Source organism: Gavia stellata, chromosome 3 (assembly GCF_030936135.1).
Source record: "Gavia stellata isolate bGavSte3 chromosome 3, bGavSte3.hap2, whole genome shotgun sequence".
Taxonomy (NCBI): domain Eukaryota; kingdom Metazoa; phylum Chordata; class Aves; order Gaviiformes; family Gaviidae; genus Gavia; species Gavia stellata.
This window is the reverse complement of record NC_082596.1, coordinates 52,792,662-52,936,840: the sequence shown is the minus strand read 5'-3', so window position 1 is coordinate 52,936,840 and position 144,179 is coordinate 52,792,662. Positions and strand designations below refer to the sequence as shown.

The 144,179-nt window shown below is 39.5% G+C and overlaps 2 protein-coding genes across 3 annotated transcripts; one reads left to right on the top strand and one right to left on the bottom strand.

Annotated features, from left to right (window-relative positions):
• Window positions 1–40,262: 40,262 nt before the first annotated feature.
• On the top strand, window positions 40,263–101,913 carry GREB1L (GREB1 like retinoic acid receptor coactivator). Of its 2 annotated transcripts, XM_059815450.1 has the most exons (33): window positions 40,263–40,274; window positions 40,705–40,864; window positions 41,091–41,288; window positions 49,965–50,141; window positions 52,877–53,053; window positions 55,064–55,186; window positions 58,618–58,752; window positions 60,655–60,792; window positions 61,130–61,249; window positions 62,985–63,122; window positions 64,848–65,033; window positions 67,649–67,975; window positions 68,839–68,967; window positions 69,547–69,681; window positions 72,214–72,411; window positions 73,995–74,175; window positions 75,500–75,692; window positions 77,043–77,176; window positions 79,373–79,712; window positions 83,883–83,998; window positions 84,363–84,607; window positions 85,628–86,190; window positions 86,685–86,787; window positions 90,334–90,489; window positions 90,675–90,814; window positions 92,534–92,695; window positions 93,024–93,228; window positions 93,935–94,100; window positions 94,983–95,210; window positions 96,691–96,832; window positions 97,902–98,102; window positions 99,330–99,468; window positions 101,750–101,913. In XM_059815450.1, the coding sequence occupies exons 2-33, from the start codon at window positions 40,708–40,710 to the stop codon at window positions 101,911–101,913; spliced, it is 5,916 nt and encodes a 1,971-aa protein (XP_059671433.1). In that variant the 5' UTR covers window positions 40,263–40,274; window positions 40,705–40,707. The 2 variants fall into 2 exon arrangements, with proteins under 2 accessions (XP_059671433.1, XP_059671432.1); XM_059815449.1 differs by lacking the exon at window positions 40,263–40,274 and having other exon boundaries at window positions 40,708–40,876.
• A 3,192-nt stretch (window positions 101,914–105,105) lies between these two features.
• Window positions 105,106–138,631, bottom strand: ESCO1 (establishment of sister chromatid cohesion N-acetyltransferase 1). The gene is made up of 12 exons (XM_059815237.1): window positions 138,596–138,631; window positions 135,818–135,921; window positions 135,415–135,613; window positions 133,458–134,829; window positions 132,694–132,805; window positions 131,274–131,337; window positions 129,020–129,134; window positions 119,237–119,368; window positions 112,035–112,124; window positions 109,486–109,629; window positions 108,389–108,576; window positions 105,106–105,842 (listed from the first exon to the last, which is right to left on the bottom strand). The coding sequence occupies exons 3-12, from the start codon at window positions 135,609–135,611 to the stop codon at window positions 105,695–105,697; spliced, it is 2,562 nt and encodes an 853-aa protein (XP_059671220.1). The 5' UTR covers window positions 135,612–135,613; window positions 135,818–135,921; window positions 138,596–138,631; the 3' UTR covers window positions 105,106–105,694.
• Window positions 138,632–144,179: the final 5,548 nt, after the last annotated feature.

The window sequence follows — 144,179 nt, the reverse complement described above, 5'->3', positions numbered from 1 at the left end:
AGCATTTGCTGTAGTAGAGGAGCAAAAGACATAAAGTCGGTTCTTTAAATTGCTCTTCAGATTAGGTGTCTCCAAACCCACTTTTTGTTATGCTGTATTAGCTTCGTTGCCTGTTCTTTGGTAGGGAGGATGAGAAGCTTACTCCCTGTGGAGGTTTTCATCACGCTCTGCCTATTTGTTGCCATGTTCTTGAAACAAGTACATGTGATATTTATATGTCATTAGTCACTTCGCCTATGTTGTCAAGCTTTTTGGGATATGTACATTTCATTCACAGAAAAATCTATGTGCAAGTAAATTCTGTATGATATTAAGCAAATGACGGAAATAACCGTATTTCTGTGGTGTTGTTTTATTTCACTACATGTTTTATTTCACTACACTACATACATTTTATTTCACTACAGTACATGAAGAATTAGAAGAATGCCTCTTAACCTGCTCAGTTTCTCTCTGGTTGGGCTGGAACAACTACAAAATGGAAACTGTCCCTTCAGTTTCTGCAGTGTCTATACAGTCTTTTTCTCTGTGTGCTGCTATGTGAATCACTGGGCAAGACCACATATAAGCAAGGTAGATCAGGGGCAGATACAATCCTTCAAAATATAGTTGTTTTTAAATTGACTGGAGTAGAAAATTGAGACATTCCCTTGCCAAGTGGGATAGCTTGTTTTAATTTAGAATGATATTGCAGTTGTGCTGCTTACAAGACTGGCTTAAATGTCATTGACTTGACAGTCTTTGAATACTTCAAACAAACAGTTATAGCTCTGCAGTAAATAAAATTGTTTTATCTTCCTTAAATGTTAGTGTTAAAACTTGTTTGCATTTTTCATTTTCGCAGAGTCCAATGTTAGCTAACTTACCCACAAAAATGAGGCTATGTAGGTTAGCAAAAAGCATGGAGTTTCAAAAGGCACTTTCATAGCTACTTCTGCAATTAGGTTTACTTTTAAATGGATATAAACTGATTTTTTAAAACAAATGCACTATATGAAACCATTGAGGTGAAATGTACCTATTCCAGAGAACTTGTAATAATTTTGTTTTAACTTTCACTATGTAACAGCACAGCTGTCAATCATTTTCTTGCATTATTTATCTGCTTCTTGAGATTTGTGATTATAACTTTGCTATTTTCTCTCTTATTGTTATGCACTTACAGATTTTTAGTTTCAAACCATGATGCAAACAAGGCAAGTGAAGAATAAAGTCTGCAGTCTTTTAAGTCTATGCAGTTTCCATTTCTTTCTCTTTTTCTGAAAACCGTTTTGCATAAATCTGTGAACAATCTTATCAGGCTGCATACAGATGACTGAAAAAAAATTTTCAGATTGTCTACTTCCATTGCCAAGCATTATAGAATTGGTCTTCAAATACCTCTAGCATAAATGTGCTGGATGTTGAACGAAAAAAAGCAAATACTATCTCTCTGCTCATATTTGCTCTGAAATGGGCTTCATATAAAGCACAAACTCTTTCTAAATGAAAAAGCACTTTTCTGTAAAACCACCACTTCCAACGGTCCTTTCCAAAATTAGTATTATCAAGTTCCATACTTAACTTGGCCTGCTTTCTCCCATCCCACTGCAATTACTTTAAAAAGAAGGACTCAGAGATTTGTGTGAGATGCTTCACATAAAATAACAATAAAAATAGTTATCAGCCTTGAAGAACACTAGATTATAGGTTTAATTCATGCACTGGGGTAAACGTTGTCCTATAAAGGGTTGCTTCAATTCCCATAGTGTTCAAGAGGAGCCACCATGGTTAGTGACTAATCTACGAGCCCTTTGGAAAAGGATGTTAATCGGGCGGACACTGAGTAATGGGTAATTGTGTGAAGAACAGTTGCAGCTTTAGATCTGTGTAATGTTGGAACTCAACAGATAATTGAAAACATACCCTCAAAACCCAAAAATATTATCTGACTTGTTAGAAAGCAAGGAATAAACTCTATATTTTTACCTTGGGTATGTGTAAGGATATGGGTGGAGAAAGGAAAGGAAAATACATCGTTGGTTTTCTCTGCTGTACTTCATCTCCATGAAAAACAACCATAACTCATTTCAACACATCTGCTTTTCTTTGTAACTTAGTGCTTGGTGTACATGCTTGAGTGGCAGAGAACAAAATGTACTTTTTGAAGATAAGAAATGTTTTAAATGTTCATGATGAGAACAGCATGCACTGAATAAGCACAAATCATTCAGACACCTCTTTAAATTTCAGATGTTGAATTTAAGTGACTTAAAATTGGACTGAAGTAATATATAAAAATGTACAGAACCTTTTTTTTCTAAATCCAGCTTTTAGAATTTATGTTTTTATTGTACATCAAACAGCTGTTGATGGCAAGTCTGTAAGTGACTGGCCCAAATCTGAGTTTAATAGTATTTTGGGATGAACTGTTCCCAGTCTTTGCTCTTCTAAACCAGGCTCATCTCTGACAATAGTAGAAACATCTGTATTTACAGTCTTGGCTTTTGCTCTTGCTGGTGGCATGGCTTGCATTGAAAATCTCGGGTCTAGAGATCCTGACATTCTGGTGCAGCTAGAGAAGAGCATCTGAATCCTGGTAGTCACAGAGCTGTGATGGGCACCTTTGTAAGGTCAGAACAACGCTGGTTTTCAATAGTGCATGTTGCTGGAAGATCTGTCAGTCAGGAAATTTCAAAACAAGTGCAATTGCAATAAAACTTTGACAGAATTTTAATAAAGTTACAATTGCTACATAAGTGTTCAAATCTATTTCACTTGTATCTTTACCTCTTTGTTATCTGCCTCACGTTGTTAATATGTGAATGTAAAAACTGATTACAAAAGATCTGATGTAGGTTCATGAAGTACTTTAGCAATGCTACCCAATTCTTTCATAACCTTTGCAGTAACATCTGACAGAGTTTCATGGAACTGTAGATCTCACGGAAAAGTATCTACCTGAATTATTAAAATGACTAAGAGTAGTGGAAAAATTCTTATGGTAGTTTTGGATATGATGGACCCTTTTCTTTATTCAAATAATTTATACTAATCATCTTAAATTATAAATCAGTAGTTTGTAGAGAACTTTAAGAAACATTTGTATTGTTTTGCTGCTTGTCTTTTAGAGGATAGATGAAAGAGACTCTTGTAATTGAGAGGAATCATGTTTTCATCATCAGTAATTTTACTAGTGGTTTTGTTGATTGGTTGGTTGTGGCTTTTGTTTTTTTTTTTTTTTTTTGTGGGGAGAGGAATTAAATGGGTGATTTAACAAGGCAGTGTTATCTCCAAATACCATTATACTTTACTATTGGTCATGGTTGAAAGTCTTCTGTTACTGTAGTCTAAAAAGCGTTGATTTTTTTCATTGAAGCTGAACGTTTGAACAGACGTTTCTGTTGTAAATGAGAATTGCTTATTGCTTTGAGTTCCAAAAAGGCACATTTCATTTAATCCACGCTAGCTGTGTACCACAGAGAAGAGCACTCCACGGGACTTCCTATTGCAGGTGCCAAGTTCTGCATTGCCAGAAGGTGCAGCTGTTTCTGTAAGCAAAAAGTCAGAGGAACTGCAGTAGAGAATGCTGCCTTCCGGTTTGTTTCTCACTACCTAGTGCTGTTAAATAAATATTGAATAAACCTGTTACATGTACTAGGTTTTTATCTGTTTACCCTATGCCTTGTGTTTTCTTTCTTTGTAGTTTTCTGCTGTATCTGAAACAAGTGTTAGTTGTTTGTTGTTTAGTAACTTCTAGTTTCGTGATGTTTTTTGTGGAAAGTCAAAACTTCAGGCATGTAAATGAGTTGGCAAAGAAAAAAAAGTGGCACAACCTGTCATGAAACTTTTTCAGCACTGTCACTCACCTCCAGGACAGAAATACATACCATTTCCAAAAATGCAAGCTAACAAGTATTTGCATGTTTAGTGCTCAGAGACATGACTTTTATTTCTGTGCATCAGAACTGTAATCATACACTCTATAAAATTCTCTGCTTGGATAATGTTCATAAGTGTAGCAATGGAAAGTTACTTCCTTTGCACTAAGAAAGGAAACAACTTATACTGTCCTACAAACAACTGACTGGTGAAACCCCTCTCAGAGAGTCAGTGTAGAGAAGACGACAGTCAAAATACTCTTTTTCGGTACTCCAAGAAGTCATGCAACTTTGGGCTGGAGCTGCTCTGCTGGAGTCAGCTTTCCCTTTAATGCTCTTCCAGAGACTGAAGTACCACTGCATTAAGGGCCACCTATAGCTCCTGGTGTAAATAGGGCTACACCTCCCTCTGTCTGCTACTCAGACATCAGGAGGGGAAGAAGCACTTGATCTGGTTAAAACTTGTCAATGATGACTGACTTAGAACCTTAAGCAAGCCAGAAAGTACTAGCAGAGGTTGTTAGTAAAGAGGGAAGCAAATTTTCTGTCTATAGGTTTTTTTCTTCACTGGAATTACTTTATTGCCCAACTGCCCTTTGGTCTCCTCTTGCATGCTTTATTATATGAAGAATATACCTCACTGCGTTATATGGAGCTATTCTGACTGGACCAGACCAGGCTGGCTCTGCAGACTGAAGTACCACTGCATACAGCTGTTGGGGTGGCATTCTGCTGGACCTCATTACTTCAGCTGGTCTAAGCGGTAGTGGGGCACTGCCGCAGTACGTTACTGATGCCAGACTATGCCTTGTAGACATCTCCAGCTGGTAACAGCTATCATTCATTCGTCACTCTGTCATGGGGTACAGGCACACCTCATGCCATACCTAAATGCTTCTGCTGATTAGCAAATAATATTGTACTCACTGTGGAACATGTTTCCATCAGTCCCAGAGATGAACTATTCCACATACATCCCTAGCATGGCCCTGAAATTACTCTCATATCAAAAATCATGGTATTTGTTTACAAGCCAAATGGGCCTCATCTTTCCAGAGAGATTCCTCATTTCTAATGAAGAACACCTTGTACCCAGACTCTGCTAGCTGATGAGTAAGTGCCCAGGAGGTACCTAGCATTCAGAGGAAAATGTTTTGTACTCATTGTTCTGACAATTATTGCAAGTAAAAAACCATCCACAGTTCTGTGCTCCATGAATTTGCTCTAAATGGATGTGCATATACTAACAATCTTCTGTTTAATATATACAGGGGGAAACCATCAGTAACAAATATACTGTCTTCTTCTAAAGTAGCAGTTTACTGTAAGGAATTTAATGTCCTGATACATCCTACCATCAAACAGAAAAAGCATGAATGTGGTATTTTTTAATATGTCTCTTCTGCAGTGCAGTGCAAAGGTACCAAAGCTTGACTGTTTAGAGAAAGGTTGGACTTTGAAAGACACCGACCCAAGAGAGCAAGAAGCTCCATGTGAGCAATCCAGTCCACTACTCAGAATGCACTGCCTGCAGAGCTGCCTGCAGCTGCGGGTGGGCTCTTTCTGGTTCTCAAGCTGCCTCCTGCCTCAGATATCTTTGCTCTGTGTGTGCTGCGAAGATACAGCCTAGTTTGGGCTGTACGTCAGCTGCGTGCTAAGTTAACAACAGAAACAGTTTCAAAGGCACATCTTATCTTTGCATGAGCTGCTGCAGGTCCCAGTGTTCTCCCATTCTACCGCTGTCGGGGTACTACTCCTTTGCTTGCAGGCATGTAATGCAGAATTCAGCAGTCGGATACTAAAACTGTCATGTCAGTTGTTAAACTTCACCTCTGACTGACAGACCTCTATCCTGCTTTTGGTCTTCCCAAATAGGAAGGGGAATACAGACCTGTCGGATGAACAGTGCTAGTGATTCTCACGTAGTTGAAGGCTAATTGAAAATACTTCTTTGCAGTCCTCCAGTGATTTTTAATGCACTTGTCCAGTTCCTGTGGTCCAGTAATACCCTGTATTGTGGCGGTAAACACTTGATAAATTCTTGCCACTGACATGACAACAGAGAGAGGGAGTGCTCAGCTAAGGAGTAGAGAGCTTTTATGGACAGAAAGCTCTCTGATCTCCTCTACTCTGGGGAACTCACCTTTGGCTGGCCTGGGCATTTGCAAGGTTACAGCTTACCATTTATTGATCTACCTTTTTTTTTCCCCTTAGTTTTGACTCAGCATTCCCAGTCTTAAGAAAATGTCATGCCAACAGTGTGGGACTGCAATCCAGAAAAGAACTGCCATTATTGCTGACAGCAAACAAGGTGGCTTGGGTATGAAGGAAGACAGCTTTTTTGATAGCCCGTACTGGGGGGGAGGGCAAGCAAGAAAGAGGCAGTCTTGCGTTTATTTTTACATCGCTTAAACCAAAATCTGCATTAGGGGTGCTTGATATTTGTTTTAGAGAATAACCTCAGATTTTGCACCCTGAAGTCTCCATATTCCTTCTGTTTCCCATATCCTTGTATTCCACAGCCCTTTGTTCATGCTCACCTTTCCTCCAGACTCAGATTGCCCAGCCTTGCTGTCCTGTGTCCCGTCAACCTGATCTAGTCCCTCACAGCTTAGAAAGTCCCCGTTCCTGTTTAGCAACATGAAGCAGAGACCCCCTCGCTTCTCCCACCTATGCCCCTTTTGCCTCCCGACCAACAGCCTCTCTGCTTTTAGCCGCAGGTCTTTGCATTTGGATGGTCCATTCACCCGTGCCAGTGTTCCTCATCTCTGCTCCATCTCTCCTGTTGGCCTGTTCCCCTGCTGGTTCCTGCAGCCTGTCCCCTTGGCTGGCTTGGGAAACTGCATGAGGAAAAGTAGGAAACTGCAGGCGGCTGTTCCTATTGCTGCCTTAACATCTGCACACATAAAATGCCAGTAAAGAGATAGGGAAATCTTTCTCCAGATTGTGGCCTACAGTCTTCTTTGCAGAAGGAACATGCTTTGACATAAACAATATTTAACTTACAGACTGCTCCAACCTGGTTGGTATCCCTTGAAATTTCATGCAATTTATGGAGAGAACACTGTGTTCACTTTCTGAACAGCTAATTTTACTGATTTTATACATCATAGACATAAATACTGCTAGATTTTTTGGTGTAACTGAACGAAAGAAGACTGCTTGGAGAACTGGTCCGGGCCAGATAGCATGGACAGTTATTTTTATGGAGGGGTAAGTCTGGACTGAAACAGTCCAAGACAGAATGGCGTAGCTAAACCCAGGGGTTATTGAGCTCCTGTGACCTGGATGAAGCTGCCTTTCTTGGCAAACTCAGTAAGAGAACACACAGAGTCTTCTACACTTTTGCTTCGGTTGTTACACTGGTGAGACAGAGGTCTGTACAGATTGTGGCCTGATTTATATTTGCAATAGGTCACCAAGAACTGAGTCAGACTTGCCCTGGCTGGGAGCAGTTCCCAGAGTGCCATGCCCTGGTCCTCTCTCACCTGGACTGGTTTCCTCCATGACCAGCAGTTATCAAAGAATTAGAGCTTTAAAAGGAGTGATGAACACAATTTCCCCTCTCTCTGTGAGTGCAGAAAAGAATTAAATGGACGTATAATTATGCCCAAATCTTTTTCTTATCTTTGTTTGAGAAGGTGAGGGAGATGAGTAGAGAGGAACTACAAGATACATATAAATATATACAATGTGTGTATAATAAAAATGTGTATCTGTAGATGAGAAAACAGCATTTTGCATATTCAATGCCTGTTTTTGAGAAGCGTGCAGAATATTCTTTACATCAGGAGATCTATGCTGGCTTGCGCGAAATCAGTATCCTCAAAGATAATGTTACTAGGGTGGAGTTTGGGTTGGTTTGTAGTAGATAGTATCCTGATTTTAGAAGGCATTTTGTAATGTTTTCCCCTTAAAAGCTGAAACTCCTCGCAGTCTTCACACGTAAATATGTTAGAACCTGGGGGAGGTAGGGGAAGAGGAGGAAATTTCAACTGCATTATAAGGAAAATTATTTTATTTCAATTAATTAGGAATGCCAAGCAGGCCCATGATTGGGAGAGAAGGAAAGGAGACCAAGGTGTATGGTCCTGCTCACAAGGGAGAGTGAAAGTGGAAGCAACCATAATTCAATTCAGAAAGCATAGTATGTGCAAAACTATCCTTTAGAATTTCTACTCTTTCAGTGTGCGGTAATGCTGACTCTGTCTCTACGATTTGTCTGGATTTAAAATCAGATCAGCGTAATTAGCTAACTTTACCTACTAGCTTGAGCTGACTCTTGTGGTACAATGGTTGAATTGGTTGCCATTATATTTGTCTAACTGCTGTAAAGTAAGTTTCTAACAATAGGTTCCTACACTTAAATAGCACTGTCCAGCACTGATGCCCTATCAGGCAGTCAGACCTTTCCCTCCTGCTGTCTGCTCTGATGGACAGTTCTGCTGATGTGGGGACTCTGGAAGAGGAGATCAGGAAGAAGGGATGATGGATAAAGACCATCTCCTGTCTTGAGAGGAAATCAGAAAAATCCTTTCTTTGACTATCAACAAGCTGCTTTGTCAAGGTGTCAGAAGATTAATTATCCTCATGCGAGAGGCGAGAGCAACTGTTTTCCCCCTGGTTTTTGGTGTAACGGGGTGGCATTCTTCTGAACTGTGGCAGAGAATTGCAAAGAAAGAGGCTTAAGAGGTTTCAGTCCCCTAACACTACTGTCCCGTAAGCGTTTGTAAAGCTGTTAGGCATACATCAATGATGCTATGAGGTTTTGTCAGTAATTGATTAATCAAAGTATTTGTTTCAAGTGCAGTATGGACTTGATCCCGTGAAACATTTGGTGCCAATCGCTGTTAAAGTCTGTCAGCTTTATAGGTAGTTAGGGTATATGAAGATCAAGCTTTCAATGAAAAGAGGTGCAGAAAACCTTTCCATAGCATAACCATGAACATGAAAACATGTAACTGTTCATTAGTTTTTGAAGTTTATAAATCAGTAAAAGGGAATAATCTCCAGTAAGTGTTTGTGGAGTATTTTTTTTTGGAGCTGAGCAACTCTGCTTAATATTTTGGTTTATCCATTGTCCTTTTGTATGTTTTTGAATAAGTCTAAAGTATAGCAAAAAATGAACGATCTTACATTTTGAATTAATCTTTTGGGGAATAAATAAAATGTGCTAACTTGAATTCTTAACAAAATAGGGTTTGGTAAAACAGAAAAAGTGTTTGTTCTTTTTTTAAAAAAATCAGAGACTTTGACAAAAAACACTACTTAAAATACGAGGCCGTTTTGACTATGTTACCTGATATACTAAGTGAATCTCTTCAAAAGCTCTTTAAATCTTGCACAAACTATGTCAGTAAAAGGACTCCTTCCATTTGGCTCGATCCGTGACTTAGTCCTAAGCTCAGGTGAAGGAGAGCATTTTTTGTAATCTGTTGATTTGATATAATTTTGTTTTTGTCTTGAAAGGATGATGTCTTGAGTTAATAAAAGGGAATTGGAGAGTTAAAGAGCCACATCACTTTTTTAGTTTGGTTTCTTTGGAACAGTTTTTTTTTGTTTTAATGTTTGCAGTGCTAAACTACGAACAGTGGTGGATTTTTTTTGTGTGCTTCTTTGCAGCCTTCCTTTAGAGTAATATCACTTTAAGATGTGTTGAACTCTAATACGTGATGTTGAAATTGTAAAAAACCTAAACATTTTAAACATGGATATGCCTGACCTTGAAATGCTGCTGATAAAAGCTAATGCTGTTAAATTGCATGCCAAATTAACCCTCATTTCCAAATGCTTTGTGTGTGCGTTTCCTGTAGGATAGGCTTTGATCCTACCAAGCAACACTTCTTTTACAATCAGTTATTTTTTAATGAAGGAAAATCAATGAACAAGTTTCAATGCCTGATTTCAGCAGTAGTGAAATGAAATGTTTTCTTTTGCATCCTTCTACCACTGTGCTTGTCTACTGTATCAAATGCCTGACATGATACAGTGATTTGGCGTAGAGGTAATACTGATTTTCAGCTTAAAACTTTATTTTCTCATGTGTAAACATTATCAAGGATTACAAGTTCATGTGAGAAAGGCACAGGAAACTGGATAATGGATGGTACAAGGAATAACTTTATGAAGCAGCTGGTTTTTTTAAAGTCTTATTGAGACGTAGCATCAGTAAAGATGGGTTTTAATCTAAATCAAGAGAAAGAACGTTGCTTGCCTCACAAATACTTTTTTCTTTAAGCATCCAGGTTCATACTATTTTAGCAGTTGTCCATTTTGGAGCACGCTTGTTACTGTTTTGTGTTTGTTTTCAGTTCAGAAGTTACTTTGCAGGAGCATCTGCCTGCTCAACCTGTGGGTTTTTCATTTGCATCTTTTGAGAAGTACGGACTTTGTATGGGATTTAACGGGGTATAATCATGTGCCTTTCTGGACCGGCGGGCCTGTGTGACTCTGGTGGCGTAAACTCCCGCTGAAATCAGACAACAGGCAGGGGCAGAAATTGCTCACATACAGACACTGCTTTTTTGCTTGTTCTTGTCTGCAGAGGACCTCGAGTGTTTTCATTTTAAAATGAAAGTGCATCTTTTTATCCTCTGACAAATGAAGCACCGTCTGCATAAGTTCACTTGAAGGGGACATTATCTTCCTGTGTGAACTTTGGTGGGAAGTGCTTGCCGGCCATAAAGTGAATCATCAGTCTCCCTGGGCTGGAGCTGAAATCTCAGCCTGTCTCCCTGACATCTCCTCCGGGGTGTTTAGCTCCCGGTCCTGCCTCCCGCATCCCTTCTCTGTCACTGCGCCGGGGCCGCCTCTGTCACCCAGGCCCGTCCCTGCTCCCGCCTGCCCGGGCCAGGGCTGTGTCTTGAGGGTCCTTCCTGCGTAACGTCTCTGACCTGGCGGTTTTGCTCTTTCATTGGGAAAGGGAAAAATCACTGTCCAGGCTTTCACCTCCCATCTTTGCTACGTCAAGACCGTGTTCGTAGGCCTGGACAAATGTAGCCTTGTGCCTGGTCTGTGTGAAGACTGTTTTCTGAGTCTATCACCTTGATTGTGTTACCTTTCTTTTTGCATTCCTCTGCCAGCGTTTTCTTGTCTTTATAGCATTGGACCTAAGCTCTTTATCTTCTCTTTCAAGGCCCTCAAATCCCTGAGGGTTTTTTCTCTCCATTATCTGCCCCTTGAGTCTCCTTGTTATTGAGATGTCAGCCCCGGGACCCATTCAGCCCATGGTGCCTAATGGGGCAGACGCAGCCGACCTTGATCTAGGGCCAGGCCAGCGCCAGTGAGCCCCGCTGGCTCCCAGCTCACTTGCGCAGTCCGGCTTCTGTGGTGTTTTCGCATCTGCTGAGGCATTTTGGCTCCAGGGTGGGAGCGTGACTGCGCCGAGCCGGCCCAGCCGGCTGCTGAGCGGGGTGGATAAGCCTTCTCCGAGCGAGGGGTGGCCGGTGGCTCTGCAGGCACCAGCTCTGCTCTGGGTGGTCTTTCTTTCACCCTGGCTCAGGCCTGGCCTTGCTGCTTTCAGGCAGCAATGTCTCTGCTCTGCGGTCCCACTCTCAGGAGCCGGATTTTTCTGTTACCCAGTGTGTTACAGCTCCTCCGGGTGCGGAGGCTGATGGTATTCCCTTGTGCACCATGTTGTCTCGTGTGGATGCTTTGGAAAGGAGCCAATCTGTAGGTCAAGGTAGCATCTTTCCTAGTATATGTAGTGCCAGATCCAAGGTAATACAAAGCATTAAAAAAGTATGTTGTGCTTTACATACATACTTTGGTACAGGCGTTTGACCATTTTAGAGACTCAGGGGGGTGGGGGGGTGTGAAGGGTTAAGAGCGGGCGAGTTCAGAGTGAGAAGACTCTGGATTTTCCAAAGGCTTTATTTGGTTTGTTTGTGTGCTTGTGAGTTTTTAAAGCGGCATCCTCTTTCCACTCTAAATACAAGAATTAATGTTACTTCAGCACGGTAAACCTTGCTGCACGGTTGTTTCTTTATGCAAGCCCACATCACTTTCAGCCTGCTTTGGAGAACCCTGGGTTTGCCTCCAGGAAAATCCAGAGGCAAGGCTTCCAGCTGGTGCCTAATGGTGGGGATTTGCAGCAGCGTGAGTGGAAGCAAGGGGAGGCTTTCCCTCTGGAGCAGCAGCAGATGCGGCTCGTGGGCAAGCGGATTGCTCGCGGCAGTGCTGAAGTGCTGGTGGGAAGGGGCGTCTGGAGGTCTAGTCCAGCTCCCACTCTTAACAGGGCTGTTGCCAGTACTTGTGTTTGTTAAAATTTGTGTTGGAGGAGGAAGAAAAAGGTGGTAGGGTATAACCAAAGGTATTATTGTATCATAACTGAAGGAACCTTAGGAAATGCTAATAGTGAGAGGACAGAGTGAAAGGTTTGTTGTTGCCACCTTTTAGCAGCATTTCTCTGAGAATTTAAGAAAAAATGGATTCTGCTGAAGTGACCTTTTTTTCACCTCTTACTGGCTCTTGAAAAGCCTGTGCTCCCTGAGCCATCCACACAAACACTTACCCAAATAATGAAAAATCAAAGTGCACATGCTCCAAGGGATAGTTAAGCATCACTAAAAGAAAATCCCATTCCTGCTATTATGTTAGAGGGCAGTAGTTCCTAAGGAAAATTGATTTTTTTTCCATTTTAATAACTTCAAAATGCTCTCTATCCAGAAGGAAAATGTGATAACTCCTAAATAACTAACTAGAACCTTTTTGAAGCCAGAAACATCTTTGCATATGTTTTCCTGTGACTAAGGATTTTGTTGAAACTTAAAAATAATATTTAGAAAGAGATAAAGTGTCTGATCTTGCTAAGTCCTGTACTTCTCTGTAGAAATACAGGGTAATTGAAGATGCTGATTTTTCATTTTAAAATTGGGTGTACAACAGATAAAATGTGAGCTTCAGAAGAGGCTGTTCTGGAAAGGAAACGAACTTGAGAAAAATGTGCACCTTAACAGGAATTATTTTTAGCCTTCCTTTTAGCACAAAGTGTTCTTGTTACACTCGCTGACCCAGTTGTTTCACTGTTATTTCAGAGCTTACTTGTTTTCTCTTTGATTTTTTTTTTCCCCCTATATTCTTGGAGAAGGAGTAATGTGCAACATTTGCCTGATACCTAACGTTAGATCAAACAGTCACATCTCTGCCTTCCTACATGAGACTATTTCTGTGTAATACTATTTTTTACATTCTTTGAATAAGGAGAACCAGTATTTTTCTGTTTTGGCAGATTAACGGCTGTGAATGGCACCTTGCAATAAAATCAGCGTTTCGGCGCTGTCCCTGTTGGGATTTTTGTATTTATGGGGGAGGAATCCCTGATCACCAGGTTGTTTTCTGTGCAAACACTGGGAGAATGCTGGGACCAACAAGGTTGAGCTGACCTTATGTGCTGGCCTGTTCCCTGCCACTGACTGTCATGTTTCAAAGGTTAAACTAACTGTGGATGAAATGCAATCAGTAGTGCGCTGGATCCTTTCCAGATCCCACTGGAGGAGTCCAACAACCAGCATTGTTAGCTTTGGAGAGCAAGAGACAGAGGTCATTACCTGTGTGCATCTGAGCGTGAGGAACCAACTGCCTTTCCTGCTACCTCCCACGTATGTTTATTTAAATCTTATCTGGAATTGGCCCTGCTGGCCCCTGCTTAAAAAAAAAAAAAAAAAAAAAAGGCTGTTTATTCTTCATACTCTGTAATTTTCATCTTTCTGTTGATTTCTCTGAGTTTCTGTGAGATCTCAAACCCTGTCATTAGATGGGATCTGGATCGATACTTGGGGAAGCAGAAAAGGCTGGAAGAAAGAATTGCTGCGTTTTTAGATGACAGCCAAAAATAGGCCAGGGTAAACCAGACAGTACTCTTAAGACAGAGGCATACTGCACCAGCAGAGGAATAATGAACTTGGTAAAGTTTCCTTCCTTCTCTAGCAGGTAGCTAGGAAAAGAGCTGGTACAGTAGGAAGCTGGAGAGGGACAGAGAACAAGCATGGGAGGAGAAGGTGGAACAGAAGCACAGAAGCGAAGATAGCATCTCTGAGAATTGATTTCCTGTTTCTTTCTATTCTCAACCACTCATTTTCCCCAGCTCCATCTCTCATTTGTGCAGTACTTTCAGTCCTCTGCATTCAGATCTGCAGCAGGAGTCTGTTCCCAGCATCAGATAAAAAGGCTTTCTGGAAGGCACCAGAAGCATGTAGCATATGGTGGGGAAGTACTGCTTATTGTCATGTTAGGGATTTCAACGGTGACAGGCGGTGAAGCCAGTATTTTTTCTGCCTATTTAGCTTTTACACAACCCGTCCTTTGAAACTGCCTGTACAATAACAATAGACTTAAGTGGGGAACAAAAAATTGTCTTCCTTTTGAATTCCATGGAAAGGTCCTACTCCATCAAAGTGTGTTGTTTTCTGTATACATCAGTGTATGGGTATGGCCTTGAAAACCAATACATTTAGCAGCAATGGAGACTCTTCCCTGGGAAGAAGAGAGGGGGCGGATGGGGGACTTCCATTTCAGAGCAAGTCAGACTTAATAGACTTGTAGAGGGGATTAGATTATTTTAATATCTGTCTTTGTGTACATTCCTGATTGTTATGTTATTATTAATAGCTGAGAATATGAATGCCTTTTCTTTTCCAGGATCTCTCTGTATGGATTTTTCAGTTTATGCATTTTGCAGTAGTTTCTAAGGAAGCCCAGACAAGAACAGAGGTCTGTATCAGTTTATAGGAAGGTCAGCTCTGTCCAGAGGAGCTCTGTGTAAGTTGGTTATGATGTCGGCAGAAGAAAATGCTTTTATCCTCCTTAGTCCACCTTTACCAGACTCTCTCAGGATTGTAATCACAAGCAGAGAGAGCTCCTTATCAGTGTTTCCATCTGTTACCCCCCTCCTGTACTTGAAGAGTAGAATGATCTTTTCCTTATTCCTGAGTCTTCATGAGATCTCTCTACTTCAGTGTGTGTGAGAGAGAACAAGGTGTTCTCTTCCTATTCACTTTTCTTATGAAACTCTTATTTTTGAACGGCCTTTTCTTTCTTGACCAATTTTTTTTCTTTCTTTCCATGCCAGAGCACTGGAGATGTGGAAGAACTGAGTAAAAGCACTAGCAATTGTCTTATCCTTGTGAAACCTGAGTAGTATTCTTCCCCAGTCCCGTGTCTTTCACCTGGCACTTTGTCTACCCTAGATTTCTTTTTAATTGTTCAAAGAGCAGCTTGGTTTCTCCACCAACCTTAAGGTAAAATGCTTCAATATCCACTTTCATAAATGCTCCTGGAGTTTTAGCATGACAAGCAGTGTCTGGATTAGGCATAATTTCTGTATGAGTGGCTTCTACTCTACTGGGATAACTATTCTAATGTTTGTTATTTGTAGCCCAAAATTTTGCTCAAGTATATCACCTCAGGGAGCTCTGTGGGCATTGTGGAAGTCTTTATTCGGAGGGCTTTTCAACAAAAGCAGTTTTAATGTGAGAGAGGATGTAGACCCAAACTGCCGTCAAAGAGGTGGTGGATCAGCATGAATAGTGAAGATGCCCTGATCTGTTTGTGGTTTTCCTATCAGGTCTATAAGGAGCCCATCAATTTCCCAGTGTATGTGGGGGTCTTCATTCCAGGGACCTTCTGCCAGTTCTGCTGAGTGACCTTGGGAACAAGAAACCACCTCCCAGGTGTTCAGTCAGCTGCCCAGAACTGGGTCCGTGGCAACCCCACCTGGGGGAAGACTTGTGAGTCAGGTGCTTGCCCGTATGTAAAAATAACTAGAATTCCTCAAAGAGATAAAGGCTTTTAACATTAGCATTTTTAGGAAGGTCTGGCCACACTGTGTCTTTCTGCACAAGCAACAGCAGTTAGAGCAGCAAGTCCTGACAGAGTTTGTTTTGCTGGAATATCTTAGTGATGAGTGAACCCAGGGCAACACAGCTTGAAATAGCCTTGCTTGGAAAAGCCCTTTGTAACTGAAATATGGGGTCTGCTTGGATTAAATATTTGAAGATTTTTTAATATTCTGAACTGATCAGCTTGCCCTTTTTGTTTAGAGTGCTCTGACATTTTTATTAGAATGATACTGTGAAAAATCACTAATGGTAATCTGTCCATGACTACCAAGCAAAGATCATGTTGTTTTCTCTCTGCAGTATAAAGGCCAACTGCATTGAAGTGGATCATTTTATGTGATTACTAGCTGCATCCATCTTCGTATTCAGACTGGCTGATGGCTATAAATACAAACACTTAAGTGTTTCTCTGAATGGTGATAGGCTGAATCTCTGAACTTCAATTTATTTTTCCTTCTCCTCAGTATAAGGGTTCAAGATGAGACTGATGTACAACAGCATCTCGTGCTTCTCCTCCATGTAGATTTACATAACACATATGTGTGCACATTATGGCCGCAAGTAATTTTTCTTTTTCAAATCTGCTTTCTTCTTGACTATGTTCCTTACACCTTTCACTGCATTTTCCTTCTGTGAATTTATGAAGGCATGTTTATGCCTGGGTGCTATTTTGGATAAGAAGATGTTTAAAAGAACAATAATAGAAGAGGGGCTTCTACTCTGTCTGTCTTCTGTCCATCCACCTTCTTTGTCTCCCAGATCATTTATGCAGCAAAAATGCTAGGAGCAGTGTGGATACCATGGTGATACTCCAGAGCAGAACAGTTTGGAACCAGGGGAAAACGACATGTGCACAATATCTACTCTATACCGTTGGACTGCTTTTACTCTTGGGTTTGTCCTGATGTCAGTATGTTGGTACAGATGTCCTCAGAGGATGTCCATATTGTATAACGGTGTCTGCATTATGTCTTTCCCCTTTTAGATGTGTTTAATGGCTTTGTATTTTCACAAAGTCAGCAGGTAGCAGAAGGTGTTTGCAGAACTTTTTATGGCAAGTCTTTCACTAAGCCTTGATAGCAGGATTTCCATGTCAATGCATACAATATATTTGTATCTGGACACAGCCATAGGTTGTCCTTTTATGCTGTCCCTCTTAGTCTCTGCTGAGCATTTTTTCTGGGTATATTTTCTCTGCACTTGTCACGGAGAAGAATCAGTTAGCTGTGGATGCATATGCTTGTTAAATCCCATCCCTACTGAAGCTAACAGGTTTAATTCCTGTATGTGTGCAAAAATCAGGTAAGAAATGTTGTTGTGTTAAAGGAAGGCCTGTTTCCTCATCGTGTGTCAGGTTTCTGTATTTGGCGCTAGCTATGGGATGTGCAGAGAGCACAGCTAGCAAGCTGAAATGTTCTCTGTGTCCCACAGCGCTTCTCAGAAATTTCTTCTAGCTCATGGATATTTCATAGCAGGGCAATTTACTGTCTTGTGAAGAAAGAAAAAGACCTGTTTTAGCTTTGAATATATAGAATTCTTTATTGTACAAGACAAAATTGTGGCAAGTTTTCCAATCTGAGCCCGGAAAGTTTTGACTTCTGTCTCTCCAGTGTCTACGTATTCTTATGGAATTCTGTGTCTCAATTTTGCAGTTTGGTCCTCGTGATTAAAATACACTTAGATTTGTTTCAGGATAAAAATCCTTTGTTAAGCTTCTGGTAAGCAACATAATATGACTCTTTCCTGTGGGAGAGAAGGCAACCTTCTTGTGTGCTTACATGAGAATATTTGCGGTATGTGCTTTCTCTGCAGGAGACTTTTAAATACAGATAAAACTAATGAATCTTCTGTTCGTCAAGCCTAGCAATATGTGTTAAGTCTTGTGACTGAAATCCGTACAACAAATTTAAAAATCATTATTAGGCCTTTAAAATGTCACAAAGATTCAAAGGCAAAGAGGCCAGTTTACCTCTTTAAATTATATTGTGTTCAGGGATGCGTTATTTCAGGAGCTTGTCCAAGTCGCTGCACTGTCACAGCTTTATTGCTTCAAATGTCACTTCAAGCAGGAGCAGTTTTTATAACTACACAGTAAACTCAAGATGGCTTAATGGAAATGATTTCTTCATGTGTCAAAATGACCCCTTTGTTTCTCATTTTATTCTTTTGTTGCCTGCAGCTAATCTGCTTTTTGGGTTATCAGATCCAAGCATCTTACAATGCTGACTCTAGCAGCGGCATTCAGCTGGAATGCTGCCTTTTGTTTACTGGTTTCACCAGGCCTCCAGTGCTTTCTTTGGTCATCTGGTGGCTCCACTAATGTGATTTGCACTCCCAGGCTCTGCAGGTAGTCGTGGGCTTTTATAAGGGAATTAGAGGAAGGCCTGCCACCCTGGTTGCTAATGAATCCACAGGGTATTTCTTGTTTGTGTTTTGTTTTTCCAGCTTTTTTTTTGGAAAGCAGACCGCGATCTGTTTGCGGTTTTATGGAATTTTTCTCTGCTCTGGTTGGACTTCAGTTCCTACCGTTGCTTTACCTGGCTGTGGTGACATTCATTTTGCTTTAAATAGAAGTACCAAATCCTGTTGATCAGAATGTGCATTTGGGGTTTTCTCAGGATTTGTAAATAAATACAGAAAAATAGATGGCTACGCAAATACTCAAAACTTCTTTATTACAACAAATAATATACAAAACTTGTTCCTGGTGCTACTGGATGTAGTAAGTAGAGACAAACCTCCACCTTTGTGAAAATTCTTTCTATTGAAATAACGAATGTTGGCATATGTAGGGAAGTTGAAGTGTTTTGCTAATGAGGCTGCATCTGGAATCATAAAATTTTCCAAGCACACCAGAAGTAGATGTAAGTTTAGAAATACCCTCAGCACAGTCTTATAATTTTGAGCCAATGAAGGACATAGTCAAGTAAATAGTCTATTACGGTTTTTGCAAAAGCACACAGATCTGTAGTTATACTGGAGGTTATTTTTTTATATGAAAAGAATATACTCAAAAGATAATATATGCTCAAAACTTATTGCACTTTTTCTAAAGTAGAGGAGAGTTTCAGACTCTGAGGAGTTAAGTTGAGTAGAATGTCAGATGCCGAGTAAGATGCCATTCCTTCTTATATCCGCAACCTCTTAAGTATCCTTGTGGATTTGAGTGGGGACTAATAGAGCGATTAGGGGGTTTTTTCAGATTAGCCCTGCAGTTTTGTTAGGGCGGTTTTGGCTTGTACAAAAACAAGCACAATGTCAATGTTTTCAAAGCTTCCCACTAGTCTAATTAAGACTCGACCTACAGTGGCAGGATCTGCATATTTTTATATTTTCATAAAATATTTTTCAACTGTTTCTGTTGTTTTAGAATGGAAGATACCAAATCTGTGATAAAAGCAACATCTGAAAAGGACTTTGGAAATAAATGGTCCCTTTCCATGCAAAAATAGATAATATTGTATCTATCCTTACTGTTATTTACCTTGAGAGTGAGTCTATCTGTTTATCCAAGTCTGAAGAATTTAGACTGATAAGAATTGTGTCACTGATATGTGGTTTATAGGGTTGGGTCTTAAGAGTAGAAGAAAGCTTTAGAAAAACTGAAGTACATAGACATGTTTCAGTGCCCTCGCTTTGTGCCGTTCTGCAATGTTGATGCTGTAGGATTTATCTGTGGTGTTTGGAAGAGCTGTATGTTTCATTGATATATGTGTGTGCTTATATTTTAACATGTTAACTGAATATCGGAGCATTAATTTCTGTTCAAAGAATGTCAGTAAAGTTACTGAGTTGGTGTTTCTACTTCAGGAAAAATCATGTAGAAATTCAGGTGCAGGGTTTTTAATAGTGGACATATAAAGCAAGAGTATATCGATTGAGTTTTACTAGGTTGACAGCAGCCCTGAAGGCCTTGTGACCCAGAAGTTTGTGACCCATGAAATCTCCATTTTCCTTCTATTGGTAATGTCTCTTGAAGTACCGAGGACTGAAAAATGCATCCTGTGTGACCTAACACATTGATTATTTACAAATGGAAAATTATTTTGGGCTTATTGCTAAAAATGTGTTTGATACTAGTAAAAATAAGGGACAGGCTTAAATTATATTCTTAAATAAATGTTCCCTCAGCACAAATTCACTAAGGCAACAGCTGATACTTACAGGTATGAGTAAGATCTGCTATATTTTTCTTTAAAATGCTGATTTCAGATGCTTGGCCATTTTGCTGATTCAGCTTCATCAGCTTGGATGCCAGTAAGCAGAAATTAAAATTTTGCTTTATAAATGGCACTTGCGTCTGATCAAAGGAGATAAATGATGGTGAGGAATTGGACAGAGTTATTTCTAAAAATGGTAAATATCCAAGGTTCCTGAAAATGAGCCTGTAACACACACGCACACTAGCAGGCAGATTTTACAGCTCTGTCCAGAGCACAGAAGGAAGATAAATCATGGCGATCCCCCTCTCATTTTTGAAATGGTTCAACCCTGGGGTTTAGCTGAAGGTCTTAAGGAGTTTTTGAAGTGCAAATAGACTGGTGAAGGGTAAACCTTTTCAGAGTTTCATTTAGATGGATTTTTTTTTTCTATGTGGATTTCTGGCACCAGCTGAGATCTGGAAGGCCACAGGATTTTTTTGTTTTTGATCAATCAAGCAAGCAGAACTTGCCATGGGGGTGTACATTCTCTGCATACATATTGATCCTATTGTGTTTAAAAGTAGTTAATTTAATCGGGGCTTTTTGAAACCTTTCCCAGTAAGACTTGCAGTAATGGAGCTGTCATTTCAAGGTCATGTTTCAGTGTCAATAACTTAATGGTAATGACAGAAGTTACCTGTAAGTTTAATATCAATATTTCTGTTATTTCATGTTAAAATTACATTGAATGAGAACTGTTTTACATATCTGCATGTAAAAATGTTCAGTTTCAATTGAAAAATATTGCTTTCATTAAATGAGAGATTTTCAAAGCAGTCTGGTGTTACTAGACACGTTAATACCAACAGTTGTGTTACTATTCACCGCTCTTTGGATCAGTACCCTTGGCCTGCCCTGTTGCGTAGGGAGTTTGACTCCAAGAACCTATTTTATGCCTTGTTTCTTCCAGCAAAATGGTTGTGATGTCAGTTTTTATTCAGGGCTCTTTGGTAGTTTTGACCTTTTACCTCACACCTTGTCTTGTTTAAAAGCAGCAGCATGCAGAAGATGGATTGCATATTAACTATAAACACTTCTCTCTGCTGTGATAAATATTTGGAGATACAACATGTAAGGACTGTCTGTATGATAAGATGCCCATTTGAGTGCAGAGTATAGATTTTATAAAGCATGATACAGTTTGCTACTTTTTGGTCAATATCTGATGCCAAGATCTTCAAGTATTTCAGATTAAAACATTATATATTTTCAAGATTTTTCCTGTGAGGATGTTAACTGCAGAGTGTGTTACTTGCTTCTTTGATTTGGCTGGGCTGGAAGGAGCTTCAGAAAGTTGTTCCAGACATGGTGACGCTCAAGGTACAATAGAGTCAGTGGCGAAAATTGGATTCAGATACCATGGCAGAATGTGCCCGTAAACCTCCCAAACTCGGTTTTCTCATTGCTTTTCTTCCTGGTATTTGCGGCATGCCTTGAGCCCTGCTGCTTGCCAAGGACTGGGGTTCCGGAGTGATGTGGACTGAGCAAGCTGGAATGTGAGGTGGAAAGCAGAGTCTTACATACAACTCTTTCAATCATGTGCCAATAACTATCTTCTGTAGAGTTTCCTACATGAATGGGATTTTATCAAAGATCTCAGTGCCAGATCACTCGGTGGCTCAGAACGGGAGAGGAACTCTAAAGGTGGTGTGGGGTCCAGAGTTGGAATCCTCTTTAGGAAGGACCAAACTTGACTGGTTGTTAGTTTAATTTCCATATATTGGATGTCCAGAATGGTACTGCATGGCATACTACAGGAAAATCACCTATATTTAAAAATGGTGTATTTACACCTTAGTTCTGTATTTACAGTCTGGTGGTTTGACGTTGGCCGTGCTATGACAGCGCAATAGAAAGGTTCCAGATCAGGATAGGGACCTAAAGTTGTAACATCGCAAATTAATAAATGTGGCTAAATACAATTAATAAATAAGGTTAAAGAAGTGCATATTGTGGTTTTACCCCGACTTCACACTGAACAGAAGACGTTTGGTTAGTAGGCCCACTATCTTGGTCTTTGTTTTACAACTCTAGCTTTTATGTCCATTAAACTCACATGCTGTCAATCTCGTGTACTGTAATGATGGTTATTTCCTGTAGTGTTTGAAAACTGAACACAAGATGATGTTTAAAGCTTTGCTGAGAGAGAAGGGAATTCTTTGCATCTCACTGCGGAGAAGGAATTCCTAGCATTTGTGGCATCACTTTTGCGAGTATGTCACTGGGAGATGCTAATATGACCTTTCCTTTGTTAAGTAAGAGATTTGTAGCACCACCCAGGACTCCTCTCTCTTCAGCAAGTCCTGTTCCACCGACTAGATAGAGAACTTCAGGCATATTTCAAGTCAGCAGTTTTTGCTTCAGTCTTACTAGGCACAGAGTGCAAATCTTCATTTAGAGATCGTTCTGTAGACAGGTATGTGGGTGTTGGCTGGAAAATCTGTCATTCTAATATAAAATTTTTTCTAAATGGTGTGTGCTCAAATGTCAAAACACTGGGGGGCTGTTACTTGCAAATTACAGATTTATCAAGCAGCCGCGACATTAAAGTAATCTTACTTTGGTTACAGTATGCATTCATCAAGGGCACAGGCTTGCATGTTGATTCTGAATTCCTGTAGAATTTAACTGAGCAACAGCTGGTCTGTAGGATGTGTAGATTTTAACAAGGTAATGTTTGTGTTTTGGCGAAGGACTTGTGTGACATGCTGCTGAAACTGTTCCAAAGTGTCTTCTTCCTCCATTCGAGTCTGTAGGGATCCTGAGACAGTTTTTGTGTGAAATTTCTCTACTCTCTCTGCGCCTCTTGATTTTATCACAGGTAAATTCTACAAAATTCTTCCATGGGGTGTTAGGGAAAAAAAAGGAAAATAAAAAGGCCATCAACACCACTAACTACAGCTACAACAGAAAGAACGCTCTTTTTGGCCTTTAATTGTGTCAGATTCCTTTTCTCCGCAATTGTTTTTCTTTTTTTCTTTTTCCACTTAAGAGGGGTTTATGGTGCTGTGTCCGTCAGGATAACCCTGTCTTAGGGTTGAAGTTGTATTTCTCCCTGAGTTCCTAGAGGTGATGTTATCTTTTGTTCACTCAGCAGTATGGTCATTCCTAAGAGCATCTGTCACTTTAGGCATTGTAAGATGGATGAGTCTCAAGTGAACTGCTGGTTGAAGCAAATGGTGAAAATAAGAAAAGACAAGGGGGTTGGGGGTCTTCAGAGAGGACAGACAACAAGGAAGCACTGTTAGAAATCAAAAGTAAGCCAGGCGGTAGTGGAAGAAAGAGCCAAGATGGATCACATGTTAGCAGATCCCACAGGTCTTGTAAATGAAAGATCGGTGGTTGATGAATTCTGAAGAGATCTTCTGCGTCTTGACAAAAATGCTGCTGATTTGTCCTCTACTTCATTTGCAAATAAGGGAGGATCAGAAGGAGATGATCTGAACATCAGATGAAGAAATAGTATTTTTGTCACATTGTATTGTAAGGTAAGGGCAAATTAATGCTGCCACTAATCAGAAAAAGGGTTACTGATATTTTGTGTGTCTTAAATAATAGTGTGAGAATCTGTTAGTACTGACTGGGCACATAACAGTATAAAACCAAAACAACATATCGGCAGTTTAGCTTTTGGAAAAAACAGTAAACTTAATATTTGTAGTCATTTGTATTTCAGAAGGTACTTAATGTTTTTAAGAGGGTAGATTCACTGCAGTATCTCTGATTTAGCTGGACTAATTGAGTTAGTTAGACATTTTAACAGAAAGGAAATGATGTAAAAACACACCCCAAGCCCTAAGAAAACTCTCCCCAAGCCACTGACAAGCAAATCCATATCCCACCCCCCCCCAAGCTGAGCAAAGGTCTATGTTTGCAAAAGCTGCCAGCTAAGGACAAAAGGCACTTACAGCCTAGTGTGTGTCAAGGTTTGGGAAGGGTCCAGGAGGATCTTGGCTTGAAAAATTATTTTGTCACACTATTGGCATTGGTCCATAAGGGGAAGTACTGGTTGAAAGGCGAAGAAATTAAGATGATTAGAAGCTTTAAAGTTTCACAAATGGTAGAGTATCTCTCTTCTCAATGGATGTAAATAATAGATGAAAGACTGAGAGTGACAACAAAGGATCAGGGCGTTTAAGAGAATGTGTGCAGCCTGAATAGAGGTCTGTGGCCTAGGGCCAAAGGTCTTAGCTTTGAGTGTAATTAGAAGAAAATACAAAAATGTCATTACTAGCAGGTGAAATGTTCAGCACGTGTCCGAAAAATAGCAATTTCAGAGCCAGGAGCTGTTGGAATTGGATTACTGACATTCTGCAATCATTGAAGTCTCTGCAGAGTCCTACAGTTTGGTTGGGAGCTGCGTGTTAACCTTGTTGGCCATTTGCGTTGGATTCACTATTAGCATGGTGGGGATGCACAGCGCAGGGTAGCATCGGTGGTCCCTGGCAACAGAGTTGTTTAATGTCTTTCCTCAGAACACAACAATCCTACCCAAAACTTTTCCTGAGTGAGAGGTGAGGGTTATAGCTGCTTTCTTAAATAGGCTGATTTTTAGAAATGGGAGGAGGGGGAGGAAGCTTAAAACTATATTGCTTTTAATTTTAAAACCTGGGTTTATGAATTGTAGGTGTACAGCTGAAAGAGTTGTGTCCATTCTTGTTTTGACAGCAGGCCCAAAGCTGTGGTCCCAGCTTTAAGCCTAAGATCCCATTTATGAGCAATAGAGAAAATTCCTTTAAATCTTTTGGCAAAAGATTGTCCATTTCTATTGAGAAACCAAACCAGCTTGTGTGCCTAATAAAGTCTTGTCGAAGCCCAGTCGATGATAACTTAATTTAAAGCTTGTCCCGATATTAATTACTGTTCTGTACAGCCCTAGGTATTTTAGGAGTTACTCTTCTGCCTGCTGCTTGCTACACTATTGTTGCTGTTCTTTGGGGTATTTCAGCTGTATTCTCTTTCATAAACTGAATTTCTATTAGAAGTGTTTTCACTTAAATACCTTTATGGGATGTCAGTTAGGAGAGCAATCAGCTAATTCTGACTTAATTTTGAACATTGATCTCCAGTTTAGCATAGATAACCGCTCACCCATTTAGTTTGTTTCTTTTTAAACCAATAGTTAAAATAATTACTTCTACATTATCATCTCTTTTTTATGTTTCTGTGATAGTTAATTTTCTTGTATTGATGTGCTATGTTCCTAATATTTCATATAGCGACTTCAGGGCCAAAAATGTGGAGATTCTGTGACAAAGTTGTACTTTACTTCTGTTGAATGCAGAGAAGCAGCCATGCAGCTTCAACCAAGTATTCTTATAAAGAAAAAGATGCTTTTTTAAGTGGTCAGCCCTCCTTTCCCCACCCCAGTTCAGTTTTTGCCCTAGACCAGGTTTGGATAGGCAGGTTTTGTTGTCTTGTTATAAACTATATGCTGGCATGAGTAATTCTGATTTTTTTCTCCCTTCTTATTTTTCAGGTGTTTAGGAGTTTTAAACAACTTCGCAGCAAGGCTTCACAAACTCTTAGCTGCATCCTTTAATCATGACTGCATTTCAAATAGGTTAAAAGGAATCTAAGAAGGTACTGTACTTGCCTTTCCTAACAGACAATGCTTGGTATGTTTGTGTTCAGCATCTGTGCTTTCATTTCCATTGACTACATTTTAGGAACAGTGTGGACTGTAAATAATGATTTTATTTTTGCTTCAGGCATGTACAACATCTAAGTTCTTAAAAAATCTTGAAATCCAGTTCATATAATTAATCAGCCTTCGCCAAAGAGGGCTGGTTTGAGCTTCCCTTTTTTCTTATATATCCACAATGAGGTCAACTTCATTATTTAATGACAGTTCTTTTGAAGCAGTAACAATTTGCTTCTGCTGTTGTACTTAGAAGCACTGCAAATACCTAAGCAACTAGCTAAATACATGTTTTATGCACCTGGAGGGTGGATGTTTGTTTGTTTGTCCTGTCAAAGGGTTTGAAACAAATGGGAAGAAGAATGCAGATCTTTGTAATGATCAGGATAAATTTGTGCTTCCAACTGAGATTCTCACACATCTTTTTTTTCCGGCTTCTTAAAGGGGGGAGGCTTGTGTCAGTATACAATATTGGGCTTGCATAGTTTCTTGTTGCATTTAAATAGCCAGTGTACCCAGAAGGCTGAAGATCTATTCCTGCTTTATGACCTGTTGTATCCCTGGGGCAAGGGCAGCACTGAGCAGAGCAAGGGGGTCATGGCCACAGCCCAGGTTCTGAGCGGCGCTTGGGGGTTCCCAAAACCTGTCTGCAGGAACATTTTGCTCGGCAACATCTGGAACATGGTAGAAGTCTGGAAGAGGGGGAACCTCTAGGATTTTGCTTCGCCAGGTGCTAGGAGGAAGCAACATTAGCCTTTTTGATGGGGGGGGAGGCAGATTCTGCGGCCCTGAAGTTAGGCTAAACAATTGCGGAGGTCAAAGGACAGCTGAGTGCGGTCAATGAGACACCCTGGGGTGTATTTTGTTACTTAGTAAAAGGAGCAGCATCCTAAAACCCTAAAGGATTCTCTTGAAAATCTGTGTTGTGAAAAGGTTTTATGAGTCTGATGGCAAAAAGTGCTGATTTAGCTAAGGAATGCTTGCTTTTGTCTAAATGAAAGGCTAATCCTTACCAAATGTTGGCAGCTATTATAGTGTGGTCAATGCAGGTCTGAAAGGACAGTTAGAGTAGAAGTATACTTCGGGATCCCAAATGTTTATCATTTTAATGGTTCTTTGACTGAAAAGATTTCTGAACTTTTACCTTTGAGCCTAAAATTTATAACGTGAGCAAAATATTTGAAAAAGTAAAAAGTAAAAACCTTCACTTACAAATTAAAAGACTTTGTTCCTTAGGGAGCTGTGCCTGCCTGGTTCCTCTATATCCCCTGTATCCCTAGGATACTGCCTAGTTTAAACTATAACTTCTTTTAATCTGCTAACACTTATTAGTTGGTTGAAAAAAATGTGGGGTTTTTTTTCTGGTCTTGAACAATTTTTACTGTTTTTGTTTCAATGCACACAAAAAAAAGTAAAGAATAGGTTTTGAGTAATTCATTCCTATGATTTGCTTAGCATTATCTTTCTTTAAAGTGACAGCTTATTAACACTTAACATTTGTCATAGAAACAGATAAGAAATCAATGTCAGAGCCAAGACCTTGTAAATAACCCAAAAGGAAATGTAATAATGGCTGTCTTCACCAGAGAGGTGGTGGGGGAAGGACTGGGCATGTGGCAGAAAAGGTTCAGTGCTTTTTGTTTTCCTTTGGAAGGGGGGGGTTGTTGCAAGACACAACCCGGGCCTCTGACTCTTTGGCCCTACTGTCTTACACAAACACTCATTGTTGAATTAGGAAGAAAAAGATACTCGGGAGCCAGTGGTGGTGGCATTTTTATAGCGACTAACCTGGTGTTTCATCATGATATTTAAAAGAACACCATAAGAAGAGTGAAAAAGAATAAATTGCATCATTTTCAAGGGGAAAAAAATGACCAAAGAAATTTTTACCAAAGTAATTTTTTTTTTTTTTTAAAGAAACATGCTTGCAAAATATAGCTCTCCAAAGAGCTTAATTTTTAAATGCTTTAGAAGTACTGTATACGGATGCTTAGCATTGATTTATGTCAAGGTTAAGGCACCTTTAAACAAATAAAGTTGGGAATGGATAAACGTACTAAAATACAAATCGCCTATTAAACACAGAAGATGTTTGTATAGCATTCAGGTTGCTACAAAACTGACACATCTTGAAATTCTCCTGATAACCCCTTCTAAACTCATCAGGAAATGATAGCATGTGTGTTTGAGGGGTACACAAGGGAGCAGCCAGATAGGATAGAGATGGAAGGTCAGGCCTTAACTTTGACTTTCTAGTCTTCGGCTTCGTGCTTTTGCAATAAGGCAATAACAAATGAAGAAAGGATTAAGGTGATTTATTTATCAATCAGTTTGGACTGGCTTTTGCTGTAGGAACTCGATGACATGTCTGTTTGAGTCTGTTTTCAGCTTTATCCCTATAAACAATATCACATTTTATGCATATATCTATATGAAATTAAGGGAGATATAAAATAAACTGTATAATAAAACTGCTTAGAGAAATACATATTTGAGCTATAATGCTTAATTTTGTTTGTAACCCTAGAATTTAATTACTCAAAGTATGTAAAATGGAAGTGTATGGATTATTAAGATTTTTTCTCATCTACTGGGGAAAATTGTTCTGTATCTATAAAGTATTTATCAGGGTTTTTTTTTCAAGTGGATTTTAGCCTGCAGTGAGAATTTTATACATAGTATTTATATTCTACTGTGGCAGCAGTCACAGAAAAATATGAGCACTAGTTTCTTGAGTGTCAGTATTTACTGGAAGTTTTATATGCATGCCTTCAAGAATGCATAGAACCTGTGAATCACTAAACCTTAATAGCAGCTTTGGGAATCAAGACTGTCTCTGCTAGCATGTTTATGTTGCAGGTAAATTAAGTCCAGCCTGTAAACATCATTAAGACTCTTGCTTTTGGGAGAAAAACAAGTAGAGAAGCACATCTAATGTCTCCAACAAATAATGTATTTTATTATAATTTTTTCTTCTTCCAAGACACGAAGACCCCATACACAATTTATTGTAGCAAGTGATGAATTGTATCATGGAACAAATGTAGGCATTAGAAATAGAAAATTGTTTTCTTCTCCTATTAAGTGTTAATAGTACGTAATTTTGAATTTTTGCATTTCTGTCTTACATAAAGGTTTTTCTTTGCCAGGCCTAAATGGCACTATAAAAATGGACATTTATCCCACAAATACCTATTGGGATTCCTAAGTATCTAGAAAAGGTAGCTTGAATGTCAAAGCTTTTCTTTTTAGATATATCTCTGGGTGTGATGTTAATGTTTTGTTCTGGCAATTGCCTGTTCGTTGCAAATTTCATTTTAACTGAAATCTGGGATTTTGCAGAAGGCCCAGTAGTGATGTGCATCTTTGATCTCAAAACAGCGGTTGCCTCCGGTAATTTCAGAGATTCTGGACAGAGCTTTGTTTATTTTACAGAAGAATTCGTGGTATTCTGGGGAGGGGAGAAAGTAGAGTCAGCTTTGACACGTGACGAACACATGTTGCATAAAAAGAAAAGGAAGAACTCTAAAAAGCACTCTGCACTTTGAAGTTCATTTCCATTAAAATTCAGTACAATAAATTTATTGGTTTTTTCAACAGAAATTTTATGAGCAATTTAGATACTGTTTTCCAGCAGCAGAGAAGTTGCAAAAAATATCCACACAGTATTAAACTTGGCATTACTTGTGGGTTTAAGGTGGTTATTATAGTTTTGACCTATGCAGGGTTTTCTTGTCCATTCAGTGCATTGCTTTTTGGATAGAAATGGCCATGAAGGAAGCTGGCTTTTCTGGTTTTTTTTGTCTCTGCATCACAGGCTAAAAGTGACTGCAGAAGAATGATGTTAGATATGCTTCTTGATCTAGAGACTGCATGGGAGCTTCAGATAAGAAAAGATTTGTTCTTCCTGTCTAAAAGATATTCCGAGTTCAGATGAGCAGAAACACGATCATTTTGACCTGTTTGAAAATGGTATTTTCGGAAGAGCTGCACAGGAATGTGCTCTGAGTAGACTTTATAAACATTTTGGCATAACCTCTCGGCAAAAGAATAGGGGCTTGTTTCCACCTTTGGTGGCTCCTTTTTAGAGATGATGGTTTCCAAGCCTCTTAAAAACAAGGAGATCTCTTTTTGAGATTTGGCTTGTTTTCAGCCAGGTCTCTAGGGAGGAAAATAGACATTTTTTGGAGGAGTTGAGGAAGCAACAACCCAACTAACTGTCTTATATCCAAGTGTGTTACTGAAGGCACGTTTGATTACTTAAGACTTGCTTCATTACTCCTTGATTTAATTTTAGTTTTTAATCTAGAAATCTGTGTTAGGGATTTGTTTAATAATCTTCTGGAGAGGGAAAAGAACAAAACTTGATGGTGCTTTTGGCAGGATTATGCACTTTACAGATTAAGTAGATATGGGAAACACCGCATGAGAGGCTCTTGGGTGCAGGGTGTTCTCCTTTGTACAGTGTCACAGACGTGCTCTGGCTGCAGAGACAGTCTCTCTTTCAAGGTGGTAAGCCTGAAATTACTTTCAGGTTGCATATTTGAAGAACTGCCACGCTACATCTCCAACTCCGCCAGCTTCCGGAGGGTAAAAAGGATTGCTAACAGCAAAAGAAAGGTTGAAGTTTACAAAGTCTTAATCCAGTGCTTCATTTTTAGTCTGTTATAACTGTCACAAACCAGAACATGCACCAGATAAGATGAGTACTGTGGAAGAAGAAAATACTGAGTAGATGTTCCTGAAGAATTGGGTCATCTCTGTTTGGAAAGTTTTAAGAGCCAATGTAATCTGTATTACCATTATGCCTATTAGTCAGAAAGACTTTTTTTAGTAGTGTCAATTAGCACAAGTTGTTAGAATTAAGAATTTTTGGAACAAGTAATGTCTCTGCAAGATGAATAGCAATTAGTTTATATTGCTTGGCAATAAAAATTTCTTTGCCTCCCTTATTTAGTAGCACTTTCACATGAGAAAACTTAAAAAAAAAAAAGAAAGAAAAGAGCAGGGGGAAAACCACTTTTAATGCAGATGTAGCTATCTAGGATGATTTTTATTAAGAATTTTTCTGTTTAATGCTTGTACTGTACACTCTGATGTTGAGATGTGTCAGAATGGATTACATTTTAGCTTCTATTTTCTGTATCTTAGTAGTGTGTTTTTATGCTGCTTTTCTATCAAATAGTGTCATCTTGGCTAGCAGTCTTAAAAAACGTCAATCGGTGTGTATGCATAAGTTCCTATATAAATGGTAGCTTGTGCATACAAATAATAAATAGCATAAGCTATGATGTTTAAAACTTAAATTTTTGCAGCCTAGTGGCCTAAGAATTTACAATAATTTACATACATGGTTTGCTAAGCCATAGTGCACATTCCTACTCCATAGCCCTATCAAAGACAATAAAACAACACCAGGCAGGTGAATATGTACTTACAAGTTTGATGTCTGAAGGCAGATCATGAGAAGTGGTGTAGAGAGGATGTGCAGGAAAAAAATGAATAAGAATTACCAACAAGTTGAGCAAATCAGTTTGAAACATTAATATCATTAGCTTTATATGGTGGCCTTTGTTAGTCCAGTTGTGTTGAAGAGTTGATCACAAACTTCATTGATAAGGCATTCAAAGGATGCTTGGGATTGTAGGTGAAGTGCTCAACTTCTATGTAACCAGGCCACATATGCTTAATAGATCATCATCCCTTTAATTTTCATGAGTAGTGCAAGTTGAGATGCCATTATTAATGCTCCTTTTTATGTCATTACATGGCTCTTTTGAAACACTAGTAACTTTCCCTTTCACTTTCTCAGCATAGAAGCAACCCTCAGGGAAAAAAAATACAGAATTCATGAAAGTAAGCAATTAGTGATAGTTACCAGCATTAAACTTGTTGACAAATATGGACTTGTGTTTCGTATTTAGAAAGATGTAACAAGACTGTTTACTGAGCTTCCCAGTCATGGAACTTAAAGAAGTCCACATATCATTTTTAAAAAATGGTGTAATATTAGACAGTGTTCCATTGAAATAAACAATACATCTCCATTAAAAACACAGCTTTAAATTAATTAACTAGTACATCTGAGAAGATACAGTTTACATTATAGATTATTGTAAACTACATAAATACATTTTATGTCTCTAATAGTTCTGAATAGTTTGGTTTAATTAGTAATTACTAAATATAGTTGTTAGCTAATAACTTACAATAAGATCTGTGTGTTACCAGCAGAATATGTATTGTTAATGAATGACTGTACACTTATGTATATGAAAATTACATAAAAATAACAAAGTTGCAATAAAAATCTGTTATGTTTGGGAACAGGTACTGATTTTGAATACATGATTTGGGGAACAAATTTGGCCTTGGAAAAAATTTTAGTAAGCAGAAAAATGCTACATGCAGTTACAGTTATTTAAATATTTATTACTTTAATTACTTAGATACTACATTAGTTTTATCTGCTGTGTTATTAGCGGTGGTAGCTGAAAGGATTCAAACATGTAACTAGCCTGATTGTGCTAACACGCTAAGTTGTTAGGAGAATAAATTGTAATTCATGTCTGCAACTAATTGCAAAATCAAAATTACACGGCAAAAATATGCCTTGATCCTAGAGCTGGGATTAAGCACCATTACTGATTTGGTTGTATTGCACAGGCATTAATAATGTGGTTAATAATCCTATTGATTTAGGGGAGAGAACATAAATGGGGAAAGCTATGTATGAGCATGCTTGTTTTAAGGAAGCAAGCTGAGATTTTCAAAAGTGCTCCTTAGTGATTTATTAGCGCTGCCTCTGCAATGAGTGTGTAAGCATCCACGTGTGAGCACATACTCCTTTTAAAATAATGAAGTCTTTTAACATTACCAAAACTTCAAAATGAAAAGCTAGATTTGTAGGGTGATAACCTTTTTTTTTCACCTGAAGGTTTTTTTGTTGGAAGAAAAGAGAAAATGTACCTTTTCTGTTGAAGGTGCATAGTAATGATGTTCCATTCCCTACGTACATTGTGAAAGATCCCAGTAGCATAAAAGGATTTGCTCCATCTGCTACAAATTAATTTTAAAAACCCTAGAAAACCTTCACAGTAACTTACCTGCTTGTTTCATAACATCATTTAAAAGGGTTCTAAAAGCCTTGCAGTCAGAATAGGTTAAATCAACATAATTAACGCCTGAAAGCTTCTGTATCATGAAGGATATAGGCCTGTTCATGTAAGGTTCATACTATATAATCTTCTCACTCTTGGTTATATACTACTGAGCGTTTCTTTTTTTTTATTACTGGCAACTGATTTTTTATTAACTTTTCTACTCTTTTATAGCCTTTATGGTCAAATTTGTTGTCATCTGACTTCCTGTCATTGTCCACAACCCTGTATCATCAGCCCTTCCGTGACACACCAGGGAATGCAATGGGAGAAGACTGAAAAGGATGTATTATTTTTAATATTATAAACACAAAAGATGGTTTATTTGTGGTTTCTAATTAAGCTCGTTTTTCCACAGTAGGAAGGCAGAGGAGGAATAATTAGGGGAATGGTATATTTGCAAAAGTTTGGGGGGAGGGTTGTGTGAACAGATGTGTGTGGGTGGATGAGAGTGTAAAAGAGGCAGTAAAAATGTATGAGTGCATGCAAGTGGTGACAGAACATATAGTGCCTATTTGTATATGAGCATTTGCGTGCATAAGACAGTCTGCACATGAAAACTAGCCGTGCATTTACAACTAACGTCAACAGATGTTCCTTGATTCCAAGTACCCCACCAAATGGTATCAGCTACTGTTTTGCTCCATTAGCATTCAAGTCTCTTTTTCATGTAGTTTTCCATATTCAGGTAGGCATATATTGCCTTAAATGCTTCTAGCATAGCGTCATTTATTCACAGAAACTAGTCCTCCATAAGTTTTGCGTATTGTTTAGTCACTGTAGGTGAGTTCATGTAAATTAAGCTGTGAGGTCAGATGTTTTCTTTCATCAGCTTCTTGTATCTGTTTACTGAGGAAATGGCATCAAATGAAATTTGGCACATGCTTAATCCTTAAATCATCTCAGTCTTCACTAGAGGAATGTGTTGAGCATCCCCAGTGCACCGACTGCACTAGTTTTCCTCTTGCTGGGCCGTAGGAGTTCAGCCTACCTGGAATGCGACATTTCTTTTCTGAGTGGGAGCCATAGCCTGGAGAAAAGTAAAGCCAGTGCAATGTCTGTACAGTTCTCTTTGCTAAGCTTCATGTGCAGAAATCTTGTGAAATTACTTCCAGGTCCAGTTTGGGGATAAGAAGAACTGATTGTTGGCAGGTTTATGTAGTCGATTCTAACTACACAGACTTAACTCTGAAACATTATTGTAAAACTTCAGACTTATGAAAGATTACATCTAAAGATTCTGGGAGAGTTTTATCAGAACATTTGAAAGATGAAGAAAAATGCGAGACGTTAGGCAATAAACACAAGTGCTGAACTTGTAACTTAAAATTACTGAACTACAATTTTGTAAATCTTGACTTGAGCTTAATTTGCATTGAATTCTGTAACATTGCACCTTGCAATATATTCTATGTTTGCAGTTGTAAACTCTTCTTTATGTATACAGCTCAGTAAATAATACTATTAAAAAGAACTGAAGAGACGTTTCAGATTTTAAGTAAAAGAGATGAGATTGAGTTTCAGTTTCTATTTCTTCGTGGTTTTTCTTTTTCAGCCTCAGTGTTATATCACTGCTGGTTTATACTGTGAAGCTGAAAACTCCCAGATCACTGCATTTTTTAAAATGCAATTCAGACTTAATTTTTGAAGTATTTGGGGGTGATTTGAAGTTGACAGCTTCATGCATATACGCTGAACTTACTACCACCATCCTGAATTCAGGTGTGAATTTTACTTTTAGTATGTTTACTGTTTTGTGAACTGTGCCTGAAGACTATGGGGATAGTCTTGGGGTGGAAGGGATGAAGCAGTAAGGGGATAGCAGCCTCCATATTAGCACCACTTGTGATTTGCTTTCTGTTTCATGTTGTGGGGAAAGATCTGCCCTGTTCCACCATCCTGCATGTAGCTCTGGTGTGTATCCATTTGTCTTTTTCTGTCCAAGGAATTGTCCAAATCCCACTCCTGTACTACTCCAAGTACAGATACTATTAATTGAGCAATAAGAGGAAGAATCTTGTCAAGAAAAAACAGGTGTTCTTGATCTTTCCCATTCCTCTGACACAGTAGTGGCAACATCCGACTGAAAGACTAGATTCTAAACAGTATTGGAAGCCGTCAATATTTTCTTCAAAAGTAAAAATGAAAGGAAATTCTGCTGTAAACAGAGTCAATACGAACTAATAGTTCATTTTCTTGAAAGACTTTGTGAACAAATTATTTGTTTATCACTTGCTGCATAAGATTGTAGACTCTTTTACAGTTGAGTTTGAATATCCCTAACCAAGACAAAAGCAGGGTGAGAATCTCAGGATCTTGACAGAACTGTGGGGGGAAAAAAAGGATCTTACAAAGGTTATGAGATACGGGGTATGTTAATGAGACTACTCTGCCTTGCACTCTTGTATTGACTCACACATAGGTCTTTCCCCACTGAATACTACAGTTAATGCTGGGTATATACTTCTGACTTCGAAGTCCACACTTTTAATTAGCGTATATATTTGTTATTGTTGTTATTAACTGTCATCCTTTCTGCTATATGCATGTTCATATTACATCCTAATGATGCTCTAATGGGAAAAAATACTACTGCCAGAACATCAATAAGAGTGATGTAAATAATAGAAAATGCTAGCTGTATCTGGAACAACCAGTTCCCAAACAATTCTACAGCATAAATAGATGCCGCCTGGTCTCTCTTTGACTAAGATAACCCTCTGAGATACATAAGCTGTGCTGGGCCTGGCAGTGCCTTTGTGAAGGAACTTGCTTTCTTTTCCTTTGAAGAGAAACTTTCCTGTGGGGTTAGGCCAGATCAGAAGCCAGATTATGTGTTTTGGAGAACAGAATTACATCATTAGGTTAAACACAAAGTAAGGACTTGATAGAGCCGACTTAATGGAGGGTGTTTGCATCAGATTCATCATTCGCTATCAGGTAATTGTGAAATTGCTTTAAGCCATAACAACCACGCTCACCCCCTCCCTCATCCTCCAGTTCAGTTCCTCTCCTTTAAAGTCTCTGGGGTCATGACCCACCTGGAGGCCAAATATGTGGTATCTGGTCTACTGAATGATCTGATTATATTTTTACTAGCAGAGCCTTCAACTCGGTGTGCAGTGCTACTCCAAAGAGCTATTGGGTAACAGTCCACTTTCCAGGGGTTACTTTTCTTTTTTTTGGTGTGTGAAGGACCATGGTCACCTATTTTTCTAACTAAAAGTGGGTAGTGTTTACTGTACTTACAGATTGCAAGTCTGCTGGAGCGGTAAAGAAGTTGGGCTCTGGTTCTTCTTGAACATCCAGTGTCATGTTTCTGCACAGATCTTTTGAAACCTGGATGATAGCATAGGACAAGATTATTTGCTTGAACTGAGAAAACTTTCTTGTAAGTTCAGCTTCTGGGGTTGAAAGAGTCATCAGAATTTCCCTGGGTCCTTCACCACACAGTTAAGCGATGCGGTGCTAAAATCAATCATCTTTGAAATTTTGCTTTATATTACTTCCATTTCTGTCTGCCTCGATGGAAGCTCCTGTCAATTGTAGTTTTGTTTTCCATAACGAATGCCCGTATTTACCTTTTTATTAAAAACTATAGCATTAATACTTCTTCACTTTCAGTCAGGTTAGTGGAATTTAGTGATTGTCTTGTTCATGTCTCTTTGTAAGGACCCAGATTGAGATGTGAGGGCTGCCTTCCAGCTCTGTTGTTAAGGCAGCTCTCAAACTCCAGCAAATCTCACAGTTAATCCTCCAGTCCAGTTCAGTCTTCTGCAAAGAAGACTTGAAATAGGCTTAGGAAATCTGCTTTGAAGAAGCATAGCAGCCGTGGAGATGTGTTGGGTAGTAATCATGATGCCTTAATATCTGGACCTTTGCAGACAAGTACCCTGAGAGTGACAGAGCCTGGAGGTGCAGGTGATATGAATGTTAGGAAATTCTCCTCTTATTTCATGTTTTGTTGCAGACTTCATTTTTAAATTTTTCAATTTTACTTGTGTCTTCTAGTCTCTCTATAGTAAGTTTTAAGGACATGAAATAAAAATTGTCTGTCTGAGTAGAGTGGCAAAGTTGGTGAGGTAAAGAGGGGAAGCCTGGAGAGTGCCTGTTGTCAAACTGAACCTTCCTCCTTGGCGGGGGGGTGGGGTGGGGGGAGGAGAACGTACAGCAGCAAATCTTACTATACATATACACTCTGCATAATGCACATATTAACATTCTGCAGGGTCCAATCCAAAACAGAGCACAAAAGGTGGCTAAGAGAAGTAGGCAACTTATGAATTACACTGGTATCCAGCGGTGCAGGTAAAAGGAAATGTGAGGGCTGGAATACTGTCTTACAGATGTGCAAATTGCTCATCGCTGGGAATCTAACCAGCTCTGTGCTGAGCTAGCTGCAATTAGAGCACATGTAGATATGGAAAGAATTATTTACCCCCAAATCAAACCTCCTGCCCATTAGAAACCTCTCAGTGCACCAAAGTAGGCTCGGGCATAGTTTGGTGCAGTATGGCTGGATACAGGACAGTGAGTGTGAGGGTGAGCACTGATGTATCAGTGTTGACAGGAGAAAAAACAGGCGTGTGAGATTGGGGAGGATCTCCTCAGTCAAGTCCAGCTCCCTTTTCTCTCAGACACTGTGTCAGATATTCTCAACTGCATTCGACCTGGGACCATCTTTCCCACATCCCCCCAAGCTCACTGATGCTACATCAGATGTGCAGAATTTTAGGGAAAACTTGTCTTCATTTCACTCTAGAAAGCAACAGGGTTGGGTTTTTTTTGTTTTCTTTGTACCAAATGGCCTCACATAGGAATGTAGCATAGACATATTGTTTGGATAACTTTTTTTAACAATGAGCGTTAATTTAGTTACATTAATTCATTGGGTTTGGTCACATTTAAATGCAGATATGGCAGGTACATGTCTTAATAACAGAAATGTTTTTTTCCTCTTTTTTCCTTCCCTTCAAAATCCACCAATTTAGTTTTCCTGCAGACTCTTTGCTGCCTCCTCAACCCCGCTCTGCACACACGGGCGCGTTTAAAGCACATTATGCTCCTGCTGCCTCCTCGGCCGCTGCAGTGGTGCGCTCGCTGTGAGCTTCCTCCCATTTACACTGAGAGGAGGAAAACGAAGCGCTTCCTAATTGCACCAGGTGTTTAGGGGTAGAATAAAAGCCGAAAGACTAAGGCATTAATACCTTGAATTGGTGCCTCTTGGCTTTTGGGCAGGCTGGATCAGGAGGGCACAACCCAAACCGACCAGCAGCTTGCTGTCAGAGGGTCTCGCCAGCTCCTCTCCCCCACGGAGGGAGAGTCTCCTGCTCCTCCCGCCCTTGCTCTCCCCCCCAGCTCCCTTGAACTCCAAATGAGGCCCAGATGTCCTAATGGCCTCAGGCGGTGTTAGGAAATCAGCTGCCCAGTGCTGGCTCCCTGGCACTGGTCGCCGGGGCTCCCAGCTTCCCCCATCAGAGCCCAGCAGGACCCCCAGCCACTCTGCCCTCTGGTACCTCTGCCAGCCCCGTCTTGCACACATGCATCCCCAACAAGCCTTCCTCCTGCTCCGCTTCCATGCTGCAGAGACCAGTACTCACACAAGTTGCAGTTCCTAAGCTTTCCTTTGCTTCGCATTTCCAATTTCAATTTTGTTTTCTCTTGGCAAGCTAGAAATGTCCTCTGGTAATATTAACCAACCTTCTCAAGTAAATCCACAGCAATTGCCATCCACAAGCAAGACTCTTTGTATAGATTCCAGGGAGGCAAATTAAATAGGCTTGGTTCGCCAGCATTTTTGCTGTGTGCATACTGTATTTTATTAATAGTTTCCCCTCAGAATGAAAATAGTTGGCATAGATTGTATACAACATACAGGTTGTAGAAAACGTGGAGGATGAGCAGCCTTCAGGCAGATGATGTGCTGTGGGAATTTCAAATTTTCTGATTCTTAAAGATTGATTCATTTTTATTATGGTATTTTCACTAAAGTCTTTTCATTTGAATACATTCCTGAAATCCTACCTTAAGCACTTTGTACCTGACATAAAATTCCACAGCACAGAAGTGAAATTTTATGGTATGCAATTTAATGTTACAATAGTTTGTCGTGATTTTACTGACACTTATGAAAATATCATCACTGATTTCAGTAAAACGAGGATTTTGGTCACTTAGCTGTTTTTTATCAGTTCCTTGTTCAAAGGCACCTGACAGGATTTATTGTACTCCAACCTTAATCATGCTTCAGCTTAACTTTTCCCCTAACTCACTTTGTAGTTGTGTGTTTGTACACTCTCCCTGCCATTCCAAATTTAATGAAAACTTACAGAATGAAAAAGAAAATCTACTTGTCTTAAATATTTTATTGCTGAAATACCGGAATGTGTCACATTAAGAAATTGTGTTTATCTCTATATTGTCTCCGGTTGGGGTAGGGAAATGCTGTTGCCCCAAAATTTATTAAAAGCGGGTCTAAGTCAGAGATGTGGAATTCTTTGCCCAAAGTTGTATGAAGTCTCTAACTGAACAGGGAACTGAGCTTCTCTCCCAGGTTGGAGGTGAGTAATTAGATAAGCTTCATGCCTATGTATTCCAGTAGTATAGTAATATTAACTCTTAGATATTTGTCTATACCAGCAGATCTCAAATGCTGCTGTAAGTGGTTGTCATCACTATTGCTCTTTTACAGGTGGCCCTGAGGACCTTGAGCAACCCAGTGATAAAGCAGGAGTGGAATTGTAGGTTTTCTAAATGCCAGCTTATCTTCTTGGCCAAGGTCTCTTCCTGGTCATAGGGCTAGATGACATCTAGTGAAGGGAAGTACAAAGATAACGTTATAAGGTTTTGTACTTTTCTATCTATTGATTTAACTGGGGAAAAGTTATCTCTGTTGAAACAAAATTCTCCGAAAATGCAGTCTTGTATTCAGAATATTGGAAAATGTTAGACTGCTGTTTCTTTGGAGCAAATGTCATATGGTATAATGATCCAGCAAAGTGGAAAATTGCATGTTTCAGTGAGTCTCCCTCAGCTCATTGTAAAACTTCCATGGCCATCCTGCTACTAAATGTTTACATTTGAGAGTCTGTATCCTAATGCGGGGGGCACAAGTATAACACGCTGTGGACTATATAATGTCACCCAAAGAGAAGTGATGGTCTGTCTGTGCTTGAATATTTCATGAAGTTCATAAAGTCATCATTTTTATAAACATAAATGTTAATGTCAAAGCAGATATTTAAATGATTGTTATCACTATACTGGTGTAAAGCATAGTTTAAAATAAAAACATTTCACAGCATTTGCTGTGTATGGTTTGGATGCTATTTATGTCTCTGTTTTTTTACATACATCTTCTGTTGTAAGAGTGTGATTACACAATTTAAATTGTATGGATCAGACTACATGTAAATCATAGTGATACATTGAAGATAAAAGGTGAAGACCCTGAAAAGACAGATAACTGGCCTTTGCATAATTTCAGTTAATATTAGCAAGAGGAAAAATTCAAGTTATTGGATGTCTATATGTATTATTTCTCTGCAAATGATGGCATACTGACAAGTAAAATTGTGTTAACACAGTTAGACAACTAGTGATGAAGCCAAACTTGATGTTTTTAATTTTCTGTGTTACGTACCCTTCTGTAGTCTACTCTGAAAATCCTAAAAAATACAGTAATAATGATTTTATTTACCTTTCATTAAATTCTACACCAGGCAGGTTCTTGAGGCTGTTGAGGGGCCATGTACGCAGAAGACACAAAGAAGTGTTTTAGAAATGTGCTAAAACCTGTTACTGAAACAAGGGGACACAGTCAACGAGATAGAGACAAATGTGAAGATGTACTACTAGTTAGAGGTGTTACTTTCATAGCATACTTTCTTGCTGACTTGATATCACTGTCGCGGTGGATGTCAATAAGACCTCACTCTTCATCTGTAAATGGTCTGCATATGCATTTTCCCACCCCCTTATCAGATGTTTTCTTTGTGTTTTTAGATCATGGGGAATTCATATGCAGGGCAACTAAAATCTGCCCGTTTTGAAGAAGCTCTTCATAACTCTATAGAAGCTTCTCTGAGATGTAGCAGCGTTGTCCCACGGCCAATCTTCTCACAGCTATACCTGGATCCTGACCAGCCTCCTTTCTTGCCGGAAGGTAACCATGAAAGTATGGCACATTTCAATTGTTGTTTTTCTGTGTGAGAAAAGGGTGTGATATATTTCATTAAAAAACCCCAAAAAGCCACACAGCAGTTCATTGTGTGACACAAAATCTGAATCTCGGGCCTCATTAAGGAGAATGAATGTCATGCTGGTTATTTTAGAAGGAGCTAAATGCAAGTACTGATGAAAAGTTTGTTTTATTTTATATTCTTGCTCAGATGTGAAGCCAAAGGTAGAAGAGTTGGACAAAGAGTTAGTACATCGCTATGCACAAAATGGAAACCTGGACTTTTCTACCAACCAAGCTGTTAATGAAATGGAAGATGAAGATGAGGATGAAGACATGTCAGATTCAAGTAGTCCACCAATCCCGTATTCACAAAAACCTGCCCCAGAAGGGTCTTGCACTACTGATGGTTGGTGTCCGTTCTTTTACGTGTGTGATCTTTACAGCTAATTCTCAGTATAATAGTCTCTACAGTTAGAAACTCTTGAGCTAGGAAGTCTGGAAATACAGTTTATAGTCAAAGCCTTAAATATGAGAAAATACGGAATAAGAGGACTTGTTTCAGGACATAAAATGTGATGTATTATTTGAAAGCAGCATCTAAAACTTGCTGTGGCACTTTATTAGTTTCTGAAAGCCCCTTATTTTCGTTGGTCATCATTGGTTTACTGTCCTCAGAGAAGTTGCATAAGTCAGCATCAGTATGGCTGGTTCTCAATCTATCCCTAAATTATTCTCAGAAACATTGGCAAAGCTGGATTTAGTTGCTTCCATGGGCAGAAGGAAAAGTTTGGAGAGAGAAAATGGAGAAGAGACCTGGTGTTTCTTCTGCTGCCAAGGGGATAAGAGAGATGGTAGTGGAAACTTGCCTGTTTTGTCTTTGCCACCTGCCTGCTGGCCATTGCTAGTTTACCCTGAGCTGTCCTGCTTGTTGTTCTAGATAAGCAAAGTTGTTGACAGTAATTTTTTGTTTGTTTTTAAATGTGTTAAAGAAAGGGTCAGATCATTATGAATATGCCTGTTGGACCAAGTAAACTTGATGTAATTGGTTCATCTTATCTCATAATTGTGCTATTCTGAAGATTTCACTTCCTTAAAGAAGGAAGATCTATTCATATTTATTAGATATGCTTCTCTTAGAAACACCTCCTGCCCCCCTCAAACCCTTGGAAACAAACAACCATTCCCACCAGGTCCAAAACCTGTTCTTGACATTTTTTTCAGTATCTCCCTGAATTATGGGCTGCCTTGGGCAGAGATCATAAAAACTTTTCATATGTAGAATGGTTTTATACCTTATTATAGTGTATGGTTATGTGCAGTGATAGAAGTAAGCACTAGTGATTGGTAATCCTTTGACATTTTTGGGGGGTAATTGGTGGCAAATGTTGATGTTTTTGCCTTTACCCCTTCTGAATGCAGTTTATATAAGCATGTTTACTCTCCGTAACAATGTACCTCCAGTTCCCTGTAATACAATGAATAGAAAGGCTGGAGGCTATGGGAAGCTGGGGAATATTCTTGGGAGAATTTGTTATTCACACAGAAATGTGTTTGCTATCCTTTGGAGGCTTGTAAATTGGAAGGAGCAGAGAAGCAGAAAGCATAAAGGTGTGTTCCTAGAAAGGTATTCTCAACTGAGGACAAGTATCAGTAAAGGCTGCAAAATCTCCTGTGGAGAGCAGAAGTTCTCATCACTTCTGTTAAAGAAATGTAAAATAAACTCGGCAGGATGCAGAGGAGAGCCAACAGGATGGTAAGAGGAAGGAGTTCTATCTAACGAGGCTCTTTGCCTACCAGGACAAAAGCTGAAATGGCGTATGCTTATACCTTCTAAATATACCAAGGATAAAACACTAAGGAGGGAAAAGAGCCCATCATGCCAACAGGGCCCTGCAGAAGTGTAATGGATGCATAAAATGGTTGTGAATGCATTCAAATTAAAGGTTTAGGATTCTCTAACTATTGGTGACACGATTCTGGACCAGCCTGCCAGTAGCGGGAGTAGGGCTCAAAACCTTATCTGGCTCCAAGGCCACCATTCATTCGATTGTGAAAGAGTTTTTATATGACATCAAGAGATCTTTCTCAGTCTCACTCACACGTTCTGGTGATCCCTGGTTGCATTTGCATGCCCAGACAAAAATGTTAGTTGTGACTTTCCAGATAAAGGTCTTTGTCTTTGCTTGAGAGGTGTCCTTTCATCCACGTGCAAACTGTTCCATGTTCACCAGCGCCTTTGCTGCCTCTGCTCAGGATTGCTTCATAAGGCTGCCCTGCTTGATGTGGCACTGCAAGGAGGTGCTCAGCTGTCAAGTGCTCGCTGCAATGCAGACCTCTATGCTGTGACTGCATATTGCATGTCACAAGGTTATGCCTAGTTACCCTATAGTTACATAATACATGTAATTATATGGTCATATATATAGATATATGTAATATTATGCTTTTTAGTATGTCCTGGAAAAAGATGACCTTCCAGGGGCAGTTCTGTGTTTTGATTTTTATCTAGAAGTCTTTTCTGATCAGAGCATCCTAGAAGAAAGTTTCCTATGTTACATCTGCAGAATTTTAGGATTGTTCATTAGTCTTTGTCAAGTTTACCATTCTGAATTTACAAAATCTGTCTCACTCTTCAGTATTGTTCTCAAGGAGCTAATTTAAGAGAGCAGTGGTTTTGTATCTGGAAAGGGAAAGGAAAATACATTTTTTTAAATACTGCTAATGATCTGTTAGGACAGTTTCACGTAAATATTTAAAACACTCAGGTACTCAAACATTCACGCTGCAGACCGTATCTCAGCAAGTTATTAATCTGATAGCTCATCTTTCATCTCATGAATATGCCCTTCCAGAGATGTAAGACAGGATTGTGTCCATTTTTTACATCCCTTATCTTAGTTATTCAATTACAAAGATAAATAACATTAGGAAAATGTTAAATAATACTGATAGACTAATTGAAGTCACTGTAAGTGTTTAGATGCTTTAAACTAAGCATGTATTTAATTGCTTATCGAAGAGCAAAATATTGGTACTAGAACCTGCAGGTCATAGCTCTGCTTGCTGTAAAACCCATCTCCCACCTTTTAGCACAGATGGGGTGAAACCTTTTTCCCTTTTAAGGTATTTGTGCCGTTTGCTTTTTCTGATCTCAGGATATATGCCATAACCATCATATTATTTTCTGTGGTGACTTCTTTTATTCAGATGGCTGAGTTGTCCCTCACATGGGTGCAGAAAGTAGATCTTAATGCCTTTCTTAATCAGTTAAAAAATAAATGCCTCACTAGTGACAGTTTGTTGGATGTTCCTTCTTAGCTAGCCATAATATTAGATCCCTTAACTCTCCTATTAGCCCACTGGAAAGAGCAAATGCATTTGCCATTGATCCTTAACTATTAGTCATAAAAAGTAAAGACTTTGTAATTAATTAAGAAGAGTAATGGTATTTGGGGGATTCACTTACTTTCAGGGGCTTTTTTTTCTGCTCAGCACAAACTTCTGTAACTAACTTACCCATTCCGTGAAAATAAGGTCTTCGTTTTCATACGAGTACCTCAAATATGCAACAAAATAATACAAGAAGCTGTTCTGAACCACTTGTTTGCTGTAGCTTTAAAAGAGGCTATTTCTAATTTGTGGAATAGCATTTTATGCAAGCTGTGGGAAACACAATAGTAGCACCTTTCTTTTGTTAGTAAATCCTCAATTTACCTGATGCTTAAAGAAGGACCAAGGTAGTTTCAGAAGCAATTAGGTAAGCAGGTACTTAACACCTGATCAGTTACCCTGATGTTACAATAGCAAGTGACAGTGACCAGTAATTCATATGTAATTCTTGGAAGCTAATTCCTTATGCAAATACCCCATTTATTGCAGTACAACAAGGGGCTTGCACCCCACATTGAAACTACTTCTTGTTACTGGTGGGGAAAGGGAAAATATATACAAATTTCATTTTTAAGAAGATTCCAGCACTTCTAGGTGTTGATAGTTGTGGGGATACATTTTCATTTTCAGGAAGATGGGACTCGATTAATTTAAATGAAATTATGTTGGAGAATGTAAATGTGCTTCTCAGAAGCAAAAACTAATGAATTTTCTTTCAAAGAAATGCAGATAATGTCTGTAAAAGCTATTCATTATTCTTTTTTGTGACTGCTCTTGGTATTTGCAAATCTCTAATCAGAATATAAATGCCTGTTCTTTTTTTAAAACAAAGCTGAGATCCTGTGGGAAGATGATTTTTTTAATGGAACAGCTCAGCTGTGTGGTTTTACTTTTTATAATTACACATTGATAAACAATTTCATTAAGAGAAGCTGGTTTGTTTTAGTGGCTCATGGGTTTTCTCTTCTTCATACTTAGATGTCTGTAAAAGGTACATAGGTAAATGTGACGCTGAAGTGCCATTCTTTTTTCTTGAGTTGTATGTGTTAGCGCTGCTTGACATAGAAATTTAGGTGCAAACTCAATTATAAATTAATAGCTATGAAATGTAAGTGGATTTTGCATGTTCTAAATCTTCAACATGGGCAGCACAAGTTCTGCTCGTACAGAGACATCATGTTTTGTCTTTCTCAATGTGGAAGCGGTTATCTCTCACAGATAATTAAATATCAATGCAAAATAATGCAAAACAGAAAAAAAAGGGTTGGGGTCTCTGTGTTGCTTGCTAGTTAGAAAAATACAATTTTATATATGTAAATATAGCAGAGAAAGGGGTTAATCCCTCCTTCTTCTCCCTACAGTCAGTTACTTGCTTCCAAATTAATGTTTCTCGTGGAATTTTCTCACTGACTTTAAAAAAGCAGCAAGAACTTAAAACTCGGAGAGTGATTTGCAGCCCCAAAAGCCAAGGGAACATGGGATAATGAAGGGCTCTTGCATACCATCTGCCTGTCTTTGAAGGAAAATTCAAGACTTTTACTGCACAGAAGCAGATTTGCATTCTCTCCATATCTCCTGTTCGAAGTGAGCCCCAGCTGTACCTGGCCAAGCCCCGCAGCCCTCCCTGGCTCTCTTGTTGCAGCTGTGGAATAAACAAGAGAAGAGCGTCCGGAGGGTCTGTCGTTGCTGCCCCCTCTTGCTGTGCGCCCACTGGGATCCCTTTCCCCGTTGCAGAAGGGGAGCCAGAGGAAACTTTTTAGCGTCAGCCCTGTTACTTGTCTTGCTCCCTCAGAAAAGAAGGTTTCGGCAGTTGCCTGTGAGCTCTGCTGCCCATCTGTTGGGAAGCTGATAGCTGCTTTCTGCTGCTTCTGGCAGACAGATAGAGATCCTAAATGTACTGAATTTCAGCAAGATTTGTGAAGTTCAGGAGCTGGTTGGATGACATCGGTGTCCCCAAACTAATGTCCCCTGGGGCAGAAAAGTAATTATAGCTCTCCTCTTACACAGCCTGAACATTACAGAGGCATGTGCTGGCCAGCCAGTCTACACATACATACCTCTGATCCAGGGATGTCGCCAGCCAAAGCAGAGGAGGATGCCGGAGGAGATTGTGAAAGGAGGAAGAAGGGGAACTTGGAAGGGATCTGAGACCATTTTGGGTGGAGTAAGAAACAATACAGGGGGTAAATCTTAGGTGTTGTTTGCAGATTAGGCATGACGCAGCAGTTCTACAGTACAGTCCTACATATCCTAAGTGGTGGGAAATATTAAATATATTCAGATTAACAGTCTGTCAGGTAAGAGGCTGCTGTTGCCTGTGATAGCAGACTGAGATGCATGAGGTTGTTTCAATGGGTACTGCTAAGGTGTTACCAAGTAATGCTTATAAACTGAAGGTGTTGTGATGTTGTGGTGGGTTTCCTTAGGGTTTTCCTGCACCTTCTCCCCTGGGAAGTCATGCAGAGTGGTGATGTGCAGCTGCGCAAAGTGTAGCTGAAGTTGTTTTGCTCCTAGCCTGCATGATAGCAGAGTCTTTGCTTCTGTCTCAGATGTTGTGGAGTGCTGGGATATTGCATCGTCTTACTGGGACATTGAAACCCTCAAGCATCCAAAGAGGCTCTAAGTTTCTCATATGATCTTCAGCCCTCTCAGTGTCGTGTGCTCTTTCTGAAAGCAAGTCTATATTGAAGCATAACTGTTAACAACATTGACAACAAAAATCCTGCTTTCTTTGGTGTCCTAGTATTGCTATTACTAACAATGAATTCAAAAGCCTCTTTTTAGTCACTGTTTGTTTTTCTGGGCATTTCCTGAAAATCTTTAGGTAGAGACAAGGCTAAAGAGTACTTGCGTAAAAGCACAGGTTTAAATCTGTCTTAAAATCTTCCCGCACTTGCTGTTTCATAATCCTTATCTACAGATTTCCTGTTTGCCCACATTGTCAGCAGTGGGTAATTTTTCTATTTTTAATCTAGATGTAGAGTGGTATTTTTTAAGCATGTCAGCTACTCAGATTTCACTGAATGCCTAAATATTTAAGGCCAGTTTTGAAAATTATGGACATAGTACCCAAATGGCATAAACATTTGAATAAGCAAATTCTATTCTGAATGTAAGGGGAGTTTTGTTCCAATGTTTATCTGCAACTGTTTCTTTCTAAATTACATTGAAAGTCTAGATAATACTTAGCCTGGTACCTAGCGTTCCATTTGATTAGGATCAATATGTTTCTAAGGAATACACCTTAAAAAGAGCTTAACATACTAAAATCAAATTGCATCTAATCAGAAAAGAATAAATTTTGCTTTAAATGTGCAGTTTTAATGCTTTTCCCCTAACACATAGGTTCCTTCTTATTGGTGAGTTATCACTAAAATCTGCTGATTTGTAAATAAAAACTTTAGAGACTTCGTTTTAATTCACTGGCTGGAAGAAGGCGTGTGTGAGGGGTGAAGCCAAGCTAGCTTTCAGCTCGAGTGAGCTGCTGCTGGAACTGAGATGATTGAATGATGAACTCATTCATTCATCATTGAATGATGATCTCATTCAGATGAACTGAAGAAACTATTCAGCCAAGAACTGGTTCAGCAGATTGTGGGTGTAGGCACAAGACTGAACCTGTGTTGGACTCTGTTTTCAGCAAGCTACTGCTTGCCAGGAAGGTCATGCTAGCTGACTCCCTGCATTCCACTTTGCGCATGCTCTTTGCCTGGTACGGTTCTGAGACAAAACCAAAAAATAACATTAGCTTTCACTATTTTGCTGAAGTTTTAAACTATGGGGTTTAGCACAGTAGGTAAAAGCGCAGACACAGATATTACTGGCTGAGGTAGCTGTTGGTTAAGCTGTGATCACATTGTGTTTCCAGATGCTTAGTCAGTGTTTTTCTCCAGTGATTTGACTTTTCCTTACAATTTCTGTAACAACTGTGGACTATTTCAATAATATTTTAAGTTAAGTGTAAGTAATATATGTTAATAGCTGAAGTCTTACTAGATATGACAATAATTTCAAGTTTAGTTTGATATTTTTGTTTTTAACAATAATATTAAAACATGACACATTATGATTTTTATTTTCTTTCTTTTGAAATATTGATTCATGCAGATGCATGTGTTGTCTATGTTGTGATATTTCTATGGCTGTAGTGAAAGAGAGATGGTCAGTGGATAAATGTGTGATGTCTTTGGACATCCTGAAAGGGGAGGGGGGGTTTCCACCAGCTGCTGCTGGGAGAGGTGTGAGGCCAGACTGTAGCTCTGATCTTGCAGCTGGAGAAGTGAGAATTGGAGGGGAACACAACATAATAGTCTGGTTCTTCGTAAAAGTTGGTAGTACTTTCATTGACTTCTGCCTAAGGGAAATCAGAACGCCTGGTGTGATCGTGTCTTTTCCTGTGGAAGAAGCCACACGACTGTTGCTTTCTCTCACACCTGTCATTTCCTTGCTTGAAAGCAGATGTTGCTCAAGAAAAATAATACGATGGAGCTGTACTAAAAAGTAACGGGTGATTGTGACCCCTGTAAGTCCAGTGCTGAAGCTAGTGGAAGAGTCTTTGAATGTTGTTAATTTACTTAGTCAAAAGAATTTAACTTCGAAGTTGGTTTTGGTATGAGCAAAAGATTGGACCAGATGGACCTCCAGAGGTCTTGTAATTGCTTTATGATTCGAAGTGCCCTAAGCTGTCCCATCCAGCCTTTTGAAAATCCCCACTGTGGCTGCTTGGTGGCTGGCTGCCAAGCTCACCCTGTGTCCTGAGCTCGCAAGGGCCCCGTTGTGGTGCCCGGCCACAACTCTGGGCTGCCCTGTTGTGCTTTTCTGTGTGTCCCAGCCTGCTACCTGCTCGCTGCAGGACGTGGAACAGCAGAAGCTCACTCCAGTCCCCGGTTTTGCCCATTTCTGCCGCTGGCTTTAGCCCTACATTGATCAGTAGCACAAGAACCAACGCTTTGTTCTTATTTTGTGTGCATATGTGTATTTGGGTGGGAAAAAGCGTAATAACTGGAGGCTTGAAGTCATGCAGTCCATTGAGACTTCAAGAGGCCCAATTGGAGACTTACAGAAAACGTGCTGTACATCTCTAAAACCAGTGAATTAATCTTTTGTTTGCCGGAATTCCTAAAATGTATAGACAAGTTAAAAATCAGATTTTTAAATATTTTTCCTTTAGTAGTCAGTACTAAACTTCAGTCATCAATTTTTATCATTCCTTTGTATTACGTCATGATGTTTATGTACCAATGTCAGCCTGTTACAAACAACAAAGACAAAATTGGTTCTCTTGAAAAGACTGTAAACTAAATTTTGGCAAAAAAAAATATTCTTTGAGATGTTTTAAGAACTGTTTTCTGTTCCAAAATCACAAAATCTCCTCCTTATTTTGAATGTTTTTGAAAAATGGAGTTTCTGAGCCATTTGATGTCTAGTCTTTAGAGACTTTCTTCTCTTCTCTGCCTGAATGTGTTCAGGATCTCTTTAAAATAATGTTTATCTATTGTCTCTGAAACCCTGAGCTAGTGGGGTCTGCTGAGATGCTATCTCCATTTCCTCTGTTTCCCTTGAAAAAGATATATTAAAACCCCCAGTTACAGCATCAAGTTGTGAAGCCCCATTTGCTTTTGGAACTGATAAAAACAAGAAAATTAAACTAAATCTTTTGAAGATTTATCATTTGTTTTGGTTTGTTTTGTAGGTTTTTGTCAAGCAGGCAAGGATTTACGGTTAGTATCTCTGTGCATGGAGCAAATTGATATCCCAGCAGGCTTCCTGTTAGTAGGAGCCAAATCTCCCAACCTTCCTGAGCACATTCTAGTCTGCGCTGTTGACAAGCGGTTTTTGCCAGATGATCATGGAAAAAATGCACTTTTAGGTAAGAGATTTTTTTTTTCTTTGTGCCATAATAATTCAGAGAAAAAGGTCAGTTCAAAATTATCTAAAGTCATTTCAGCTAATGACCTTCTATTAGAAATATGTTGAGGACAGGCTTGTTTTTATTAAATTAAATCTGTAGCTGAACCTGCTTTAAAAGTCCATTTTAAAACAAGTCCCTGATTCCATAATTAACCACAATCAAAGCTCGGTGATTTCTGTGTGGGCAGAAGTCAATTGCAGCCCTGGCATTCTAAATGTGAACTATCCACATATTCTTTATCTCTGCTGATGCTTACAGCATTTTCATTTAAGAAGAAATATGCTTATGCAACTGTAGAAGATGAGCTATCTATTTTTCTGTGGATTAAGGGACAAATTCTGCCCTTGGCTCCACCAGGAAATTGTTCTCAATAGGAGCTCTGAGGGCAGTTTGCCTCTCAAAATCTAGTACATAGGGGAAAAAAAAAACCATTTACGTCATAATTGGTTACTTTATGAGCTTTAAAATTTTAATGCAAGAATGCTTCTTGGTGATTGAAGACAGGCATATGTGCACCTAGATTTCCTGCCTGGCTCACAACTGGTACACATTTTAACAGGCTAGTAAAAGTGATTTAATATATTTTGGCTCCTTTAGCCTGTTTTGAATTTACTCTCTCATTTCTTCCTCCAGTCATTGTGCTGCCTAGAATATATTCCGAAAGACCTTTCAACAGGGAAGAAATTACAATAAAGCGTAATTACCCTGATTTAACCACACTGTTTAACTTCTGGACCAGACTAGCAATATTTTGCGTAACTATTGAAAACATCTCCTTTTTGTACTTAGGAGCTTTAATGTTATTTCTCCCTTAAATCCATTTAATATGCTACTACACACTGTAAACCTTTGGACCTAAGGTAGAAATCCCACTGGCCTGAGTTAGATGGGAGCTGTGGTATGATGTGCACCTGCTGGGTATGGTTGGGGACATGGGATCATGGGGTACTCTGGTGTATACTGCCATCCTCAGAGGAGCTGCTCCACCACTCAGCGTGGGAAGTGTCAAGAGCTGGTCAATAAGAACTATCTGATAGACAGACAGATGGTGTTTAGTCTGATTAAATGTGGTACTGTTTGTCTTTGTTGGTAAGCCTTCCTCCCCCCTCCCTCCAGCTTTGTATCCATCTATCATCTCTGTTACCATTTGATAATGAGCCTAGTGACTCACAACTCTGCTCTGGCATTGCTGGTGTTACATATTTAAATGCCTCTAGGCCTGTGTAACTGGTACCTATGAGCAAAGAATTGACTCAGTAGCTCTGTGAGACCCTGATGACTCTTTCTGACAATGATGGAGATGCACCAATAGTTCCTGTGGGTTGCAAGGGAGGAGGGAAGGACTGATTCAGTCCCAGGAGAAACAGGGTGAGGAAATCTACCTCTGGGTATCCTCAGCAACGTGATGGTAAAAGATGATAATGAGGCACAGTAAGGCTAAAGACAATGGTCTAATTAATAAGAGTTTTATGGAAAATGCATTTTGTCAAAAAAACTGAATATCTTTTTCATAAAACTACGAATTTGGCTGACAGGTGAGTGTAGGAACCAGTATTCTCCAAGGTGCTTGGCATTGTGGAAAATAGTGATACTAGTGATGATGAGAAATTGGTTCTGTTACTGATTAGTATATGGAAAAAAATGCGAAAGTAAAGCATTAGGTACCGATCAGCCCAGCACTATTATAAATCATCATTGATGTTCCAGAAAGAATATAAAATATTCTTTCATTAAGGGTTGAAAGTGATTTAGAAATGAGTGGAGTGGCAGATAAGCCAGAGGAGTTTAATTGTTCAGCATTAGATAATAAGAGGGCTTACTCAAACAAGGATTTTAAGGCAGGCCCATTCCAGAACGTGCCCTGTGCTTTGTTCTAGGAGGTGTTAGACTGCTGCCATCTATGTGCAACATTGCCATTAACACAGCTGTGAATGGCACTGGAAATAAGGGTGCATATAATCCTCAGTCTGGCCCCCTGTACTCCAGACTCCAAGTCAAAATTTCACCCCCTTCTGTGAAACCATGTTGGAAACACTGCAGAAAAGCAGTCTTCTGCCATTATTCCTAAATATGTTACTTTCATGAAAGGTTGTAGGTTTCTAAAAAACATTCTGAAGCACTCCTAACTTTTGCCACAACAATCCTGACATTAAATGATTGCTTTTAAGACCTTAATAAGCTGTAAGGACCAGCTTACTTGGAAAGTGCCTTGTATAAGGAGTCTCAGAGAAAATTCAGTAGATACTGAGGTTAATTTTAGCCCCATGAAGTTGTAGTGGCTACTATGGGTTAGCCACTGTTTTGAGAGAGGGAAGCATGCAGCTTGGATCTTTTGGGTTTTGATGTAAAAACGTGGAAGTAAAATAGGCAACCTCATAGAAATTTCGTAGCCTGGCATCTTAGCTTTCCCCCTCCAAATAGTTGTTCCTCTCTGCACTGTGTAGAGTGGAAAATCGGTGGTAGGATTTTGGCATAAGTTGGTATGAGCTAGAAACATGGAGGAGTTTCAGAAAAGCTAAGACTAAAATCTGCCTGTGTTTGGCTGCTTTCTGACACACGTGTCCTGAGCAGGGCATCTACAGAAGCTGTCTGGCTGGAGGACTGGATGTGCAGGTAGGTTAAAATGGCCTTATTCCTAGCAGATAGCACAAGTCATTTAATCTGTGCGTATACCTTCTGCTTCATTCTTCCAGGATTTTCTGGGAATTGTATAGGCTGCGGAGAAAGAGGTTTTCGATACTTCACAGAGTTTTCCAATCATATCAACCTGAAATTAACCACTCAGCCAAAGAAGCAGAAGCACTTAAAGTACTACCTAGTAAGAAGCTCCCAAGGTGTACTGTCAAAGGGACCCCTTATTTGCTGGAAAGGTAATTAAGGTGCCCATTCACTTAGGGGTTTTTTATTGTATTAGTGTGATATTGAATGAAAAATTGAAAGTTGCTGTTGAAAATGTGTGCATTCAAAAGTAACTGTGGAATGGTTGGACTTGATGATCTTATAGGTCTTTTCCAACCTTAATGATTCTGTGATTCTGTGGTTAAGTTCTTTACTGCTTGAAGGAAAAATTTCAGTGAAATCTGGATTTTCCCAAAGAGGTTTATTTAAGTCCTAATAGTAACCATGCAATCATAAATGGTCTTCCTCCATCTCCCTATGCTTTCAGTGGGAGCCCTAAATCTACCCTTCTTGGGATGTGCAGCCATCTTGGTAGAAGTAATAAGGTTGCTCAGTCTGCTCATTCTTTTCTGTGCCTGAAGCAAGATGACTCACAGCCAGGGCTCCAACATTGGCTTTCCACTGATATTCATCTCAGCAGGTGCAATTCAATCTGTCTAATGCCTGAGGATAGCTAGCACGCCATAAGATTAAGAAAGCTCAGGTCACTGATGTCAGGGAAAGAGGAGAAATCTTGCATACTCTTGCCATTTACGGTGTGTTTTACACTTGGGCTTACCCTCTACCGGAGCAGCCTGTGCAATATTGTTGTGTGCTAAAGAGATGATATTTGTGACCCCAAGGCAAGGTAGCCATGGGGTCTGTTATTGGAGGATGTAGGTTTTTGGACCTAGAGCCATGCAAAGACTCAAGGAGAGAATGGTTTACCTACTTTCTGTCTACTAAGTTGGTATATATGCAGACTGCTTGTCTTCCTCAGCTGTGGTCTCACTCGGTAAAGACAGAGTTTGATCTGGTGCCTGTTGCCAAAGAGGGTGATGTAAGGAGAGGAGAAGCTCCACAGGAGGACTGACATGCATCTGAAGAGTCACAGCCTCATGTGAATGGCAGCATAACACCAGAGAGACATGGTTATCCCTGAGCTGTATGAGTGATTATACTACTGCATCAGTTAGTGGTTCAAAGGGATGCTGGCTTCAGCTGCTTTTCTCAGTTAAGAGTATAATCAACTACTGCTTTAGAGTGGATGTGTTTTTCAGCAGTGTTTTTCACAAAAAATACAGAAATATTTGATTTGGTAGTCTCTTTTTGAAGTTCCAAATACAGAAAAAGGAAACCTTATTTTAATTTTTAAATCCTTTTTCTGAAACCCCTCCCTGAAGCTCATGCAGTTAGGGTTGGTGTGTGTCCTCGTAAACGCTGTCAAGGGTAATGCACGTGTAGAAGAGGCAGATACTGGGGTCGCTTTTGGTTCTATGCTGATTGCAAGTGTTTTGAGCACCCATGAAAGTTTAGAAAATCAACCAAGAATCGACCTCATGGGCAATTTTGATAGGCTCTATCCCCATATTGCTACCATCCGTTTGGTAACCCTTCACCCTTTACTTACATTAAAGGTCTAATTAGAAGAAGAGAAATGCTCTTAAACACCCTCTTCTCTTCAAACAAAACCTGATTAGATCTCAGTTTAAAAAATGGATTAATGTGTCATTTTTAAGGTCACTTTCTCCTCCCTCAACTCAGTTTTCATCCAGACACCCACAGTGCTGAGATGTCCCTGAAGGTTTTGTGGAGGCATACTAAGAATATGGGTTTCAGCACAATTTCTCCTTTTAAAGGGCAACATTCGACGGTTTGTATAAAGGTTGTGCCACAGAGGTCGATGAGTGTTTCCTGGGATATGTCCAATACCTTCAAATCTCTTGGAAGCTTCAAACTGAGGGCTCTTGCCATTTTGCAGCATCTGGTCTGTATTTGTCTGGCCCTCTGAGTGGCCCCCAGGGAGGTTTTCTTAATTAGAAAGCAAAGTTGACTAAACTGCGAGAGCCGTATTTTCATTGAATGCTGCCATTTGCCGCTGTTTGTTGTACGTGCTGTATGTATGCTTTTAACATTTTGTCACCTTTCGCCACCGTGTTGCTGAACTTTCGCTACTGGAAGGCAGGCCTTGTTAATATGTACTGTAGCTGCTTCGTTTGCAGAATGTAGAAGCAGGCAATCATCTGCTGCTAGCCTCTCTGCTAAACCAAATTCTTCGGTGTCACCGTCCACGACCCCAGAGGGTGGATCAGCTAATGGATACAAATCAGGGTTCACTCAGACAGGTAGGAGCTGAAAGTGCTATAAAGATAACCATTGGGGGTGGTAAGTTACCTCAGATATTGTTGGTTCAGGGATGCTGTAAACAACTGGGTATTTACCTCAAGCCATGTATAGATTACAGCAGGGACGATGCCTTTCAAAATTTGCTTTGTGAAAGATTAAGACCCAGGTGAGACTGAAGGTTAGGTTAGTCCTCATAAGAATAGTCAATTAGAAAGTATTAAAAGATCTTTTGAGTCATTTATTTGAGTCTGTGTCTCCCTGTGTTTGTTTCATTTAATTTTTTGTGGATGTCAAAAAACCTGAATTACGCATTTATAGGGAGGTGTTTACTTAGTATATAGACTAGGTTATTTGTCTTGAAAAGGAAGATAATCTTCTTTTGGGGTTAGGGGTGCAGCTTTTATTTATTTGCTTGTTTATTTATTTATTTATTTATTTCAATTTTATTTCACACACAAGGTTGTACTTAGAATAGCAATTTCCCCATACACATACAGTGGTTTTGTGTTATGTGAGCTAGCGTGCATCTCATAAGTGTTCTAGAAAGCTGTTAATGACATACTTAAACAAGGAGAAACTACAAAAATCAAATGGATGTTGGCCGACAAAGAAGTAGCATCTTAGTTTCATTTATTTATTTATTGCAAATAGCCAAGGTGCTTTTCTTTGAGCTTTTTTTCTCATTGTTTTATTGCAGCTTCATCTATGCTGTTGTATGTTTTTGTGTCTGTTTGTGCTATTTCGTGAAAAATTAAAAACAGGAGAAAACTTTTTGTTAGTTACTGTAATTGGTTGATATGTATGTAGCAGAACATGTATTTCTCTAGAGGAGTATGAAATGGAGATGAAAAACCAGATTGTTAAAATACTGCTTCCACTTACAAAGTAAGTTAAAAAGGAGTGACAAACAAAAGCTGGACATATGTACTCTTATGAAATTGTAATCACTTATCAGTATGCTCAGAGACACTTTCCCCAGGTGGTCACCCCTGTCTCTGTTTAGGGAGCTGTATGCTTTAGGCTTTGGTGAAAATGAAATCAGAGTGCTGTTTAAACATCTGCATTTCATTGCATGATCCCTTGGCTTCCAGATCCTGGCATGAGAACTGTGCAGATGTATGAGAACCTATTTATTTGAAACAACAAGTGATCCAATATTTACACAGCTTTGTCTTCTATTGTACCTGCCAAGTTAATAGATACACCTTTTACATACTGCTTTCTCCTTATCACTCACTGCAATTTTCAGTCTGCTTGGTGTTTCTGTGTGTCACTGTTTGTACTCTTAGGTCACGGTTGTCAAAACCTTTTCATCTCCTTCTACTTTTATCTTCTAGTGAAGATAATGCCACATGCATACATATGAATCCCCTGTGACCGGGAGAAGGGGGGAGGGCACCTTTTTTCGGTGGCGTGAATTCTGACGTGTGTCGCCTGTGACAGAGGTCTGATTTTTTTCTCTCCTAGGCTCTGCATAGCTGTTTGTACTTTGAGTTCAATTCTCAGTTATTTTGAAACAGGAGCACTTGTTAGCAAGGTGCTTCTGAAATTGTTTTCAGTTTATGGTCAACTTATACCCATTTTTTCCTTTTCAAATTGTGTAAATATTTCTGTTTCCTGCCCTTGTAAGTGAGCAGTTCAGTCTCCAAGTTCTAGAAGACATCTGTAGGTAGACAGTTATGGGCACACACAAGGTACTGCACTGAAATGGTAATTTCAAGACAGAAATTAGAGCACAAGAGAATTTTGAAATACCATAGTTAAAGTTGACAGTATGGTGTGGCCATGACATTACAGTCAGGCGTTGGGTTCTCCTTTCAAAATGGCGTGGGAAGATGCAGTTCTGTTGCAGAGGAGAGGCAACTGGCAATGCAAAAAAGGCTGAAACCTTGAACAGTATCAAAAAATCAGTTTTAGGCAGACACACAAGAGGGAAAACTTCAATTCAGGTATTAAAAGGGTCTTCAGCCACTAGCAACAGCGTTTTACAATAGAAAGATGAACAATTTTAATAACTGGTAGTACTACAAGTTCTGCTTAGGTACGACTGTGATGTTTAAACATATACCAGCCACATCTGCGTTCATAGATAAAACTTAAAGAAAATATATTAGAACTAGAGAGAAGACAAAAAACCTCAAAGCTTCTGGAGAGCTTACTTTGAGAAAAGCTTTAACACTACATGTTTGCTACTTCGTATTTAATGAGAGAGCAGCATTTTCCTCCAAAGCCGCTGACTTGGTGGCCTATTTTGTTAGCCATTCAGCATATTTCCTGTGAAGGTGGACAAGGTTTTCTGGTGCAGCAGCAGCAGCAGAGGCTTCTGTGTTCGTTCCTCATCCCAATTACTCTGTCTGGCAAAGCAGACTCTCCTCCCCGCCCTCCTTTGCCAAATGGTGTGTGGCCTGAGGGTGAATGTATTTGGCAGATCAAGTGGGTCTTTGCCTTCTGTTTTCTTTTCCTGGCTGTTTTATTAGGGCATCTGTAGGTGAACTTAGCCTACTTTGCCTACTTGTTGTAAACTACTTTCTGGACAAACGCTGAGTTAATATTCTTTTACCCCAGTTATAAGAATTTGGGTTTGTCAGTGTATCAGCATCCAAATGTCAAATTTTTCTTGAAGTAAGTTGCAGGTATTAAACCCCTGATGTTAAAGTAGGGGCCTATATGCTGAGAGTTTTGGAATCAGTTCTGATTTACAGTTTTATACTGGGCAAGTATTAGAATTTGTTTGTTCTTCAGTTTATCCATCTATAAAATAGGGCTAATATTTCTCAGCCTTGGTAAAGTGCTCTAAGGAGTTGCTGTTTGTTAATTCATGCAAAGAGTTTGGGCTCAGATTCAGTCATTTCTTACTCAGACTTATAAATGGACATACACTTTTCGTAGCCTTATAGACAGTTTCTGCCCTAAGTCAAGCTCAGCTGTGTCTGACAGAGGTTCGATAACTTGTTCTTGAAAATCTCAGGAGATGGAGATTCCACAACCTTTTTAGACAACTTATTCCAGTGCTTATTCCCTATGCTTGCTGGGGGCAAGTCACGTAAGCTCTTTGCCTTAGCTTTCTCATCTGTAACATGGGATAGCCGTGTTTACTTGCGTACCTCACAGGGGTATTTTGAGGAGCAATGAGATAGCCCTTTCTGTGGTTAAAATATGTTTTGAGTGTATGTGAATACAAAATATTGTGAAAGAGATCAATCAGTAGATTATGAGATTCTATAGAAATGCCCAGTTAAATGTTAAAACTCCTAAGACATACCGATATATGATGATTTCTTAGAAGTGTAAAAAAATTGTTTGCATTATATACAGAGATGAGTTTAGATAAATGTGTATGACTGTTCATGTGTATATAATACAAATTATATATGCACATACATATATATAATTTTTAATCATTACTTAATTAAACAACTTCTTTTCTCAGATTCTTCTGTATTCAGTCCAGCAAAATCATCTTCTGCTGTTAACTTAAGTGGAACTCAAGACCCATCACGGAACAAGAATATTGTGAAACCTCTGGCTCTGTCAGTACAACTCATAGGAAAGACATTTGCTGCAGGTACGGCTTTGCTTTCCAGGATAGCTGAGAGCCAAGGGAATTATAAGCTTAACAGCCAAGAAATAAGGAAGTCATCTTTTTGGTGGGAAAAGGAAAGGAAAACATTCATTACACTAGCATTCTCCCAGAGTCTTATATTCTTGCAGTCCTCTGCACAGAAATTTTCCATGGCCATTACTGTCCCCAAACTGAGCCACACCTTGGCTTTCAGATTTGACTTTCTGGTAAAAGCGCATCTTTGCACGTCCTAAGATATCTAAGAGAGCGTAAAAGTCACCTCTTGATATGACACTGATTCTTGCCTCAGTAATTGAGAGCTGTGTGTTGTTCTGCATTTGTAACAGGTATAGTTCCTCCAGATACATCTAATGGAATTTAGTCTCATTTAAAGGAGTTTTAATATCTGTGCTGTTTTAATTATTTATTTCTGTATTGTGTGTTTAATAAATTAGAACCCCCAACTGTGGCCTCTAAATCCCTCACTGGTACTCTGTTGTGATAGTCTGATTGTTTATTACTTTAGCTGGTTAGTCCTTTAAGCAATGAAAAAAAAATTGTCACACTTACTACAGGGAAGTGTGCTTGAATAAGAAAAAACATAAATTTATTTAGTCTATAGATGCACAGGAGCATTACGTTTTATACATGATGTATTACATCTGCTATTTTAAACAATATATATTGTTATATATACATAATATTATTATGTTGTATCTAATGAATCATTAGCAGTTCTTTGTGTAAAATACCCTTTTCACATCCATACTTGTGTAAGAAAGATGCACTGAAATTACTTCCCACCATTTCAACCACTTCTGTAACTGCCCATGTCTGCCATATCTGTCCATACCAGATCGTTGACTCAGAGTAGAAATGGGGAGCTTACAATGGGCAAGTGATGTTATTCAAATTTGCTGACTGGCAACCTGAGAATCTTGTGCCTGAATTTATTTGGATGACTGTGGCTGGAGAGTTCCACATTATATTGTTTTAAGCCAAATACCCACATCTCAAACTCTCTCTGTTGCAGCTGACATCAGCAAGCTGCTGCACCATCTCCTGCTGTTGCTTCTGGAATATGTTCCTGGGAGTGAAATCCTTGTGGAGCTGGCAGATACGGCAAGGAGCTGTAGTCCCCACTGGGCTCCATGTCTGCTCTATGCAGTTTATGCCATTTTTTTTTCTCCTGCAAAAATTAGGCTCTGAAAAAGAATAAGAAGGAGCTCAGAAGCGTGAGGATAACTTCTTGTGATCCTCTGTTGTTGTAGTTTCATTTTGTGATCTGGATATAGTGGGTCCTGCCAGGGTGTCAGACCTGCTGGGACTGGAGGATTGTCTTAGGCAGAGGCAGCAAAATTAAGCGTAGTTTGACTCAGTAATGCTCAGAGTATGTATACTTCACAGCAAACTGTCCTGTCTTCTCTCCCCAGTCTCCCTTGCTAAAGCTTTAGATTAGAGCCCTGTAGTGAATTACTGTGTATGCCACAGGGATGACTGGCAGAAAAATACATAGATGCAGCAGAGAGGCTTAGAAATCTTTACAAACTGAATTCATTATGTGCATTTTTAAAAATTTCTAGTGTCTAAAAAAGTGTGTCACAAACTTCCCAATAATTTTTTTTGTGTGTAATTTTTGATTTTATTTTAGTGGGGTTTGTTTTGGATTTTTTCTTCCACCTATCCTCCCTACCCTGAAATCCGGAGACCCCATTTAAGGTTAGGATTTTGCAGCCTGTGCCCAAATTATTCTCTGCCAAGTACACTTCATGCTTTCCCTGGAGTATGTTTCTTTCAGTCACGCATCTTGCCCTGTTCTTTTGTGTCTGCGTGGGGCTGTATTATTTTGTTTGTTTGTTTTCAAGATTGTCTCAAGCCATACGCTCTGTATTTTATTATACTCAGCTCCTCTTTCACTGCGTGCCGCTGATGTTGCTAATGGAAACACTAATGGAGGAAGAAATAATGTATTGAGTTCTACAGTCTCTCGGCCAATGCCTCACTCGACATCTCCAAGCCCTGGCTGTGCAGCTGGAGACCAAGGTAAGGAAAACCTCTCTGTTCTTTTATTTTAAGCTGCACTGGCTGTTGAGCCTGAGATTTGTGATTTTGTTCTTCTTCCCATCATTGCTGTTTCTGCAATTTGGTCTTTAAGATCCATTTGTTTTTTGGCATGACCATTAATGATAACGCTGTACTTTTTAACACAAGTAACAACATTTTTCACATCATAGTCTGGCTTCATATCAATATAGGTGTAAACCTCTGACATTCTGTGGTGTGATACCAGCTCAACACCAATGTGAAATGGAAATGTGGGCTGGAATCTGGTCCTTTGCGAGGATGGGGTTTAGAATTACGTTTTTGCTTTCCTTCTCAGCATCAATGTCCAGTTCTGGACCACCAAAGAAACGTCACCGGGGATGGTCTCCTGGGTCCCCAGTCCCTCCTCCTGGTTTAGCAGTACCTGTTCCTACAATTCGGCCTTCGGCAAGAACAGGTAAAACTTGAATCATACAGATTTCATTTGTAAAAAGCTGTACTCAGCCAGACCAGTAGCCCTGTGCTGCTTCTCTTAAGTGTTGCACAGAAAACATAACAAAGCTTGTTGAAGTAGTTAAGGACACAAAGGAGAGTTTTTCAGATGCCGCAGAAAAACACACATGATTGCCTGGTCCTTGTTGCCATAATCTAAGATGGGACAATGGGAAAGTAAAATTATTGGGGGAGAGGGAAGAAAGGAAGAGGAGAGTAATATTATTAAGGATCCAAAGCTATCTAAGTCCCCCAAATGTAACTCAATTCTTCTAAAATTGTGCAGGTGTATGGATATGTGAACATATTTGAAGGATTTCCATTAGCCTTCACCTTGAATGTTGTGTCTCAGTCTGGTGTGGCATGCTACAGAAACAGTACACTCAGTTCCTGCACAGGAAAAAGGGCTTTATATAATTTTGGCCTAACAAAGGACACTGATGTCCAGTAGGTCATTTTCAGTTTAAAGCATGAAGTTTGTGAGACCAGATGTCTGTTGTGCATGGAAAAGCTGTAAGAGAGATATGTAACATCATGATATGAAACAGGATTAAATACGAGTATGTGTGAATACTCATCAATATCCATGTAGGTACCTCTTTATACATAGCTATCAACAAAACTGTTCACTGTTTAAGCACTTTTCAGTTGTGGGATTCAGAATACTTTGTAAAGGGGAATAAACAATTACTTATTCCTGTCTCTATAGAGTGGGAGAATAAATATACAAAGAATTAAAAAACCATTTGTCAATATGCACAATATATTTTTAACTCCGCTTTGGAGGGCTTGAGATGTTTTGGAACTGATTTTCAGAGATACTCATCATGGGAAGAAGGGTTACGTGGTAGTGCAGGCCTGCCTACTTGAGCAGCTCAAATCAGTCGCAGCTTTTGTAGATTTCTAGCTTCAGAGACCTGCTGAAGATACATGATATAAGGCAATCTCCTCCCATTTGTTGAGTTTGTCTCCACAAATCCACTACCTCTGCTGTGTACTCCGTTTTCCATGAGTCTTCCGTGGTGTTTTTTCCTATTGGATAAAGAATTCCACTGCTAAAACATATGCACGCACGCATTCATTCACACTGCCTATGATGCTTTTCTGTTGATGGCATTGTTTGAAAAATCTGTTACAAACCACCAAATGAAGCCTGAGAAACTTCTGAAGCAGACCTCACGCTGAAACCTGATTACAGATTACAAAATTCTTGCACTTTGTTTCTTTTTACTTGTGAAAGCTGCTTTTGCTCTTTCATGAGTAAAGCCTAATTTTTAACCTCGTAGCAACTAAGGGCAACTTTGAGATTTTGGCCTGTATTTGTTTTCCTTATCTACATATATTCTGTGTCAGAAGTCACAGCAGTCTCTTCCCTTGTATTGAGAGGCAGCCTCCATCTTAGAGGTGGCCTTTTGGCTTAGTACTTGGCTTTGTTTGAAGATGCATATTCAAACCTGTGTTTTCCTCTCTCATTCCCACCAACAATACAGTGGTCAGAAAAAGTTTTATTTTAGGGGTGGGGCTACAGGAGGATGTAGGCTCTTAATTTAAATTACTTAAAAATATAGCAGGAAATGCAGAGACCTTTTGAATTTTATTACAGTTAGTGATCTGCAGTAATTTTTTTTTATTTGTTCATACGGCCAAATCACAGTATGAGCCTTTTAGTAATGGAAGCTTCTCTTTTCTTTATTTTATAGAGCCTCTTTTGTCAGTCCCAGTTCCTCAATCCATGTTAACTGGAATTTTACAGCCTCAACCCATCCCAGCAGGGGAGACTGTAATAGTTCCTGAAAACCTGCTGAATAACTCGGGAGTCAGACCAGTGATTCTGATAGGTAAGTCTTAAACTGGGGAATCAAATGCTGCATTTTGAATAAATGCATGCTCCTCTGGGAGAAAGGGGGGTTTTATTTCTTTTTGTTGGTTCTGGCATTCAGTACAATACAAAGTCAGTTTGTCATTGGATAGTTTGCTTTAGTTGCTCAACACTTAAAATTAAGTTAAGTTGAGCGATTTCTGGAGAACCTGATTTGCAAACGGGTCACAACTAGGTCAAATTTATACAAAACCTCTGGCCAAATTGAAGTTTTATACAAATAAGATTTTTGTAAAATCCAAGAATATAAATATTTCCATGTAATGAAAATAGCTTTCCAGTGTAAACAACTTACAAAACAAGCAAATATTTCCTGCAGCATTTATAGTCCAGATCTTGAAGCCCAAGGATTCTGCATGAGAACCAGAAAATCTATTTGAACTGTCTAATCAGAAGTGAATCATACTTTTTGTCTTTTGCAGTCCATACTTCTTCTAAGCGACTGAGATAACAGATCAGGCTTTTAAAATCCGTTAGCTATATAAAGTACATTTAGAAAGACATTGCTTTTACTTTAAAAGTATGACTCATAACTCAAGCTGAGCTACTTGGGCATACTATATAACAAAGATGGGTCAGCTAGTACTGCCAAAATTATTTTGGCTCTTTAAATCTTTCTTCAGTCCGGCATCATACAGATGGTTGTATAAAGTAGCTTCAGTCTTAACAGAACATGCTTATGGATACAATCCATGGAATAATTTATCATTCCTGAAGAAATTGAGAAGTTCTCCAAGCCCTCACTTGCACAGACAATCCTAATACACACAATTCCCAGAGAATTAACAGGGCTGTGTACTAGTAAAACCACCAAGGATAGGGTTACACTTCTGGTTTGTTTTGCTTAGTGTTGTTTTCTAGAAGCCTATTCTAAAGCTCTAGCATGGTGCTCTTAACGGTTTTCAGAGAAACACTTCCTTATTAAAGATGAGGGTGCCTACAGTCATCAGCTTAAGTGCAAATTGAATGCAGCCCCTAGGCTCTTGGAGAGTTGCCAGCGAAGTCCTCAGTTAGGCTAAATGTTAGTGGCCCTGAGAAACAGCGTCCTATTAATAGTACAGAACCAGATGTACCCAAATGGATGGGTTTGACAAAATCTGTGTGGAAATTTTTTTAAAATGAAAACAGTCTCAAGGAAAAGAGGATTTAGCCTGTGCTCATGTGCTTTACCTTACAGAATAGCATGTTTAGTTGTTGATGTTTATTTAACCTGTTTATGAAAACGGAATGGAAACGTGGCAAAAAGTGAAATCAATCACAGCAATACCACAGTGGCTGAATCAATGCTAATGTGACTTATGCTGCTTTTATAATGTTAAGATCAATGTACTTTTGCTTCCATTGATTTTTCTTTTTTGTACACTGTATTATGGAGAATCTATATTTAAAGATCAGGGTAAGACCCAAATAGATAATATTCTCATTTGTATTTGGATATCAATAATTATTATCCTGCTGGTGTGCAGTTATTGTTAGTTTTTGCAAATCTATGTAATCACTTGTTGTAAAATACAGCAAAGGATCACTGGCCTATCTAATTTATTTTGTAAGCAATTATAATGCCAAGAACAGTATATTTTGCAAAATAACATTAAAGAGAAGTTTGGAAATGTATACATTGTGCAAGATTGCATGTAGTGGCATATTTTGTGAATTTCTGGGGTGTTTTTTTCTTTTATCAAAGGTTATGGCACTTTACCTTATTTCTATGGAAATGTTGGTGATATTGTTGTAAGTCCCTTGCTGGTGAATTGCTACAAGATTCCACAGCTGGAAAACAAGGATTTGGATCTCTTGGGTTTGACCAGCAGTCAGCTGCTAAGTGTGGAGAATATGATACTTTTAACTATTCAGTATCTTGTGCAACTAGGTAAGCAATTTGTCATAAGCACTTGTTTTTATTTGTGACTGTCCTTTTTTCTCCCCACCTTCTTTATGTCCGTTTCAGAGCCAACTTTCTGGCAATTTTTGTGCCTGGAAGAGGTAAGTGGCTCCATCTAGTGTGTGTGACTTTGCTACTTCATTGATCAGACTGAAGAAGTGAAGTGAATTTAAAGGCTGATACTGCTTCTGCTCTCCATATAGGGATTGACAAAGGGTCACCTTTGTGAAAATGGATTTGCAATGTAGATAACTCATTTGCTTAGGGTATCAAACCATCAGTTATCACAGCTTTTTCTAAGGACACTCGGTCTGTTTCATTCAGTTTTGTGACAAATGCTGGCAGATGTGTGATGGTCATCATTGTTTTCATGACAACACCGTTTACATGAAAACTACATTTGCTATTCAGACTAAGGCAAGTGATTCAGTGAATATCTCATTCTTGTAAATGCTTTTGAAATGGACTCTTCGCAAGTTTGAGGGCAAACCAGGACACCACATTTTCTTCCTCTTATTGCAGGTCCAGGCATTTTTCCTTACCTTAGAGTAAAAAACAGCAGTGTTAACAGCAAGGTTTTAGAAGTTAAAGAATAATGCAGGGTAGTGTTGGGAAACCTCTCACAGCAGTCTTAGTCTTAACTTCAGTATTTGAAAAGATGCTGCTTATCACAGGGGAGTGTGAAATTACTTCTGTGATGACCACACTGCCTTTCCTGTACTGGGTTTCTGCTAGGGCATCTCTAATACATAATGGTATGAAATGTGCAAACGTTTCAAAAGAAGCACAACTGCTGATAACCCTGTAATTGGGGGAGCAAATGTGCTCGGTGCAGGTTTCACCCATGGCTTCTTATACTTTGTTCTTGTCCCTTAATGCAGTACTGTTACAGACAGGAAGGAGGCCATCTTCTGTGTTGCAATACTAAGAAGTGACCTGTTTGCTTTATTTATCATTCTCTGCCTTGATAGTCCATTCAATGCCATGTTAGAACAGACAGAGGGGTTTCTTTCTTTTTTACAGGCTGAATGTTTTTCTGTTGCCCTTCTCTCATTGGGCTTAAATTTGTTATTTGAGGTTTTCATCTTCATTGGAAAGTTTATAGAGTCTGCATGTTAAAACAGCTGCTTCACACAGTTCTGGATTGATAGAGGCAGCTTGCGAATTTCCTTCAGAGAAACGTGTAGCCAGCTGATACAGCATTTCCAATTAAACTATTGAAACTTACTGAGTCAGTGAACCACACTCCATGAGCAAGTCCAACCTTAGATGGATGCAGCAAGTATAGACTTGCTGCAAACTAGAGGAGGCTTCATGCAAAGCTTCTGGAGCTGAGCTGAGCTGTGTCTAGTGAGCACCATGTCTTCAGCATAAAGTAGTTCCCTTATTAGCAGGTGTTTAGTTTGGCTTCGGTTCTTAGCTGTGCAAAGCTGAATAGTTTTCCATTTGGCCTTATGTGGAGATGGGCGCCAGCACTGTAAAATGAAAGAGCCTAATGAGGAGAAAAGTAAAAACATTCTGCAGAGCATGGGGATCAAAAAATGTTGCTGGTTTGAGTATCGCTACAAACTTAAAACTGTTGGAATTGTGACAGTTGCACTGAACTGTAGCCTTTATCCCGTGTTGTAAAATCAAAGCAGATTAAAGATGATTGGAGGGCAGCCAGCTTCAAAAGTTTTTGACGAGAAGAGGCAAATACACACATAAATTAACAGCTTATTCATGTAAACCTCTTTTTTTCTTGAGAAAGTAGGACTAAAAAGTTATTCTTTCTTCCAGAGCCTATTGTGAAAGAGGAAGATAAAGGCAAAGATAAAAAGGCAGACAGAAGAACGAAATAGATACTGTCTTGCCTAATTTTTTCAGATCTCACTACTTGTACAAAATATGTTTGCAGATGACTGTGATCACAGATCATAAGAATATTATCTATGAAAGTGCTCCTTTTTTGAAAAAAGATGTATCTGAGAATTCCTTTCAGTTCTCCTGTAAGATTATGACATTATTAATTGTAGGATAATGCTGTTGTGTTTTCAGAAATGAGCTGAACAATCTCACAATGATATTACAAATCAAAGCAAACAAAATAAGTGCGTTTCTGATACTTTCATTTTTAACCTACTATGAAGAATATACACAGTTAAAGCTGTGATTGTGAGCCATAGCAAAACAAAGACCACTTGACAGGCTTTGTCATACTGTATGGCTGTGATTAGACTGCGAGGATAAGCATGTGGGTTTTCTGCTGTAAAAACATATGGAGGATACATGATTAATCTTTCTGTTCCAGGCAAAAGGCACATATTTTCCCACTCCCTTGTTTGTCCTACCAGTTTCTGAAGGTAGAAAAGCTAGGAGTGAGATGGAATGCCTCATTGTTAAAAAAAAAAAAAGGAGATAGTGGGAGAGAGAGGCTTCTAATATGAAAAACCAAGAATAAGCCGTGTGGGTAGATATCCACTGAGTAGCAAGTGGGTTTTGTAAATGTAAAAAACATGGTGAAGGAGCTTGTCAGATCAAGACAGACATGTGATTATTCCCAGTTCAATAACATTTTGATATGAGATACTGTTCTTCTGTCTGTTTGTTTGTTTTCAACATAGGTCCTGACCAGATACCCCTGAGGGAAGAATTTGAGCAGATCATGTTGAAAGCTATGCAGGAGTTCACTCTGAGAGAGCGATCCTTGCAAATGAGCGCACAGTGTATCTCTGTGTCACCAGGTCAACTCCCTTGGCTTGCTAGGTTAATCGCTAGTGTGTCCCGGGACCTCGTGCACGTGGTTGTTACCCAGAATTCGCTGGCAGAGGGCATCTCAGAGACCTTGAGGTCTCTCAATGAAATGAAACATCAGCAAAAGCTACCAGATTATGTAGTTGCCATTTGTGCCTCAAAGATAAGAGGAAATGAATTTTGCGTAGTAGTCCTAGGTGAGTATATTTGCAGTACACTTCAAACACCAATGCAATTTTGCTGAATTAATTTTCTTGAGTTGTTATTCAAGCTTTTAAATCCCTTTTGTTCTTTCTATTCTCCTTTGTATTGTTACACTGCAATGTCACAGTTTACTCTTCCTCCATCAAGGCTTGGAGTACTGATGTCCATGAGGATCTAGAAAAATAGCTGTATGCTAGTCATTATTACTCCTTGAGTGTCCTGAAACTTTATTGTTTGTGTGGATACCTTAGAAAATATCTTGAGGTGACCCAGTGACAAAATAGTCATTTTGTCTTTCTTGTTTGTGTAACAGCTGTGCTATTTCACATGGCGATACTGGATAGACCACAGTCTTCTGCAGACCACTGCAGAACATGCTTTTTATCCTTTTTGCCGTGTTGATTTTAAATTCTGCATTGGTGACTGGCTGTGATGTTTGTGTGTGCATGAATGTGTCTGGATGGAAGTGAATTTTGACTAGTCATCTTTCCTTTGTAGGGAGATAAATCAGTAATGTCAATTTTTTACTTTTTTTCACACTAGGGATAATTACTTTTTCATATTTACTCAGAATCCTCCATTCCATCTAAGGTACAAATACTTATTTTGCATATCATTTGTCACCCAAGTGTGCAAAACTATGGGCAACAGCTTGCAAGGGATGTGCTAAACTGATACAACTAATTCTCCCGTCACTAGTGAAATAGACTTTAGTCTGCTCTCCCAGTCTACTGGGTAAAGGCAGTGGCGATCCATGACTGAAGATCAGTGTGCCCCACAACTCTAGGCTGAAAAGGTTGTGTTGATTGTGCACTGTGTTAAAGATGGCTCTTGCTTTTCCCCCCCTCTTCTCCAGGTCAATATCAATCTAGGGCCCTTGCAGAAAGCATGCTTACCACCAGTGAATTTTTAAAAGAGATCAGTTACGAGCTCATCACAGGGAAAGTTAGTTTCCTGGCATCGCATTTCAAAAATACATCTTTAGGTGAGTGAACCTAAGACACAGAAGTTCTAACCAAGACAGTAATTTCTTTAGGGCTGGTGTGTCTCCTGTTCAGCAGTTAAAGCGCACATGAATACAGCTCTGCCCTCTCCACTGAGAGGCATTCTTTCCTTCTCTCCATTCACTGTGTGTAAAGGAGTGCTCGTCTCCTTCATCCGTGCAGCGCGAGCTACTCACCCTGTGACAAAACATTTTTAACACTGTTTATACTGCAGAGCACCCATAAGTGCATGAGTCTTTTCTTGTTTGCACTTTTAGCACAGGTTTTAGAGGTTGTTTTATAGCGTGTGCTTCTTTGTAATCATCAGATGTCACCGGTAGCTGTAAAGGCACGGAGCTGAAATTATTCAGCTGTGGTTTCTTTTTTTGGAATTCATTCAACTGGCAAATCAGTAAATAAAAGAGAAAAATATTTTCCCTCCCTCTCTTCCCTGTATCTCCAGTCCCCTGCCCCTTTGCAGATTCAACACCAGCTATGTGAGAACATGTGTGTATGTAATGTTCTACATAATTTGTCTGAAATCGCTTCCAGATGATTTGGTGTTGCTAATTCTTATCTAGGTGATGATTTGGACAAGCTGCTGGAGAAGATGCTACAGCAGCGAGGGGAAAGTGTCATTATTCCTTTTAATGGAGATGTTAGTGAGTGTGTGTCATCTCAGGAGGCAATTGCCATGGTTTCTACGCAAGAACCAGGTAATTTTTTTACACGCAAGATGTGAAATAAGCGAGTAGTTTGTTAAATGTCAAAATGTGTGTGTCTCAGAAGAGTCTGAGGGCACAGCTGCAGGCAGTGTGCCATCCTTCAAATATTAACACTGCCAGCTGAATGTAGCAATACAGCAGTCTCTCAAGCAGAAAATCTCTGTAGTAACCTTCAGCAACTTTTTTCCCCTATGTTTTATAATTCCTAAGCTAAAATATGGGATCTTCTGTTCTGCACTAGGCAGAGTAGAGAAGATGTTCTGTACTAACATTGACAGTGTGGACTCATCTCACCCTTTTGCACCTAGAAAAGGAATGTAACCTTGGGCTTAAGGCAGAGGGGAACTGTGTTCTCCTTCTGATCTCCTCAGGTGTCCTACTGTATCATAACTTTTGATATTCCTTACTTCCCACATGTAAAATGGTAATAATATGTATTACAGACTTGTGCCCTGAGGCTTAAGCTTTTAGGCAAAGTGTTTTAAGATCTTGGACTGAAAGTGCTAGGCAAGTGTAATCTATAATTTGCTTATTTGAGATGTGTCTTATTCAGTGTAATGTGATGAGATACTTAGGTGCAAAAGATGAGCTAGGATTGCCTGTCTAAAAATGCTAATTATTCTTTTCCCATTTTAGAATTCTATCATTATTCAGAGTTTTAACCATACTTTCCTTTACATACGACAGTAATGGTAAAAGATACATTGAGCTGCTGTGAACAGTGAGATTCTTTTAGGTCTAGTATCAAAGCAAATTCAACCTCCAATAAAGCTTTTCCCTGTGAAAGAAAGGTATGCTCTTGACTCACATTAGTTGGCTTAACTTAATCTGTTCAGCGTGAGATCTGAACGAAAGCAAGGTGGTTTATAGTCTCCACATGGATCAGAAGATCCAATTAGGAAGGCTGCCAGGTACGTTGTTCTGGCACCCCTAGAAGGACAAGTCTTGAGCTTCCTCACAGGGTTAATTTGAATGGAGAACAATCTTTTGATTCTGCGTTTTTTTTGTTCTTACTATGTAATGATGTGCAGTGGTGCTTTTTTAAACCTTCATGTTTTCTCAAACAATTATTGAGCTACTGGAAATCTGCCTGAATTAAAAAAAAAAAGAGAGGTAAGTCTCCTAGGCAGTGAGAGGGACCTTTCTCCCAAAGCAGATCTACTGAAATGAACACTGAGGCAGATTTGAGCAGGAGATAAGTGCATACACACAAACACACTTGTGTCTATATGAAACTTAACATACCAGGCTTTTGCCCTAAACACCTTCCCATTTTCATGTAAATTGCAAGATTTTATAAAGTGGCTTATTACTTAAAAAAGCAACGATAATTCTTGTGTATTAATTTTGCAGTAGTTTTGGATTTTTTCTTTGTTTTTTTAAGAAATTTGTCCTAGGAATTTTTATGATAAGCAGTCCGTTAATCAGAATTTAATTTGTAGTAGAAAAACTGACATAAACAAAAACTGTAATGGCATTATAGGATTTAATTTGGTAATCTGCAAGTTGAAAATATTCAGGGGCTAGTGAAATACGGACTGTTGGGCATAGAATTTACCTACTGGAAATACTGAAATATAGGAACGTGCTTTTTCTTTGAGGAAGCATGAATGCTCTGTTACATGTCCATAGAGAGCAAAGCTTCAGTCCCCCAGTTCTCTGCAGCTAGTGTTATATTGCCATTTATTAAGTTCAAATAAATCTGAGACTAAAATTATGCTAAAAATCAAGAAACCTCCAAAGAAATAAATGATACCCCCTCAATAAATAATATTTATTGCCTAGGTGTATTGCTCATCTTCCTTTCACAGCCTATAGTACTATCAGTCAGTATATAGACATACGGCTATCTCAATCATGACTTAGAGTGGGGCTCAGTACTTCAGAGCAAAGATGATGTACAAATGAACTCCCAACTGACCTGCTGTCCTGTTAGAGTCTTTTTGGCAGGATTATCAATGCAGGCTCAGTTTCCTCAGATTAATAGGTGTGCTGGCTCTCATTCCATCATGCCCTGAGCACAGCAGCCTTGGCACCCATGGCTGGTTCTCCCAGCAGGAGTGATGGAGGGATGCTCCTGAAGAACTGCGCATTTCAGGAGGAGATTAGAGCTATTTGTATATATATGTATACACACACACGCACACATTTTTTTTTATATATATATATATATATGCGCACGCATATTTTGTATGCATTGGCTCATTTAACAGAATAGATTTCACTATATTGGCATTGAGGTTTCCTTGGGTTGCACTGTGAAAAATCCTCAAAACTCTTAGGGCATTTAAAAAATGGGCAGTGCTGTACTTGAGGTCTGATACGTATTCGTATTTTGATCAAAAAAAGAAAGTTTACATTTGTGATCTGTGCCCAGCCCAGCAGGATTTATTCTGGTGAGTGATTTTTTTTTTCTGATAATAGAGGGTAGGCTGTTTGGAGGGTCATGTTTATTGGGGGGGTGGGAAAGTAAACATGTTTCTTGTTGTGTTTTGTTTTCTTTTTCAAACAAACACACTCTAGATTTGGATGTTGATACCTTCCAAATTTACCAGCCACAGCTTACAGTTGCCAGAAAGCTCTTGTCCCAGGTTTGTGCTATAGCAGACAGTGGCAATCAGAGCCTGGATCTGGGCCACTTCAGCAAAGTAGACTTCATCGTTATAGTTCCCCGTTCAGAAGTCCTGGTGCAGCAGACCCTTCAACGGATTCGGCAATCAGGTAACAGGGAGGGGAGAGAAAAGAAATTGTCAAACCAAACGATGTGATGTTATTAAATCATATATAGTGTAAATGGAGAAGTAAGTTACTCCAGCATGTATTTTGCGTGTCCAAAGCAGCTCCATTAGTTGGTATCATTGATGAATTCTAGATATCTTCCATTCATAAACTGGGCCCAAGCTGTGCCATGTAAATGTCAAAAGAAATTGCCATATTTATGCAGGTCTGAGGAATGTGTCACCTGGAGAAGCATTCAACTGTCAAGAGCGGGAGTGGATGAGCAAATGTGACTGTTCAGATCTCTTATCCCCTAGAGCTGTTAGTGCCATTTGTTCTAGGTACACATTTGTGCATATGTATTAGCACGAGCTGTTAGTGCCATTTGTTCTAGGTACACAGTTGTGCATATGTATTAGCACAGACATGTGTGCAGGAAACTCTCTTCTTAGGTAGGTAAATGCCCGAGTTATACATACATATTGGCACACAATAATTGCCATATGGTTCAGATGGTGGGTTTTCTTGTCTGGGGTTCTGTGTCTGACCATGGCTGGTACCAAATGCTTCAAGAAGAACAAGAAAGCTTTAGTGGACAGGTTATGGAATATGTCCCCCTTGAGAATGACCTCTGTTATCCACTCTGTTAGTGACTGACACGTATCCAGAAAAGCATAAGAGTTTCTCGGTGGAGAAAAGTGCTGCCTAATAGAACTAAGGACTATCTGTATTTGGTCCTTTTTAGCTCTTGATCTGTGATATCTGGGAGCAATGAAGCCCTTAGGATAGTTGTGAATTTAGGATTTTTTTTTATCAGCTGAACATTTTTTGTTTCTCCCTTCAGCTTTATCTAATAACACCTTGCACTTTCATTTGGAAAACATGAACATGAGCTTCTGGTATAGTGTGTCTATGAGTAGGTTTGGGTAGCTGTTGGCTTTTTTTTCTCTTATTTGTACTCTGAACCAAACAGTTCCACACATTTCACAGTGGCTTATTGCTACTTCTTTAATTCAAATGGTGTTTAAAGCCATATATATCACATCATGCCTACTTTATGAATATGGTGGCAATCTATCATTACAAAGACTGCTAGAGAGTAGTTGTATTGACACTAATGTTGAAGCAGGGCATGAAAAAAATCATATGTGGCAAGAGTCAGTTTTATATAAATTTGTGATTTTTGCAAAGGAAAGGTCAGGGTAACTTGTTCTGACTCAAGCAGGACTAATACATTAGCTAAATGTGGGCATGTTTGGCCTAGGATCATGGAGCGTAGCCAGCTGAAAGCTGCTCTGGAAATTTTTGTGGAGGTCTGATTTTTTGAATTTTTCTTTTATTTTTGGTAATGTGAGAAGTCTTTGAAAGGTCTTCAGGCAATTTGTGGAGGAAATCCAGAAGCCAAGAAGCACATTTCGGTCCCCATTGTGAGAGAAAATGCATTCGGATAATCTTCTTCTTACTAGGGCATATCAGTGATTTGGCTAAATCCTGTTATTGGCGGACAAGTGGCAACCTATCATTGACACTTAATTTCTGGATGCACTGAAAGGAGAAGATTTTTATTGTATTCTTCTTTCTGACAGGTGTTCTTGTGGACTTGGGCCTAGAAGACAATGGAACGGCATATCAGAGAGCCGAGAAATATGTGGTTCGGCTAGACAATGAGATTCAAACAAAATTTGAAGTTTTCATGAAACGAGTGAAGCAGAATCCGTATACACTGTTTGTGCTGGTTCATGACAATGCTCATGTGGATTTAACAAGGTAGCTGCTTCAATCTACCAAAGGAAAACCATCCTCTCCCAGTATCTTTCAGTTAGGTTTTTCAAAAGACTTACCGTCTTAGGCACCCGATGCTTTCTCTAGGCCTAAGGCATTTTGTGCCTCAAAATCAGAGATCATCTTTTTTGCTTGCCTATGATATTTATTAACTAATTCTGATTCAGTTGAAGATAGGTGAGATTAGTTTCAGATTTTTGGATCCCTAACAAGACTGTTTGTAGGGGTAAGTGCTATGGCACTGAAGTCCAGGAAGAAGAGCTGAATTTTGCAACTTTCTTTGCTTTTCTTGTCTTTTTTCCTATTCCTCTCATTTTTCTCTACTCAAACCCAAATATGTCCCACATTCACAATCCACTCATGTTTTAATTAATGTTTTTATCCTTGATGATAGTGTTGTTTTTAATATAAGAAGGCTTACAGACATTTAACTCTTCACATCATCTAAAAAATGCCCTAGCTACTGTAAGAAAAGGATTTAAAACACAGCTCTGTTGAATTTGGTCAGTGTGAGGTCTAAACAGAGGAACACATACACACGTGTGCAGAAACATTTCTTCACACTGAATCACAGCTTTACTATGGAAAAAGAAAGAAATAAGTAAAGCTAACTATTCTGCTCTTGTTCCATGTGTAGACTGAGGAGAATAATCTTAATGTGATTTAGAGATGGTGCATAAATCTGTGGGATTAATTTGAATATCAGAGTTATAATAAGCAAAATACTTTCCCTGAAGGACAGCTGAAAATAGATAAAAGCAACAGTCTTCCTACCTTAGCCCCCCCATCACATTTTTGTTACTGTCTTTGCTATGCACTGAATTTGGAATTCCTGAATATTCTGGAGGCGAAGGTGATTCCAGGAGATGGAAATCAGAACAACGGGAGACGCTCAGGTTCCCCAGTCTTTTAGGAGAATGTTTCAGGCTGGAAAATCCACTGGATTTTGTAAAATTGTTACTGTATCCTAACCCCACAGCTCATGGAACAGTTTCTCAGTGAGAGGGATTTCATCAGCTTTGGCTTATTTTTGTTTTCCTCCCTCTGATGCTCTTCTAAATTGGCACACTAATGCACCTTCTCACTGTCAGCAGATTTTCATCCTCTGTTTAGGGTTTTTTCCCCCCATTGCCTGAGTCTACCCACAGAAAACACTCAAATGGTTTTGACAGCTTTCACCCTTCCAGAGAGTTTTTTGAGCTGTGATTCTCAGTGCCATGGTCATTTGGAAATTTTTCTGCAGGAAGAGACTAATCCGTTGAATCTCAGGATGTCAGTAAGGCAATTCTTTGCGTTCTTATTTCTGCAGTGCCATTTCAAGTTCCCTGTCACATGGTGAGCCTAGTCATGGTCTGGCTGATAGAGTTATTAATTGCAGGGAGGTCCTTGAAGCATTCAACCTCCTTGTTCTTCAGGTCAGCTCTTTTCCTTATGCCTTGCAAACGCAGCAGTCCAGGATCAGCTCTAGCAATGAGGTACATTGGATACAATTTGACACTGTGGTAAGTGTTTAATTGTTAATTTTAACTGTGAATTTTAATGTGGACTTCACACCTAAAGGAATCTAGCAGATGCATGTTAAAGAAAATTGTTAGAAGGGAGCTCTTTCTCTGCTGGAGTTTGTTCTCTCAGGCTCCAGATACGTAGCCCTGGGATGCTGACGGTAGAGGTAGCATTGACATTTAGGCGCAGGAACTGCACGTTTTTCTTTGCTCAGTCATGCAGTCTGACTTTTGACTGTAAGTTACATGTCGCATAGCCTACCAATTCTGTTCATTACTTTTCTGGTACTAATAAAAGTTGTGTGCTAGGTTAACAAGCTATGGTGTAGTAGGTGCCATCATTGTGCAGAGAAGAAGGTCTGTTTGACGTTCTGCGCCATTAGCTTTTTTCACCATTTCAGCCAGCTGATTCTGAGGATGTTGTGGCTAAACCTGCTTAAAAATAGCCTTTTCTCCTCTTCCTTGTTTGGTGTATTTATATCAAGTTTGACTTTACTGTGTTGAGTGGACCATTGGTTTCTGTAAAGTGTCTTAAAATGGTAGCTGTAAAAAATAGTTCAAGTCAAACAAACAGAATAGTGCAAATGAGGGAGTGAATGAAGATTCAAAGTTTGCTTTTTGGTTGATTGTTAATATAAGCCATTGTAGTGACCTTCTGTAAAATGGTGTAGACAATTTTTTGTTTCACAAAAGTAAAAAATCAACAACTTTCGGTCTTATGATTAAAAAATTAACCCACGAAAAAAGAGGAGACTGTATGTGATTAATTACATTCCTAGTGATTACTGGCGATGCAAATGCACTGGAGACCATGCTGCACTTCCAGCAAAGGCCTGATGAAATTTGAGGCAGCAAATAGTCTGCTTTTTTGATTGCTGTCTGAAGACTTAGATTCCAGCAAAGAAATGATCAGTGTCTGATTGCCATTAGAGATGTGTAGAATCTGACAATCAAGAAGAATTTTGGAAATTAATAATCCTTCTGTTTTCAGGTTCTGCTTTAAACAGAAATGAGATAACAGTTGTCAGCAGATATAAAGCCAGAGATAGGGAGTCAGAAAATAATTAGCAGGATTCTAGAAACCCCCTGCAATCACAGGTAGGAGATACATTGAAAAATTTGCAAGGACCTACACCTCTCTTCCCTAGCTGTAGACAAATAATAAGTTAAGTAAAAAACAATTTACATTTTATTGTATTCTTTGAAACAAATAGCATCACTGGGGGAGAAGGAATGAAAAGAAAGGATACTTTGCTTTGGAAAATACTTTCCACTTATTTTTTAAATGACAAAAAGATTTAAAACTGGTTGCAGTTTTCCTTACATCTTTACTATCTCTGTATGGAACAGGATGATGCAGCAAGTGAAGACAAGCTGTACTTTGGTTTGAATGAATACAGCAAATCCCTCCAATGGGGAGTCACAAGTCCCCTTTTAAGATGTGACGAAACCTTTGAAAAAATGGTCAACACGCTTTTAGAAAGGTAAATAGTAACATGGGAGCTTAGGATTCTGCTTAATTGGGATCTTAAGGATACAGATACATTTATGAGCCCCATCACAGGGGGATGAAGACATGATGACCTTTGATGTTGATCTTGGAATCTGAAGTATGTGCAATTTTAATTTTTGTAATGAATTTAGTGCTGTTGAAGAAGGAATGGATATCCTTCATTTGTTTACAGAAGAAATTAGGCCCATTCAGCAGCAGTCCAGGCTCAGCTGTACTGCTCTCTTCTTTTGGCTTAGCCCTCACTAAGCTAAGAAGGTACCAGCGGTTTCATACCTCGCCACTTCTGGTGTTTCTCTTGTTGAGACTGCCAACCAGCTTGTTAGTGGTGGCCCAGCTGAGTGACAACATTTCAAAAACACCATTTTTGTTATTTTATTAGTTGGCTATGGTTTTGGTTGCTGCAGCTCAGAGTCTGAAAGTGGCTTGTTAGTAGCCTGTGGCTGCCTGAACAAGCTACTTTCATAGCATGTATCCAAGATATAATTAAATGTGCATATTACAGGAATGTAGGCAATACTGTCATTTCCAGCAATGTGGAGTTAATCTATTCTGCGTATCAGCAGGACAGATCCCTTATAACAGTTCAAGCTATAGTTTTCACTGTATTTTCTTATTTACTAGAACAGGATTGTTCTGTCTTCAGTACTGTTTTTCCTATTTTATTTAGGTCAATATAATAATTGTAAATGTATCTATATCAATACATACAATATCAAATGATTTAAATTAGCAACATGAATGATTAAGTACATAATTAATTATTAATATTTATTATTATCTACAAATATATAAGTAATGAATGTGATAAGTAATAATAAGGTCAGTTAATGTTAATAGGTCAGTTCTTTAAGCTTCTTACAGTCGTCTTCGCCAAGTCCAATGGAATAGATAGTGGTCGCTATTTGTCTTTCTGTTCTTAAAATGTGGATGGGGAAAAGGATGAAGGAGGATTAATGCATGTGCAAATACTGCCCTGGTATGAGGTTAGGATAAGACTAGAATTTGATGGGAAGTGAGACTGCACCTTGGAGCTGGGATGTGCTTTTGCGTCACAGTTTGTTGATTTAGCCTCTGTTTTCAAGAAACTGGATTATTCCGTCTGGGTGAGTGAACCATACAAGCTTACAAGCCTGAAACCACTGGTTTTCAGTGGTATTATAAGGAAGGCTCTATTTGTTTTAGTAGCAAAAATGCAGTGGGTACTTTTATGGGAGGAGGAGTAAAAAGTGTTTTAAAAATGTATTGATTTAATGTCTGGCTTATGGTATACAGAGTGAGCTACTGTACCTACTGGTTAAAGACAGACACAAAACTTTATTCAAATGGATCCCATATCATCTATTAAATTAATCAAGAAAGAGACCAGAGAAATGTGGAGCTTTTAGTTGTTTCAGCCATTTGGACTTCTGTGACGCAAGTAGCACTCAAGTAGCACTCAAGGCATAATAGCGTAGTTTTTTTCTGTATTATGGTAGTGAGTGAACTTGTGGAAAATGTCTAGTAAGGGAGTGCTTTTTTTGCTTGAGTAGGTTTTAATCTTTTTTTTTCCTTAGCATTTTGCTCTGTGAGTTCCTATCTGTTGTCACTGCATACAGCTGTAATGCGAGAGAAAGAAACATTGGCTATGTGAGTTAAAAGGCAAAATGGAAATTCAGTTTTGGCTCAGAGCCAGCTATCCCTATTGGCAAGTCTAAATTTCTGGTGGGAGGGTGAGAGATGTGAAGTTATGAAGTACTTGTCCCACAAGCCACTTGAAGCAGTGATAATCCTCCGAGTTCATAGAAGAAAAAACCTTGTGGACAGCAAAGAAATTATTAGCCTGGGCTCTTGGAGTGAACCAGATCTGAGATGATTCTTATCTCCATCAAGTTAAAGATCTTTAGCTGAAATTTTGGCCCAGATGAGGGTAACTGAAGTTTATAATTCCTGTTACTTGAGTGCAGGACTTGACTCTTCATCTTCTGCATTTGGATCATGTTATATTCATTGACTTAAAACACAGTTAGATTTTGTACAAAATTATTGTCCGTGAAAATTGAAGGCTTCATTCTTTGAGCACTACTGAAAAAAATAAGCACCACTTTACCACACAGTCCTGGGTTTTGGCTAATTTTCAGACACTAGTGTGATTTTGCTTGTGCTAACGCAGAACTGTATCTCCTCAAAGGTACCCCCGGCTGCACAGCATGGTGATTCGTTGCTACCTTCTCATTCAGCAGTATTCCCAAGCTCTGATGGCTCTCACGACCATGGCCTCACTAAGAGATCACAGCACACCTGAAACGCTCAGCATAATGGATGACCTTATCACTTCTCCAGGAAAGGATAAGAATGGCTGTGGCCACATGCTCGTCATTAGGGTGCCATCTGTGCAGCTAGCCATGCTGGCCAAGGAGAGGTTACAAGAAGTAAGAGACAAGTTAGGTCTGCAGTATCGTTTTGAGATCCTCCTTGGGAATCCTGCCTCAGAGCTTACTGTCGCGAAACACTTCGTGACACGGTTGAAGGTTAGCAGAAACTAAATATTTATTTGTGTGCCCGTTGTAGTCATCTGACTGTCATACACATTTTGTGTTCATTCCCACATGTTTATAGGTCAATTATTCTGTAGGAAAAAGGTGCATGTTCTGTACCTGTCTCCATGGAAGTTTACTGTACTTTTGATAAGCATAAATGATTTAGAAACTTGGAAGAAGACTGAATTGTTGCTGGCCCGTGAAATCAAACACTGGATGTTACCTCACTTGTTAAAGTTGAAAATCAGCATGAGTCAGATGATAGGTTTCGTCTCTGAATCTCAGAAAGCAGAGCTCAGACCTCCTTAGGCAACGTAATTCTTTCCACCAACTTACCTGTCTGTCTAGTGTATCTGTTGTCTGCTCTGTCCATCCATCTTCTGCCCTTCTGATAACTGGTAAAGTATTCTGTCTGTCATAGGCTTCTTTTCTTAAACCACTGCATACTGAAAGCGTCTTCTGCAAGGCATATGTGCACCAAGCTAAACTTTTGCATGCATTTGTAAGAGCTTGGTTCAACTGGCCAAATCCACTTCCTGAATTAACCTCACTACATTAAACAAAGGGAAACAGATTTCCTGCCTTAAGTACCAGCCTGAAAGTAATACTGGTTATCTGTCCTGATCCTTGCTCTAAGTCTCACAGAGAGATTAAATTTCTGTTTCTACTATGAGTTATACAGTGTATTCAAAACCACACAGAAAAGGAATTAATTTTGTAAGCCTTTCTTAAAGAGCTTGCCTACAGCCAAAAGCAGATAAAATGTCCTTTAAAGAAGCTACCACCTCTGCTTCTCAAACCTTGTCTGCAGCAGGAGAGGGAAGAGAGTAAAGTAGTAGTTGTGAAGGAGAAAACAACATGTGAGATAGCAGCTCTGTGCTGCTGGTTTTTTTGGCTAGGCATTAATTCCAACCTTAAATCATTCTGGACTGGGAGTCCTGTGAGGGCTTCTTTATGGCCCTTTGCCGTAAAGGGCTGCAGCCCTTACACATTGCTGGAGCAGCCCGTGAGGCCTTTAGAGCAGATCAGGGTCGAGTGTGAAGCTGTTGCAGGTGAATATCCGTGTAGCCATTGATCTGGAATAGAGGAATTTGATCAGGCAAAGAATGAAAAAACTTCTAAATAATTGTTCTTGTTCCTCTCCCCCACAACATAAGATGCTTTTTTGCAGTAAACAAAGCTGTAGGATTCTGGACTTGTTTGTTTCCTTGCAGGTAACTAGAAAAACCCACTCAATTCTGAAACATGCATATGAAGGGAGTGAGTAGAGGAACTCAGTTGCCCAAAGATAAGCCTGTAGTGTCTTTTTAGGTGAGTTATCCCAGTGGCACTCCAGAATGATGAAAGTCGCCTGTGGGACTTGGGCTGGGCTGCCATACCTGCTGGTCGGGTGCCTGGGATAACACGGGGTAGCTGAAATGGTGTGAGCATATGTTTGGGCAACTGATTCCTATTATAAAGTTCATCAGCCATGCTACCATTGAGTCTAGTTTATTGCAGACAGTTTTGATTTAGTCTCCATGTTGCTGGGCTTTTCTCCTGATGTTAGGTGGAGTACTGAAGCTGGAGGACTAGAGCAAGTGGGCAACTGATTGCTGCCTGCTTCCACTACGAGCACCCAGGTGCTTTTTTTAGGGCGGGAGGGGAGCGGAGAGCAATATGAGGCTACTGAGTGCTTTCTGGTGAGGCTGAGGCTCGAAATGCTGGTCCCACCAATAACTGCTGTTGGTTGCAGGGAGGGTGAGGCTTCATGGTGACCTTTTTCAGGGGCAAGGAGGGAAACTTTACAGCTGTCGGTGACCGCAATTGAAAAGTTTGACTTAACTTAGCCTCTCCCTAAGAGGGCATTAGCAGTGTGTGTGGTGCTGCAGCAGGGCAGGGAGGGTGGGCAGCTGTTTCTGCAGTGCTGGTAGCTGGACCGTTCCCCTCTCTGTCAGACAAGCCCTCTGGCCAGCCAGACAGGTCATTCCTCTCCATCAGGGAGCCAGGCTTCAAGGGGGATGGCACACCCAGAGATACAGAATGAAAGAAGAGATGGAAAATAATTTAAATAACTATTTTGTTGACCAGGCATGCTGTCATGGCATACCTTTTAAGTGTAACAAGAACCAAACCATTTAGGAGGCATTCAGGAGTGAGGAGCCCAGAGGGTTGCAGCTCTCTGCCCCTCCTGAGTCAGATGGTCAAGAAATACATCTTCTGTAAGCAAGTTTACAGCTGAAAGCCACAGGCACTTGGGCTTCTTAAGTCCTTAGGCTAGCAGAAAGAAAATCAGCTTTGTATCTGTGTTCCCCTATTTCATTTTCTAGCCATGCACTTTTGCAGAAACTTTCATCATTGAAGAGGCAGGGTAACACACAGCCAGATTAACCTTGTTGAGCCAGAAAATATCACTCTGCTGCTGAGGCTGCTTTACTGAGCCAGTAGATATTGTTAGGTAGTTGGAGAAATAATTTTTTTCTGTGAACATATTATATAGAGGATGCTGAAATCAGCAGGGGAAAGAAATCGGGACTGGGGAAAGAGAATAGAGCCATAGCCATAGCAGAAAAGGGGAATATTACTCCAAATCATGTTCTCCCTAAGCTAAGAAAAAAATAATCATAGGGTTTTTTCAGTGGAAATTTTCAAAAGGTCAAATGGCACACTGAGTCGCTGATCTGCTGGTGAGTCCTCTTTTTTAAGTTCCCTTCATCTGCCTGAGACAATGACTCATAAAACATGGCCTTTCTGGGGAAGAGGAAGGGTAGGGAGAGAACAGGTCAAGGGTACAGGTTGAGACTAGAAGAACCAAGGAGGAATTCAAAATAGGGTTCTTCTTGCAAGGTATGTTTTCCACAAAGTTGCATAAGTCTTTCTGCTCTGTCAAGAGAGCTGTGTCTTGTTGTCTTGCATATCTGTGCTGAGGAGAATAATATATATGTTATTTTTAATGGGCAGTTTGAGTGGTTGGGCTTGCTGTCGTGACTCAGCAAAGTAGATTCTATGCCTCAGTGAGATAACAGTCTTCTCCAGAACTGATTTTCTCTGTTACTAATAAGAAAGAAGGAAAAACTTTTTCCATCAGGGTGATATGCTATAGCTGAAATACTTGATGATTCTGTAACCATTAGGGCTTAATTTCCTTGTCTGGAGAGACTTTAATGTCTGATCAGTATGGAAATGTGACATCTCTGGGTTGTATAGAAGGACCTTCATCTCCTGTCTTGACTGGTCAGTGATCTAAAAGGCTGTGTTGTCAGTTTTCCTGGTGGTACCCATAGTGTGTTGATAGGAATGGTTGGATATGAACCTGCATTTCTGCATTTCAGCTTTATAATACAATTTCAGTGCTTGTAGAGGTAGAATAGCTTGTTTCCTTTCTAAGTGAGAGTCCTTGAGTCTTTCAGCTTTACTTCCTTTTAACAGTTGCTGTAAGGTGCTCATGCCTGTCTTGATCAAATACTGCCTGTATCATCTGGAAGTCTGGGCATGCAACACAGCAAGAAAGATATTGTTGCTGAAGATAAAGCAATGTTTTTAGGAGGCTGCATGCAACACAGAGGACACAAATGAGCTCAGCCAGGTTCAGTAAGCTCTGCTGAACCAAGGGGACTGAAGGGTGTAAGGAAATGGGACTGATGTGACCAGCCTTTCCAGTGTTAAGGGAAAATGGTACAGTTTTGTGGTCTTGGGCCTTGGTAGACTGTAGGTAAGGAGTCCTTTCTTGAGGGATTACCTCCAGTGAAAGGGAATTTTTTTTCTTTCATATAATCTTTCAATGTATAGAATAATTAAGCAAATATTTGAGGATCATGGAATCATTTTCATACTCCACTTGAAGGTCTTACTTTACATTTACATTCATTTCAAAGAACTATCTGTGCCAGCTTGAAATCAAAGGCATCAATAGCATTTTTCTCAGACATACCACATTAATACCACACCAGGTGTATGTTTCCAGCACTCAATAACATATGCTATGCATCCTTTTTCTGTGCATTTAACGCTTGGCTAATACTTTGCTACCAGAAAAAATGCATGCCTGTACCTAGGGTCTCCTCGTTGTTGGCTGTTGAGTAAGCGAACTCTGTATACAAAGAAAATGTAGGAACTGAAAAAAAACAGGTGAAGGTTTAGAAGGTGTCATTTAGATGTGACTGGAATTTTCTCTGTTCACAGGCTTGGAGAGGAAATGAGCAGGATGACTGGATCCCTCGCACCTATCAGGATTTGGAAGGTCTACCTTGCATTGTTATTCTAACTGGCAAGGACCCTCTAGGAGAAACTTTCCCCAGGTGCTGTTATTACTCTTGCAATATGGTTGTTCTCTAACATGTTTAGATAAGTTGCGGGATGGGTAAGTGGTTTGATACCATCTGGCTATTTTTTCTCCAAAAAAATGTATTTTAGACTTTATTTGTGAACACTTTAAAATTTTGGAAAGTGCTGTTTGTGAAAAGTAAAACTACTGTACTATGTGGATCAATGAATGTCTGTGCAAAGTACCAAGGAGCATAACTTATGTGCTGAATATTTTAAAATAATTTTATATTTACTGGCTAATAAAATTGTTCATTAATATTTAATAAGCAATTAAAGATAGGTAGTATTCTTCAAAGGCAGAGAAAACAAAACTTGCTTTTTTTGTGGGTTTTCTAGGTCATTGAAATACTGTGACCTTCGACTAATTGACTCAAGCTACTTAACTCGGACTGCATTAGAGCAAGAAGTAGGCCTGGCATGCTGCTACGTCTCGAAGGAGGCAATTCAAGGGCCTATTGTAGCTCTTGACCTTAGTGAGAAGGAGCATGAGAAGGCTAATGGTAGCGAGAATGACTCTGATGAGCTGTTGATAGACTTGGACCGACCCCAGAGTAATAGCAGCGCTGTCACTGGAACCTCAGGTCAGTTATTCTGCTGTTGCTCTGAAAAACAAGTCTTCCTTCCTAAGTCATTGGAATTTGAATGCAAACATTGAGATGTTTAGTCAAATGTGGGTTGCTTAGCTGTATCCTGCTGCAAAGCTAGGCAATGAAATGTTAGTGGCAGATTCTTTCCACAGTGAGCAATTTTCCTGGGTACAGCCAAAAGGGGATGGTGTTGCAATGGGACGATGGTATGCCATAGCTAAGGGTCCTGTGTCATTTTTATTTTTAAACTTATATTTCACATTTCTTGCTAGTTTTGTCCAGTGCATCCTGAAAAGTTCTTAAAAATCAGAGTAGAAATGGATAGTATGAAATTTTAGGAATAGGAGAATGCTCTGTAAATGCAGGGGTAGCTATGGGTGAGGATGGATATTTGCCTCCTTGCCAAGACCAACAGAATGGCTGGGTCTTGCCCTACCTCTTCAGGCATCGATGGAGCCTCATCTTCCATCAAGCCTTCCCTTCCTTGTATTCCTCAGGCATTTCTGTGTCCTTCCCTTTGTTTCCCTATGAGTTTGAGGTATTAAGACAGCTGAACTGGACCTTTGCCATACACCAGACCTTCCCATACACTAACTAAACGTGACTGGTATGGAGGAGTGAGCATAGCCCAGTTTACATTAAAGTTGCAGTGAAATCAATGTTCTGTTCTCCATAGACAGGAAGGTCAAATTGATCTATGTATCAGTGGTGTGTTATAGTTGAATTTCAGAAGGTTGTACCATCAAATTTCAAATCCCAGATGGGAAATGATAGTTAACATGCAGAGATTGGGATTGGGCTCTGAACCCTAGCAGAAGGGCTGTTGCCTCTCCAGCAAGAGGGGCAGATGGATGTCAATGATTTCTTTTTAAATGGTGAACCACTGACCTAAGCCACAGCAGCACTCCTCCAACATAAGTATTTGTACGTTAGGATTGTCCCATAGATCAAAGGAGTTCACGATTTTCTTATGTCAGCCAGTGTCTGTTCATTGCCTGCTCTTTGTTTCCCCAGGCTCCCTGGCTGACAACGGCGTCAGCTCCTCGAGTGCTGCAGACAGGTCTCAGAAGCAAGCACTGTCGCTTAACTTTCAGACTGTGGCGCACAGCTCAGTAGATGAGGGAACTTACCCCAGTTTCACAGCCGGAGAGACCCTGAAACAAGAATGCGACTCCCTGGGCAACCAGATGGCGAGCAGCACCACTTCGAAACTATCATCACTGTCCTCGGTCTCCCAGACGTTTCGGTGGCCTGCCCACTCGGCCAAGGACAGCAAGGCCCTCCGCGCCGCACTGCCACGCATCGTCATCCTGTCAAAAGCTGCCTACTGTCTCCTGAGCTCACAGAAAAGCGGGAATTTGCCTTCCTCCTCTTCCCTCCTGCCTCATGCTGACGTGTCTTGGCTGAGCTCTTTGAGGCCTCTGCTTCACAAGGACATGAACAGCGAAGAGCAGTCTCTCTACTACAGGCAGTGGACGACAGCCCGGCAGCACCACGCGGACTTCAGCAATCAGGGTGAGGTGTCTGGCTCGAGGAGTTTTCACCCCAGGCGGCTGCTTTTGACAGGACCACCACAAGTAAGAGAACAGTTCCTTCCTCTTGCCTTATTAGCAGGATGAGAGGACTGATGATGAGGACTGCAGATCGTACTGTAAAGGCGCCCTGCAAGGTTGCACGCAGTGATGTGTTTCGAGGTCAAAAGTCAGTCAAATTTTAAGGCTAAGTCCATGCTGGAAGTGGTAAGGAGCAGAAGGGTGATGCTGTATGTCATGTTTTAGCCTAAATGAAATACGTGTGGATGGCACTGGGCATGAAATTGCCATGAGCATATCAGTAGAGAAGCAGTTGTCACTGCCGATCTCCCTGCATACGGAAGTGATACAGGCTGTGGGCCAGGTTGTGCTCACAGATCAGTTTTGTTACACTATTCAGCATAGTGGGGAATATTACATCTTGTTATATTTTCAGGCAGAGCTAGAATGGGGTAAGCCCAAAGACATTTATGTGAAACGTATCCTTCCTTCGTATTACTCTGAGTTGGGATTTGGACTTTTTTCCATTTCTGGCTCAGGTGGGAAAGACTGGCTCATACTTGCAGTTCCTAAGGATTCTCTTCCGCATGCTGATCCGGTTGCTGGAAGTAGATGTGTACGATGAAGAAGAGATTAATGCCAGTAAGTATTTAGTAGTCATTCTTAATATGCATTATAAAGAGCCTCTGTTATGTATTATTCAGCAGTGACAAATCTTTAGGCTCACAGAAAGACTACAAATTATACCTACCACTTATCCTGTCCATTAGTATGTAGCTAGACTTACTGTAGGTGTCTGCATATATTTCAGTATAGATTAATAAAAAAGTGAATTTTACATTGGGCTTAGCTGAGAACTATTGGATGTATTTTGGATTGATACATTTGGATAGCACCAAAATGAAAGTGAACACGAAACTGCAAATGGGCAACATCTGCCCGTGTTATCTCATCTTGCTAGTTTTTAAGCGCTGGCTGCTTTTAAGCAGACAGGTCATTTAAGAACATTTCATTTCTGGCCAAAACATCATGAAAAAACATCAAAAAAACCATGATTGGGAGTCTCTGGATTTGTGCTCATTTGTCAGATCTCACAGATCCATTAACTGCTGTGACAGGACTTTGCCTTGAGAAGCACAAACCCTTTTAAAAATTAATCCTCTTCAGGGTGTTCTTTACATAACTCTGTGGTTTTGTAGTGAAAATAACTCCATGGTGCATAAATCTCATGACCATTAGACTGGCATCCTGAAAATGTTGTTGTCAAACCTTTGAAAATACTAATTTGTATTTCTGCTCAGAAAGTGCTAGTAAATAAAAAAAAAATGTATTTTCCTTTGATTTGGAGCTTTGGGGGCTGTTATTCCCTCATTATTTGAACTAAAGTACCCCAGAAACTGAGGATGAAATACCAACATGTAAGAGAAGTTCTGCATCATGCCGTCTGGCCTGTTGTGATCACAGCAACGTGTCACACCCCTGCCAGGAATGCATGGAACTCCATCAGAGGAGCGGTTTGGGTTTGTTTGGGATTTTTGGTTGTGGCTTTTTTTGCTCCTACTAATTCTGTTGGAATGCTTTTCCAGAGCCCTAGTGTTCTGATGATTGAAAATACTATTTTATTCTCCAACCCAAAGATGTTCCTGTCCCAATTATAAACATTCTCTTTGGGACCAAAGAAAATATTAATTTAAACTAAAATACTTTTTCTCTTCTTTGATATTTGCTTCTATGGTGTAGTCAGGCTGCAATCTTACCCTCTCTCAGTGTTCATCTAGGTAGTCTGGATCTTCTTACAGGATCCTCACAAATGACACGTTCTTCATTCTCCTTATTGGTTCAGTAGCTCTTGCCTGCACATCTATTTTCAATTTATCCTTCTGGTACATTAGTGACCAGAACTGAATGTGCTATTCTGCAGGATGTTTAACCAACCCAGCATACAACAGCTCGTGTATTCCCTGCCCCCAGTGAAAGCCCCATGTTTGATGAAACCTATGATTGCACTCATCTTTTCCATTCCGCCATTTCACTGGCACTGATACGTAGCTTGTACTCATGGGTTCCCCTGCAACTCAGTCATTTCCAACTGAGATGCTCCCAACCTGCTGCAGAAGTGCTTGTTATTAGTCCTTGATTGTACATATGACTCATATTTTTTCTGTTAAGTATCAGCCAGTTTCAGTTGTTATAGTTTTCAAGGGCATTGAATTCTTTTTGGATGATCTTCAGTTCTTTCTCCGTATTGACAATGACTCTTAGAGTGTGCCAGCAGCAAACTTAAGCCAATGTTTTTTTGAGTTGGTGACATTAGTAAAAGTATTAAATGGTATGCGTCTCTACTGCTCTTTTAACTTCACTGCTAATCTCCATCTGCTTTAATGCTTACGATGTTACATGCTGCCATCTTCTGTTTAAACAACTTGTTCAATTTACAGACCATTCACTGTCTCCATTTTTTCAGCTGTATTAGTAATTTGTCATATAGTATCATATCAAATACTTTACTAAGTCCAGAAGGATAAGATGCATTGCATTTCCTTTGTTTAGAGAAATAGATATGTCATAGCTGTATAATGAAAGTACCCATGTTGCATTTTATTACATCTTTCATTTACTTCAACATCTTTAATTATTTCCTTCACCCTCCCCAAGTTTTTAATATTATCAAAGTCAAAGTAATGGACCCAGAGCTCTGTAGATTACTGTATCTCCTTTTAAATGGTGATAGTATATACACTATGCTTGCATTGAGATCAGGCTCCTACCTGATTTCACACACCTGTTCTTTCAGAAAACTGGCATGATGATTATTCTTTCTTTCTGTTTTGAGTGGGTATCAAGCTTTTACAGTTTTGTTTCCATCTTGGCTTATAGTAAACATTTTATTCCCTTGAAAACAGAATTGTCAAAGTAAAAAGAAAATAAAAAAGAATTTAAATTTATATAGTTGAAATTATATAGCAAAGAAAATTGTTGTTTGTTTTCATGTGCTTTTCTGAAGTCTGCCTTAGCTTGACATTTGGCAAAGCTTATTTTATCTCACATATTTAAGACAAAACTTCATTTGCTGTTGAGCTTTTTCCATTCTCATGGACTTTGTTCATTCTTAGTGTACTTTTTGATGCAGTCCCTCTGAAGCCCCTTCTTCCTCGTGTTTTTATGTTGCTTGGTATGATGGTTACTGGTTTTTTGGCAACTGTGATTCCAAGAAGTCCAAGTCTCGTTCATAGGCAAGTCCCTGGTTTTCTCATACCAGTTGACCTACAGGGCCAACTCTCTCAGAATTTGTCTGCATGGTCAAACTAATATACCTCACCTGATAGCAGCATATGTTAATTTGAGCATGACACAGTGCCAGTGAGGTTAATGGCCTCTAAACTGCTGCTGGCTCACATCCTATTGGGTCAGTCTGGGTAGGGTGAGCATGTGCTTGTCTGTAGATGCAGCCGTTGTTTCATCTGAGTTTGCTTTTCTGAAATCAATAACCTCAGTTACACACCTACTTCATTTTAAACTGAATTGACTCATGTTCAAGCTGCAGTGCAAGGTTGTTGTCTGCCCAGTGCTTTCTAATGTCCCCATTACTTACACTTGATTTTCTACCTTAGACCTTCCTCTGTTGGATCAAAGCAAAGAAGTTCCAGTTGATCTTTGCTGGCCACATCCCATTCTCTAACAGGAGTGTGTCTTTTACTGCCTTTATCATGTACCATCAGCTACTAGTTCATGAATTTATACAGCCTCTTTCTCCTTGCTTTCATCCTTCTGCCTTTGGATACTTTTGCTTGTCGTTTACCCACTGTTCCTCATTTTGTGTACTAAAGACAGAACCAAAGAGAGGCTCAAGACTCCACCTGTATCTTCTGCACAGATAGGACTGTTGATCTGAGCATTTTCTGCATAAACCAGAGTGAATTATACCTCAGCAGCTTGATGAGGAGCAGAGCAGAAAGATACCTGTGAGGCTCCTTTGCTTGTGTACATTTTCCAAGAAATTGCCGTTTCTTAGAAATGGCTTTGTGTAGATAATAATTTCAATTTTGGTAATATTTATGGCATTCAAAGAGGTCTCTTTGTGTGTGTGTGCACCTGTGTGAGTTCCCGTGCAACTATAAATCAGCAAATGTCATGTAAACACCATTCAGTGGGTATTTGATACTGCTTACCTGAACCGTGTTGTTGCAGATCATACAGAAAACAGTGAAATTACTCAGTCTAGCAATGACCACTGGCCGGATATTGAGATCTTCAGCAAAATGTCTTTTGACCTGAGTGTACATGACCCCAAATACAGAACTATAAGTCCCGTATACACAGAACAACTATCAAGAGTGAAACAAGGTAAGTAAAATGTAGAGTTTTTTAGGAATACTTTCTTACAAAGAATCAGGTTTTATTGGTTCACAAGAGCCTTTCGTCTCCAAGATGATGTGGAACAAAACAATTTGTGTGTTCTTCACAGTCGTTACTGGGATCACAGTCTCTGTTTTTAACACTCATAAAATTTCTCTTTTCTTTGTGCACAGAAACAAGCAAAGAAACGAAATCAGAGGAATCCAAGAAAAGGGAGACTGTGTCCATGATGCTAACTAAATTTGCAGCTTACAATACGTTCCATCACTGTGAGCAGTGCCATCAGTATATGGACATTAATCCTGCTGCACAGGTTGGTGTCAAGCTCCAAGGGTAAACGGCATCCTTGTTTTTTCTGTGGTCTCTCCAGGCCTACCGCTCTGGCCTCAGGACTCATGCTTTCACCTTCCCTGAGATGGAATTGTTTAATTCTTCCATTCTCAGGGGAGATATTGAGCTACAGACCCTGGAGCATCAACTGTGTCTGCTGTGTTCTGCATGAGCAGTTCTCCTCTCCAGCTGCCTCTGACAAAGGGTGAATATTGTGACTAGTTGTCTCAAGCCAAAGCATTATTCAGCCTGCCCAGAGGGTTCACAGTATCTCGTGGGAGAGGACTTAAAATTAAGAGAGATGCTTGTATTACCTAAATGCCAGCCATCCACACCTGTGATGGGAGACTGGAAGGCCTACTTCTTCCTCCCTTTGTATGTAACTGTGCATGCTTCGCAGCAGTAGCTTACGAGTCACTGGACAAAAATGATGATTTTTAACTGTTTAGTAATCCTTTTGATCTCCAAAACAGTTATGCTCAGAGGAGACTGGCAGGTAAGATTATTCCTGGTTAATAGCTCAGACATTATTTCTTAACCACTGCCAGTAGTTTCGTTGGAGGCTTCTTATCTCATATCATTCTTTCCTTGCTTGCTAATCTATTCCAACAGCTTGCTATTAACCTAACACACCGTAGACACACTGACCTGGAAATGTACAGCGTCAGTTATTACGGAGCAGCACCAGCAGGTCTGATTTAAACCTCATGCTTCATTAAGTACGTTGACACAAGCAAATCCGCCCAAAGGACATCTGTTGTTCCCTCCACTCATCTTTGTGCACATCGTCAAACATAACAACTAGTAATAAATATAAATATCTACTTGTATGTGCAAGTGTGAGTTGTGTATATAGAATTATGATAATTGAACTCAGAGAAATTACACATCCAAAGGGGAGTCATTGGATAGCAGGCGTTATGAAGGGAGAGAGATTCTTCAATGCTTTAACAGAACCTAAATAAAGCCCCTTTCGTTTTTCATCTCTACTTAGGCTAATTATTTCAATTCTTTAGTAAAGATTATAGAAAGATGACTGCTAAGAGTAAATGATTGACCTTGTAGTAAGACAGATGCTTCTGTAGGATGAAATCTTATCAGATATGTAGGCACTTTATGTATGCCTACAGAGTTCAGTGAAGCACTGTGCAAACTTAAGCTCACCCGAATTCTTCATAGCCTTGTAATGGCATGGTCTGCCTTGGTTACCTAGCTCCTTAGAAGAGTATTGCCACAGGAGAAATACCACACTAATGCAGCCATGCTGCTGCTGAGGTATCTGAATGGCAGTGCATTCTGCTGCAGAGGCACACCCACACGCTACACTGCTCTTTGAATCTTTTGGGAAAATTTATTCGAATGGTTTGTTTCCTAGTATATATATTTTTCACTTCTCCTTGTAAATATTGATAAATAATTTCCAGCTCAAATGGACTTCAGAAGAGTCGAGTTTGGCCAAAGATCATTACTGGTACAGAAAGCTGATTGTCTTAATAGCAAGGCCAGTTACATGCCTAAGTAATGTGGCTTATGGTAGAGGAAAATGAGAATGTAATAGAGTTAACTTCAGTTACTGAAAGAGAATGTTTTGGATGTTCTTCTCTGATGGCTTCCAGTATTGTGACTGTAGGAGCAGGTTGCCATATACTCCTTATGTGTTACCCGCTTGCAAATCTTTCTTCCACTTTTTTTTTGTATACAGATATCTGACTCCACTCTGCATGCATTCACGTTTTCATCCTCGATGCTAGGAGAAGAGGTTCAACTGCATTTTATAATCCCCAAGTCCAAAGAGAACCATTTTGTCTTCAGCAAGCAGGGAAAACATCTAGAAAGCATGCGTCTCCCACTCATTTCTGACAAGGTACGTGTGCTGTTCTTATCCATCTGCTGGCTACATATGCTGAATGGAGTCAACTTGACATACATTTGCAAATTAATGGTGGTTGGCTGGGGCTGTTTTTTCTGTTTTCTTTTCGTTTTAAAGTCCTTTGCGTAATTCTTTCCTGACTGTCCTTAGAACTGGAATTTTTGAGGACAGTCATCCTTTTTGCATTCCTAGTTTCCAGTTCATATGTGTTGCAATGATCAATAATCTTAAAATCCAGTATAAACAATAAATAAATAAAAATCCATATAATGAATAACCTACTTTTTACCTAATGTTGCCAAAATATCTCCTGTTCCAGCAGAATTTGAATGCAGTCAAGAGTCCTATCTTCACTCCATCGAGTGGACGTCATGAACACGGCCTCTTGAACCTCTACCATGCCATGGAAGGCATCAACCACCTTCACCTCCTTGTAGTCAAGGAGTATGAAATGCCGCTGTACCGTAAATACTGGCCCAACCACATCATGCTTGTCCTGCCAGGCATGTTCAACAATGCTGGCGTTGGTAAGAAACACCATCAGTGCATTGCTGTGAAGATCTCAAAATCCATGTTGGACAATGTGGATCATGTTGTTGAAGGAAGCATTGCAGCAGCTCCTCACATTTGTGCTGTGATAATAGCAGCAATATCTGTGCAAAATACAATGGTGTGTAAGAACTGCTGTTAGGGGCGTGGAATATATATTTGTATTGATCGCTGCCATCTCAATTTAAAATCTGATGGTTTATAGGTCATATTCACTCATTTTACTCAGCCCTGCTCTGTGAATGTTCGTTCTAGACATTTTACACATGATTTTTCAAATTGCAACTTTTTTGGTTAGCTAGAGCTAAATAGTAACTGCAGCCAAACACTGGGGGCTTGAACTTTGGACTTCATTTTCATGGATGCTGAGTTTTTCCTGCAAGACGTTTTAAGTAGCTTCAGTTTTAGAATCTCAGCTGTTTCTTGGTTCAAGTTATTTTATTAATGCCCACAAAGTCATGTTCTGCAGAGTCTCTTAGAAGGTCCAGTCTTCTTGGTATCTGCCTTTCAGATTTACTCACACTGAAAAAGAGACATATGGATTTCTTTTTAAACTAAGATGTTATGAGCACTAAGTTCATAAAGGGTAATGACTGCAGATGTTCATGTAGCCTTTCTCTGGCAAGAGAGAGTGATAAAGTCCAATAAAGATCTCTGTATGTTTTCTTTATGGTATTTTCTCAGGTGCTGCCAGGTTTCTTATTAAGGAACTTTCCTACCACAATCTAGAACTGGAACGAAACCGCTTAGAGGAACTGGGAGTCAAGCGCCAGTGTGTGTGGCCGTTCATCGTGGTCATGGATGACTCCTGCGTCTTGTGGAACATGCACAGCGTCCATGAACAGTCGAGGTAAGTAACCACCCTGCGCTGGGGTCCCTGCTCTGATCCAGCACAGACAGCAACACACCTGCATCTTAGGCTCATCCCTAGCATCTGACAGGGTATGAAAGACCAGACAATGGGAAAAGTTGGGCAACTGGAGCTGCAGGTAACATACTCGAAACTTTTGCCAGTGGCTTTGATGTAATAACACCAGGCTGCCTGTCCAAAGGGCCTCACGGAGGTCGTTATTCACTCAATTATTACTCAGATAGCCCAGGAACTGTACACTTGGACATTAGATACATTGTCTAAAATGCAAAAAATCAGCTCTTTCACTCAGAGCAGTAGGAAGGCTGTAGATTTGTCTTGTTGACCACCAACATCCAACCTCCTGCTGTTGAACACTTCCACCTGGCTCTACCCTTACATTTGTGTCCCACAGTCAGTACCATCAACAAACCTCTGCTTGTGCTTGTTCTTTGCCTAAAGCCACTCTTGCTTTTAGTGACTATTTGAGTGATTTCTCAATATGTTACTTCCCTGATTTGTTTTGATTGAATTTATGTTTCTCAATGAAAACAGTTTATTTTGGGAACTTTAGCTTTTTAGAAGGCATTAAGCTCTTGCTCTTCTCAGCGCTTATGCTGTCCATTGCAGAGAAAATAGCCTTCCAGAAATGGTGCTGTGTAAGACCTTAGTCTGGTGACTAAATTGATGAGATAAGATTAGTTGGCTGTTTAAAAAGTCTGGTTTATGTATATATTTTTACAGCTTCTAGAGTCAACACTCTCAATTGTTAATGGAATTTCTTGGTCCTTTGTATACACATATATGTATGTATATATGCAATGTATGTTGTATAAAAATAATAAGCCATGTTTGTATGTGTTGTATGATCACATTTTGCAGCCAGTCCCTTGAGCCTGGAGGTTCCAGCAAGAATGTGTCTCTGAAGAACGTCCTCCAACACATTGAAGCCACTCCCAAAATTGTTCATTATGCAATACTGGGTGTTCAGAAATGGAACAGCAAGCTGAATGCCAGGAAAGCAAAGGCTCCATTCTCCAGGTGCCATGTGCGTGATTTTATACTGCTCAACATAGACCTGACCCAGAATGTGCAATATGATCTAAACAGGTAGGCCATATACGTATGTGGTAAAATAATATGCTGGCCTGATAAGAATCTTGTCACCATATCTCTAAATGCTCTTGAGATAAATAGAAAGATTCTGTCTAAGAAAATGAGCACACAAGCACAAAAATAAACCACAGAATTATATATGTTGCATCTGAATGAATAAGGCATCAAAATAAACTTACCATCAGCCAAAAGGATGGGGAGAGACAGACTGCAAGGCAAGGGCAAGGAAGGCCTACAGAGGACTGAAAAGGCAGGGGGGGAAAGAGGAAACTTCAGGAGAAGTAAGTAACTGCGAGACCAAAAATAGAAGAAACAAACAAAAATTATGTCAGTCAGAGGAAGACTGTGGAGCTTCCAGAGTGTGTAAGAGGCAGGAGCCTTTTGCATGACTAAGAACAAGAATACAGGTAATGGCTGAGCCATTGCTATGTCAAATGCTATGAGGAGGGAGGAAGGATTCCTTGTATTTCCTTCAGAGTCAGCTATCCTCCCTATTGCCACTTGGGTTTGCAGTAAAAACAGATGAATAAATAACTTACCACTATTTCCTTCCTTTTTTCCCCCTCCTCCTCACCTAACTCCATCCTAAAGCACTTGCAATAAAGCACTGTTATCATGGGGTTTTACCTCTAGTTTTCATCACAGACTGAAGCAATATCCAATTCTCCCCCTCCCTGGCCAACTGGGTTTAGAATAAACCCTGTCTTTGCTAGCCACAGACTGGCCCTGGGGCATCTCACCCTGGTCTCCTGCTGCTGTTTTCAGGGATCCTGTGTATTTGAGTGAAGAATTGTAGCCTGTCAGTGCAAGCTGGAGTCCAGTGTGGCTTCCAGAGCTCTTGATTTCACATTCTCTGGCTGATTGAATCATGAGATGGGAATCAGCCCACAGAAGTGAGCAATTACATTGTAAATAGCACAGGATAAATGTTAATTCTCAGCTGCTTTGTCTCCCATAGCCAAATATTTGTCAAAGCCACATTTATCCCCTGATTCCAGTTCATCAAAAAATATGTCATATAGGACTGGCTGGTTCAGAAATGGAGGCTGTTCACTGCAGAGTTCTCAATTCTCTCACTTCTCTCAGTTCTACAATATATATAAAAAAAGAACTAAAAAGAAGAAAAAAATGGAAGGGGTGGGGAAGAAATGATCGATGCCAGTACATGACGAGGATGAGAGGGCTAACCAGACTTGGCACGGGGAAGAAACATACAGACGCACTGAAAAGTAAAGACTTGTTTGGTCTTAAGATGACCAGAAGTTGCTTTCCTACACCAGGAGCACATTGAAAGAATGAGTCTTCAGCGCTCTGTAGAGAATTTGTATAGAGAATTTGTATAGGCACCGTATCAGATGGTCTCCAAAAATCTCTGCTGAGCCCGTTCCGGTGCATTTCAATAACAGGTGTATGAATGCTTGCTCACATACAGCAGCCACACAGCTGTTTTAGTGATCTTGTGTTTAATGTCCAGGTATTTCTGTGAAGATGTAGATTTCAATCTGCGGACGAACAGCAGCGGCCTGCTCATCTGCCGCTTCAACAACTTCAGTGTCATGAAGAAGCATATTCAGGTTGGAGGACAAAAGGACTTTGTCGTTAAGCCAAAAATCATGGTGAGTGTGGATTTATGCTCTATCATACGTAAAGGGTAAAATCAGGACCTGTTTCCCCTATAAATAATGAATTCTCTAGCCTTTTAGATTTATTTTGTGCTTATTTGACATCTGACATTCATGGCCTACTCCATGGCAGGGCTGCCACATCAGAAATAGAAAATAATAAATATTTTGCTAATTATAAATTATCAACAATAATCCTCCTAATCTGTTAGAAGATGGACTGTGACTGGAAAGAGTTTGGTCTAGCTGTTCACTGGTATCTGTGACGGAGGAAGAAGTTGCAGACATAGACTCTTTCAAAAGCACGCAAGTTGTACTGAACTGGTTTTAATAATTTAAACACAGCCATTACTTTCCAGTGTTTGCTGGTTTGTGATGACTTTCAGTCCTTGCACTTGCTAACAAAAAGAGACCTGAGGAGAGGCAATGAAAATTAGAACCTTCTGAAATCCACCCGGGAAATCCTAGTATTTACAAAAATGGTGTGGGGATACCAGATATTTTATAGAGCATGTTACACCTGTGCCGGCTTTAAGCGGAGGTATATTTCAAAGGGTTGGGTTTAATCTAGGAAACTTATTATTTGTGTTCCCACACCGTCCCTCATTTAAAAACTCACCTCAGAGTATTTTGGGAGGTCATTTTCTGAATTTTCTTTTTCTTGTGGTTGCGGTGGAATCCGTAGTGATGGACTGGCCTATGAGAACAGTCCATAGAAAATGTTTTCTGTGGATGACTCCACACAAGGAGGATGTCATTTCCTATGCTGTCCAGGAGTAAGGCAGGAGGAAGAGCGTTGTGACAATTTGAACTCCCTATTTTATGTCCCTTCTTTAGGTGAGCAGATACCCACAGAAGTACTGAGCAGCCACAGAACAAGTGGTTAATTTATTTCTGTACTGTAGTGATGTGTCAAAATAGAGTGGGGATTTTTGATTCTTTCCTCCAGCTTCTGTCTCCTCCTGCCCTGTCATGGTGATCCCTTCCCCAGCTAGAGGAACTCCTGCAGAGAAGATACACTGAGTAGGTGGGTTAAAAGGGGCTGCCCTTGATTTCATTGCAGGTTTCGGACAGCCTGGCACCAATAATGCCTCTTCAGTATGTCTGCGCCCCTGACAGTGAGCATACGTTGTTGGCAGCCCCATCTCAGTTCCTCCTGGAGAAATTCCTTCAACATGCGACATACAAACTCTTCCCAAAAGCCATCCATAACTTCAAGAACCCGGTATTGGCCATTGACTGCTATCTGAACATCGGGCTCGAGGTACAAAATATTTGCAGGGATAATGGGGACCATTAAATGCAAACTTTTACTTCAACATCTTTGTTGTGTTGAAAACACCTTCTTTTATGGACCCTCAGTGTCAAGGGTAGAGTTTGAAGACTTTGGTCTCAAGCAGTGAGACTCTGCTGTTGGAGCTAAAGGACCAACTCGACTGGAATAGTTGGCAGTAAGGCCTCCTAGCTGGCTGATGTGGGTAGAGACCAGAGGTCTGTGATGGATTGATGTGATTTGCAAAGGAATTGGGCATGTCTGTCTGAAATAATATTTCATATGAAGCAAAAACCCAAAAGAGATGCCATTCGTGACAGAACTTGGTGTACTGCTTAGCTGTCTGTACAAAAACTACCCACAAAAATTTTTAGATCACTGTCATACCCATACAGCCTTTTATCGTCTGTGTTTGATTTGTCCTTTCAACAAATTTCTTTTGGCTGAGAGAGTTTCTGATACGACCCTTGTCTGGTGGCTTGCTTCACTGATGGACAAAGCTCATCCTTTGTAGTGCGTCTCTCCTTTTAGATGCTTTTCTTTTTATGAACCTGGATTTCTAGGGAAACTAGGTTTTTGCAAGTATGTCTTAGATGTCTGTAGGTAGGGAGATCAGAACTTTTGAACCCATTGGTCAATTTGAACTGGGTCTGAAGCAGGGTGAAAGTCTAACAAGGGTTTTGTTCTGACAAATTTTATGGAGGTCAGTGGCAAGAAGAGAAGAAACACTTAGATACAGAAGAGCCATCACGGCACTGAAACACAGGAGAGCCCCAGTGCTGGGAACCCCTTAGTTGATGCTTGCGGTCAGCAAGAAAAGATGTGCACCAGCGCAGAGGAGCTCAGGCTTCAGCAGTTTTAGTACTCACGGAATTGCTTGCTGTGTTTGACAAACGTATCCTTACAAGAACAACCTAAATAGTCTTAACAGTCTTTATAAGCAGGTAATTCATAGAGAAGCAGAATATCAAACTGAATTATGGAGAGCGCTGAAATAACGTATTGCAGATTTGGTGACCAGATCTGAATCTAGAAGTTTGTCCCGTGCGTTATTTCCTAGAGGAAGTTTGCTCAATACTGTGTTCTTGTTGGATTGTATTTCTACTAGCACCAGCTGACTCACCTGTTATTGCTAACTTGTATTCCATTCCACTTAAAGTCTTATGTAGGCATTTGCTTACACAGAAGTGCTTCCTTTCTTTTCCCCTTCTGTTTCAGGTGGCTATATGCTATATTAGTTCCCGCCCGCATTCAGTCAACGTCAGCTGTGAAGGGGTGTTTTTCAGTGGACTTCTGCTCTATCTCTGTGACTCCTTTGTTGGTGCAGACCTCCTCAAGCGGTTCAGGTTTCTGAAAGGTAATGTCATTGCTCTGCTGGGCATCCCGGGTGCTTTCCTGCCAAGTAACAGCAGGGAGGAAAAGGGAAAGCTTCATTAAAGAGCTCCACTATTTTCACAGTTAGTGTTGCTATTGTTTTCAAAAGAAGTAGGTGGAGTGTTTCTTCTGGGAGTGTATAAAACTTCTGTTCCTGTTGGTAATAGAATCATAGAATCGTTTAGGTTGGAAAAGACCTTTACAATCATGAAGTCCAACCGTTAACCTAACACTGCTAAGTCCACCACTAAACCATGTCCCTAAGCGCCTCATCCACACATCTTCTAAATACCTCCAGGGATGGTGACTCAACCACCTCCCTGGGCAGCCTGTTCCAATGCCTGACAACCCTTTCAGTGAAGAAATTTTTCCTAATATTCAATCTAAACCTCCCCTGGCGCAACTTGAGGCCATTTCCTCTTGTCCTATCACTTGTCACTTGGGAGAAGAGACCAGCACGCACCTCTCTACAACCCCTTTTCAGGTAGTTGTAAAGAGCAACAAGGTCTCCCCTGAGCCTCCTCTTCTCTAGGCTGAACAACCCCAGTTCCCTCAGCCGCTCCTCATAAGACTTGTGCTCCAGACCCCTCACCAGCTTCACTGCCCTCCGTTGGGCACGCCCCAGCACCTCCACGTCTTTCTTGTAGTGAGGGGCCCAAAAGTGAACACAGTATTCGAGGTGCGGCCTCACCAGTGCCGAGTACAGGGGCATGATCACCTCCCTACTCCTGCTGGCCACACCATTTCTGATACAGGCCAGGATGCTGTTGGCCTTCTTGGCCACCTGGGCACACTGCTGGCTCATCTTCAGCCGGCTGACAACCAGCACCCCCAGGTCCTTTTCTGCAGGGCGGCTTTCCAGCCACTCATCGCCAATAAGTGCAAGTAATAGAACCTTTGCTAAACTTCAGTAAATTACATCAGAAGGACATAGGTGCAGGGATACATGGAAATCAGTCAGTGAATTGTGCAGGTAGCAACTTGAGAGTTCAGAGCATAGGTGCTACTGATGAAGATAAGAAATTCTGCTCTAGTAATTTGGCTATAATGGCAATAAATATTCAGTACTGTAGATCGGGGCAGCTCTTAGCTGGAGGATGATGCGGTCTACCGCGGCCAGAACTTTGTAAACCTCATCAAAATCTTTCTTCATCGTTTTATCTTAATACTAACAAATAGCAAATTGCCATAGGTATTCAGTAATGCTAAAGTGCGTTACAGAGCTCCGGTGCATTTATGGTGGCACAGCTGAACCGTTTCCCTCTCGTGCTGAGTGAGGACGGAGCACGTGCAGGGTGCCAGTGGGAGTGACCCTGAGCCAGTCCCAAGAACTGCGTTTTGGAGTTTGCTCCTGCACCTGTTTGGGCCCCCCAGCAAAGGGGCAGTGCAGCCGTGTGGCAGCTGTGGTGGGGATGGTGCTGCCATCGCCAAGTCCCCAGAGATGATGTAGGCTGAATGCAGCTGGAGGGGCTGTGTTGTTTGTTGTGTCTTGAGCAAGGGGTGGTTGCCTCATAAAAATGGGCAGTGGATGCCTGGGAGGAAAGACCTTCCCCTGCTCAGATCAAGCAGAGGAGGGATCTGAACCTGAACTTCCCATGTGTCAGGTATGTGGGCTGCAGCACAGAAAAGAGAAAGCCCTGAAGGTGTCCAACTGTCCTGCTCATTAAATGACTATGCAGCCTGGTAACATCAGGTGGAAGGAAGCTTGCAAGTTTGTTAAGCCAGAGAAATTAGGGATTTGGTTTGTTATTCCTCTTACAGTGCTTTACCAGCGGGAGCTCTCATACTTAAGAGAAGTGATAACAGCCTTTCTCAGGAGTCAGTTGTGGGACTGACTGTGGTTTGGCTTAGAGTTTCGTCATTGACCTTGTAGAAACCCAATGTCCCATGAAACAAAAAAAAAGCAAGCTTTATCTTTTTGGTGTAATTATCAGTAGTGATTTGAGGATTTTGGATTCAAGTTAATGTTCTCTCTGCTACGGTTGATGATACTAACACCAGTCAGGCAGCGACCATAGCAGACCCCACACCGTGCTTGCTTCTCCCTGTCCATGCCTTCCTGCAAATGGACACATGCACCTCTGTCCCAGGGCTCACGGGCCTGGTCCCAGCTTAGGCTGGCCAGTTGTTGATACACCCTTGTAATACTTCCTTTTTCCTACCTAGCTGCAGAGATTTTTTTTAAAATATCTTTGGAAAATGAATGAAGGAAATAATAGAGTGGTTTTTGTACCCTAAGAATCTAACATGCTTTTCAATTGAAGGTGCCACCCTGTGTGTCATATGTCAAGACAGAAGTTCATTACGGCAGACAATAGTCCGGTTGGAGTTGGAGGATGAGTGGCAGTTCCGACTTCGGGATGAGTTTCAAACTGCTAACAGTAGCGACGACAAACCACTCTATTTTCTTACTGGACGCCATATATAAGCTTCACTAAGACACTGCTAACAAAGAAACAAAAGAACTTTTTTTTTTTTTTTTAAAAGTACAATCACTGTGGAGCAAAGTGCAACCAATATTTATCTAGACTGCTCTAAAGGATTCCCCACAATTCTGAAGTAGGCTTTCTTCCTAGGGATAAAATGACCACATCAGTTATGATTTAAAGGATCCTGGATTCCAGTTATTTTCAGATCAGTCACAACTGCCGACGCTAATGACACAGCCAAGCAAGCTGTAGGATCTAGGAAGAGGATGTAATTTGGTTGAAGAAGAATTCTTTTTATATTCAGCTGAGCTAGGGGAAGGAGCTGCTCTCAGCAGCTGCTAGCTTGAACGTGTTACATGAAACGCAACCCAGCATGTGGAATTTATTGAAGCTATGTGGAGGAGAGCCCACCGTGTCTCTTCAGCTCTGTACTGTGGTACAGGAATACTCAGGGCTTTGAAACTACAATATACCGTAGATATTTGTATTAAAAGGAATAGTCTTGTTCTCTGTGCAGTGTTAGTTTAAAATTTGTAATTGTGTATGTACTGAAACTGTCTTTGGCAAAATTTCCACAGGTGTTCAAAGTTTACTACTTAAACCTGAACAAATCAGCAAATGTGTGGCAGGCACTGTGCACCCAGGGTCTCCCAGCAACGTTATTTCACCCCATTTGGCACCTCCTCCTCGACTCCAGAGACAAAGCAAAAAGCTTCTCGTAGATGCTCTCCCCTCAGTTAGAGGCCAGAGTAACTTGCCAGCAAACCACCTTCAGCTTCTCACACTTCATCAGAGTTTTGAAAACCTGTGGTTTGTCCTCCTTTGCATATGGAAACAAGTCCTACTGTACGTCCAATGTCTTTGTGGTGGGCCATATGCAACTTACTCTCAGTGTCCTTTTCACTCAACTCCAGTTGGCTGCAGAGCTGAGATTACACCTGTCAAGTCGTACCCGTATGTGAATCAACGTACCAAAAAAATGCGGAGGAGGGCAACGCTGCCTGAGCTGGATCTGAGAGGAAAAAAACCATGTGTCCAAGTGACACAGAAGGTATTTTACAAAGCTCCAGGGGGGAGCGGGGGAGAATTCCCAGGGAGCTGGGACTGCTCAGGAGAGACTCTGCCCAGCAACAAAGACCTTTGAATGCGTCACCTAACACTGTCAGCCCTTTATTTTGATTAACCTCTGTAAATACTGGTTGTAGCAGTAGTCACACATTGTTCTACTTACTTACAAGCGTATTACTGATCCTTGTTAAGTTGTTCCGGCATGAACTCAGTGCAGCAGCATGCGGTTGTCAGGGTCAAATCATAGCGGTACTCTGTTCTACTCGTGCAGTTAGCATGAGTTACGCCACTGAGGTTTCCATACAAAAAAAGGATAATCTTCCCACAAATCGTGACCCCTTTATTAAAAAGAAAAAAACCAGCGTGTTCTTAAAAGCAATTCAGGAATATCAATTTTCTCCCCAAAAAAAGCAAAGAAATTAACACATCTTTATACTTGACCTGCAACTCATTGGAGAAGGACCTGCCAAAGCTGCATTTTTTTTTTTTTTTTTTTTTTTTTTCACATAGTGTTAATTAAGCAACGTTTTTTATCTTGTGAAAAGAGATGTTTACAGATGAAAAAACATAATATATTCAATGGAGGCTAAAGGAAAATGGTTTGCATATGTCTGTGTTAATGTAGCTTAACTCTGATGCTGTAAATTTAGCAAATTTCGGATGAACAACCCGTTCCTGTAAATTTATTTTTTATTTTCCTTCAGACACAACCTGCCTTATCTATTTTAACACTTGGAAGAAGTAGGGATATAACAGATGCTTCTTGAAGCTTTTAATACACACCTGAATGTATTCCAGTAGTTCTGGTTTTGCCAGAAGGGCTGAAGGCCAACCCCAAGTTTTAGTGTGGTGTAGAAGTTTCAGGTATTACGTGTTCAAAAATGGTTTCCTTTTTGTTTGTGTATTCGATGTTTGCACTAAGTTCTTAGAATTCCAGGTGCTGAGACTACTTTGAGGAGTTAGCCCTCTGGTGAAGCAGTGCAAAATTGCCCTGAAGGTTGAGAATGCAGTCAGAAAGTCAGTGTATTTGCCTGCCTTTACCAAACACTATTAAACCCATTTCCTTGACTCTCTCCCCAGTGGAAGTGAGGAGTTTCGGCAACACTCTGGCCAGAGCGCACTAAAGCGGCCCCAGCCCAGCAGCGCAGGCCTGTCCCACCGAAGGCTTTAACTGGCTGCCTGTGAATTCCTGGGAAGGAGACTGTTGCTTGACATCTAGATCATTACTGTTCCATTTTGGTTTTAAGCCTCACCATCAAGGCCATTCTTATGAATGTATTCAGCTGGCCAGCATTGTATTTTACCTGTAGATGTTTTTGTCTATTCACAGGTTAAATTTGAATGTAAACTAAGATTTAAAGAATCATATGCAGATGCTTTTTGCTTAACTTATGTAATTGCTTTTTGTGACTTTTGGAAGAGGGTTAAAAATGTTGCTTTCCTAGTGTAAAGTTTTCTTAACCAAAAACTCGGTGAATTTAGCTTCACTAGTCAGTCTACCTCATGTTATTGTTTATGAACTGAAACTGTCTGAAGTTGTGGCTATGGTATGTTTATAATGTGCTTTCATTAAATTTGAATATATTAAGTTACCATTTAAGACTGCCTCTCTTAACTGGTACTGTGCACAGGACACGCTGTTTCTTTCTCTCTTCACACACAATAGCGCTTGCCCTGCAGAAACCCACCTGGAGCGTAAATCCCGCTGGTTGGTTTTGGAACGCGTCAACCTGGGGTGACTGCTTCAAAACACACGCTGCCATTAGCCACGAGGGTAATATTTCACAGGCAAAAGTATGAAATACACTAAAGATTCAGTCACACTTAGTATCAATACAAAGTAACTTTATAAAAGCTAACAAGTATTTTATTTTTAATCTATCTACATTATGTACAGATCAAGAAAGGCCACAGCAGTTTTTCAACATACAAACCCTTTAAAAGAGGAGAGATTTATGAAGGAGTGACAAGTATCAAAGCGAAGTCCACTAACAAAGGTATATACTCAGTACAGTACTTGAAGAAAAATGATGAGTACACCAGTCCTCGGGGTTTGCATTCCGCCTTTTACTCTACAGCTACATCTGGGGGAAGAAGAGGACGGGGGTGGGGGGGCAGAACAAGTCTCCAATGCTGCTGACACCTGGTAGGCTCCCCCACACCTAGCAGCGCACAGAGCGCACCCCAGAAGTCACCATACAATCTGTGAGGGTTGTTACCCACAAAAACTGCACCCTAACGCTTCTTGCCTGGATGCAGCTGGGCTTAGCCTTCAGCTCTGTCAAGCAAGCAACCGTTAACGGTCTCACCCAGCCACTGGAACTGGTGGTGGGAGACCAGCGTTACAGTACCGAGCAGCACTGGTATATCACCACATTAAGAACTTCAGCATGTACTCATCAGCGAGACTAGAGTCTTTGCATTAGCTTACAGTCCACTATGAACAATTCTCTGCTGCATGTAAACATGACTAACTAGATAAAATACAATCAAACTTTTGTAAAAGTTAATAAAATATCTTTCTTTAAAAAAAACAAAGTTAGCCTATTACTGCATTGTTTACAATTTTAATAAAATAGTACAACCTTTTGGTTGTTACCAGTCCTGAGTTCACGGTAATAAAAATGGCCCTGGCTTCTGCTGAAGGTCTGCACCCACTCAGTGCGTTTTGGCAGAAGTGTCCCAATAAAAACAGAATTCCTTCAGGAGCAGTTAAGCCTGGTGCTGTCCATTGAGGAAGTTGTATACCAGGAACTGGCCGGTGCCACAGTACTGCGTTGCAAAGAGTTTTCCATCAGGAGTGGGGTCAGAGAAAGCGATTTCTTCTTTACTTAAGTATGAGCCATATATGAAGTTGCTCCTGTTTAAAAGGAAAAAAAAAACCAAACAAAAAGATAATTACCCCCAGGGAATAATGCAAGAATATTTATGCTATTAGGCCACAAACCATTAATTAAGTGGCATGGACATCGAAAACAAAGCAGCTCTATTAGGAGGAGACATCATGTGAATAGAGCTATCTCCTTCCAAATGGCAAGGAGGGTCACTTGTTCTGGGAGGGTTTTTATAAGGTTTTGGCATTTTAGAAGAAATGTTTGTATAGAGCAATTGCTTGTGAGTTGCATCAAGAGTTCAATTTCAGAGTTTTTAAAAAAAGTTTTAATTCATTCCAACTGTTTCTTCATAGAAAAGAGACTGCTAGGATTCTGCCTACATTCACTAGGAATGAAAACAGAAGCTACAAATGAGTTGGGTGCTTACATAGTGGGCTGAAAGGACCTGATGAAATTTCAAGTTGCTGGTTTGAAAAAAAACCACTTTGACATTTGGATGAGAGCACACCTTGGATTAATTTAGAACATCTAAGAACACAACCTCAAGGCATAACTCATAAGTGATAACCATAGGCAAAGGAAAATTCAATTTGCTTAACTTCATGCAAGTATTTTATGTATGTTCTATTCTTATTTGAATAAAGAGGAGAGACTCAAGGGATATCATTGTACTTTTCTGGATGGCTATGTGAGCATATTTAGAAAACTGATCTCAGGCTTTAAGACCTCGATCAGGGGAAGGAGGAGGTAACGTTTATCCTTGGAAACAGAAGAAACTCCCATTGAAGTTAAGTTTTTTAATTCCTATAAAATAAACTTGCATGTACTTGCACAGCAAGTATGAACTTCAATCATGTGGACATCTCCATTAAATCTTGAGGAAAAGAAAATAGGAACACAATCCTTCTTCGTTATTACCAGCTCTATTCTCTTATCCTTAGTGTATTTAGGAAGATGATTTTGCAAGGTTCTTAAGACTGTCCGACTGGGTTGTTGTGACTCCAGGTCAGCTGTGAAAGCTCGAGTGAAATGGGGCAGACATTCTCAAAATGGACTTAAGTCTGCTGGGATGCCTTCAACATTTTGAAGTCAGGATTTAGCTGGCTACCAGAATCGTCCCGTTCAAACTACCTTTGGCTACGAAAGACATTTAGGTTGAAGTTTCACTGGCAGCTGAGCAGATCTAACTGCTTACCGCAATCAAAAAGCAAGTCTCACTCCTCTCCTTTGCTTTCTGCAACTTTCTGGGCTCCCTCATTTACGTCAACTCTAGAGCTCATCAGACCCTTCTACAAACCAACTGAGCACCAGAATAACACAAAGCTCTTTTTGGTGAACCTGTTTTCTACTAATGTAGCAATGAGCTAATGGAAGGCCGAACAAGCATCGAAGCACAGCAAACGGTAAGATGCAGTGCACAGCTAAGAGGAAAACTGAGACCTCTTCTCGCTAGCTGCAACGAGCCATTAAAATTGATTCTAAAGATCCTTTAGAGCTGTAACTAAGGGAGCAACTCCAGCATCGCTTTAGGGATGAAATCTTTCCTTTAGAAATAGTTTCTAGGAAGCTACTGAATACGCAATTAAAAATCAGCCAAAAACATAACGAAATCATCAAGTTAATATGCTTATCTGAATACAGCCTTACAGTTGATGGTTCAGACAGAACGTGATCTGATAAGAAATTTCTAGTTACTCCACCAGTCATGCAATATGCATTCTGCAGAGCAGAATAGCTTTGCTAGGCTCTCCAAATACCCAAGAGGGCAAGGATTAGCAGACACAGCAGTACCTGTGCCACAAACCCCAACAAGATGGGGCTAGCCAGGCACCTAGTACAAGCCTGACAGCCCAGCAGTAATAGGATTGGGGTAGTTCTTGGCATTACTCAGAACAGGCGTTTAAACTTCTAGGAAATGTCACTGGAAGAAACCTAAGGTTTGGAGCTTCAACATTTTTAACATTTATCTAAACAGTAGTATGGATGTTTGAGTCCTTTTATGGATTTAACGCTTAGCATTAACGCTCAGCTGAATACACTCATCACTAACTACTAAAGCTCCATGGAAACTGAAAATATCTCGTAAGTCTCAATGAACCTGACTAAAGCAAAAAAAAAAAAATACAGTTGGAAGCCACCAGACTATATCAAATAGATCAATGCGCTCACCTCTGTTCTCTCCCCCTTTCTACCTCTAAGGAATGGACATTCAGCCAATGGTTAGGTCCCAGTCCTTAACGCTTGGGTAACCTCACACTTTGACGAAAACAGTCTCACTTCCTTCACTCCTAATTACCTCAGAGGAATTTACCCAAACTCATTGGCAGTCTGCTAGGGTGACTCATTACAATTGCACTTAGCAGAAAGATTTCTGTTAAAGACAAGCTGCTGCAGAATACTGACGTTAGTTATTGAACACCACATAATTCTGGAACTGTCAATTGTGCTCAAATCTACATCCCCAGTACCACCAGCAGCTTAAAAATACAAGCTTGAGCCACACAAAGGAATAAATGTATTGAACTGAGTTCTGTCTAAAGCACATGTAACTGAGGAACTTCTTTTGTATTACCTAAGACACTCTATCATCCGAGAAGCAATCTTCTTTCGACGCATCATGCTGAATACCCATATTCGACTAATCCCACAAATAGCAGGTTCTGGAGAAGTTGAACAGCACCATGCTTTCTGTCTTTCAAATATTACTTTCTCATTTTCTGAACTGACTTCTGGAACCTTCTCTTCTATAACTCTGTACCCCTGCAGGTGATGTAAAAAAAAAAAAATTGTTGCTTTATAAAAGCATCACTAATGACTGAACAAAATAATTATGTAATTTATTTCAGTTAAACATACTTACTTGCTAAAATGCCTTTCCAAAAAGACTGCATATTTGTGTCTCATTTAATTTCTCTTAAGAGTTTCAAAATTGAACAGATGATAAAAACATCAAACCAGAAAACCCTCGAAAGCATATCCAATTTAAAATAACAGCAACAAATAATCCAATTCTTACTACCACCTGTACTAAAGCATTCGCATCAATTTCTCTGACTTTGACTAAGATTGTTTTGCTTCTTGTCTGCTACTCCCAAGGGACAGTAGAAAACATGACAGTTTACAAGGGAACAGACAGAATATGCAACAAAGTTCTGACATCAGTTTTTAGTACTGCAACTAGCAGTACGGCTTCTTGTCCAGCTCTCCACTGCACAGTTCTTCCCTCTGCCTCTGTTCGTTGTGGAGCTGTTTGACCCCATGGTGATTCAACTCAATCCAAAGAGTACCCACTTTTTCATCCATGTTGGATTTCTGCTGGGCAAGGAGTTGAACCTGCTTGTCAACAAGCAAGAGGAGAGCCAGAGCTAGCATAATAGCAGAGGAAGAAAAATTCCACCCTTCAGCTGTAGCAAGTTCTTAGACGAGCAGGTCTGAGCCAAGTATGACACCATACTTGTGTCTCAGCTCAGTGTCAGCTATACAAAAATGAGTACATTTCAGAATGGTCTATCGCCAAAAGTCTCTTCCTCTGTGGAAAAGGCATACACAGAATACTTATTTGCTGAATGGCTAGACTTAAACTCTGAGGTAATTCTATAGTTTCAGAATGTCTGAAGAACACTCACTAAGCACTGAAACAGACTGCCTTTCTCCAATTCAATCACTTACCCACTGGATATGTTCTGCAATTAAACAGCCAATAACTTTTTTGTCATTAGAAATAAAAAGAAGAGTTTTAGTTCTAGAGTAACACATGAGCGGAGCTTGCTGAAATCCCAAGTCGTTGTCTACCATTTCTCTAATTTCTTCAACCTGTGAAAATAAGTTTAAATGCTGTATAAGAAACACATGTAAATATACATTTGTATAAATTTACATAAAAATTACAGATTTGCAAAAATGCACTAAGGTATCTAGAACACTGAAAGCTATTCCATAAGTTAAGGACTATCCTAAGTAACCTGCAATACATCGTTCCACATAAATGTTCCTTAAATAATACTCGGCTGGAAATAGGAAGATTAGAGACCTCTAAGTCAACTTCCATTAAGTCCAAACTTCAATTAGAAGTTTCTCTAATAGAGAGAACACAGATAATCAAAGTGCGGACTCTGATATTCTAGAAGTAAATGGATCTATGCCAAAAGTTAAACTAGCATAGTTGAGTATTTTCTGTCTGTTATTTCTGAAGTCTTGAAATAGCTAATCCATTAAGGGTTTTGAGCAGATTATAGCAAGCACAGTGCCATGGCAGCTAGAAAACATACGCATTTGTTGTAAAGGAATGAATAACTCATCTCTTTCCTCAAGCTTTCTGCTCCTCCATTAGCTCTGCAAAGAGCAACTGAAACTAAAAATAAAATTTTGTTTAATGCTAGCAAGTTTAGAAGAAATATATAAAGTCTAGCATGAATGTAAACACAAGCTTATGCATGAGCTGAGATTTTACTGGGGATTCTTGTACCTACAACAGGGCACTGAAACAGCCTCTATCATCTTACATGAGGCAGAAATAAGGTGGCCTTTCCTATGTGGTGCATTAAACAGCATAAGCTTCTTCAATGTAGGTTGTAGTTACATTAGTAAAGCAAAACTAGAATTACTGATGCTATGAATACATAAAGTTAGTAATGATCAAATGAAAACTGTGTTAAAAAATGCTTTTAAAATAACTTTTAAAAGGCATGTTTATCAGTTACTCTCTACTTTCTCATCTAACCTTCAAGTACCAGTCTTTTAATGACAAGTCCAATTTGAAACGCTAAGTAACTATTCTTGAAGTCAGTCATCCACAGTGTTGACAGCTGTAGATTCTCTCAAATTTAACCACACAGAACTACAGAGAATTCTATCCTAAATGACTTCATTTGCTAGTCTTCCTTTCCTCTGCACCACTCTAGGTATTTAAAGTAATTTTTTTTTAGTAATTTTAGTAAAAAATGAATGTGCAATGAATGTACTAAAATTAAGACAATACCACCAGAAAAGCAAAACTTAATAAACAAACTCATCTGCATTAAATATTGTAAAAAGAAAATTTGTCGTTTATTTTCAATTCAGTAACTTAAAAAAAATCTATTTTAGGCTGAAGAAAATCCACTACAGTCACACCATCAGAAAGAGCTGTCTTGGGCATCAATTCAGCCTCCCGAGGTCCCTCCCAACCTCAACCATTCTGTGGTCCTGCAATAGTGGTACTGTAAAAAGTACCTATTCATCACAGCAAATCCCCAGCTAAACAGAATCAATACCATGCTATCGAAAAAACAAATGTAATGACGTCTTAAGATGTGTGAACACAGGCTAGCCAGCAAGACACGGAGTACCCCGCTGCTCTAAATGTCCCCTAGTGTACTGTGTCCAGTTTTAGATAAAAAGTTTTGAGAGAGACATGAGACATGGCACAAATGGAAATAATCTAGAGCAAAGTATGACAATGATCAGAGCTCTATAAAATATTATTTAGGAGTATAAACTAAAAACCAGCACATCCTGTCAATCTTTTGAAGGTGAAACAATCAGAGTTTGTTCAGGCACAAAAAAGCTGTTGCAAAGAAGAAAAGAAGGATGTTTTCTACAGCTATGGCACTACAATTTGCACTAATGAGCTTAAATTTCATTACGGAGATCCTGTTGGACATTTAGGGAAAATATCCTAATGTTACAGATAGCAAAGCACTGTAACAGAGTCCAGAGAGGTTAGAAGTGGTAGAAGTTTTAGAAAGTTGTCAGATGCATCATAACCAGAGCTGATCCTGCTTTGGACATGGGAATGGACTACGTGACTTTGAGGCCGCTCTCCACCTAAATCTGTTTTTATCCAAAAATTATTTAGAGAATGGTGCCGTATTCATGCTGTGTAATAATGTCAATACATATCATTTTTTTAAAATATAGTAGGAAGATTATATTACATAAAATATCCAGCAGACGTTCAGCAAGTATATTAAAAAAATGTAGAAAAATCAGTGGCTGATGCTGTTCCCACCCCTGCCTTCCACTCCTGCTCAGACCCATCCTCTCTATGAAGAGAGCAACAGTGCGTAAGAGTGAGATTCCTGACCTGTTTGTGGAAAAAGCTACAGAACCACTGCAGTTTTGATTCCAACTTCAACTGCTCACACATAAACTATACAAACCTTCTATGAACATTCTCATTACTTATATTAAAATATCAAACAAGGTAAGATATCCAAGTCCAGTCCTTTTTACCATACCTTTTTAAGTGCATACTTTGGGTCATCAGGAAGTACCATAATTATCTTTCCATCAGGATATTCAGCCAAAATTCTTTCCTTTTTCCAACCCTAAATAAAACAAACACTTATCTAAACCATACACAAGATGTACTTTTACAAACAGAAATTGCACATTATTGTTCTAGACACTATGCAGAGACTTCACACTATTTAGCAGTTGCTTTGCTAGATAAGGAAACTTCAGCTAGCTTTTTTAAATGAGCACAACAGATATAACATGATGTTATTTATACAATAATTTATACAATAGCCTAACTATATCTAGAAACAATTTGTGAAAGCATCTTATAATTTCCCAACTAGACTTTTTTCCCCCAGGACTGCAGTGCAAACTGAATTTTAAAATAGAAGTAGCAAGCTCGGCTCACATAACTGATTTCCAAACCTATGTAATACTTATTTTCCGAAGTCCAGTGAATGGGAAAACCCCTAAGTTTTATTAAAAGATTTCTTTTTAACATAGTTACCTCCACAAATACACACTCAGTTTTAAAGTTTGGCATGCGAAAGACCTCCAGGAGGTTCTAAGTGAACTGATTGGCATGCAGTTGCCCAAAATGTAAGGAATAGTTTATGTTGTTACTGATCATAACTGTTATAGCCACAAGAAGGATACTAGAAAAAAATTTTATAACTACCTTCTAAGAATCTAATGGGGAAGGAGGCTACGTTGTGTGTATCTGAAGTATAAACATACTCAAAAAAATAGAGGTAATTAACTCTTCTTCAGATCCACACTCGTGGTGAATAATGAGCAGTACCTGCATGGAAAAAAACAAAACAAAAAAGCCACTTAAATCTAGTAAGATGGGACTGGTAGATATTAGAACTCAAGTTGCTTTGATGGGACCTAAAAATACTGAATGCAGAAGTAACTTCAGCCACTAAAAAGGCTGATCTACAAGTCTTACTCAAAGCAACTTTAAATAAAAAAGCCTTTGAAGAAACAATATTGATGGAATAATTCTCATTGAAATCTGTACCTTCCCATAAAATAACGTTCAACTAAAGACCAAACAATGGAATTTGGCACTGAATGAATGCCATAAATACTACCACAAAAAAATGACAAACTTAAGTGTTATAATACTTGATCTGTATCTCATTTTAATCATGCTGATTTTACTCCCTTATCCCAAACAAGACATGAAGAGAGTAATTTTAGAAATTTATCTACTTGCTGGTAGCCCTGGAACTATTTAAGTATGAGTTTAGCACCCAGCATGGCAATGGTTGCAACACACACACCATTTCAATCCTGCCTGCTTTTCTTGTCAGTAGTAGTTGCACTAAATATCAACACAAATGAAGATCCTATTTGAATGTATATATATTATGGTCTGAACACAAAGGGCAGTAACCAGCAGTGTCACAATATTCAGGTAAGCAGAAAAGTGCCATTTGTGGGACTGTGACATGCCTTTTGAGACTACTAGAAAAGGTGTCAATAAATTCAGGCAAGGATTACTACTCTCCAATCTCAAACATCATCCTCTCTCCATTTTTTGTCTTTTGTTGCCTTTTGGCTACCTGTTTGCCCTGCAAAACCTTTCTAAAGCCTATTTTGAACCAACCATGACCATCACTCAGCAGATAAATACAATGTGTTTGATAATCCTACCATTACAGCATCCGGAATGTTGCAGGCCTAATGCAGAAAATTCAACCCTAAATTTTAGGTTAAGGTATTCTGTTAACGTAATAGACAGGTATTTCCCACAAAATAACAGCTTACTGCTGTTATACTTCTAAGCAACAGTGTATTAGTAGAAGTCTAAAAATAATTCCATAAAAATGCAATAATTGACTCTCTAATACTTAGAACTCATTATTTTCATTACTGTCCACCTATTAATTTTCCTAAGTGATTAGTATAATATGGGGACTGATCACATTCACAGAAGAGGTAGTTTCTAAATTGAAGTATTTTGGAATTTATTCAGAAGTCTATCTTTTAGATTAAACTTTCCAAAAAGTTTCTGCAAGCCCTAAGGTCATCCAAGATTTTTAGTTCATTTGGTTTACATCAGAGAAGACATTTTAATGCCATGTTCCTTTGTTACTGAAACAGCTCTAAGAGTTTCAAAAAGAAAAATTAACATTTTGCAAAAGCACCTGCACCTTCAGTATCCTTATTGTTCAGTCTTAGTAAGGAATGAGCTGTGCTTCCTTTAAACCAGACAAATGGAAGTAATGCATAAGATGGGTCACAGCTCTTTCATATTCTAACATTAAAGCTATAGTTTCAACTGGGACTGATCCTAATAGATATCTACAATACACAAAATATGCTTTAGTACCAGTATCTTACATGTGGTCTGAAGATGATTTCCCTTAACACACCTATTAATGTGGGGTTTTGTTAAAAAACTATTTTAACACTATTAAAACACCCTGCAGACTGTTGTATTTTGTTTCAATTACTGAGAACTAAAGTAGCACTTGTTAACTCCAGCAGATGGCAAGAACACCTTACTATAGTAAGAAACAAAAGCATTATGTCTGATATATACTTCATAATATTCTTCTGCAATGTCAGAAAATTTGCTTTTCTTTTCCTTTTAACTGACATTACTTTAGGGCATTAAGACTTATTTAGTGTTGAATAAGATGCCCAAGCATTGATATACATTGCTTGTGATGACTGAAAAAGTTAAAAGGAAAGCTATGTACCCTGGTGGGAACAAAGTTCTGCAAGGCCTGGAATAAAAGAACATGACTGTACCACTCCTCCCTGACACTGGAAGTCTATGCTCAACAACAGATTGCCTATAGCCAGCAGCAGCAAGGCACATACAGCCTAATCACCACAGTTGGGCAGACTGGGGCTGTACAGAGCCCCACTGGTGTGTAGTAACTGTTGCAATACCCTCCTCCCCTGCGTGTTACAGCTATTAATAGTTTGAAAACATAAGGCAACTCTGCAATGAACAGTTAACTCATTTTTAATCTACCTCTAACTAATTCTACCTCTAACTAATTCAAACAAAATTGAAGATTGCTTCTGCTTGCTTATTAAGGTGCAGTGGTAATGGAATTACAAAAGAAAGAAAGAATCCAAAAAAAGCGCAATACAGACAAGCAGTTAATACCACATCATGAAACAAGTACGAACAGTAATTACAACTATGCTGTGTGGTACATGGCTTTCACTGGATATTATACATGTGTATAATGGATGTTGTAGAATACAGCTGGAAAGATTGCTCCAAGATTAATAGCTGAAATCTTCAGCACTCAGTTTCACATGAACTATGCTCTGCTTATAGTTTAAAATAATATCTGATGTAGATTTGCCTTTAAAAGTATAACTTAGAAGACACAATAGATTGCTTACCATGCATTTCCTCCATCTTTTAAAAGTTCTTACACAAGAGTAGGAAATGGGACAGCAAACCTGGTGTTTTTCTATGTATGTCAGTTCTGACTTGTCTATACTCCCTATTACCCAACTGAATACAAATACGTGAAACTTGGTGGTGGTTTCCTCTTACACTATTTTTTTCCTCAAAAATATTGAGGTAGTGTGGAAAGTGTGGTTAATACTGTATAATTCTTTCACATTTGTGAAATTTTCCCCTAATAATCAAGTTTAGTATGAAATCTTGTGGCCTTTTACCCTTGATAAATTTGTAGCAGGGATGTGGTCTACCGCATTGTTCTTCCTGGCTCCTTCATCAAGTTACAGATATCCTGCCTCTCTCTGCCACAAGTGTAATACGGAGAATAAGGTTTTGACTCTAGAACACATTAAGAACCTTGGATGTAACTATTAAACACTACCCTCTGTTAAAACTAAGATTCTTGCAGAAGATAGTTGATGGCAAGAACTTTATTTGAGGTATTAAGTTTTATATTATACAGATGTTTCACTTTTGGAATTAATGCAAGTCAAGACAACCATGAAATCTTTCTAAGATGATATGAAGTTCATCATCATCTTCAATCCTGATATTCTATTAGCCTTAGATTCCAAGAAGTCAAATGTTGATTTTGTTTTGTTTTGTTTTAATCTGAAAATGATAAGAACCTCACAGATGGGCTTGAATGCAATTGCAGTAGAATAGCTATTTAAAACATATCAGATTAGACATTAGCCCAAATAACAGCTTCTTCCACTTTCTTCAGCCCAAGATATTCTTAATTAAGAGGATGAGCTTGAAATACAAGCACATTAACTGCATTCACATCAGGCACCTGAATCCACAGGCATTTCCTAACTTAAGTATTTGTCTTTGCAACTTAAAAACATCATTAAAAATAATGTCTTGCTCTTAGAAGAATTTTGCAGAAATATTAAATTGATGCTATGTGCTATCACAGAGAGGGTACACAATGGATATCGCATGGTATCACAGCTAGAGGATTTTATAAAACTGAACCACGTATCCATGCCACAAAGTTATCCATCCCACTGGAGTTAATACTTCATGTATACGTCATCACTCAATGCACGCACATGCTAGAATGGCGTATTTTTTCTGGAGACTTTCAGATGTCTGAAACCAGAAGGATAGTGAGACAGATTCCTACATTTGTCTACACTAATCTATTCCTGCTCCAGAACTATCCTTGACCACCTTACCTTCTTGCTTACTCAATTTGCACATTCCTATTAACAGCAAATGGCACCCTTCAGAAAACCCGTATCAGTCCTTGTCAATCTTCTGTTCCCAAATCCAGAAAATGTCATTAAACTTGCCAAACTTTCTCTCTCTGCACAAGGCCTGCAATTTCCTTACTGTCTCTATCAACCATCCATGACAAAAAAAAGTATCCCAATACCATCTCCTTGTTAGCCTGTCCTACTTCTGGAGGCATCATGGAATTTCTAGAGAACTAAAAAGACGTTTTTACTAGAAGAAACAAGATAGGCCTTAAAAAAACCCAAACAAAATTATATTTTGTTGAAGACTATACATAATTTATTATTTACATGCAAATTATCTTCTGGCTACTCAGTACTTTTTAAAAACCCACAAAGCAGCTGCATGCAGGTGGGCAAGACAGTAACAATAAAGTTCATTTTCACAGTTCACAGCAAGAAGCTCTAGCATGATAACGTATATAGGCTTTCTTTTTGTGATTCTATGAAATGAATCATCAATAGAACTACTAGGCACGTAACAGGAGACACTCAAAAGGGAGAAAAACTGAGAAAAGACTTCTCAAGTCAGACTGGGACTGCATCATATGGCATGAAGAATGTGAATGACAAGAAAATGAAAAATGCTTCTAAGATACCTTAGAATGGCCTCCAAATCAACAATAATGCCAAATACATTAACTGCATAAAAAAGAATATCTGGAGAGCTAATAAAGTCACGGACATTACCACAAAACAATCAACGAAGAACCACTGACTATGGGTCAAATGACTAGTGTTAAAGACTTATCTATTTAGCATGGCAAAAGTTACTTACCCATGCAGAAAACAGAGTGTCAATCAAATTGTTATGAGAAAAAAAAAAAAATCAGAGGGGAATTTAAAGATTCATAAGACTCCTTCCTTCACCTCTTTACTCCACAGTTTGTTATAAAATAACCATCTAAATCATCACTTTATATCCATCTATGATGTCAAGTAACACAACTGGAGTCTTAAAAGATTTCAGATTTAGAACTGTTTACTCACTGAACTGACAATACAAATAATTTGCTTGACTACATATTGTGTGAAGTTTTAAAAAGAAGCCTAGTAACTGAGAAAACAATAGGGAAAGTTTTTCTCAAATTAAAAGCATACCTAACTTTACAGTTATTTACAACTGGTTTAAGGTAGTCTGCTCTTTCACTTCTATGTTAATCATGTTGTTACTCAAAACATACATACAAGTGAGAAATTTCACCTTTCAACCTTCAAAATATTCCAACTTCAGTGCAGCTTCCTACCTATGTGAACATAGCAGCTTTAAGTAACTATTGAACTCATCTGCCAGCTTCTGTCCAAAAGAGCTAACACCATCTTCTGTAAATTATGTTTACATCTTTGGTAACATTCAAGATCTGAAAGTACTTGGGGCAGGGGGGCATGAGGGAAAAGGACAAACAGGAATAAAATGGGGAAAAGTATTATATGCTGCCATTATAATGTACTGTTTTCCATCACACTTTCTGCCTCGTCTCACCCTACAATGTAGCTAATGTGTAACAGAAGATACCTTTCAAGATGTCTGGATTATTCAGCAAAAACTAACCAAGAACATAACAAGTTCCAGAACTATTTACCAGATGGTTTCAAACACTTTAGCTATGAAGATATATCTTTATATTTGTAAACGGTAGGATAAAATCTAGCTTGAGATTTAAGAGTAGCCCAACAGCCACTTGGTACCTACATGAAATGAATTGGTGGCCTCAGTTCAGTTATCCTGGAGGTCTTATCTACTCGAGTGTAGAGTACTGAAGGTAACATGTGTGATAAAGAAAATAGACTTTGTGGATTCTATTCTGGATTTCAGACATGTGAACAGATATTTCCTGTAAGTCTTGTAATATCAGTTAGTGTGAAGTAGCTGATTTTACAATATACTTTAAATTGTACAAAATTTTTCAAATCTGAGCTTTAATATGAGAGATATACTCAGATACAGCACATACAATGAAGTTACGGAATAATACCTTGCACTTTATATTTAAAGATTACAATCACACTATAAATTCAGTAAAGTATCAATATACTATGAAGTTGTATCAGCTGGATTCCTAGGCAGTCTCTCTTCAAATTACACATAATTAAGAAAAATAGTTTAGAAGTCATCTAAGATTACATAATTACAAAAACAGTACAATCAGTTCTTTATCTAACTAGTAAGCCAACCATTGCAAACACCAGTTGTACTGAAACCTGTATTTAGCACTTCCAGAACAGTGACATTCCTTTGTCTTCCTATCAATACCCCCACCCACCCACAATTAAGGAATTGTAATGGAAAGAATACAATGGCAATGAAACACCACTATCCTATTAAATATTTCTATACATTACATGTAATGTGTCTACCATGGCTCTTAAAAACATTTCTTTCCCAAAGTGGATTGTTCATGGCCTACTGTGATACTAAGCTATTAAAACACAACTTAATGTAATATGAATTGTAACTACTACACAGCAAATAAAAGATAATGTTTATGTCTTTAAAAAGATAAGGTTTTCTTACCACATATTTTACAGCACTTATGAACTGGTTATGAAAGAGCAGATGTTGGGTTTCATCCTCCGGATTTGACGCAGTGTAAAGCATTCCACAAATATTACAGGAAATAGCACCAAATCTCTTCTGTCCTGCATCCTATTTAAAAAAAAAGGAAAAGAAAAAAAAAAAGCAAGGTATTTGTCAATTGCAAGCACAGTAAATACAGTTCAACAGAACTTTCATCTAATCAGACATGCCTTTTATAGCTTATCTTCTGGAAACTCAACACAGAGGCTAAAATGGAGTGAAACAGGAGAAAACCAGTACAGAATTTAGAATTCCATCTTTCAAAAACCCACAGAGCCTCAAAAGGCACAGGCATCAATCACAGAGCAAACTCTACCCAACATTAAAATTAGCTGCCCTCCCATTAGTTTTGAACAAATGACTTCTCTTTTATTTTATGAAATACAAAGAACAGGGAATTCTTCCTTCATTACCCTATTTGCAGTAAATATAAATGCCCACATCCAGCCCCACACTATTTGGTTTTCCCTACAGTTCTGCTGCTGCCTGTCTTTTGGTTGTGAGTAGTTCTGAGGTGGACCAAAGGTGAGCCATTTTCCTGAATGTTTGGAAGGATATTATAAAAAACAAAAGTTACGGAAATAATTGTTAAGATCAGCAATACATCTGCAACAGCTGATCACTACCTTTTTAGGTTTTTACAAAACCCAAGTACTTCAAGGCAATCAAATAGCATTATAGTTTTTTATCCCTCTCTTCATTGATTAAAAGATTCATTTAATATACTCTCAGGACTTAAGTCTTAACTCTTAATTGGAAACAGTTAACTATGATGTCTGACATGCTATCTTCTATTTTTCAGACACCAGATAGCAGCTACAATACAAATGGAAGACCATACCATTTTACTCATGACTGTTTAGGTTATCCTCCTACTCTATAACCAACCATTAGCAAATTAAGGGCACTATTCAGTACCTATCTCTTTGCTATTTATTCATTATAACATTGTTATTAATTAGGAAGTACGCTCAGATTAAGGAGTTGGTGCCTAATAAAGAGTGAAGCATCAGGTGCAGGGAGTGCCTTTTGCAAAGAGCAAAAGAATACCAGTTAGATTGAAGTCTCTAGCCAAAAAAGCATGTTTTATATTAAGTATTTGAGCATTAAGCCATCTTAATGCTCAAATACTTATTTTTTTTTAACTACATTTAGAAATTGAGTTTATGTAATCAGCAACAAATGTCATTTTTAATCTATTTTAACATATATCACAAGTAATAGAAAAACAAAAAGTTATTTTATACTCTAAAATAGGATACTATGTAAGCAAAAGACGACTTGAGAGTGTTTTTTAAAAGGAAATTGATCTGTGGGCATAAACTGAAAGCGTACAATTTGCAAGAAAACAGATGACCTGAACTTAATTTTGTTTTCTAAGAGCTAAAAATATTAATAATAAAAAAGCCTACTTTAAAAAACAAAGCATTTTGCAACACAGCAAAAGTGTTTACGAATAATTTTTTACTCCTTCCATCTTCGAAGATATGTTTAAGTACATCTAAGAGCTAGATGACAGCTCAGTTCTCCAAACAACAGCAACATACTTCAAGCAATCATTAGTGAAATCTAAAATGTAGGTATCAGTTTCTTTCCAAGAAGAGACTAAAGGTACAACTGGCCAGGCAAACTCAGAGTTGAACTTCTCTTTAAGAGCACATATATGAAACTCAGCCAAAAGAAAGAAGCTGAATCTGAAAAGTCATTGCTTTAATAGTACATCAATTTATACATTCCTACTGTAGTCAGAAGGAGAAACAGGAGTATGCTAATTTTCTGAAGGAGAAAAGAAACATGAACCCTGAACTTAGATTTGCAAAGTCAGATTAAGATGAGGTTTCTAAAGGTGTAAAAACTGGATCCAACACATTTTATTTTACCTGCAGAATTCCTTTAAAGCAGCAATATAGTTCAAAACAAGGTACCCATCTGGCCACCAAAATATACTGCATTTCAAGGGTTTATACATGAAAGATGAAAAAAGGCAGTTCAGCAGGAAGGATGATGTATGGCAATTATCTTAGGAGGAACCAATTGAACAGAACTTAGTAATTCCTATCCTGAAGATGGAGAACATATCCCTTAGATCTAGGGTAGCATAAGTGAAGAGGAAGTCTACCTTGATGTTTGAAATATATTCAAAATAAAAAAAAAAAAAAAAGACGTACATTAGAAAACCAGCTACATAAAGCAACTGTTAAAGCTTTTAGCACATATCAGTACTGCAGTAAGTCTCATGAAGCAGTTTCTGTTCAAATGATCAAGAAGCTAAAGGTATTCAAGTTAAAATATCTATTAGTTTACTACTGAAAATCTCAAACCAATAAAAAAGCCTAGCTATGTAGGAAGTAAAAAAAAATTTGGGGCAAGGATATCCTCAAATTTGTCAGGCTCCTTAGCTCGTCCCTTCTTGCCTTGTAAATATATACGCTGCTTTGCAAGTCTCCAGGAACAGATTATTTCCCTGGAATAGTACAGCCATGCTGCATTTTACAGTTTGACTTTTTTGGATGTTGCTGGTATCAGTGGGTTTGGGTTTTTTGGGGGGATTTTTAGTTTGTTTTTTTGGTTTTTTTAAGGATTTCACTGATTATTACTGTTTTTACATGCTTTCAGTTGTACCGGTGGGCTACACACACAGGTTAATATTAAAAACTTGTTATGTGCATATCAGAAAAAACACATTGTAGTACCTAAGCAATCTTGTGAACTCTGTAGCCCTAGCAGATCCTGACTATACTTTTTAGCAAATATTTTACACTATCCTGAGGGCATTAAAGAAGATGGCTTTTTTGTGTAACTGAAATACTATTTCAAAGCAACACCACAGGACATAAATGCTTCAGACAACAACAACAAAAAAAAGCACCTTTGTAAATCCAATGCAGACTACTACAACAAAAAAACCCAAAACAAAACAGGACATGAAAAATAATGTCAGGAATTATGAAGAATGCATTTCTGTACTTTAACAAAACATCTACAGAATCTGACTATTTTTAACCTGATGTCATTTCATAAGCAAAAGTGGAAAGGGCATGCATCAAGAGGGAAAAAGTGCTTGCAAACAATACTACCGCATTAAAGGTTGCCAGTCCTTCCTAATGGGGAGGGAGGAACAAAAAAAAAAACCCCAAACAAAACAAGAACACCTTATCCACCATATAGGAGAAGAAATAAAAACTTAAAACCGGCATTTCGGGGGGATGGGGGGGATCGGGATCTTTTCAGAAAACATCAGACACTGGCTACTGAAGAATAAACTGTTCACTTGTCACAACTAGAAAAAGATGCAAGAGGTTTGACTCTCATAACTTAGAAAAATGTTTTTCAAAGTAATATTTAAGAAAAAATGGGGTTGCAGGCAGAAAAATGTGTTACCCTATTTAAAGCTCAGATTTCTAAACAGTAACAATAAAGAGCAAGGATACTTTCATTTCCTAAGCAAATTCTGCATATGTAGATGGCAATTAAGCATTCCTGACATCTTGGGCAATCCTCATTAATGTAGGCACAGGATATGAGAGATCCAGTGTTTCAAGGCTAACTGTAATTGAACATTACAACAATGCTGTCTTAATCTCCAGAAGGGTTTCTTAATTCTGTGTTAGACAGAAAGAAAAGTCTTACCAATATCTTCTTTGAGAAGGTGCATGTCTGCTGATCCTCCATATGTGGAATAAGGAGCCCTGCAAGCAAAAAAGGCATTTGGTGCCTCTGTAGGAGATGAAAAGGGGCCTTTTTTATTTTTTCTCGTTTTTTCCCCCTCTCTCTTCAGGCACAGATTAGGTCACCTCCTTCTTGATTACCTAGTGTTAGTTAGAGGAAGATTATTTTTTCCTCTAGTCTTTTCACAGAACAAAGAATAAAACCCAGCCATAGAAACAGGCAGGCTGGAAAGGAAATATAAGAAGAGCAGGAAGGAACAACACAAAGATTTTTGGGCTCTCCACAGAAAATGAAAAGGTCAAAGAACGCTATTTCAATGAAAGATGCATTCAAGACTGAAGCTGATGGGTAGATCCCCTTGCTGACCAGGAGGATCAGAAGACATGACCCAACTCGGAAATAAGTTTCACTTCAAATGAAGATTGTTGAATTTAACAAAAAACCCCAACCAACCAACGAAAAAAAAAAAAACATCACCAGTACCCATCTTTCTGAAAAGCTATTTTAGCCAAAGGATCTAAATCAACTTAAAACTTTCAGAACTGTGATGTATCTAATTTTCTTTAATATTTTTGAAAAATTAAAATGGAGGGTTATTATCCATCATGAAATGATGTCCCCACTGGTCATTAGCTAAAGCAATATGAAAAAACCACGAAGTTAAAAACCAAACCTGCCCAATATTTACAATGGACAATTAATCCATTCTCAACCCATATAGAAACATAAGTCAAATATATTACAGAGAGTGTTCTAAAGTGTACTGGTTTTGGCTGGGATAAGGTTAATTTCCTTCACAGCAGCTGCTATGGTGCTATGTTTTAGATTTGTGACCAAAACAGTGTTGATAACACAGGGATGTTTCAGCTATTGCTGTACCGTGCTTACACAGTGTCAAGGCCTTTCCTGTTTCTCACGCTGCTGTGCCAGAGAGTCGGCTGGGGGTGCACAAGAAATTGGGAGGGGACACAGCTGGGACAGGTAACCCCAACTGCTCAGAGGGATATCCCATACCGTATGATGTCATGCTGAGCAATAAACACTGAGGGAAAGAGGGAGGAAGGCGGGGATGGTTAGAGTTATGGCATGTGTCTTCCCAACTGTTACACGTGATGGAGCCCTGCTTTCCTGGAGATGGCTAAACACCTGCCTGCCAATGGGAAGCTGTGAATTAATTCCTTGTTTTGCTTTGCTTGCATGCACAGCTTTTGCTTTACCTATTAAACTGTCTTTATCTCAACCCATGATTTTTCTCCCCCATCCTACCAGCGAGTGAGTAGCTGCACAGTGCTTAGCTGCCTGCCAGGGTTAACCCACGACACAATGTTAGTAGCCTTCGTGCTTGAACTCCTGTATCAGGTGTCCAGCTAACCTTACAAAACATTCTCACCCTCAGGACAAAGGACACCAAACACAAGCCACCTGAATTTTCTAGAGAAAGCTGGGTTGCTGCAGTGAAATAGAAATGGGAAGGAGTGATAGTAAGAAAAGATGGCCACTACTGCCCCCCTAAGAGCAGAGCTGTCCCAAAGGGTAAGATCTGTGTGGGAAGAAAGGAAGAGCAACGGCTCTCAACTACCAAACTCCCTCCCCATTCACTTATGCAGTAAACCACTGCCATGTTTTTACTGGGATTACAGGAAAGAAAAGACGCAGTACTTAACTAATGTGAACAACAAAAGATTGCCCAAAAGCAATTCTCCAATTCTTCAGAGAAATTACCAACCAGACTACACCAGTTTAAGGAAGAAAACAGCAACTTGAAATGATAGCTATGCAACTTTCTTCAGCCTCATAAGGAATCACTTTTACACTTATTATTTCCACTGAGGATTGTGTTTTCAGCTTAAATCAAAATATTTCTTTCATATATTACCTATTTCAATCAAACAGGAAACTATGTTCAAGTTTAACCAAAATATACGTAAGGAAAAATTCAAGTATGATATCCAAATGTGTAAACTGAATTAGTGTGCACATCACTTCCACATATAGCACCAATTCAAACATCAGAATCAAAGCATCTTCCATCAAGCAATCCTAATCCATGCATTTGCTGATACTTATAAAGATCATCTACATTTAATCATGTTTGCTTGCATCCAGGCATTAACTCAGATCTCTAGAAAGGCAGAAAAGTCTCTGTAACTCTGTACCATCTTTTTATCACTTCAGTGATTTGTTTTCCCTGTTCATTCTTTTTACACATTCTTTCCTAAAATTCATGAGTATCATTTTCAAAAGACTAGCTTAATTTGCAAAGGAACACGTCTCCTCAGTGGCATAATATGGAAGAAGTATCCCTGTACCTCATAGGTCATTGTTTAGAACACTCCTTTGTAGCATTAATGCTTTTACAAATTCCTACTCTCATGGTCAAAATTTTGTCCTAGATCTGACAGGTAAGCAGAGTTTTTACAAGTAAGTAACTGACTTTCCTTGTCTTGGATGTAAAGCATATGTCATTTTATTAAAATTGAAAACATATGCTTTGCACATTTGTATTTCTTTCCATTTCAGAAGTTAAAGGAACAGACGATTTCATATTCAAGTTCTCTTATTTGCACATTAGATTCAAGTACTTGGAAAATAAAAACCAATTTTAGTACATTACTCTACAAAACTTCCAATATGGAGCTTCATGTAACCTGTCAACCTACCAACTGAATATTTAAATGAAGTGTTAAGAGGGTACAGTTCACAAATATTCAGAACAGACTACTACTCTCAAGCACCACATCATGATTTGGAACATCACATATTTTTAGCTTCAGTTTTAATTTCTTTCCTCCAGAAAAACAGATCATACTTTCTGAGGTCTGAACTTAAATCTTTGCGCATTACTTCGAACACCATTGTCTCCTGTCACTGTTTGTTTAATGAAGTTTGTTGCAGCATTAGATTCCTTGCTGTTTTCAGCTGAAGTTCTACACTCTGAAGAGACTTGCTTTTTAAGATGTGTGACAGCAAGCAAATCTGAAGAAAACAGAAACAACTCATCTTTTGTCTTAGTTGTACCTCTAAAAATGAAGATAATTTCATGTTTGAAAGCTGCTCAGATAACTAGATGACATGTACCAAGAAAGAGAATGGTGCAAGTAGAGCTACTAAATATTTCTTCTAGAAACGTAAGTTGTATTATTTTTCTCCTGTTCCAGTCAAATAGCCTTAAAGCTTGTTAAAGATTATATTACTTAAGAAAAATAGAAAATTAATCTATTCATTATAGCAATCACAAGGGAGAAGAAGGAAGGCAAGATATATGTTTAAGGATTAAATATAAAAAAATAATGTGTATTGTGGAAAACAAAGACTAGTTTTACCGTAACACCTCTCTAAATATAGCTCAGGAAACGAAAAGGTTAGAATACACAGACAGTATTGTAACATCCTAGACTCTGAGCCTCAGATACTGTAAAGACGATTAAAAGGACAGATGTCAAACTTAAATACAAAAGACTAGCAAAATTCAACAGCAAAAAAACAGCAAAACAAAGATAATGTATCATGTGGTGAGTCAAACTAAGCCCCACTAGTTTTTCCCCTTCGGTTACAAAAAGAAAAAAAAGGGTTTAAGTCCATTAAGATGGACTGGCTTGACTGATCTGATCCAAAAGAAGCAGATCTCTCAGTAGACAGCCCAAAATTACACCTTTCAGGCATTTTTTTTTTTTTTTTTTTAAAAAGTGTAACAACGAGCAAGTTAAATGTTACTTGCTAAGAATAAATGCATGACTTCCCAGCTTTGCTCAAGGTAAAGAAGAATAATGAAACTGCTTCTCTTAATATAACACACCAGAAACTTGAAATAAAAATCATTTATAGCTATTAACTATAAAGTTTTTTTACAGACACTATAAATGCTAATTTAAGTGATTTGGCTGTGTGTAGTAAGACTGCTCTCTGTATAGAAGAAATTTCAACCCGAACAGCTTTCAAAATAATGAATCTTTTCTCTGTTCTTAGACGATCACTACAGAAGTACACAAACACCTTTGAAAATATTAAAAAAAAAAAGTCCAGCCATTCAGAATCAACATTTAAGAAATACACCATGGTTTTGCAAATGCTGTTAATTACAAAATATGCCTTATTTTATTACATGCATTTAATCCCCACTCTTTTGACTATTTTACGAGCAAAGTCTGGTGCTTTAGAAGTCAATTTAGCAATTTTTCCCCTCCCGATGCTAGCACAAACTATTCTAGACATAACTACGTCTCATCTCCACAGTAACTAATATTAAGGATAGTATTTTACAAAATGGCTTAACAAGTATTTGGGTTTCTCTATATGTTTTGATAATGCTAAAAGCAGTTTCCCTCCCCCTTCAAAAGAATAGCAGAGCAATACCTTACCTAACATGTTTTCTTGGTAACGAGAACTACAGGCATTGCCAAAATGCCCATTCAACACAATAAAAAGCCTACTCTGAACTCAATGAAATCAAAGTGAATTAGATCTGTACGAAGTGCTGAAATAGATATTATGAAGCTGTTACTTTCACATTCCAAAATTAAATACAGCGCTCACTTGCATTTTCCAGAAATACACACAGAAAACAAGAAACTAGGTCTCCCTCATTTTCACTAGTGTTCTTCATTGATGACCCATTCTTTGTATTCTGAAGTTTGCCAGGTAAATAACGTAAAATTTGTACTGTTTAATACCTAGGGAAAAAATATTACTCTCCTAATTTGGGCTGAAAACAAGAATACTACCAGCAGAGTCAATAAGCTGCAAAAAATCTCTTTGTATGAATACTGTAGAGAAGAGCTACACAACCTCTTTTCAGTAGCAAACCACAAGGTTATGTATTTCTTCTTGTCAAAGATCTTAGCAACTCTTCAGTCAAGTTCTATTACTGTATGAGCAAAAATTAAGTTAGCTTTACTGAAATGAAAAGGAATATTCTTATAGTCCTTTTAATATAGTTAAGATATTTAATCATGCATTTTAACTCTGTTGATAAAATGAGTTTCAAAGACGCAACAGCTGAAATACTTCATAAATGTTAGATATGGTTCATTTATCATCCTGTGACTAGGCATTCAAGTGCCTAGATTTGTATTACTTTAGGCAAATCAAGGACATGTTTATCAATTTAATTCTCAGAAGCTTTGATTTTAAAATATTTCAGTATAGATATGCAAGAGTGTTCAGAATTCACCTGGTTTTACTTTAGTTAATATTTTCATGTCTATAATCCATGTATTACATGAAAAAATTGCAATTTGGCAAGACCACCAGTTATATGTGAGAGCGGTAATTTCATAAGAAGCTTACTACAGAGTCCTCCTTCCTAATGGCCTGGATTCCTCTCCCTCTGTAGCCTCCCAGCTCCAGCCTTTTCATTTCTCAAGGATTATCTGATGTGTGGATTATTAAAGACACAAAATAAAACACAACCAAAACCTCCAATTGTTTCACTATTGAGTTGTGTGATTCTACTAGATAGAAAAATGACTGTGCATCACTCTCTTCCTTCTCATTTTGCATTTTCTTGTTTTAGAAGAGATACCTGCATTTGGTAACTAATAGGGTAAGAAGAAATAAGCAAACTAGTATTGCTGCTTAAATATTATGTTGAAAATGAGTGCATCCACAGGAAAATCTTTAAGTTTGTCTCAGAACAATGGACATTTGAATGATGCAGGAATAAATCTGTTGATATTAATCTTACACACAATCTGCCAGATGCACCTCCCCCTATAATTCTGAAATTTTAAGAAACTGAGATTTTGCACATAAGTAAAGGCAAGTTCATTCTCCCTAAAACAACTGTGTTTTTACTGAACAGCCATTCTATTAAAAAAATACAGAAATTTGTTTTAACAAGAATCAGCTTTAAACGTGAAGTCTGTCTGCCACAATTTTTTCTGTTGATACTGAATGGCAATCTAGTACAGGTTCTTTCACAAATCATTTACAATGGCAATAGTAGTATGTGTAAATAATGATTTTTAGACAAGTTCGTAAAAACACAGCACTGCAAATTCAAAAGTAATTTCTTTGAGAAGCTATAAGCTTTACTAAAAGGGTATTACTTACTATGATCAGCTGCTTATCACCATCTTTTCCTGCTTCTTTTAGCTTCTGAATATGTTCCTCAGATGGTAAGAAGTTACTGCATTTTGATGCTAATGAAGGATTTGACAATGGCACCCTTGAAATACAAATATATTTCATGTTAAAAAAGGGACTGCTTATACGTGTCATCCTAGATACTCAAAGGCGTTGTGATGAGTATAACTAAACTCTAAAGAGATGCAAATCCAAGTTAATTACCCAAAACACAGTCCTATATATTTTGATTTGTAATTCAAATGGAAAAATAAGGAAATAAAAGGATTAACAAAAAAATACACTTTGTGACTAGCCTAATTACAAGAAATTTTTTTAATGAAAAAATATTATATTTATAATCAAGTGGGGTAAGTTAGTCACAACCATTAACACAAGCATTTAACTGAGGCATTTTCAGAGCATGACTGATGATGTCTAATGCTCTATATTTCCTACGTAAGGCTTAGGTTTCTAGTTTTAGGTATCATACATCAGGCTGCTAAAGTAGACCATGTAAATATTCCCACAAATATAAGTGGGCAATATAAAACAGACGTCATAAATCTCTCAAATTCAATTCAAACTTATTCTCTTCTCATGGCTGGTAGTGAAGGGAGGGAGAAGAGGACCTAAGGAATAAATGGATGGATATCACTGGAATCTCTCTCACTCAGTTTAAGCTTCCCCTTGTCACAACTGAAAGAAACACTGGAAAGTACTGTAATACATCAACAACAAAATTATTCTATGAACTTGCTACTATATTCAGGGGAAAAGTAACATTAATTCCAGATTTGGATAAAACTTGTGGAGATGACCAAAACACACACAAAAATACTTGTACTTCAACTAGGTATTTACATATTTTCTGTTTCTGAGCAAACTAGGGCCAAACACTTAATTGTAGCATCTGCTGTAGTATATGTAGCAGGTTAATTCAGTGAGCTTTTTCAAAAATAAAAACTCTTGCCAGACAGGTTTAAAACAGCATTTTTTGTGCTAAAACAGAGCTATTTTTTCTGTTTTTGTCACATGCCCCAAAATTTGCATTAAGTAGTTACTTCAAGGTTTGCCTTTTCCCGCTGCAACCTTTTCTTACAAAGCCATAATGAGAGCTACACTGTAGATACGCACATTACTCTATGTTATGGCAGGGGTATCACAGAAAGAATGATGGCTTAAATCTTGGATAGCATATGGAAAGCAAGGTAAGAAAGCTCTCACAAGAAAAAATATATATCCAAATAACAGTAAAGCAATATGGGCTTGTTCAGCTAATAAAGTTAATAAATTCGAGTAGATACCATAAAGCTGTTTGGCAGTTGAGAATAAAAATATGAAAAAACTAAGTAATTGTAATATTTATTGAAAAATCTAAAAATATTCATTTAGCTAGTTTACATCTACCTTAGCACTCATCTTCTGTGAAATTCCATAGTAGTAGAGTTTTTCAACATGTACAAAAGGGCTGGTTAATCGGAATTGTTAATCTGGCCTCAGATAGATGTACTGAAAATGTACTGCATCATTTCTTCTTGTCTCCATTATGAATATAGAAAACAGTATCAATATACTAACCACTGTGCCAACTATGGTGCTGTTCAAGGTTATCAGGTACGAAGAAATGATTGTCTTTAGCTTGTAATTGGCTAAAACCAGAGACTATGTCAGAATTGTTCAAAAACTACAACAATCAACATGATCAAGGATAAAAAATAAATTTGCACTGTTAGTAGTAAGAACAAGAATAATTTTTTATATGGCAGCTGACACCTTCGTTTCACAGTAATCACAAAACTATCCCAAACTAAACCCCCTCTTCCCCACCCAGAAAGATTTCATATATACAAGACTCACATAATTTAAGGATTAGAAAACTCGTCCAGAATCAGTAAAATAAGTCAGTAAGTGAAAATCATGTGGTAAACCCTTCCCATAACTCTCCAGTTATCATCCGATTTGAGGAAGAGACCATTAGAAATCTTTTCGTAACTCTGTTAAATTCTACTTTTTTAAAATAAATGTGCAGTTACAAATATCTTGCTTAATAATTTTCTTAACAAAATAAAAACATCCCTTAATACCTGGGTAAAATTAAAGTCTATTTTTACAAAGGACAAGTCACTTATTTGAAACTGAAAGTTGAGGCTGGGAGACAACAGAACAGTTAGTCTTATAAAAAACCTCTCACAACTCTATGGAAGGTTACTGTAATTTCATCATATAAAAAATACTATACCTGTTATCAGTTTCAGAAGTTTGATTTGCAAATGAAGTTTGCGTCAACTGCTTGGGAGCGAAACCTACAATTAATCAAAGATTATAACTTCATTATGAAGTTTTTAGTTGCAAAGAAAATTTGAGCTACAAAAATAGTGATTTGCAAAAACATATTCAAGACAGTGCTGCAATTTGTTCATGGCCAGTAAAAAAGATACAACCTTGAGGCAGTATTCAGATGTTTCTCCATACATACTTTAAAAACCCCACGATTTTCTTCAACATTTCCACAGCAGTTCTGCGGAGCAGTTTACCAGCAGCTAAACAAGGCCAGTAGTAAAACTACATAGGAGTTTAAATCTGTTTATACTGACACCCATATAAATAGCTCTACGTATAGTATTAGAATCATAAATGTATAATATGCCCCCATCTGAGGTGTGTTCTATAACACTTAAGGAAAAGAAAAAATCAAGAATAACAAAGGAAAGAAAAACCATTTTTTACATTCTCTAACAGTACAAATAGAGTATTTTGCCCTTCAAAAATACCCTACAATGGCAGGAAAAAAACCCCTATTTAGTAAAGCTGAATAGTTAGACAGTGCACTCAAAATCAGGTTCAGGAAAAAAAACCACCAAAACAACAAAAAAACAAAACTCAAACGAAACCAAAAATGCCAACAATGCAGAAACCGAAAAGCAAAAGGATGAAATATCTAGAGGGAAATTAATGAAGAGATGTGTTAGTGATCCATCGGTAATATTTCTTAGTCAAACGTACTGAATCAAAATATTCACATCACACTCATCACGAGGTTTGACAAACTGCATTCACAGGCTGACAAATGAAGACTGGGTAATAAAAACAGGAGAGTGATTACTCAATTAATAATTTGGTCAAGATCAAGTAGAACAATATAGGAGAAAGAAATGCAGATACTTATTCAAAGGAAGCAGTAACCAACAGAGAATCCTTAACAGAAACCGATCCAAGAGAAGAATCCCACTGAAACATGGAAGTTTTACTACTTTATTACATGGAAAAGGAAAGGATTTGATTGGGGGTTTTCCTGTTTGGATTTTTTTTTTTTTTTTTTTAAAGTTGTCACTTCACTTTTACTCAAATGGAGCATATTTAAGCATTAAAATATTCATGCATAAAGCACAAAGATGCACTAAAAGCAAAGCTGGGTAGAAAACCAGACACCTCTCTTTCCCACTACACAGCCCAGAGATAAAAGGACATTCGCTGCTACTTAAGTGGCCATGGGTGTGACACACAAAGAAATATGAAAACCCTGGTAAACAGTTCCAATCCCAGAAGTTTAGTTCTGCCCCAACTGTACCTTATTCTGTGAAACACTCCTCTGAAAGGAAGACTTATGCTTTCCGTATAACTGGTCAGAAGAAGAGGAAAAAATGGTAGTAAACAGTTACCTTGAGGTTCACTTTCTCCATGTTCTTTTTTTAATTGTTTTGGTGGTTTAGGAGTTGTAACATCCTTTACTGGAGAACTTTCTGGACTTGGTTCCAAATGTAATCGAAAGTTCTAAACGTAACAGAAAACATTAAACAAAAACCCTGAACTATTTAATGCCTCTAACCTATTAACAAAATCACTGAGTTAACTAATTATTAACATCTTGAATACAGCACCAGTTTTCTGATCCCTACATTATTTTAAGCAAACAAAATGCAACCGATTAGGTAGTCCATATTGAAGTTTGTGGTATTAATTTTGCAAAAAATCTTTTTCATTTTATATATAAGCTTGTAAAATACTTCCTATAGAACACCTTTGCCCTTAAAATCTTAAATTTTAATAGAAGTTCATTCAGGTAAAGAACACTTTTTCCCTCTCATTTCTTTTAATACCCCTTTTCAGAACAGAACAGCTACACAAGCTTAAGTCATCAAAAAGCATCCATGTGAATCTGTACAACCTCCGGCTCCAGCAGGAAATTTTATTGATCAACATTTAGTTAAGGACAGAACTTAGGATGGTGGAACAGATTAGTTTTCCAGCTTACTATCATCCTGTCTATGACAATGCACCAGTAAAGGATCTTTAATACATTTGAAAATTTTAAGTTACTGTAAAGTAAAGTTATTGTTAAAACAAACTTTCTGAGCATGGCATTCTTAGAACAGAACAGCTTTAGAACACCCTCCCACTGCACACCATAATTAAAATGACTTACCTCATCTGGTCTTGGCTCGCATAAATGTTTTGTCAAATTACGCAACAAACCATTTTCTGCAGCTCTCTTTGTGGGCTGTTTTATTTCTAGTGTCACTTCTTTAGCTCCAGCTCTTTCAGATGAAGGATCTGATTTCTCCTGCACACAAGTTGCACTTTCATTCTCAGAGAGTCTTGTTATTGACAGCTTGCCTTGTGCCTTCGAAAGCTCTGCTTCTGTAGCTATTTGACTTGCCTCTGAAACTTCAGGGTAATCTTTTAACAAGGAAAGCTTGGGGGCATTTGCAGAATTTAAGTGACTTTGCTTTATGTTACTAGCTTTCAGTAATTTAATTTTGGTCCATTTAGAGTTTTTGTTTGAGGAGTTATTTCTACCATTCAGAGTGCATTTGACAGGCATTCCTTTTTTGCTAGGGAAAAAGCGTTTGCATTGAGTACTTTGACTACGTTCATTCTGAGTGAGCATTTCACTTTGCTGAAGCTGTACGTCAGCATGCTTTTCTTCTGTTTTGCTATACTCGGCATTAGGGGAATCCTTTTTCACCTCTACTGTATCTGACTCAATCTCACCTGCAATTTCTTCACAAAGTTCAAGGATGCTTACCCTTTTGGATTTCGCATCATTCTCTGGTTGATCAGCCACCTTTGCTTCACTTACAGATGGCTGTGAAATCTTGTTTGGTTTTGTACTGTTTTTTACATTCTGATGCATTTGTTGCTTTTCCTTAGTTACTGTCTTATAATTTGGCTTAAGAGAATCTGTTTCCACTTTCTTTGTGTTACTAGGAATAGGAGATACAGGACCCGTTTGGTCTGTCTTATCTTCCTCAAGACTCTCATCAGGACGTAATGATGACCCTTGAAGGTTATGTTGAAAGTTGTTAGAACTATCATTTTTATTGTCTGCTTTACATTGTTTCTCTTTCAGAGAGCTGGTCACTCCTACATGTATTTCTTTACCCTCCTTTGTATCGTTTGGCTTTATTTTTGCGTTTTTCTGTTCCGTTTTTTCTCCAACAGATTTAAGTACTTTTGCTGCAACACTGTGAGCATGTCTTTTGGCCTGGCTACTTTGTTTAACTTCCAATGATTTTTCTTCTTTAACTTCTCTGTTGCGCAGGGATCTTGCTGGTACATGTACATGTGTTAACTGCTGCAGTCTCTGTGATCTCCTCATCACTGGCTCATTTGGCACAATTATGCATTTTGACTTCGGAATTTCTTGCACAGACTTCTTCTGGCATACCTCCTTATTTTTCGTAGATTTAGGCTGCTGTTGGACCCTTCTGTCAGGTATTGTTTCGTTATTCGAGTTGAATCCCGATGATCTTGTAGTCATGCGCATTCCTAGTTCAGGTTCATTGGTGTTGTCACTGAAAGAGTCAAATAATTATTTTTTCAGCGTCCAGAAAGTAGAATTTGTTGTAAGACTCTTCTCATTCTTACTAGCCTCTGCCTCTAACATTTTTTTTCTTTTCTTTCTTAAAACACTAGATCTTACACCCTCAATACTTTTAAAAGAATTTTCTCTAGAATAATTCTAAAAAGACTTCACTTCCACCTGGTTACTCTTAAGCATAGTACTTACTGTTTTTTACACATGGCAAGACTGAACTATGAACCCCAGATGAATGCTTTTTAACATCTCTAACAGTTTTTGATTGTTGACACTAGTGGCTTTACAAATGAAGTATTAGCTTATGTAGTATTAGATTTATTTTCACTTCAGACTCTTTTTTGGATGAGGTCCTTCTGGATTTCAAGACACTAACACGATTCCAGAGAAAGATTATGTGGCAGATATCATACTTAAGGATTTAAGGCTGATCTTCCCACTAGTACTATATTTAACTATTTAGCTGTACCTTTAACTCAAATTCATTCTGCTTAGATAGTTTCTGTACTGATTTAGTCTAGGAAGATAACCTGGAACAATTACTTATTTTTTTGTCACTGACCTGTTTGATTTGACAGAGGTTTTGAGTACAGTTTTCTCCTGCACTACACACTGATTAGGCTTTGATTTATTTGAGACATGTTTTGTATCTGACACCTCTTTTTCCTTCTTCGCCGATGAAGGTTTGCTGTTCTTGTCCAGCTTGGGACGTTTAGCAGAAGGCTCTACTAACATAGACTTTCTTTTCTGAGCTGCCATTTCTGTAAAACAAAATAATTGATTCAGCTTGTAGAGTCTCTGTCAACTGTTGTTACAGTGTCAGTTAATATAACCAAAGATTTGCCTGTTTTACAAAATAAGGTAACTGATACTTGCTTTTCCTTTAAGAGGTGGACCATGCTAACAGTGATCAGAAAGCAAATCATCACAGCAATCTCAAATCAAATTGCATTTATTTTACTTACAGGTTTTTACAAGAGGCAATCGATGTTTAGGCCAAAGTAACTTATTAAGGTGTGCCAAGAGCATTCCTTACGTATACGCTTACAAACAGGACGTTTTCTGCCGCCTATGAAAAATATAAAATGTTCATGTGGTAAGCATTTTATTAACTTCCTTGTCAGACTCCGAATTTGGCATTCCCACCCTCTTCTATCCCTTCAAACAACGCTTAGCTTTAAAGTTTCTTCGACAATCAACAAAAAAAAAAAAAAACCCACAACCTACAAATTTTATTTCCGTATCCAACAGTCTTTGGCATTTTGCTGTCTTAAGCATTACCCTTTTACCTTTCAAAAGGTGGCAGATACAGTACCATTTGAAAGAAAGCTTCCAGCCTTTTGCATTTTTCAAGAAAATAGTATGCTGTGCTCTTTCATAGCCTGCAAAGAAGTGGGCCTGCTGTCAATCCTGTGCCTCATAGCAACAGTGAATAAATCCATTAGACTACTAAGTTTTGTGGCTGCTATTACAGAACTTCATAGAATACAGTAACTGCCTATAACTGTTCCTTCTAATATGACTTAAGCTACAAATCAGAGACAGAAAGCCTAGAAAGTAGCATTATTTGAGACATTTGCCTTAGGCAGTTAAAGATGATGTCTTCACAAGAACTGAAATGATGCAGAAAGTAATCTGCACAAGAGTCTGAAAACTAGCAGAGATCCTCAGTAAAAGGCCTTAACAGATTCAGTTGATCATACCTTTCACATCTATTTGTGGCTTCTGAAACTTTTAAGTTCTCTGATTCAAAGACACTGTTTTTGTATTATGGCATAAGTAATACTTGTTCAGCAAAGTTTCTCCAGTATCTTTTTAAAATCAAGTTTACTGGAAGACTCAGTGGTGAGAACTTCTGTATCACCTTTTTAGGTCAAGAATTACCTATTAATTTTTGCCACTGACAGACTGACAAATATTTCTGTAACAAAATTACATTACTTTTCAAACCTTAACTAATCTGCTGTTAAATTTTACAGATTTTAAGGTCAAACAGGAACTTTAAGTTACCAGTTGTATAACATAGATCAGATACTTTCATTTCATTACAACTACAGTAAGCCTTCCAGTATTGACAAATGCATGTCTTTCTCTAATTGGAAAGATACTTACATTAAGCTCCTTTTAATAATTACTCATTATCCAAAATGAAAAAGTAAAGAGCTGTACTTTTTCTTTTCTTTCAGACTTTAAATTGTCCTTAACCCCATTTTCATTCATCCACTCTTTTATGAAGACACTTCTAACCACGCAAGACTGATAATGCTCAAATTCCAAACACCAGTGCTGTCTTCTGACTTTCTCCTTTAAAGAAGCTGCATGACCCACGACTCTCATTTGAGACAGAATTAAAGAACATATTCAGGGAAGAATACCACTTTTCATAGTGCTATTTCCATGTCTCCCCCTGTGGAGCAGGTAACAGAATTTGTATGCCTTACTTCTAATGGCTCATGATCTCCATGACACTTAGCAAGCCTACGGGTTTCCACTAATCAAAGATTATCCGTTAGAGCCACAGTACAGCCACTCACACCGAAAATAACAGCTCTAGTTGCTGAATAAGTCTTGGGTCTTAGGTTCTCTCAGTTTAGAGCACATCATTGACTCTCAGAACTTGAGAACACCATGACGCATCCCCTGTACACCTAGACCTTCTTGGTTTTTTTCCCAGACATATACAGACATCACTGTCACTCTCAGCCACATGACATGGCATACTCAAAAAGAACTTTCAAGTACAAAACAGAAAATATAATCCTTCCCTCACAGGTACTGCTCCTCAGGACACTGACAAATACTCTCTCCTCCCACAAAGAGAACTACCTCTTTAACAGGAATTTCTTTCCTACTAATACTTTGCACAGCAGAGCAAGGGCTTTTCCAGACGTTCAAGAACTGGCAGTTTCTGCCCTGAAGAAGTCCCCTCAAACAAAAGCTAGATTATGGAAAAAAGGGAAGACACAGAAGTACAAGAACAAACTACACAACAATTAAAGGTTTTGGTGCAAGAAGTAGAAAAAAAACCCAGAAGCACGCAAGTCTCACACCCTCATGTCCTTAAAGCAGGGTCAAGCCCTTGGTCTCTGCTGAGACTGGGGGCCCACCTGCTTGACAGGGCGCCGGGGTCTCACACATGAGCCTCCCCCTCTGACTGCCACGACAGAACCTCGCAGCCCCCGCGCCTTAATTCCCGGCTGAGACCTCACGACGGAACTCAAGAGGAAGGAAGAAAAGGGAAGGCCTCCAAGCGTGGCCCAGTGTCATCCGCCTCAGCACCCCGCCGTGACAACCCTTCTGGAGCAGGGTCTGGCAGGGAGCCCCTAAACCGGGGCCAAGCGTTCCTCAGGCCGAGGCAAGCGCCACCGAGGGGCAAGGCGGGGGCTGCGGAGAAGGCGTAGACCGCAGGGCGCCCCCTCCAGCTGCCACTCGCGAGGAGTCGGCCAGAGGGTATCGCCCGCTCACTCCCACCGCCATCGCGGAGGCAACGGCGGCCACAGACAGGCCCAGGCCCGGGCCCGGGCCGCGGCCGGCGAGGCAGGCCCGAGGAGGAGACGCCGGCCTTTCGGCCCCGAGACGGGGGCAGGCGACACCTCTCCGCGCGAGGACGGGCTACCAGTCACGGAGCGGGGGGGGGGGGGGGAAAGGCTGACGGGAGCCGTCAGCACACGGGGCTTCAGGAGGGGCGGGGGGGAAGCAAACTTCCTCTCCCCTTCCCCCTGCGGCACGAGGCAGCTGCTTACCTCGCGCGGGTGTCAGAGACGTGCCGGCAGCTCGAGCCGCCCTCCTCGCCCGGCTCGCCAGCTGCGGGGGGTGGGGGGCGGTGAGGAGGGGAGGGGAGGGGCGAGGCGGGGGCAGCGCGCACGCGCGCGGGGCCGGGGCGGGTGAGTGAGCACAGGCGCGCGCAGGCTGCGGCGACGAGGTCAGCGCGGCTCGCGCCCCCTTCCTATTGCCCTGCAAAGCGGCGAGCCCGAACCTCAGACCTGCTCACATCCGGGCACCGGGGCAGCCCCGCCCCGCCCCGCCCGCCGCCGCTCGAGCCAGCCGCCAGCCCCCGCCGGTGACGGGACACTTCCGGCAGGCGTCGGGGGCGGGCGCGCGATGTTGTTTGCGCGTGCGCAGCGGGTGCCGCAGACGCAACGGCCTGTGCGGGGGGAAGACTGCAAGTGCGGCGGGTGGGGCGGCCCCTGCCGGCCGCGGGGGGCCGGGCCCACCGCACCGCCCAACCGCCCGCCCTCAGGCTCTCCCTCAGGCTCTCCCGCAGGCTGTCCCTGCGCGACCCGCTGTCCGTGGGGCGGGAAGTCTGCCCCCACCGCTGCCCCCGTACCGTCCGGCCTGGCGGCGTTATCCTGGCGGCACAGCCAGCTCGCACCGGCTCGGACCCGGTGGGTTGTTAAGCCCTGCCCTCTGCTATTAGGCTCCTTTCCTGCCAAGAATGAGAGAGAAAGCAGTACCAGGTGCTGACAAGCCAGGGGTGACAGAGCGACTTAGGTGGCCCGCAGTGTGTCAGTGACACCTCATCGCTGACAGAACTAAATGCGAAATGAAAAATCTCCCCAAGTCATAACGCCTCCTGGTAACGGTGGTGTTACAGCAGTATGTGGTTGCAGCAGCATTTCCTAAGCGCGTGTGGGCCATGTATTGCAAATATGTTTGGAAATCCCTCTAAAGATTGGCTTTGGTGCTGTTCTGGAAGTGATGTCCACTCTCGCAACGCCTTTGGAAACTTCTCTAAGGGTATATTTTGGGGTTACTGGGGTTTTACTAGTGATAAGTTTTGCTTTAGGTGCACAGGAACCAGTAGGTCTCCTAAACAGAGATGCAGCATTGTGCCAGTGTATGTGGCTTGAGTGTAAAAGGAGGACAGATGCTCATCTGTGTCTCAGAGACTAAAGAGTCTTACTGGATGTGTCCTGGTCCTGTGCAGTGTCCGCTTCTGTCTCCAGAGCAATGAGTTCCCTCTGAATTGCCTTTTTGAATCCAGTGACACTTGCTTTCCCAAGTTCGGTAGCAACCCTGCAGATGCTGGCTAGCTGTTTTAAAAGTTGCATTCTGCACTGTGTTTCACAACTCGTTCTGTAGCGTAACTATGTATTTGTGATTTTTTTCCCATTTTCTGGGATATTTCAGTCCTTACTCCACTGGGTAATGGTTTTGTACCTCATCTAACCTTATGTTGTGACTTCATTGCCTCAGGATATTTCCGTGTCTGAGCTTGTGTCTACATCGGCAAGTTAGAAGAGAAGGTCTTGAGTTGGAGGAGGGGAGCTGAGGGTCTGACATCCACACCACTGATGTGCCAGTCCAGACCAGCTTTAGTCTAGTCCTGTGGATGCAGTGACTGCTAGGGTTGGAATGCGTTAGGTATGTTCTGGGGTTGCATCTGTGGGTTTGGTTTCCTTCAAAAGGAATCCATTACGCATACTCCAAGACCCTGCATGACAAGTGGGAGCAATCAGAAGGTTTCCTTCTTAAGTGTGCTCCTGATCCTAACTAGAATGCTAATGTAGAGATACCTTGTGCGTACCTAGTGCGTTCCAACCACATTACCAGTCTAGGGCTAATCCTACCTGAAATGCATATAGCGTGTGTGTCAGGATCTCAACATTAAGTAGCTTTGCTGTGCCTGTCCGCTCCTATCAGTAAGTCCTACTTGCTACTAGGGACACAGTCTCAGCTTATTTGACTGCACATTTACCTGGTGCTGTGTGTACATCACTCCATCAGAATGACTGGAGAACAGCATGATGAACCTTGGCATTAGCCACCAATAAATGACCATGACAGGTGTTAGAAGAAAAATTTTTGAATGGCAGGATGCGACAGGGTTTCTCCCAGAGATTTCTGATTTCCTGTACAGATTTCTGGTTACAGTTTGCTGATTTAACAGAGACCACACAAGTGATTTAGTACTCGAAAGCTACACAGCATAGACGTTCTGCAAATATTCTTTTGTTAATGTTTGAAGTATTTAAAAAGTGGTTATTTGGATTTTAATAATAAACTTTTTAGGCCTTTTTTATAATCTTCCAAACATTTTATTGATTTCTATAGCTATTACATTTGTGGGATAAATTGTTGGAAATTGCAGTCAGGTTGCTGAATAGCATAAAAATTTTTATGTATAGATCAAATTACCTGGAGATGCTTTGTTCTGTCTGTAAATTTTTTTGTCTCTTTATTAACTGAAATGAGGAACTGCTTTCCTTGATAAGTCCTTTTTCTGGACACACTTCATTGAAGCACAGTTTGTCCTAGACAAACGGAAATTTTCAGCAGCTGCAGTTTTTTAAAAAGCTGATAGGAGGAGATGTTATTTATAACTCCTTATAACAGCTCCTCTTCAATGCATGATAATCTGCTCTGACTTTACAATGAACACAGAAACATGTGGTCTCCTGCTCTCCTACAGTAACCTGCAAAATACTTTCCAGATGAAGGATACTTTAATCACTGGGTTGCCTGTAGATTTCCTGGAGGATTATAAAAGCATTTCTTTGTGTTATCGCTAACTTTGTAAATTTAACATGATGTTTTCCCATCCCTCTTTCTTAGGAACATGAAGCAAACAAAGCTAGATTTTCTCACATCCTTCCATGGAATAGTAATTTGCTGTATATCAGGGAAGCAGTAAAGAAACAGGCATTCTTATAAAGCATTAAATTCCAAAACTTGGAAAAACTCAATTCATGGGATAGAAGAATATGAGTAAATTTCCAGTTTTCCACAGAAGGTGGCAGCATTTTGAAGCACTGATGTCACCGTGAACTTGCTAGCAAATGTCACTTTGCTGAAAGAACACAAACTTTACAGAAATTTACTCTCATCCGAAGTTGTGGTAAGTATGAACACGAGTGCTCGCGCATGGATTTGCTGTAGAACTAGGGGACCTGGGGAAGGGGGGGAGGAGCTGCATTCACATAGGTGGAGTATGTGGACAGGACAGATTTAACCCCAAACAGATTTTAGCCTTATTTATTTAGCCTTGTTTACCACTACTGTAATACTGCTGGAGTGCCTCTTGACTGCAGCTAAGTGAAAAATTATTTGCTTCTAGGTTATGCCTTTTTTCACAGGAGGCAGTAACTCAGCTGACATACGGATCATTGCACTAATTGCAGAGAGTGCCTTGTTGAGCTACAGGTTTGGGAGATGCAGTGACTGTGTAACAGCTGACTGCCACCAAAAAGGGGAAGTCTCTCCCACTACTTTCTCCACTTTCTTTCCCCACGCTCAGTAATGTGCTCCAACTCCTTACCTCATGCTACCCACCCTCTAGCACCTGAGGGACCGCTCTAGGCAAGCAAATTTAATTCTCTGAGCTAGCAAAAAATCCACCCAGTGGAAAAACTGGATCATATTCTGCCAGGGCAAGAAAGGCTGAGGACCATATGACTGGAATCAGGGAGGATAAGAAAAGGCAGGGGAGGAGGAAGAGCAAGCCTTTCCCTTTTGGCATGAGAGAGCTGTTAACATTGGCAGCTGCTTGTGAAACTGCAGCCTTAGGGCGGGCTACATAGTTAGAGGATTGAGCTCTTGATCCCAAGCTCAGTCACAGCAGTCCTGCCAGCACACAGACCTTGCAGCCCCATTTGACATGCGAGCACACTCCCAGCCTGCCCTACTGCTTATTAGACATCTCATCTGAGTGAGGAAGGGGTGACTGACAACCAAGAGGCAGTAGCTGCTTAAAGCTCTCAGCTGTAATTAACCCTGCAAGCACTCGTAGTGCAACAAAAGAATGCCTCAGGTTGGCTAAGGCCACAGGTGAAGCTGATTTAATCTAGTGGTTTTCTAGTCACTAAATGTATAGATCCTTTAACGAGGAGCAGCTGAGGCAGCATAAGGCCCTGATTTCCATCCATTCAGCAGATTCAAAAAGTCCCTCTACCCTACACCAGGAAGAAAGGAGAGGCTTATTTTTTGCATCTTCAGTAGAAAGGCAGGAAAATTGGATCCCTCAGAGGAAGAGGTGTTTGCCAATCAAGAACCACTGGCTGTTGTGGCTGCTGGTGCATTTGGCAGATTTTTCCTTTTCTTCTGTTGGAATGAAAATTAAAAAAAAACAAAACATGGCTGGGATATTCTACAGCAGATTGGCTGTAGGAGTTACTGTGCTGGCTGGTAAGAAGCACTGCTAGCCTGTTGGGGGGAGGAGATCCAGCATGTATGTTGCAGGTGTGTAGAAACCCCCCAGGGAGATTCTCTTCGGCTTTTTTTAGCTTCCTCTTTCTTCTTCATTGCCTTGAGCATTGTAGGGCTCTTTTTGACCAGCTGGCTTCCTAGGATGCGAACCACAGCATGTGGCTCAGGCTGAAGGGTGTCTGTGCGTGACAGTAACTCTGTGACTCAGGGAGCAAATGTTTTCTCCTTTTTTTTTTTTTTTGGCAGGGCAATGGTGCATTGAGCTGAAGCGGCCTGGGGAGAGCACGGTGTGCTTGCTCACGCGCACTATGTGCAGGGCTAAAAGCCCTCTGCCTGGCAGGTCTGAGTCACTGATGTGAGCCAGGTAGCTGTAGGAGTTGTAGGTAAAGAGGCAGTTGCCCTATGAAATTCCTGTGTAGATAGCACATGGGACAACAGGGATTGGAGGGTGCCCTGACTGCCCAGAGTTAGAGCTTTACAGGGTGTCTAGCTAAGAGAGCAGGGGGGCCATGTTGAAAATGGGGGAGGGAGTAAGAGTCAGGGGTTTTTGATTTGTTTTGGTGTTTTTGCAGGGAGGCAGGAAAAAGCTGGGCTAGGACTTCTCCATTTTACTTGCATGCTGAATGTGAGATTTTTTTGGGGGGATGGGGGGAGCAGGGATAAAAAGGACTGTAGATTGCACACCAGCTGCTAGGCTTCCCTCCAGGTGTAGCTGAGATCTGGGGCCAGGCCAGACAGTGGCTATATATGTAGGTGAGTGGTGCATAGGGGTCCAGACAGTTACAGAAAAAGGGAAGGGGGCCGTTGCCTGAAACGTGTGGCCACTGCTGAGATAAGCAAGCTGCTTCATTCTGTTGACTAAGGGCTGAAACAGTTGACTACTAGATCTCAGTTGGAAATGGCAACTTGCAGGAGGGAGGAGGTAAGGAGAAGCTTCTGAAGTGTGATACTTGGTGCCATACTGACAGGACCATGATGACCTGCCTGGAGTCACCAGCGCTTTATTGACATTTTCTTGACACCAGCTCCTGCAGAGTTGTAAACTGTTCTCCATAGCCCATTCTGCGAAGTCTTGTAAACTGTGCTGTTATATGTCCTGGTTTCTAAAAAGAGCGTTAGTCCTTTTACTGTTCAGTGTGGAATGTATACCATGGGTTAGTTTCTCTGTATTCATAGATCCAT

Coding starts and splice junctions, on each gene's coding strand:
- ESCO1 (XM_059815237.1), bottom strand. CDS start 135,611: ATGGCAGCTCAGAAAAGAAAGTCTATGTTAGTAGAGCCTTCTGCTAAA. Junction 112,125..119,236: donor TAAGTGCTGTAAAATATGTG/GTAAGAAAACCT, acceptor TGTTTTATTTAG/GGTTGGAAAAAGGAAAGAAT. Junction 105,843..108,388: donor CGGATGATAGAGTGTCTTAG/GTAATACAAAAG, acceptor CCTTTTAAACAG/GAGCAACTTCATATATGGCT.
- GREB1L (XM_059815449.1), top strand. CDS start 40,708: ATGGGGAATTCATATGCAGGGCAACTAAAATCTGCCCGTTTTGAAGAA. Junction 65,034..67,648: donor TCAGTATCTTGTGCAACTAG/GTAAGCAATTTG, acceptor TTTTCAACATAG/GTCCTGACCAGATACCCCTG. Junction 74,176..75,499: donor GCTCATGTGGATTTAACAAG/GTAGCTGCTTCA, acceptor TTATTTCTGCAG/TGCCATTTCAAGTTCCCTGT.